Below are 105,690 nucleotides of genomic sequence, written 5' to 3'. Positions count from 1 at the left end.
TTGCCCAAGGTCACACAGACAATAAGTCTCAGACCCTGGATTCTGATCCAGGCAAGTGTGGCCAGAAACCCTGCAATCTCTAGGGCAACAAGGACACACTCCAGTATGTCGCTTCCATTTATATTCCTTCAGCTAAATTTTTTAAATTTATCCCTTAAAACAAACTTACAAGGTGAGTGTATTCCCATTTTACCAGAAGAAAGCTAAACATAGAAGTGAAAAAACTTGATCAAGCTCACAGAACTGGAAAGGGCAGAATTGTGATGTAAATTCTGGCCCAACAACTTCGAAGCCTCACAGGGCACCTGGCAGAGAATATTCTCTAGTTTTATGGAGAAGAGTGTCCTCCTGTCCTCCAGCAGCAGTGTGATAAAACAGGATTTCAACAGTGACAAGAAAATGATGTACCAGTAATATTTACCAAGTAAGAATCTTCTGAGTTATATCCCTAAGTCCCAGTCCCTCATAAGGTTCATATATACACTGAGTGGCCAGATTATTATGATCTCTGAATGCACAATAATCTGGCCACTCAGTGTGTGTGTGTGTGTGTGTGTGTGTGTGTGTGTGTGTGTGTATGTGTGTATTAGAGGCCTGGTGCATGAATTCATGCATGGGTGGGGTCCGGCCAGCCTGGCCAGGGGGAGGCGACATGGGCGGTTGGCCGGCCTGCCTGCTGGTCGAACTCCTGGTCGAGGGGACAATTTGCATATTAGCCTTTTATTATATAGGATATACATGGAGTGGCCAGATTATTATGCGTTCAGAGATCATAATAATCTGGCCACTCAGTGTATATGTAAATAACACATAAAATGAGGAAACTCTTAGGTATTGAATGAAAGGCCTGGATTATCTGCATTTCTTTTCTTTTTTGTTACTGAACCATATCTCAAACTTCTTATTATTAAAACCAAATCTATTACCTAATCAGTCTTGATTTTAAAGCTAAACTCTCAATGGTGGTCCATTTTGTAGAAAACTACATGATTCTTCGCAGAGAAAAGCCCTCAAATATCTCGGTCAGATTCTCCAAACTCTCCCAGTTTATCAACTAGAATAAAAACTTGGCCAGAGCTAACTGGAAATTAATGGCCAGCACAGTATTGGGCACAATGGAATGTTTATGGAATGATTAAATAAGCCACAGATGGAATAAGCCACTTAATGCAATGTACGTACATTTTAATTTTTTATATGATTTCAAACTTACAGGACGTTGCAAAAGCAGTACAAAAAATCCCTACAAACCTTTACCAAATTATTACAATTTATTAACAATTTTCCCCATTTGCTTTATCAAGGTAATTTTAAGAACATGATCGTGTGTCATAAAGTAATGTGTAGCCTCTTAAAATTAATCAATCGAGGTAAAATGATTTAAACCCAAACGAAAAAGAACACCACTTTTCTGCCAGAGTCAACAGCCGAAATCTAACTCCTCTGAATTGAAAAGCTCCTTGGATTGAGCCAAATCGGAAGCCCTGTGGTCACGTTCCCGTGGTTCCCCAGAGGCTGGCCTGTGCAGACATCCTTCTCTGGGTAGGGAGGGGCGGTTGGGTTGTAACTGGCTCCTGTGGTGGTGAAGCTAAAAGGGGAAACCTCACCACACCGACCTGGCACAGCTGGCTGGAGGGGCCCCGAGGACACAGCCTTTCCGGAGAGGGCTGGGCACACTGCTGGGAGCCATGCAGCAGAGGCCTGGCAGCAGGCGGGCGGCTTCCGGCTCCTTTGCTGGTCTCCGGCTGCCTGCCGCTCGCGCGGGTGGCTCAGAAGTGCTCAGAAGTAGCTGGCTTCCCTTAGTAAATATCAGCCAAGGAAGTCACATGAAGAGAGTGCTCCAACTCACTCTTGCTGGTGGGCCTCCAGGGGTAAAAGAATACAGTGCGCGTCTTCTCCGTCATGAGGAAACCATTGTCGCTGAATCTCCCCGGGACGCTCCCTACATCCAACCACACGAAGGGCGCCACAGCCGAGGTTGCCAGGTCAAACACAAAGGTGTCCTTGTGCTGAGAGATGGTGGCCTGAAGGAAAAGAATAAATGAAGTGAAGGATGAGGGACGAGCTCTCCGTTCCATACCGGACGCCTATCAGAGCGTGTTTATGTGGGCCTAACAGCGAGTATATTTCCTACAACTTTGGTTCACCAGCTGCTAAAGTCATACACTCCATGCACTGTGTCAGATACTGAGAAATACATGGGAATGTGTTAAGGCTCTGGGAAATGACCAAATTGTAATCTCAAACCAAGTGCAGAAATGTGTAGTCTCCTATTATTAGAGAGACTATTTCACAAGAACCTCAAAGCTTTATATCACATACAGTGCTTCTCAGGGTTTCATCCAGAGAGGAACGTTTTTGCATAACTGCTGGGCCGTTTAATAACTTTCTCCAGATCTCTCTGGAGCCAGCCGCAGAGCACAGCCCCGGAGCTCACCTCCTGCTCCTCCGAAAAGACCCAGAAACCGAGACAGCAGCCTGCCGGGCATGTACGGAAGGTCTAGCATGAGAGCTTTCTCTTCTTCATTAGAGAACTGCAAAGCCACAATCATGAGCACTTCCAAGATGTGTGAAGGCCACACCATATCAGCAAACGCACAGTTTAAACCTTGTCGTCTGTCCTGGAGCAGCGCGTGCACAGTGAGGCTGAGCTCAGCCCGAGGGCGGGGGTTCGCGAGCCTCTCTGAGAGCGTATGGATGAGTGTGACCTGGTCGTCAAAGCTCAGCCGTCGTCATGAAATACGAGTCCTTAGCATGGGTACATGCCACACCATAGGTCTGACATGACATGTTATGGGTGGCATCGAGAATTTCAAAGGAGAATTTTTACCATACATAACTTTAGCCTTACACACCTGTCTGATTGCCATTCAGAGTTCTGAGCTACAAACAATAAAACAAACCTACTGTGGAAGAAGCAGAAATGAAAACGAAGTATATTAGGTAGCTCTCAGATGGTCAGAGACTCAGGCTTGAAGCTAGATGTCAGATTCCCAAACCAATCGTCCACCTGTTCCAGTAAAGCAGTCACAGCATGCGATTCACACAGCTGGCTCTGGCCAGCCCACACGGCTGCTACGGAGGCCCCGGTCACTGCTGCGCCAAGGCAGAGGACGGAAGCGACTCTGGTACCTGCTCACTCTTGTTGCCTTCTTCCAACTGGAATCTCATTTCAATGCATCTGACTACGGAGCCTGGGGCTCAAGCTTGCACCCTGGCTTCAGGGAGGCAGAGAAAACAAATTTCTGGCATCCACCTGGGGACAGGACACCCAAGTGCCTGGCCAATGTTAAGCCTGCAATAAATGCTTTGTTGTTGTTGTTGTTGTTGTTGTTGTTATTGTATCCCTTTAGGAAAGGCAAGTCTCACTGAAATTCAAATGAGGTAGGAAAAATAAAGAAGTCCTACTTCTCTCCCACCCCACATTCTCCCAAGATAATGAAGGCTTAGCTAAGGAAAGAGAAAAGAATTGTTTTCAAAATCCGAGGTCTAGTCTGCTACACAGTGGGGTTGTTTTGGTGTGGTTTTTTTTCTTTTCTGGAAAGAAGCTACTTAAATATATGTCATTTCCTTCTTATCTGTTGTTACAGATAACTTAGATTTTGTTACATGAATCTTTCATTACTGGGAAAGAAGATAATATGTTTTCTAATCAAGGATTAAGAATTTCTATATCATTACTTCTAAAGTAAATGTAAAAAATCCTCCCACTTAAGGCTCCTCAATGAAGTAATGGGTCAGACACATTTAAAATTCGCTAAAACTAGAGAATGGACCTTTCTAGAAAAATATTTTCAATCACTATGTGTAGGAGGAAAACGAAGGACAGGGTTTCAATCGACTAAAGAGATTCCAAATTCTCCAGCTGCACAGTTTTTATAACACAGCCTGATCATGCCATTGTTTTTCTTGGCAATTATAAAGAGATTTGATAATTAAGCTACTTTGCAGCAATAAATCAAGGAGCATAGAATGAAAATTTTAAAGATTAATAGACTCTACTTAAAATCTCAAAATCAGAGTGCTCCTCCTGGCTCCGATGCTTCCCTGAGCATGTTCCTGGAGCGTGCCAGTCCCTCTAGACTTGTCTGCTCACTTGTAAACACAGATGATAAAGTGGATGAAAAATGGGGTTCTGTGGAAAGTAACTTCACAGGCCGATCTGGTCATAAATCCCTAACGGGACAGGTCATGGTGGGTGGTCACGCCCACACCTATAACTTCTTTAGGAAAAGGTTTGTCTTTGCCTTAAGTAAACCCTGCCCATCACTGCTGTGTATCTAGGTTAACACACCTTTGAAAAACCAGAAGTGATGGAGGGAGACTTGACTTGGGGTGGTGAACACACCATACAGTGTACAGATGATGTGTAGTGGAATTGTGCACTTGAAACCTGTATAATTTTGTTAACCAGTATCTATCTATAGATAGATAGATTAGATTAAAATAAATAAATAAATACATAATACATAAATAAATAAAGACCAGCAGTACTAACCTGGAAGGGGTATTAACACTCCAGAGAGCACACAATCTTGTTAACTATCCTGTAATACAATCCCTGTTTTGCTTCCTCCCACCTTCATGCAATCTGCCTTGTTCCCTCCTTAATTTCATATGCATAAAAGAAGCTGCCAACCTGTTATTCTCTGGAGCATTTAAGATCTTGCTCCTCGGCATGTACCATCAATTTGGCTCAAATAAACTCTTATGAAAATTCTCTACAGGTTTGACCATTTCTTACATCAACAATAATACTTCGGGGTTGGTGCACTGAAGCCCCAGGACCAAATTTGGCACTCTGGGGCAGGGGGCAGGAGGGGGGGGGGTGGGAGAGAGAATCCCTGATGACCCTGATGCCTCTCCCTCGATTTCGAGAGCCCATGAGGGAGGGCTGATGGAACAGCAGGAGTAGCAAGAACCAAAAACTTTTGACAAATGCTGAATTAGAAGTAAAAATCATTTAGCCTTTGCTTCCAGTGGGAAGGAGCCAAAATTCCCAGGCCTTGGGGAAACTCTGTTCCAAGGGAAAAGTTAGCAAACAGCAAGATGCAGAGTGCCTGCCCCAGAGCAGGGCAGCTCCCGAGGCGATGGTGACCCCACCGACCGGTGCTTACAGTGATGTCTGCCTTCTGGAGCCCCTCGGCCTCCTTCGGTGAGGACAGAAAGTGGTAGTTGGTTGAGCTCAAGGGTTTGCTGTTGGTTGACAGGTAAAAGGAAACCACACAGCTTTGCCGTGTACAATGCCCACATCTCTGCAGCATTTCAGACACCGGCTCCTGATAGAGGAGGACAGCCTTCCCTGCTCTCATCACCAAATCCGGGGTCCTGTGAGAGCACACAGGCTCCAGGGAACTCCACCTGTGCACTCTCACCTGTGGAGAAACAACACAGAACAAAAGCAAACATTGCTGGGTTACCACTTTTTTAAGAGGAAAAGAGGAGTAATCACTGATGAAAGGTGAATAGCAGGAATGGTTAAGAGACTATGAAACCTGGGTTTAACCTCAGCGCCACCAAGTACTAGCTGTGTAACTACGCAAGTTCACCAGGGTCTCGGAGTCTCTGTGTCTTCCTTCATAACGGGAGAATAACAGCAGCACTAACTTCGCGGGCTGCTGTGAGAACTGAAGGAAGCACAGTACCCAGGCACCGCCGTTATTCCATAAGCATGACCTATGCTCCATGTCCTCCAAACTGTAGCGCCCAAGACTTGAGTTTCTGCCCTTTCTTTTCGCCTAGCATTGTTTTCTATCCAAGTTTACTTTTCCACATATGCATTCTCAATAAAGCTATTTCCTGCTTTCCATGATTATCAATAAGCTTACATTTAAATGGCACTTTATAGTTTATAATTCAGTTGCATCTAATTCTTTTATCCACTCCCTATAGAAAGCCTTTTAGAAAATAGGCTGGCCCAGCTGGTATTGCTCAGTGGTTGAGCGTCAACCTATGAATAAGGAGGTCAGGGTTCAATTCCTGGTTAGGGCACATGCCCGGGTTTCAGGCTCGGTCCCCAGTGGGGGGCATGTAGGAGGCAGCCCATCAATGATTCTCTCTCATCATTGATATTTCTATCTCTCCTTCTCCCTTCCTCTCTGAAATCAATAAACATATATATTTTTTTAAAAAGACGATAGGCTGGTATCATTTTACAGATGAGGAAACTGAGTCACTAAGACATTGTAAGGCTTAAGGTCACAGAATAAACAGCAGTTTTACCCTGAAAAGGGGTATGCTGACTCTGGGACAGCCCATTTTCTACTCCAGACACTAGAAACACTTTGATACAAATTAATTCCTCTTTTCTGTTTCCCCAAAGAAAAAAGCACCAAATAAATAACAAAATAATCTAAAACTCTCCATCACAGAGAGAAAATCCAATCAACTTACAGTGAGCGTCACGATACGGTTCGAGTGAAGGTCTGACACCCCGTAGATGAAAAACACTCCTTTATCCTCAAAACCCACTGGCCACAGTGGCGCAAAGAAATGCCGAGCGAAGTAATGAAGCATTTTCCACTTTCCTCCGTACTCTAAAAAAGTCAGGAAAGTTAGGAGGTGGGCAGGGTCAGGCAGTCAGAATCGTCACCCCCATGGCCCGGTGGGTATGAATCTGTCATAATTCTAAGGACTGAGAGTGGAAGGGAGACCCACAAAGATCGGGAACCCACGTTTGTTGAGGCTCTGAGCATCTTGAACGTTACCACATATTATCCTGACATCTGGGTAAGGCACTCCTTAACATCCACTTTTCAAATGAGGAAACAGGGGCTCAGACAGTTAAGTCAAACATGCCACAGGCCGTCTTTTGGGCCCAGAGCTGACTCCTTGCTTCTGGGGGCTCAAGGCGCCCAGGCTCCTTTTTACTATACACACAAGAAGGAAACCAGTAGCACTGGCAGGGAGCACCTGTTATGAATACTCCTTTGTAAGAATGATTTAGAACTCACAGTCTCCTGTTCCCGTGAGCACAAGTCCTCTGAGTGAGACAAAACAAGCACTGTCACTAATGTGGCTGGCAAGTTCCGCCTGGAGATCACCCAACCAGCAATTAAGGGCAGTGCCTCACATACAGCTAGAAGTTGCCGAGGACCCGTAGAATGCTGTGCCCCGTTGGCAAGTCTAGTATGCTAACCCCACAAACTAAAAAATATTTCGCCCTGGCCGGTGTGGCTCAGCTGGTCGTTCCATGTGCCAAAAGGCTGCCAGTTCGATTCCCGGTCAGGGCATATATGCCCAGGTTGCAAGCTCAATCCCTGGTAGGTACACGGAGAAGGCAGTTGATTGATGTTTTGCTCTCACATAGATGTTTCTCTCTCTCCCTCTCCCTTCCTCTGTCCTATATAATAAAGAGCTAATATGCTAATGGTCATCACACCATAAAGACTGATCAGCAGGAGGCTGCATGCACAGCAAGGTGCGCGAGGGTGGCCCTCCAAGGAGGCAGGAGGCAGGGCGTCTCCTCGAGAGATTGGGCCTCTAGTAAATAAATAAATAAACACTGCCCAAGTGTCTCTAAACAGTATCTCTTCATCCTGTGTTAAGGGCTATTTCCCCCGTGCTCTACCTGTGGTTCTCATCCAATACCCTTTTGTCTGGTTGGAACTGATAAAGAGTTTAGCCAGATAAACTTGATCAAAACTCCAGTTCCCCTCCAGAGGTGACCTGGCACTAATCAAAGCCTGTGGTGAATGGATTTTAGATTTGTATCCATAGCTGGTTTAAGAGCCTTACCCAGAAACATGGCCTTTTTACGGACTTTGCCTCATTTTTTGACCCCAAACTTTTGTTGGTGTTAACTGAACTTTGCTTCAAACCACCTCTGGTGAAGGCCAAAGATTCATCATTACTTCTGGATGGTTTTTCACGTACCAAAGTAGAATAATTCAAACTGCAAGTGCCATGCCAGTCATCTCACCCATTGCTAGTTGGACTGCTTCAATTGAGAACCCTTCCTACTTGGACTTCTGACTCTACTGCCTCCCCTTTCAAGAGATAAATAGGGCAGAATAAAGATGACTTCATGGTCTTAAACGGGAGTCAAGCAAAGGGACATCCTAACACTTAGTGGGGCCAACCTTCCACATGGTTGAAGTCTCCTAAATGGAAGAAGAGATGCATAAGTAAATGCCCCTTTGCCTTGGAAAGTCCTCTTAAATAAATTGAAATCTAAGCAATAATTATGACACGTAACAGATCTCGGGGCATGAATCTACCCACCTCGTTAGCCTGCTTTTGTGACATTGCACAGCACAGAACTCATAGCGAGGCTGCCTCTCAGGCGGCTGGAAAGACTGTGAGGGGGTGGGGGGCAGTTCATGGACCAGCTGCTGGAGAATCTCCTCACCTCGGCCTCTGGGTTTTCTCAGCGCCTCTCCCCAGAGGGATTGCTTTCTCTCTCTCTCTCTCACACACACAAGGAATGCTGAAACACTTACCTAGAGAGGCCCAGGAAGGAGCCTGCCAGATGTCATTCAGCTGCCAATACAGCGCCCCCATGGTGTGCCCTTTTCCGTCCACTATCTCGCTGCGACTGCGGCGGTAGAATTCAGTTTCTGTTTTGACACACTGGGCCTGCATCACCTGAGTCGGGGTGAACATTAAAACACAGGTGTGACTGTTTGATGTAGGCTGTCCAGATCTGAGAAAATTACAGATTGTTCGTTTTTAAAGTAAACAGAATAAATCAGAGAAGCATTACATATACCATTTTTATACTAGATCTGGAACTACCCCTTTAACATCAGAGAAGCTGTTGTCTGTAAAAGCTGGTTGGTTTGGGAGGCTTGGTGTTTGACTCATTATAACAATTGGGTAATCGAAGAGGCAGGACGGGGTAAAGGTTCTTTGCTAATGGTAGTGTAGGCAATGATAGGAAACAAAGACTTATTCCGGAACAAATGCTCTATGTAGTGAAACACTAAGGGTTTTGCAGTGATGGGCTTTACTAATATTTGCAGAGCTGTTTTTTTAAAGCTTTATTAGAAAAAATTCTGTAGGAAAAATACCTTTATTTTGAGTCTGATCCTGACCAATCCCTATCCCCTTTTCTTCTAGTCAAGCAATTGTTTTTATATCATGACTTTTGAGAATGTAAAATTTCTTAAGAATGCAATTCCTTCGTCATGGCAGAAGAGATGGTAAATTGCAGCAATGAGACAAATGAGTTTAGTTGTTGTTTAAGAGGCAATGACCAATTCATGCAGGACCCTTAATTACTGTCATTATCATTGAAAAATCAATCTCTTTTATTGATGCTGTTGCTGAGACTGTGGGTGTCACATGCTCCTAGCTTGGAGTTGTAGTTCAGAAAGGCTCATAAATGAGAGTTCATTAGGAGATGTCACCAAAGGGAACCCGGAGAGATGGTCAGGGCTGCAGGACTCCTCAGTCAGAGGAAAGGATGGCCTTAGAGGAAGAAAGAAGGTTTGCATATCTGGTCACTAGAAGACTAAGCCCAGATGCCTTCTTATAAAGCTGAGAAAACTAGATAAAAATAGAGCCTTTAGATAGAAGTAGGCTGGCTAGAGAAGAAGTCATAGATGAAGTGATGACTTACATGAGGCAGAGCCATAAAATTCCAGAAGGGTAAACCAAGAAGAAATTGTGGCCATTCAATCTATATATATAAAAGCCTAAGCAACTGGAACGACCGGTCTCTATGACACAAACTGTGGCCAGCCAACCAGCCAGATCGGGGTGGGGCCAGCTGGCCAACCACCCTCAGCCCCTCCCCCTGGCCTGCCTGGCCCTAATCACCCCCAATCAGGGCGGGCCAGCCGGACCCCACCCATGCACCAATTCATGCACCGGGCACCTAGTAAATATTTATAAGCACCTACAGCATGTGTTACAAGCTGGCAATGATAAGCCCCTCCCTCAGCCAAAAAGATACAGCCCACCCTTGTGGAGCTTATTGGTTTTGTAGAAACAGGTCTTAATCCAGGAGTCACACAAATAAAGGTGAAGTTTAAACAGAAATGAGTGCTAAGGAGGATAGGTATCAACGGGAGGAGCTTGGATGTTAGGGGTAATGGGCACAGCTGAGGGGTGAGGACTGGCCTCAAAGAAGAGGAAAGAGGAAAAGAAAGAGGCAGAACCTTGCTGCAGAGAGGACAACATGTGGTGAGAGGAGAAGGCCCGAGTGAAAAACCGCAAGAAGGCTCAGGTGCCCAGAGCACAGAGAACTGGTAGCCCCAGGAGAGAGGCTGGGGAGAGGCGGGACCTAGGAAGGTTTTTCTGTGCAGGCTAAAGGCCACTGGAAGGCACAGAAGCTTTTAAGCTGAAGGGTGACGGGACCAGATTTGTATTTCTAAAAGACACCTCCGACTACGGAAAGGAGAATGGATTGCAGGGAGCCAGAATGGATTTAGGGACACCATTTAGCAGCTATTAAAATCTTCCAAGCAAGAGACACCATTAGCTGTGAGCAGATAAAGAAATGTACTTCTCATTCAGGAATCAGACCACTGGGACCACAGTGAGGACTGCAGGCAAATACGCTCTAAAGAAACTAAGAATCTCACACACAAAGCAGCAATGAGGCCGACTCAAAATGACCACAAAATACAGTCTGAATGCAATAGTCTAACACTAAGTCAGAGGGGATGCAATAGAAAAACAGACCAGAGAACTGTGCTTTATGTCAGTCAAGCTATCTGCAATTAGGCTCAGGATCTCCAGCCAAGATCCTTGCAAAAACATCAATCTTGTCTCAACCAAAGAAAGCGATTTATCTACCTCTAGGCCTGGATTGCTGGCACAGAGTAGAATTAAGTCGCTTGAGTAAGCATTCACAGATATGTTGAGTTATTGTACAAAATCAGTGTTGTGGAGCAACTTCTAGAAAGTTCAGTAACAATGAAGCAACCAAGAAGTGAAATCTCAGTAGAAACTAATCTGAGAGCAACACCAATGATCAATCCATGCCCCCCATCAGCACGGAAAGTAACCTTTATGTTTGTTTCAAAGAGTTGCTGAATCTGAACTCTTTCAAATCACCCCGAGTTTCCAAATAATGCCCCACCTACCAAGCTATAATTGGCCTATGACACAACTTCCAGTCCCTGTCCCTATAGCAATTACACCTGAGGCTCAGAAAGACATGAAATCTCTGTCTTCATCCCAAGATTCCTGCAAAAGCAGCCACTGCTTTATGGGCTGTGTGAGAAGGGAGCACAAGAGGAAGACTGAGGAGGCCCTCATCACACCAATGAGTAACAACAGGGGGAGCGGGGTCCCGGTCACCCCCAGACATTTCAGGAGCTGTTGGCCAAGCACAAGCATCGAATGGCAACAACCATGGACACTCCACTCTGGGTGGCAGCCACATTCTGGAAACCCCAGAACCTGAAGCAAAGTCTGGGCCATTTCTGAAGCCAAAGAACCTGGAACACCCTGACATTACCCCCAGGGACTTCCCTCCTCATGAATGGCATTAAAGGAGGGGTTCACTCAAGAAGTTTGGGACTGGAATCACTTTCCTTGGATCCATATTTATCAAGTAGAATGAAGAGGAAAAAAGTAAAACAGAATTCTGAGGCAGAAACAAAATATCAGTGTATCACAGAGAAAGTAGCCAAGTCATCTCTTTCAGGTGAAAATGACCACTTTTTTTATAGGACAAAGCTATAACCTATTGAAACAGTCATACTCCAGCTTAGTTAGATCGAATCCAAAAGACAACTAGATATTTTACTGATGTTCTTCATAGAGATGGCCTGCATTGTCTTTTTCTTCATGGTGAATTTAAGCTTCTTTTCAGGAAAAAGAAATCTGATGACCGTCAAATTATTTACATCACTCCACATTTTCCCCCAATCTTTGTTAACATATATTATAACTCATTTAAATTTATAATTTTGCATTCTGCTCTCACTTAATTTTCACATAGGTATATTTCCATGCGCTGGCACTTTCTATATATTTCTGTGCTTTAAACGGTTATGTATTTATAGCATAATTTGAATCATTCTCCAAATATTAGGCCAGTTTTTTTCTTTAAGTAAAAAAGCAAAGAACATTTTATGTCCCAATTAATTTCTTCACTTCCTGCATTGCCTCTTTTCATAACATGACAAATTTTAAACTCCTTGTTCCATATTGCTATATTATGATCCAGTCGAGAGGATGCCATAAACTGGTGGTCTCCAGGCTAAACTTAGCCCCACATGGGTTTTAATTGGCCCACATGCATCACATGCAGGTGTTTCATGTTTCTTGTTGTTGATGTTGTCATTGTTTAATGTCTTAAGGCAGGGCCTCTACACTCTGTTTTGCCACGATTCCCAATAATCATACTCTCATCCATTCAAAATTACCTGCCTGTAAACATTTGAGTTTTCAGTCCCTAAACTATTCAAATTTTCAGAACTCCCTGAAATAATTATTTATTTCTGTTCCCAAGTTCCTCACTGTAATTTACCTTTTGTAATTTAATAGGTAAATATGAATAATCCTTTAAATTTTTAAATTAAAAATAAATTTAATGCAAGCAGAGCTTCTAACCCTTGCAAGCTCTAACTGGTAGCCTAACATACCGTAACTTAGTGTGAAGGGGAGAAATCAAGACCCTTAAGTACTCCGGGCTCTGCATGGTGCAATACACTCAACAGACAGATGGGGCCGTGCCAATAACATGGACCTGGGTTTACCCAAACCAAGGGGTGCCTGTCAGGACTAATGAATGGCATGTTTGTTCAAAAAATGCACAAGGCCACTTCCCACTATTCTTCTAAGGGAAGTTGTACAATCCTAGATCTCTGGACTCTCTCTGGAACTGACTCTTTCCCTTTAAAATTGTACCTATATTTGTACACTCATGCACATTTTCCTAAAGAGGGCAATCTTTACAGTGCTTAGTCATTTCCAAGGTTACTCAGTCCCAATGTTAGCAGACAAATCTTATTTTAGTTTCAAAAATATGCCTATATTCGGCAGCTTGCCTGATTACACTTATGAAATCAGTCTCCTTAGAGAAACAGATGGTATGGTAAAAAGAAATTGGACCAGGACACCAAGACCTAAGGTTCCAATTCTAGCTCTGCTCTGTGATGGAGGTTACCAGCTGTCTACAAAAACCCATCCTCCCCTTCCTTCTGAATAACAGATTTGTAGGTGAACTGCATGTTCCAGAATCACACTCCAACCCTTGGAACTAGGAGTAGCCATGTGGCTAAGTTCTCCTGACATGTGATTTATATCCTTTATATAATTACTTAAAGTTACCTTGACAATAAAAATCTTCCAAGAAAGCCATTGTCCTAAACTAAGATATAACTCACACAATACAATTCACCCTTTGAGTTTACGATTCATTGGGGTGTTTTTCTATATTAAATTTATTGGAGTGACATTAGTTAATAAAATTATATAGGTTTCAAGTATACCATATACATCATCTGTACATTGCATTGTGTGTTTACTACCCAAAGTCAAATCTCCCTCTGCCATATATTTGACCTCCTTTACCCTTTACTACCTGCTCCCACTGTTGTCTGCGTCCATCTATGAGTTTGTTTGTCTTGTTTGTTCATTTATTGCTTTCAGTTTTATATCCCACATGTGAGTGAAATCATATGGTTCTTGACTTTTTCTGTCTGACTTATTTCGCTTAGCATGATAGTCTCAAGATCTATCCATGCTATAGCAAACAGAAGTATTTCATCTTTTCTTATGGCTGAGTAGTATTCCATTACTTATATCTACCACATCTTCTTTATCCAATGATCTATTAAGGGACACTGGTTGTTTCCATGTCTTGGCCTCAGTATAGTTACTGGTTGTGCATTACCTAATTCCAGCAGATTTTCATCACCCCAAAAACAAACACTAACAGTCACTAACAGTGACAGTGGCTAACAGTCACTCCTCTTTCTTCCCTCTTCTTTGCTTCTGGAAACACTAATCTACTTTGTTTCTATGGATTTGCCTATTCTGAACATTTTATAAAGTGGGATAATGCAATATGTGGCCTTCTGTGACCGGCTTCCTTCACTTACCATGTTTTCAAGGTTCATCCATGGTGTATGTATCAGTATTTTATTCCTTTTTATTGCTGAATAACGTTTCATTGTGTGGATATGTACCACATATTTCTTATCCATTCATCAGTTGATACATGTTTGGACTGTTTTAGCTTTTTTGCTATTATGAACAATGCTATGAAATGTGACTGAATTAAAGAATGCCCAAATAGCTGGTAGAACATTATTTCTGAGTGTGTCTGTGAGGATGTTTCTGGTGATTCGGTAGATTGAGTAAAGAAGATCCATCCTCACCAATGTCAATGGGCATCATCCAATCAGCTGAGGGCTTAAATAAGCAGAGAAAGGGCGAATTCTCATTCTCATTCTCATTCTCTCTCTCTCTCTCTCTCTCTCTCTCTCTCTCTCTCTCTCTCTCTCTCTCTCTCTCTCTCTTTAAATTGGGGCATCCAACTTCTCTTGCCCTTAGACATTGGAGCTCCTGGTTCTCAGGCCTTCAAATTCCAGGACTTGCACCAATAGCCTCTCAGATCTCAGGCCTTCGGACTCAAACTGAATTACATCACTGGCTTTCCTGGTTTCCCATCTTGCACATGGCAGATTGTAGCACTTCTTAGCCTCCATAACCATGTGAGTCAATAACTATAATAAATCTCCATATATATTAGTATTTTTACTTTCTTTTTTTAATTCTAGATATCTCACTATATGTACCTCACTGTGGTTTTGATTTGCATTTCCTTAGTGACTAATGATAATGAGCATCTTTTCATGTACTTACTGATTATTTTCTTTGGAGAAATACCTATTCAAATCTCTTACCTATTTTTAATTGGGGTGTCTTTTTCATTATTGTGCTGGATTTTTTAAATGATTTTTCTTCATCTATTGAGATGATTATATGGTTTTGTTTTTTTTTTTTTTTGCTTTATTCTATTAACAGGTGTTTGACTTTCATATAATGAGCCATTGTTGCATTCCTGGGATGAATCACAGTTGATTATGGTACATAAATTTTTTTATATGCTGCTAGATTTGGATTGCTAGTATTTTGTTGAAGATTTTTTCTGTCTATATTCATAAGGAATATTTATCTATAGTTTGCTTTTCTTGATTATGTCTTTGTCTAGTTTGATACCAGGGTAATAATGGCTTAAAAATAAGTTAGGAGATAGTTTCCCCTCTTCTATTTTTTGGAAGAGTTTGTGAAGAATTGGTGTTAATTCTTATGTTTTTTAGAATTCACTAGTGAAGCCATCGTTGTAAAAGGACATTTTTATTTTTATTACTGACTCAGTCTCCTTATTTATAGATTTTTTTCAGATTTTCTATTTCTTCTTGAGTCAGATTTCATAGCTTGTGTCTAGGAATTTGTCCATTTCATCTAGGTCAGTGGTCGGCAAACTCATTAGTCAACAGAGCTGCAGTTTGCCGACCACTGATACATACTAGTATATTATATTTATATGCATCATGTACTGGTAATTTAGCAGTCAGGCAGATGATCAGCATTCTTTGAGTGTCTACTAAATGCCTGGCCCCAGGCGATGAGGTGCTTTGTATATGCCTTCTCATGTAATTCTAACATCTCCAGACATCTGTGTTACTATTTCCATTTATTATGTGAGAAAACAGAGGCTCAGAAAGACTAAGTATTTTGTCCAAATTCTCAGGGCAATAAATGGAGCAGGTTTCTACTTTTAAAATTATATCCCATCACAATTGGGATAAGAGGAATTCTATAACTACTGAGGTGTTTGGTTGAATTAAAACATCTATTTTCAGCAGATAAGTAGAGCAGACATCAGAAATTTGGTACATTAAAAAAAGGTCTTATTGGAATAATAGAGAAAATCAACAAAACCAAAAGTTAGTTCTTTGAAAAGATCAGCAAAATAAAAAATCTTTAGCCAGACTGGCCAAGGGGAAAAAAAAAAAAAGACTCAAATTACTAAAGCAGGAATGAAAAAGGAAGTATTATTATTGACCTTACAGAACTAAAAAGGGTGATAAAGGGATACTATAAACAATTGCATGACAATAAGTCATATCACCTAGTAATTTGAGTCTTCTCTTTTTTTTTCCTTGGCCAGTCTGGCTAAAGATTTTTTATTTTGCTGATCTTTTCAAAGAACTAACTTTTGGTTTTGTTGATTTTCTCTATTATTCCAATAAGACCTTTTTTTAATGTACCAAATTTCTGATGTCTGCTCTACTTATCTGCTGAAAATAGATGTTTTAATTCAACCAAACACCTCAGTAGTTATAGAATTCCTCTTATCCCAATTGTGATGGGATATAATTTTAAAAGTAGAAACCTGCTCCATTTATTGCCCTGAGAATTTGGACAAAATACTTAGTCTTTCTGAGCCTCTGTTTTCTCACATAATAAATGGAAATAGTAACACAGATGTCTGGAGATGTTAGAATTACATGAGAAGGCATATACAAAGCACCTCATCGCCTGGGGCCAGGCATTTAGTAGACACTCAAAGAATGCTGATCATCTGCCTGACTGCTAAATTACCAGTACATGATGCATATAAATATAATATACTAGTATGTCAAGGACTATGTTAGTAATCTCACCTTCATTCCTCTCCTTTATCCACCCTATCCCCTTCTTAAAAGCTCAGCGTGGCCTGGATCTTCCATCATGTCTCAGTGATGTTTACCAAACAAATAACTATTCCAGGGTAGCAACTGTCATCAACACTGGGCCCACTGAGGCACAGCCTGCCTTTTGTTCTTCTTGTGATCAAGTTACTTGCATCATGGGAAGATAAAATGGACCCCTAAAGAATATGAATCTCTCAAAGACATCCCCAAGCATCTAGCCCTCATTACACACTCAATAAGTATGTGAAAGAATAAATAAAATCACTAGAGGAGATATAAGCTAAGGGGTTAGTAAAGACTGTCACTAGCCCAGCTTCCTCTCTAAGAGCCTAGTAAGAGACCAAGCTGCAGAGTAAGTCACTTAACAGTTAGTTAGATGTGTCGGGGTAGCTAATCAGTCCTCAGCTAAGCAGTGAGGTATGTGTGACACAGCTGACGAGGGTGTGCCTGGGTATGTAGGCTATGCGGAATACAATACAACAGCATGTGGTAGAAGAATGAAAGGTGAGGAAAGATTCGTTTGGAATATTAGAAGAATTAAAGAGGTAAGAGCCTCCTGGGATACCTGTGCAGTTTATAAGATAAAGAGAACATAGGGAAGCATCTACTAGTAAATATGAAGAAACTTACTACACAGCTTCCTCAGCTAAGATTTTTTTTGAAAGTTGTGAAAAATAGCCCTAGCCGGTTTGGCTCAGTGGATAGAGTGTTGATCTGCAGACTAAAGGGCCCCAGGTTTGATTCCTGATCAGGGCATATGCCTGGGTTTCGGGCTCAATCCCCAGTGCGGGGCATGCAGGAGGCAGCCGGTCAATGATTCTCTCTCATCATTTATGTTTCTATGTCTCTCTTCCTCTTTGAAATCAATAAAAATATTTTTTAAATAAAAGTAAGTTATGGAAAATAATGCTTAATAGAATGCTTTGAAAAAGTGGCACACAGGCCAGTACCCTGTTCTTCAGAACAGTATGGCAGTCTGTGAGGAAAAGGACAAGGGGGGCAGTGGGAACAGAGAAAATGGACCACAGAAGGTTTTAGTACACGGTTCAAGATGGCTGTTCTAAAATCAAGGTAGCAAGGGGGGGAAACACTTTTTACCCCAACCTTCCCTGTCTGTCTTTCAGTCAAGAAAATCCAACACTAAAAAACAAAAAATCCTAAATTGCTTTTTTTTTTTCATCTTAGATCCCATCTAATAAAGCAGAAAAGCCCATGGCAGAACCAACAAAGACAGGTCCAGTTGTGAGCCAAAGCCTGATGGAACATTAGTGCTCAATTGTCAGACAAAACTATCACCAACAAAAACCAGCAACAGAGAAGTACACTTGCCCACCCAGTTCCTTACTACCTCAAATGCTAACGAGTTCAGAAAGAATTATTCCTGTCAGTTCTATGAATATGGTTTTGAGGAAACAGAATAAAATATCAGTCATAAAATGAACAGCTGGGAGGAGGAAAGCCAGCATGGAAAACAACAGCTGAAAAGGTTCACACACACACACACACACACACACACACACACAAATACACACACACACAGACACACACACACAGATAATCTTGTTTCATATATTAAAATTAGGAGACTTTTATAAAATATTGGTTACAAAAAGCTAATAAAAATGAAATGTAACACTTTCAAAGGGTCAGATATCAACCTTATCTTTATACTTGTGTTCTGTGAGGTAATTTCATAAATTACACATCACAATGGCAAAACTTCCCTAACTGATAAGATTATTATTGAAACTTTGAAATTCTCTTAACCAGTTTTTTGCCTTTTAACAAAGGGTATTCTTTTGGCTTACAGTTTTCTGCTTCAGCTTCTATCTAAGGCTTTGCATTTTCATACGGGAAAACACCGATGAGGGTGAGCATGAGTTTAGATAAAAATTGGTACATTTTTGGTGCTAAGATGCAAAAATGTAAATGTGATCATGTTTGACAAAAAACTTGTGATCTATTTCAGATCAACTCATATGACTGGGGTTAGGCTCTTACCTTTTTCTCAGAACTTGAAATGGCAAAACAGCAAATAACTAAGCAGTGGCTTTAATATAATTTTACATAGTTCACAGTTTCATGAAATTTTAGCCAATAAAAAAAGTAAAATGGAAACATTCAAATGAAATTATTATCCAAAATTCAGCTCAATCGTTTTGTAAAAAGTTAAGCATAAATTTCCTACATAACTCAGAAATTTCACTCATATATTTCTACCTTAGAGAAATTAAAATACATGCACAAAGATCTGTATGTAAGTATTCATAGCAGTATTATCATAACAGTCATAAGTTAGTAATAATCCAAATGTCCCTCAACTGATGAGTAGGTGAATAAAAGATGGCATATTCACTCAAGAGAATACCATTTAGCAAGAAGGAGGAATGAGGTATAGATATACACTGTATCATGGAAGAACTTCAAAAACATATGGTCAGTAAAAAAAGCCAAATGCAAAAAGATCACGTATTATATGATTCCAGTTACATGGAATATTGAAAAAAGTAAAATCTGTAGAGACAGAAAGCAGATTAATGTTTGCCTGGAGATGAATGGGAAAAAGGAGAGTGAGTGCAAATAGGCACAAGGAATCCTTTTGAGATGTAAGAAATGTTCCAAAATTGGAACCTGGGACAGTTACAAGACTTGATAAATATAGTAAAAATCACTTCATTGTACACTTAACATGAGTGACTTTTATGGTCTGTCAATTATATTTCAATAGAGCTGTTTTAGAAAAAGTCCAGGAAGGTGCAAAATGTAACATACACAGATCATAAGTGTACAACTCTGACTTTTAACATATGTACACACCATGTAACCGGCACCCAGATCAAGATGTAACAGTTTTAGCACTCGTGACAGTTTCCTTGTACCCTTTCCTATTCTTAGTGCACCATCCCTTCCACAAGAGTGGGCATCACTAATTTGTTCTCTATCATCTTGATTCATTTTGTCTATATTGAAACTTCAGTGTTTCTTTTGCTCAACATAACGCCTGTGAGATTCATCCAAGTTGATGCTAATATCAGTAGTTCATTGTTGTTGTTTCTTATTGCTGTGGAGTATTTGCTGTATAAATATACCACCACTTGCTTATAAATTCTTCTGTGAAAGAACATTTAGGTTGTTTCCAGTTTGGGGGTATTATGAATAAAGTTGCTATGAACACTTATTTTAGATGTCTGTTGACAGACTTATGCACTCAGTTTTCTAGGGTACATAGCTAGAACTAGAAATGCTGAATCAAAGAGTAAGCAAATGTTTAGCTTGTGTAGAAATTGCCATAACATTTCCCAAAGTGGTTAAACAAATTTCCACTCCTACTAACAATGTCTACAAGTTTCAAAAAAAAGTTTCAGCTGTCCTACCTTCTCACCAACAGTTGGTAATGTCAATCTTTTTAATTTTAGCCATTGTGCTAAAATTACACTGTGAGTAGAGGTATCCCGCATGGCTTTAATTTGCACTTCCTTGATTGAGAATGGAATTGAGCAGACTTTCCTATACTTTCTGTCCATTTGGATATCTTCTTTGGTGAAATGCCTATTTGAAGCTTTTGTCCATTTTTTAATAGGTTATCAGTGGGAGACAACCACTCTCACATGGATGTTCAAAGATACTCAACACTGATACTTTTTCTTATTGCTTTATAGAAGTTCTTTATTGTATAATATACAAATCTTTTATCAGGTATATGTATTACCTTTTCTCTATCTTAATGGTGCTATTGATATACAAACGTCCATGTTAATAAAGTCCAATTTATCATTATTTTCTTTCACAGTTATAGTTTTTGTGTCCTGTTTAAGAAATCTTTCCCTATGCCAAGATAATGAAATATTCTCTTATGTTTTCTCCTAGAAGCCTTATTGTACTACTTTTCACAGTGGAATCTTTAATCACTGATCAAATTACTTTTTGTCCAGTGTGTCACAGTTCATTTATTTTCCCCTAAAGATACCCACCATCTATAGCACTGTTCACTGATAAGACTATCCCTTCCCACAAGATTGCAATGGTATCGTGTCCTTAAGTCAGGTGACTGTATTATACATGAGTCTGTTTCTTGACTCAATTATGTCTCATTGTTCCATTTTATCCTTGGGAAATGCTACTGTTTTAATTACTGGTACATTATAGTAATCCTGCGCTGGGAAACATTTTTTTAAATTTCTTTATTAATTAAGGTATTACATATGTGTCCTTATTCCCCCATTACTCCCCCAACACCCCCATTCATGCCCTTACCCCCCTGTTGTCTGTGTCGATTGGTTAGGCTTATATGCATGCATACACGTCCTTTGGTTGATCTCTCCCCTTTACCCCCCCCCCCCACCTTCCCTCTGAGGTTTGACATTCTGATAGATGCTTCTCTGTCTCTGGATCTGTTTTTGTTCATCAGTTAATGTTGTTCATTATATTCCATAAATGAGTGAGATCATGTGATATTTATCTTTCTCTGCCTGGCTTATTTCACTTAGCATAATGCTCTCCAGCTCCATCCATGTTGTTGCAAATGGTAAGAACTCCTGCCCTGACCGGTTTGGCTCAGTGGATAGAGCGTCGGCCTGTGGACTCAAGGGTCCCAGGTTTGATTCCGGTCAAGGGCATGTACCTTGGTTGCGGGCACATACCCAGTGGGGAGTGTGCAGGAGGCGGCTGATCGATGTTTCTCTCTCATTGATGTTTCTAACTCTCTATCCCTCTCCCTTCCTCTCTGTAAAAAATCAATAAAATATATTTTTTTAAAATGGTAAGAACTCCTTCTTTTTTACCGCAGCGTAGTATTCCATTGTGTAGATGTACCACAGTTTTTTAATCCACTCATCTGCAGATGGGCACTTAGGCTGTTTCCAAATCTTAGCTATGGTGAATTGTGCTGCTATGAACATAGGGGTGCATATATCCTTTCTGATTCGTGTTTCTAGTTTCTTGGGATATATCCCTAGAAGTGGGATCACTGAGTCAAATGGGAGTTCCATTTTTAGTTTTTTGAGGAAACTCCATACTGTTCTCCACAGTGGCTGCACCAGTCTGCATTCCCAGCTGGGAACCATTTTAATGCATACATTTTTGTAGAACTTTCTGAGCTATTCTTGTAAGAGAGACAAATGCCAAAAATTAACTATTTCAAGTCTTACATGTCATCATACATCTATTTTGAGGATCAACTCCTTAATCAGTAAAATGAAAAATAATTTTCACCACATACCAGTAGGTTTACAAAACTTACATGATCTCTTATGTTAACTGCAGGAACCTTTTGAACTCCGGATGAGAATGCCTTACCTGGGTAAGGTAAATGGTATCTTTGAATTCACGTAATGGATCTGTGCTGTGTGGAAGTTTGAAATGAAGTCCAGCCTGAAAAAGCATTTCATGGTTACCATTTTCATGATGCTGTCGATGACTTGAAAAGCTGCTGTTGTAAGACCAGTCCACTTTAGATGAAACCTTTTGAGTAAAAAATAAGAGGTACGAATTGGGAAATTAGGAGTACTTTTCTACACATTTCTGATAAACTCTATACACTGGAATAATATCACAGATTTTTTTAAAATATATTTTATTGATTTTTTTACAGAGAGGAAGAGAGAGGGATAGAGAGTTAGAAACATCCATGAGAGAGAAACATCGATCAGCTGCCTCTTGCACACCCCCTATTGGGGATGTGCCCGCAACCAAGGTACATGCCCTTGACCAGAACCGAACCTGGGACCCTTGAGTCCGCAGGCCGACGCTCTATCCACTGAGCCAAACCGGTTTCGGCTCACAGATGTTTTTTACATCACATTTGTTGGTGGTGAAAGAGCAGCCTTGTACAAAATTGAATCACAAAACCAGGATTTGGCACCTATACCCTCCCTTATTCAAACCTAGGAAATTACAATGTGATATTTCCACTGAAGGTCTTATCAAAATATTATTCCTTTTATAAACATTAGTTATGTGTATTTTTTATATAAAAATATTAATCCTCACATGAGGATATGTTTTTATTGATTTTAGAGAGAGGAAAAAAAGAGAGAGCGAGTATTAAGTATCAGTGTTGAGTATCTTTGAACATCCATGTGAGAGTGGTTGCCTCCCGCACACACCCTGACTAGGGATCAAACCCGCAACCTGGGTATGTGCCTGGCCCAGAATCAAACACACGACCTTTCAGTGTATGGGATGGCGCTCCAACCAACTGAGTCACACTGGCCACGGCTAGTTATGTGTATTTTTAAATGTCATTTTACCTATTTAAGTAAGTAAATTGTCAAAACTGAATAATGAACTGAAATCAACATTTTGTTAACTGTCAATTCTTTAACAGGAACGAAATATCACTTATTAAGATGGCAAATGCTTTAACACTTGCTCATCTGTTTCTCAGTGATTACTAAACGTATTTGAAACGTTTAATTTTGATATAGTTGGAGACACAAGCCAAAAAGTGATACTCCTTTCCCCTAAAATAAATCTTTTTTAAAAAGACAGACACAACTTACAGGATCTTTCCCTTCGATAAGCTATCATCAGGTCAAAGTAAAACAAAACAGCAACAAAAGAACAAACAAACACGTTAGTAGTATCTTTTTACAGAAAAAGCACAAGCAAAAATTCTGGCTTCTAGACCTATGATTTAATGTACTATTAGCATTTGATAAAGATATAAGATAACTGCTGATACATCTGAAAATATCAGAGTTTTAATCCAAGTGACACAGAGTTTGAAAAAATATATTCCACCCATCCTCAAAAAACCCTAAAAATTAACAAGTTTAATCCCTGTTCATAAAATATGATTTATCACCCTGGCTGGTGTTGCTCAGTGGTTGCGTGTGGACCCCCGAACCTGGAGGTCACAGCTCAAATCCCAATCAGAGCACATGCCCAGGTCGCAGGCTCGATCCCCAGTGGGAGGCGTGCAGGAGGCAGCTAACCAATGATTCTCTCTCATCATTGATGTTTCTATCTTTGTCTCTCTCCCTTCTTTTCTCTGAAATCAATAAAAACATTTTAAAAAGAATACAGCAATTTAAAAAATCACTTTTAAATAAAATATGACTTATAATCCCCAGTAATCATGCATTGCTCAGACCAATCACCTTAAAAGGAAAAAGTTATTCTTTAGGCGTTTATTTATACCAAACATAAGTAATGTACATTAGCCATATTTAATGTGGAAGTTTTTCCAAATTTTATATAGTTTAGAGACAATTTAGAGAACATGAATTACTCCTGTTATTTATTTAAAATAGAAATATTAGTATTATAGTCATCTATACACATCTGAGATGCACATATCAATAATATTATTTTTTTTAATGTTTCTTCCTTTTTAAAGTCTGAAACACACCTCTGGGCCTCTCAACCCTCTCTCTGATTGGTAATGATTTGAATGTATCCCATAATCAGTAACCCTATTCTTCTGTTATTTTGGAAACTTCCCACCTTCTGATAGTTGTGTTTTGGAAGTCTTGTATATTTCATCTATAACAATGTTACCAGAAAGAATTAGAAAGTGCCAGGTAAGGTTCTAATTGCTTTTAAGAATATTAACTCGTTTAGTCCTCATAACAACCATACGAGTAGACACTATTATCACCCTATTTAACAGATGAGAAAATCAAGTACAGAAAGGTTAAGTAATTTGCCCAAGATCCAATGCTAATTTGTGCAGTCCAGTTCCAGCCTCTAGTTTTTTAAACCTAGGTGCATCTGAAGAAAATGAAACAATCATATGGCCAGACTGGCCATGATGAATAGTAACAACAGCTTACATTTTATGGGCTCTCACTATGTGGCAAGAACTAAGGCTTCAATCATTAACTAACTTAATCTTTGTACGTGATCACATGCACATATGCATACACACACACACACACACACACACACACACACACACACACTCCCAATAGGTTATTTACTACTACTAACCCCAACTTACCAATAAGAACATGATTAAATAATTTGCCCAAGGCAATGCAGCTAGTGTGGGCAGTGCTAAGATTCAGATCCAGGTCTGTTTATTCCAGTTTAATCACTGTGCATTATTAATAACTGCCTGTTAAAAACATGATTATTTTACAAAGAATTAATGTATCCCAAACTAGAAAGAGACATTTTAATATTTTTTCTTGGATACACCAGAAAAGATCTAAGTAAAAGAACCAACTTTTTATATAAAGTTATTCTTTTGGTTTCTTTTATTTTCACAATTACCTATTCAAATCCTCAACTAAGCAATGTCACTTGAAAAGAGGTAATGACTAAATAAAAGAATCATAATAACAGAACTTCTCATCTTTCCCTATTTTAAAATACAGTGTTGAGTATCTTTGAACATCATTAGACATCAAAAAAACATGGCAATTCCATTATTTTCAGGAGGTGGAATAGAAATGCTTATACATTTGAAAAGAAGCATTAGCCCAGCTGGTGTGGCTCAGTAACAAGAGGTCACTGGTTCAATTCCTGTTCAGGCCACATGCCCGGCTTGCAAGCTCAAACCCCAGTGGATGAAGGAGGCAGCTGATTGATGATTTTCCTCTCTCATTGATGTTTCTACCTTTCTATCCTTCTCCCTTCCTCTCTCTCTAAAAAAAAAATAAAAATAAAAATAAAGAAAAAATAAAGAAAAAGGTTTAGCAATTTCTAAATCTCACCTCTCTGAAATGTAGTGAAAAGAAAGTGATCAGTTTTGGGGTCTGATAATAATAAGTTTGAATTACTATGTAGGAATATAGTTAGAACTCTCACTCTCCACTGCCTTGGTTTCCTCCTGGGCCTCAGTCAAAGCAGAAGAGGGTCAATTACTGTTAAATAAAACAATAAGTACCTGAAATCAACATTTCATTCCTTCTTTCCTATTCTCAGTATTTGTTTCTGCCTAAATCAGAATAATGGGATACTGCACTTCATCCTCCTTCATTTTGAAATATTATTATTACCAAAAGATCAGCCCCCCAATGTGAGAGTAATAAAACTAAGTTTATAACACTACTATGAAAGCTATAAATACAATATTACTTTGATATCTAGAAGCAAAATAGTTGGGTTCAGGCAGTGAAATTGAGGAAGATTTTGAAATAGTTTTAAAACTTTGTGGTTACGCTACACAAGTGATGGGGGAGGGGGTTAAGAACTACATGATCATTTCAATAGATGAACAGAAAGCATTAGACAAAATCCAAAACCCTTTCATGACATAAACATTCAACAAACTAGGAGTAAAAGGGAACTGCCTCAACCTGATAAAGGGCATCTATGAAACACCTACAGTTAATATCATACTAAATGGTGAAAGACTGAAAACTTTCTCCCTGGGAAAGGAATGGGACAAGGATGTCTGATCTTACCCCTTCTATTCTACATTGTACTAGAGGTCCCAGCCACAGCAATTAGGCAAGAAAATTAAATAAAAGGCATCCAGATTGCAAAGGAAGAAATACAACTATTTCTATCTGCAGATGACATGCTCTTTTATATAGAAACCCCTAAAAAATTTTAGAAAATAAAAACCTATTAGAGTTAATAAATGAGTTCTGTAAGGTTGCAGAACATAAGTTCAATAAACAAACAAAAAAATCAATTGTATCTTTATAACACTAAACAATTTCATTTACAATAGCACCAAAAAAGAATAAAATAGGAATAAATTTAACCAAAGAAGTATAAGACTTGTACACCAAAAATGACAAAATTAGCATAGCAGGAGAGGCTCAGTTGGTTGAGCATCACCCTGTGCACCAAAAAGTTGCCAGTTCAATTCCCAGGTAGGGCCTATACCTGGGTTGTGGGTTCGATCCCCAGTCGGGGCACATACAGAAGGCAACTGATCCATCTCTCTCTCTCTCTCTCTCTCTCTCTCTCTCTCTCTCTCTCTCTCTCTCTCTCTGTGTGTGTGTGTGTGTGTGTGTGTGTGTGTGTGTGTGTGTCTTTCCCTTCCTCTCTCTAAGAATGTTCTCAGGTGAAGATTTTAAAAAACCTACAAAATTAAAGAAGATATCACATGTTCCTGAATCAGAAGACAATATTGTTATGATGGCAATACTTTGCAAACCAATCTACAGACTCAACACAATCCCTATCAAAATCCCATCTGGCTTTTTGTAGAAACTGTCAAGGTGATCCTAAAATTCATATAGAAATGCAAAACACCCACAACAGTCAAAACATCTTGAAAGAAGAACCAAGTTGGTGGACTCATACTTCCTGCTTTCAAAACTTTCTACAAAGCTGCAATAATCATGACAGTGCATCCTACCATAAAATAGACACACAAATCAATGGCACAAAACTGAAAATCCAAAAAGAAATCTTAACATTTGAGCCAACTGATTTTTGACAAAGGGGTCAATAGAATTCTGTGAGGGAAGGAATAATGTTGTCAATAAATAGTGTTGGGTCAATTGGCCATCCACATCCAAAGAATGAACCTAGACACCTACGTCACACCATACAGGATAATAGGTCACAGACCTAAATTTAAAAGCTAAAACTAGAAGACAACATAGAAATAATCCATTGCGATCTACATTAGGAAATGGTTTCTTAGATTCAACACTAAAAGCACAGAAGACAAAAGAGAAGATTGATAAGTAGAACTTCATCAAAATTAAAAATGTTTGTACTTTCAAGGATACTATCAAAAAAGTAGAAAGACAACTCATAAACTGGGAGAAAATATTTGTAAATCATATACATGATAAAGAACATATCCAAAAAATATATATTTTACAACTCAATAATAAAATGACAAATAACCCAATCTTAAAATGGGCCAAATATTTTAATATACATTTCTCCAAGGAAGATCCTACCTAATAATAGACAATTATGCAAATTGACCGCACCTTTGCTACGCCCAAGCCACGCCCACCAGCCAAGCCACGCCCACCAACCAATCAGGACAAGTATGCAAATTATCCCAACAAAGATGGCAGCTAATTTGCATATCAAGACAGCGTAGCAAGAAGCCAAGAGCTGCAGAAGGGAGCAAAGCTGCGAAGAAGCAAGCAAGCCAGGGGGAGGAGAAGGGAGGAGCAGAGGCGGGGCTGGGGGAGAAGGGAGAAAAGAAGGCAGGCTGGTGGAGAAGGTGGGGCGGGGGAGAAGGGAGAAGAGCAGGCAGGCTGGCGGAGAAGGCGAGGTGGGGGAGAAGGGAGGAGCGGAGGCGGGGCCGGGGGCGAAGGAAGGAGAGTGGGCTGGCTGGCGGAGAAGGGAGAAAAGCAGGGGGGCTGTCGGGGCAGGGGACAAGGGAGGAGAGCAGGCAGGGCAGGGTAGAGTGCAGCAGGAAACCCTATTGCAGGATTTTTCCTGCAACGGGAACGCTAGTATTTAAATAAACACCAAGCACATGAAAACATGATCAAATGATTAGCTAAAGAAATGCTAATTTTCTATAAATATAAATGTCCAGGGAAATGCCAAAAAAATAAAAAGAGGAAATGGGAAATAACAGGTATGTATTGGCAAGAATGTGGAGAAACTGAAACCTTCATACACTGTTGGTAGGAATATAAAATGGTGAATTGCTATGGAAAACAGTTTGGTAGTTCCTTGGAATGTTAAACAGTTAACATATGACCCAGAAACTCCACTCCTAGGTATAACTTAGATGTTCACACAAAAAGAGGTACTCAAGTGTTCATAGCAGCATTATTCATAATAGCACAAAAATGGGACTAACACAAATATACATTAAATAATAAATGGATAAACAGAATATAATATATATTCATGCAATGGAATATTACTCAGCAATAAAAAAAGAGTGACATACTAATAAATCATACGACATGGATGGACCTTAAAATTTTTGCTAGGTGAAAGAAGCCAGTCTCAAATGATCACATATTTTATGATTCCAATTACATGAAATGTGCAGAACAAGCAAATATATAGAAATGCAAAAGTAAGTAGTGGTGCCTACAGCTGGGATGGGAGTGTCAGAGAGAGTTGGGAGTGACTGCTATGGGTACAGAGTTTCCTTGGAGGTGATGAAACATTCTAAAATTAGATCATGTTGATGGCTGCACAACTCTGGGAATATACTGAAAACCATTAAACTGCACACATTAAATGATCAGAGAATTACATCTCACTAATGTTGTTTTTAAAAGAACACACAACTGAACCCTCAGGTAGAATTTAGGTTAAGACCCGAAGGCCTGAAGAAGTCTGGATTTCAGAAGTCAGGACTTCAGAAACAGTTTTCAGACCCTTATTTTACAGAAGAAGAAACTGAGGCACAGATGAGGTCACATGATTTGGTTAAGATCATGTAGCAAGTTAGTGGCAGAGCAATTATGAGAATTCCAGTGCCTTAACTTTGGGACCAACATGACCACCTTCCCCACTGCTCCTAGGGCAGCACTTGGAAATGAGGATTGAGCTGTCTCCAAGATGATGACTCTATATTGGACACAGAATAGAGAAGAAAATGGAGAAAGAAAAAAGAATAGGAAAAAAATAAACTTAGTAGTTGATACACAATATTTAAAACCATGGGCATGAATGAGATTCTCTAGGTAGAAAAATAAAAAGATTGAGCACAAAGATCATTGAGATTTCATGTTGGGTAATGTAGGAGGAGCCGATACCGGGGATGAGAAGGAGCAGTTGGTGGACTAGGACCTAATTAGGAGAATGGGGACCAGGGAAGCCAAGAGAGAAACGTGCTTCAAGAAGGACAGAGTGCCTCACTGTGGGGAATGCTGCTGAGGACAGTAAGACAACGACAATAAAGAAAGGCTCATTTTGGATATGGTATTTGAATACATTGGTTAGTCATTGAGGGGTGGCAGCTGAGATAGGGTGGGATGAAGTCTGAATAAGAAGTGGGGAAGCGAGGACAGAGCATGAAGTTTGCTCTTTCAGAAAGTCTGGCCACATCGGAAGCTGAGAAATAGGGTGATACCTAGAAGGAGATGGGGTTGGGTCAAGAGAGCTTTGCTTTTTTACAAAACAACTAGAGGCCCGATGCACGAAGATTTGTGCAAGAATGGGCCTTCCTTCCCCTGGCTCCTGGCACCACCTTCGTTCCAGCCAGAGCTGCCTTTTCACTCTGGAGCTACCTTTCCGCCTTCCCACGCTGCCCATAGGCCTGGAGCAGCTGGCGCGGTGCGGAACGCCTGCGTTGTCGCCATGGCGATGATGAAAGCATCCTGCCCCGCCCACAGTCGCACAGCACCTGAGTATGCAAATTAACCCCCCATCTTTGTTGGGTTAATTTGCATAGTAACTCCTGATTGGCTGGTGGGTGTCGCAAAGGTACTGTCAATTTGCATCTTACTCTCTTATTAGTGTAGATATTGAATGTCAACTGTAATTGAAAAATAAAAATAAAATAGGAACTTGAAAAAAATAAAGTAAATAAAATAAAAGAACACATATAACTCTAAAACTGAATCCATCTGTGAAATTGAATCATTAGGAACAGAGAAAGTAAAATGCAATACTGATAATCAAATACACCAACATGAAGAAAAAGGAGGAGGAAGAAGAGAGAAAAGTGAAAGAGGAGAGAAAAGAAGTGAATGACCTGATGGGACAACATTAGACAAAGACTTATTTATCACATTCATTTCTCTTACTGTGATAAACTTTCCAGTTCTGAATATCTGTAAATAATTTTTTAAGTTGTATGATATACAGAAAGTAGCAAGTGGGAGTTATTTTCATGTGTAATAATAAATCAGGCTTAAGCAGCCACTGGATCCCATTTTATAATTAAAAGCAATATAGAAAAGCTATCCCCAAAATGATGACTACAAGAGTTTAGCTCCCCAAAGGTTAAAGAAAAAAAAGTTATCTTCTTCCTAAAATGTGATTTAAAATAAGAAGTAGATTTCATTTCGTTTTCTGAACCACTATTGAGCAAGTGACATATGCCCTAGCCCCTCACCATTCCGAACCACTGGGAAATCAAAGATGACTTACCTTTTCTAATGTACTGAAGGAAGGCCAGGACTGATATCCATATTCAGAAGCAAATCGAGCTTTTGGGAAAATGTTCCAATCCCAGCAATCACTGGTATAGTCATAAAAATGTACATCCCCAAAATGATTGTTATATGGGTCAGCAGAGAGCCAGCCTTCTTCAATGGATTTGACCCCATTTGTAGGACTGGATGTGATAAAAGGACGAGTCTTGTCTGCCTGAGTTCAGAAACAAAATGGTTTAAAGGATAAGGTATAATTTACTTCTTCAAATATACTATCAAGACCCAGAAATGCCAAGCAGCCAATAGCAATGGAATAGAACCACTTACCTTCTTCCACATTAAACAACCACCAGCACCTCTCTACTATTTGCCAATCCTTTCTGTCTATCCTATCTAATAATAGAGTAATATATAAATTACCATCACTCCGCTATGCCCACGATTGGGCGGCGGGAGGCTGGGGGGCAGGACTTGGGGTGGCCTATCTGGCCATTGAGAAGGGGGGGGGGGGAGGGGGCTGGACTCCCGCCCCCCCACCCCCGCCTCTCAATGGCCGGATCCGCAGCTGCTGAGGGAGGCTGCCTCGGACACCCGGCTCCCCTGCCATCAGAGGCGGGTAGCCAGGTGTCCGCACCAGCTCCAGGCCAAAAGCCTAGGGTCATCATGACCAGAAAGGCCTACCGGTAACCAGGAAGTGCATGGAGCACCTCTTGGTCCCTCCCCTCCACTTCCCCCACCCCTGGCCCACAGGCTCCCATCAGGCTGGATGGCCAATGGAGAGCCATAGGGAACAGGGCTGGGTGGCAGCGAAGCGGGACTGGGGATTGGCGAGCGGGCACAAGGCAGACCTCCTGCTCCCTCCCCCAGCTGACATTCTTCTGAAAGGCACGTGGAGCCTCCACTGCACAGCCTTCCTGGACGAGGACTCACAGCTGGGAGAGGCTCCAGAGCAGAGACTTCAACAAGGACTTCAGCGCCTCCTCAGGGGGGGAAAACCACCACCTCCCTACTTCCCAGCTGCTTCAGTGTCTGCAAGAAACTGCGCATGCTCCTCCCTGAGAGATGGGCGGTTCCCTGATGGCGGCTGGGCCAGTGCAGGGATGGAGGGAAGGAGAGAGGGGCAGGAGCAAGGGGGAAGCCCCGGTTCCCTGCACCTCCTCCCACAGGCATAGCCCCTCCAGGTGTTATGATAAAGAGTTGTGTTTTTCTAACTCTGTCCAGGTAAAGGAAACAAGGGTCTGTTGACTTCTGATCTTACTCTCCGAGCCGCCAGTTAATCCCTCTGGATGCATCATATCCAACCTCCAAAGGATCCGAGGGGCAGGTTCAACCTTCGTTCCATAGGTGAGGAAACTGACCAATAAACACATGGGTCTCATAACTCAGTGTCAGCTCCCGCAGAAACCTCCGGGTAATAACTCAGATTGTATATCTAAGGGTATATTTTCTTCTATTTTCATGTTTAATTCAACCCCAGGAATTAAATAATACAATAAAGAATAAAATGAGTTCAGAGGGCTCAGCATTGAATTCCCAGAGCCTTTGGTCCCACACAAACCACAGAGCTCAGTTATCCTGAGATGAAAGAAAAGGAAAGAGAAACATGAAAGGTTTCCTAGCTCAGTCATAGAGACATCTCATAGCCACATACTAAGGACACAGCATTAACTTAGGGGTGGAAAGGGCACAAATGGAATAGAAGATGGAGCCATTTCCGTTCAGATTCAAACCAAGTTAATGAGGCAGAAAAAACACTGGACACCATGAAAGAATGAGATGAAATGGTTTGGTAGGGAGTGTCACAGACCTCGCAGGGACAGCACCTGGGGCTCCGGACATGATGGGAGGGGGCTGGTTGAGAGGAAGTGCACGGAATGGCCTGGGAGTAGGAACAAGAGGGTGATATGCTGAAGGTGGGCCCCACCAGGTGATGATAGGGGGCAAGCCTGCGGGAGGTGGCCAAGTGCCCCCACCTCTGCTGAGGGGTGCATGCGTCTGTCCTGGGAGCTACAGCTGATGGAGAGGGAGGCTATGGCTCTATGTGGATGAGTTGCCAATGAGAGCTTCCCTGCAGCCAGAGTACTCAGTGTTCTCAACACGGCGGGAGCACAGGATCACATACACAACGTAACGAAAGAAAAAGCATCCTATTCCCAACTTATTCACAGACTTCTGTTTCTGGTATCTATATTCCCAATGTGTCCACAAGTAAATTTGGAAAAAGAAAAAAGATTTGTACATGATATGACTGCATCTTTAGAAAACCCAAGTGATCACAACCAGAGCACTTTTAACACCTAATGAGCCAAATACACTGATGAACAAAAAGAGACACAGATGCATGAATAGACTGTGGAACCTCAGAGGGAAGGCGGGGGACGGTGGGTGGGTGGGAAGAGATCAACCAATGGTCTGTGTACATATATGCATCATCCCTGGACACAGACAATGGGGTGTTTAGGGCCTAGGAGGGGTTGTAGGCTGGAAAAGATTAATGGGGGGAAAGGGGACCTATGTAAACCTTTCAACAATAAAGATTTAATTAAAAAAAAGAGTAAAAAATAAAAATAAAATAAAAGCTAAGAATAACTGCCCTGGCCAGGTGGCTTCATTGGTTGGAGCTTCGTCCTGTACATTGAAAGGTTGCGTGTTTGAACCCATGTCGGGGTGTGTGTGGGAGGCCACTGAGCAAGTGGTGCCTGGAGAAGGGAGGCTCCTCGGAGCTAAACACAGTCCAGGCCTCACCCATGATCCTAGGCCCATCCTCTGCTGAGTGAGACCAGACCTCCCAGCTTCCTGTCGAGTCCCTGGTCTCTGAGTCATAAGGCCGCTTCCCCCTGTTCCCCAGAATGGACTGCTCAGTAACCATCCATACTAATAAAAGGGTAATATGCTAATTAGACTAGGTGACCGGACATCTTCTGGACATCCAACTTCCATCCAGACAAAGCCACGGTGGTGGGGGCTGAGGCAGAGGTGGTTAGGGGCAATCAGGTGGGCAGGGGAGGGCAGTTGGGGGCCATCAGGCCAGCAGGGCAGGACAATTGGGGGCCATGAGGGGAGCAGTTAGATAGCGATTAGGCCAGCAGGCAGGCAAGCAGTTAGGAGCCAGCAGTCCCGGATTGCGAGAGGGATGTCTAACTGTTGCTGCCCTGTGAATGGAGCCTAAACTGGCAGTCGGACCTCCCCCAAGGGGTCCTCGATTGGAGAGGGTGCAGGCTGGGCTGAGGGGGATTCCCCCCGCCACCCCGTGCACAAATTTTGTGCACCGGGCCTCTAGTTGTACCTAATAGACAAATATGCAAATTGACCATACCTCTGACACACACAAGCCACGCCCACCATCCAATCAGAGTGAGTATGCAAATTAAACCAACCAAGATGGCTACAGCCACAGAGAGCAAGGTTTCCTAGGTAACAGAGGAAGCCAAGCTTTCCGCCTGCCCTTGCCAGGCCTAAGCCTCCACTCAAGCTACAAAGTTTCAATTATAGAAGGTAAACAAATTCAAACAGAAATGGCGGCAGAATGGAGCTTGAGAGAGCAGGCCAGGGTTGTCACTGGCAACAGGGGAAGCAAAGCTTTCCGCACACGCTAGCCGGGCCCACCCGCTTAAGGCAATAAAGTTTCAATTATAACCCCAACAGAAATGGCTGCCGGCCGCGGAGGGAGCCCCAGGCTTGGCTCTGCTCCAGGCTACAAAGTTTCAATTGTAGAGGAAAATAAATTCCAGATACCAGGGCCTCCGCTTGGGTTGCCAGGGGGCGTGGCCGGCCTGCAAACCACCACAGGCCCCTCGCTCAGGCCGCCCCACGCCCCAAGGAAACCCCACCCTGATCAGGGACACCCTTCAGGGCAAACCAGCTGGCCTCCACCCCTGTACCAGGCCTCTATACTATCTAATAAAAGAATAATATGCAGATTGATCATCACTCCAACACACAATATAGCTGCCCCCATGTGGTCAAAGATCCTGCCCCATGTGGACACAAGATGGCCACCACAAGATGGCCAGCAGGAGAGGGCACTTGGGAGGCACCCTGCCTGCCTGCAAGGGAGGGCAGTTGGATCAACCCTGCAGGAGAAGGCAGTTAGGGGTGACCAGGCCAGCAGAGGAGGGAAGTTGGGGGCAAACAGGCTGGCAGGGGAGTGGTTAGGGGGTGATCAGGCTGGCAGGCAGAAGCGGTTAGGGGCAATCAGGAAGGCAGGCAGGCAAGCAGTTGGGAGCCAGCAGTCCTGGATTGGATAGGGTACAGGCTGGGCTGAGGGACAACCCCCCTCCTTGCACGAATTTCGTGCACCGGGCCTCTAGTCTAATCTAATAATACACAAATATGCAAATTGACCGCACCTTCGCTACACCTAAGCCACGCCCACCAGCCAAGCCACACCCACCAACCAATCAGGATGAGTATGCAAATTACCCCAACAAAGATGGCGGCTAATTTGCATATCAAGACAGCGTCCAAAGAAGCCAAGAGCTGCAGAAGGGAGTAAAGCTTCGAAGAAGCAAGCAAGCGGGGGGGGTGGGGGAGGATAAGGGCGGGGTGGAGGCGGGGCCGGGGGCGAAGGGAAACGCGGGCGGGCTGGAGGAGAAGGCGGGGCGGGTGACAAGGGCGGAGCGGAGGCGGGGCCGGGGGCGAAGGGAAACGCAGGCGGGCTGGAGGAGAAGGCGGGGCGAGTGACAAGGGCGGGGCGGAGGCGGGGCCGGGGGAGAAGGGAAACGCGGGCGGGCTGGCCGAGAAGGCGGGGCGGGTGACAAGGGCGGAGCGGAGGTGGGGCTGGGGCCGAAGGGAAACGCGGGCGGGCTGGAGGAGAAGGTGAGGCGGGTGACAAGGGCGGGGCGGAGGCGGGGCTGGGGGCGAAGGGAAACGCGGGCGGGCTGGCCGAGAAGGCGGGAGCGGAGGCAGGGTAGAGTGCAGCAGGAAATCCTATTGCAGGATTTTTCCTGCAAAGGGAAAGCTAGTATATATATAAAAGCCCAAGCAACCAGTCGCTATGACGTGCACTGACCACCAGGAGGCAGACGCTCAATGCAGGAGCTGCCCCCTGGTGGTCAGTGCACTCCCACAGTGGGAGCGCTGCTGCTCAGCTGACCGGGATGAGCGGGAGCGGCTCCTCCCCGATCCCCACAGGCCATGCCGAGGGCCTCTAGTCCTTTCGTAATTGACACTTAGCTTGTTCCTCACAGCAGCTGTTCCTAATCTTTTTCTATCATGTCTTCCTCAAGCTTACCTTCTCCCATGATGGGTAATGTACAGGCTAGTGCAGAATATCTCAACCTTGGCACAAATGACATTTGGGGCCTGATAATTTGTGTGTGTGTGTGTGTGTGTGTGTGTGTGTGTGTGTGTGTGTGTGTGTGTTGGGGGTGTCCTATGCATTCTAGGATGTTTAGTAGCATTCCAGGCTTCTACCCACTAGATGCCAGTATTCCCCCTTCCCCCTCCGCCAAAAAAAAAAAAAAAAAGATCAATAAACATTGCCAAATGTCCCCTGTCCCTTGGGGACAAAAATCACCTCCACTGAGAAACACTAGTCTAATAGTTAAGAATAGAGGCTACTGAGTCAGGTGGGACCAAAGTTTAAATCCTAAATCAGAACCTTATTGGTTTTGGATAGGTGTAAGCCTCAGTAGCCTATCTGTAAAATGGGGAAAACAGTACCTCCTTCATAGGGCTATTGCGAATGGTAAGGAACTTATGTGTGGAAGAGGTAGCTTAGTGTCCACCAAAATTCATGTTCCCATTTCCAAAATATATAGAGTTGTCCCTAGGAAGTGGCTTCCTAGCTTCTGCACCTCTGTGGGGACAGGCGCCTTATTCTCATTCTCTTCCCCCAGGTACAGGGCCTAGGTGATTGCAGAGCTAGAAGGTGGAAAGGGCCTGTGTCTCGGAAAGGAGGACAGCTGCCTGTCCATCGGGAGCAGCCAGGAGTAGGGTTAGTGAGTAAGAAATGTTTATCATGCAAACCAGTGCAACTCTGCCAGCAGCCAGCAGATACACACTTAATGTAGTGCCCAGCACTCAGGGGGAACGCACAAGGTTTTGGTTATTATCACCTCAACAGATGAACTCACTTCCTATTGCGCTGAGAAGAATCGTTCATTTAGCAAGTATGTATCAAGTGTCGACTGAATGTCGGGCATTCTGCAGCACTGCAAAAATAGAGAAAACCTGTGACGCTGTCCAGTATCAATACATCCAATCTCTGGAGCGCTGGCTACAGGCCAGGCATGCAGCTCTTTCTGTGTATGGAAGAGTCCGCAGGGAACAGGACAAGCATCTGGCTGACCTCTTAAAAGAATAGATTGAAATCTAGTGGTGAAACCAGATGTTGAACAAGTGTGGGGTAAGAGTGATGAATGATTTGAAGGAAAAGTACAGGGCTCTTTGGAAACAAAACATATTCTAGAAGGCCACTGAGGCGTCCCTGAGAAATAGATTATCAGAAAATAGTTCTTTCTGTTAAGTTTCACTTTTTTTTGTTATATCCATTTTTTCTTGTTTCTCTTCTGTCATAGAAAAAAACAAAAACCACTCATTTCTTTTCTTTTTTTTTTTTTCCAATTTTTTTTATTAAGGTATTATATGTGTACATATCTTACCATTGCCACCCCCCCCACTCATTTCTTTTCTTTACCAGCCTTTCGGTCTGTGTTCTGGCCATCTTTTTATTTTACTCTGGAATTATAGCCAATCAACTATCCTCCAGTCTTTAAAGAAATCTCTCTCTATTGCCCCATTCCCTCAGCCTAAGGTCTCCTTTCATCCAGATCAACAATTCCCTCTGATCCCTGCAGTCCAGCAGATTTCTTTACACCCACTCACTCCTCAGCCCCTGACTCAGTTCTCGATCATTCCACTTGATTAAAACTGTTTTTGGTTTCAGTTTGGTTTTTCAAAAACTATCCGTGGACTTCTACTTACCAAACAAAGCAAAAATCCCACACTCTTCGCTCTCTGGTGTGCAGTAAATGACTGTTTACCACCCATTGTTTCTGAAGTGCTCTCCACCCTGGGGCTCATTCACTACTCTTTCACCTTCTGGTTTCCCCAGACCTTTCTGATTCTTCTTTCCCCAGCTCCCCTCTCCTTCTCCCAGGGACAGAGCTCTCCTGAAGCCTCTCCTTGTCACTCCCTTCTCCCAAGGCATTCCCTTTCACCAAATGTTCCGATTACTCCCGGACTACTTCACCTCCACACTCTACTCCCGGTAACCATCTCCACACTTCCACCTGGCTTGTCCTGCCAACATTTCAAATCCAACCATTCAAAGCAGAAGTCCTTATTTATTCATCACAAAATTATCTGACTGTGCTTCCTACCTTCATTAAGGGTACCCAAGTAAGAGTCATCTTCAATTTCTCCCCCTCTCTATTTTACGCCCCCCCCCCCGCCCCCGCATTCAGTCATTCTGAATTCAAATATTTTTTTCCATCACCTCATTTCCAGCCCCACTCCATTGGACTCTATTACCTACACTGAGTGGCCAGATTATTATGATCTCTGAACGCATAATAATCTGGCCACTCAGTGTGTGTGTGTGTGCGCGCACGCGTCCAGAGATCATAATAATCTGGCCACTCAGTGCATACCCAATATGACCATGAGTAATTAATCTTTGTAACCCTCCAATGCCTTCATCTCTAAAACAAAGATTATATTACTTACATTCCAGGGTAGTTACAAAAGTTAAATAAATAAATTCTATAAAGCAGTTATATCATTACTAATTGACCCTAATGGTGGAATTAATTAATAATATTAATTAATACAATAATCATAATTAATATATCAATGTCTGGCGGTTATTATTCTCAATAACTTGATATTCCTGGTTTTTTATAACTGGTTTCTTAACCTGGAATCTCTCAACTCCCTAATTCTTTGCTAGTAAAGGTACCTTCCAGGATGGGTCAGATAAAGGTCCCCCCTCCCCCAAAATATCCACTAGCTTCCTACTGTCCACTGAATAAAGCCCAACTCCATAACATTCAAAGTCCTTTTAAGATTTGTTTCCAGCCTGACTGGCGTGGCTCAGTGGTTGGGCATCGACCTATGAACCAGGAGGTCACGGTTCAGGGCATATGCCTAAGTTGCAGGCTCAATCTCCTGTATGGGGTTCGCAGGAGGCAGCCAATCAATGATTCTCTCTCATCACTGATGTTTCTGTCTCTCTCCCTCTCCCTTCCTCTCTGAAATAAATAAAAAATATATATTTTTTAAAGATTTGTTTCCAAGCTGACTTTTCTATCTTTAATTTTCCAAGTTAGGAATCCTTTGCTTCAAGCACTGGGCACTGCTTGCTGCTTCCTACATCTTTTTACTTCTATTCACATTGTGTTATTGGCCTAAAACACCTACTGAACAATCCTTTGCTTCACATTCTACTCAATGTCACCTTTTACTTAAAAGCCTTCCTAGATCTTTCCATTTAAAAATTATGGTCTTAAAAAAATCCTATTAATAGAAGGATAATATGCAAATTGACCCTAATGGCGGAATGACCAGGAACGACTGGTGCTATGACACGCACTGACCACCAGGGGGCAGACACTCAACGCAGGAGCTGCTCCCTGGTATCAGTATGCTCCCACATGGGGAGCTCCGCTCAGCCACAAGCTGGGCTGACTGCTGCCGGCGCAGTAGTGGTAGCGGGAGCCTCTCCCTCCTCCTTGGCAGTGCTAAGGATGTCCAACTACGGGCTCCCGGACTGCCAACAGATGTCTGACTGCCAGCTTAGGCCCAATTCCCCAGGGAGCAGGCCTAAACCGGCAGGTGGACATCCCCCGAGGGCTCCCAGGCTGCAAGAGGGCACAGGCCGGGCTGAGGGACCACCCCCAGAGTGCAGGAATTTTCATGCACCGGGCCTCTAGTAAAAAAATAAATGATGGTCTTCCACATAGTTCCCACCATGCTCGCACTACATTTTTTTTAGCACTTCTTTCACTCTGCCCCATAATTCTCCCCATGTTTCCCCTGAGCGCAGACTGGAAGCCCAGGAGGAAAAGTTTCCCCACAGCATTGGGAAGGAGGCTTTGCTCCTCATAAAAGGTACGCAGCAGATGGTGGTTGAATTTAAAACATAAAAACGCATGGTAAGATTGTAGGTACTCTTGAATTTTAAACAATATTCTGTTATAATGGCTTTGAAGTAAAATTGGAGAAGGCCAATCAATAGGCCTTAATCAATCAAGATTGGCTGATTCCCCCCCACCCCACTCCTCCAGATTCTTAAAAATTTGGTAAGATGAGCCATTCAGTAAAATCACTAATGAGTCTCTCCCTAAAAATATCTGTCCTTGATGATGCACTATGATTTCGTTCCATTTTTGTATCAGTTAATCTTAAGGCCTGATTTTTACTCTATCAAATGGCCCCTGTCAAGGTCATGACCATAACTGTTTATTCAGACCAAGAGATACCATAAGATAAACCAAGAGAATGACTATTTTTTAAGTATGATGTACAATAGGAAACTAACGATTACAATTAGTGTGTGGATAGATCAAGCATGGTCCTTTTCCTTAAATGCCTAATGCTTTCACAAAAATCACAGTAATGATTATATAGCACTTAATCCTGTCCATCTTCAAATAAATATTTAAGTTCAAGGATACAGTGTTAATATTAGACATTAAAGTTTGTAACTATCTGAAGACCTAGCTTGCTTAGTAAAACCAACCAAGGATGAGAATGATGACTAGCATGAATTAAAAGTCTACTATGTGCCCGAGTCTGTGTAATGCACCTTCCATTCATTAATTCACTTAATCCATGTAACAACTCTTCATAGTTAGTGCCTATTGTTAACCCAATTTTATAAATAGGAAAGTGGAGATTCAGTAATTGCCCAACATTACATAGACATGTAGTGGCCCAGCAAGGACTTGAAATCATGACCATTTAATAATTAAGCTATGAAATGAAAATCATTAGATATAAAAATCTATTTCTTAAGTCCATCAGATATGAAAAACATAATACTAATACTGTGAGTTAAAAGACTATAAAATAAATGTTCTATAAATATTAATTAAAGCTTAAACCACCATACTTTGTGAATAGAAAAATTCTTCATGATACATGACTTAGCATATCAGGAATGCTAAAAACTTAAGCCTATGTTTTTCAGGTAATCCCACTGAAGTTTCTTCACATAAATAGAATAGTGCCATCAACTGGGCATATTTGGGTACCAAAATCATATAGTATTCTTTTAAAAATATCCTGTATAGAATTAATTCAGGATATAGGCAAATACTTAAACTACCTAATTACAATTAAAACTGTAAATACAATCAGACTATTAAACCACATGATAAACATTGAAGTTTCTAAAAAGTTAAATTTTTAAGGCACTATTTCAAAAACAAACAAAAATGCTGTTTCCTCTACCTGCAAAAAAGGCCAATTTGTATTAAGATATAATATATATGCATGTAGTAAATACAAGTATGCTATGCCTGTCAAACAAAGAGTGGTGCAAAGAGAACTGTCCTAAGTGGAGCTGGGAACCAGCTCTTTCCTCTACATTTGCCCTTTATATCATACACCAACATAATACACCAACATGTATAATATAATATATGTATACAGATAGCAAATTCTACTTTAGCATTTACTTATGTAATTTTATTTTTTAAATAATTTTTATGTTTTAATTATAGTTGATATACAATATTATATTAGTTTCAGGTCTACCATATAGTGACTAGATATTTATACAACTTACAAAGTGATCACCTTGATAAGTCTAATACCCATCTGACACCATACTAATTATTACATATACTGACTCTATTCCCTATGTTGTACTTTACATCCCCATAACTGTTTTTATAACTGGCAATTTGCACATCATTTTTTAAAATCTTTTTTGTTTAGAATATTACAGATGTCCCCCTTTTTCCTCCCATTGTCCCCCTCTACCTGGTTCCTGCCCCACCCCAGGCCTTTACCACCCTATTGTCTGTGTCCACAGGTAATGAATACATGCATATAAGATCTTTGATTAATCTCTCCTCACCTCCCCTTCCCTCTGAGACTTGTCAGTCTGTTCCACGTTTCCATGCCTCTTGTTCTATTTTATTCATCAGTTTATTTTGTTCATTAGATTCCTTGTCCGTTTAGTTTGATTTTTAGATACAATTGTTGACAGATATGTACATATTGCCATTTTATTGTTAATATTTTTTATTCTCCTTCTCCTTCTTCCTTTCCTTAATTTGCACATCTTAATCCTTGCTCCTTTTTATTCATCTTCCCAACAGCTCTCATTTGGCAACCATCAAAATGTTCTATATTGATGAGTCTGTTTCTGTTTGTTTATTTATTTTGTATTTTAGATTCCACATATAAGTAATATGGTATTTGTCTTTCTCTGTCTGACTTATTTCACTTAACATGATGCCCTCTAGATCCATCCATTTTGTCACAAGTAGCAAGATTCACTCTTTTTATGTTGAGTAATATTCCATTGTACATATGTACCATATCTTCTTTATCCATTCATCTATCAATGGACACTTAGGTTGCTTCCATATCTTGGTTATTGTCAATAATGTTTCATTAAAGATATGGGTGCATTTTCTTTTCAATTTAGTGTTTTGGGTGTCTTTGGATAAATATCCAGAAGTGGGATTGCTGGGTCTTTCCTTGTCCCTTGTTGTAGCCTTTGTTTTAAAGTCTTATATTTTTCCTGATGTATGTATTGCTACCCCAGCTTTTGTCTTGTTTTCACTTGCATAAAATATCTTTCTTTTTTCATCCCTTTAAGTCTGTGTGTGTCTTTTGATTTAAAATGGGTCTCTTTTTTTTTTAATTTTTTTTTTATTGAGGTATTATATGTGTACATATCTTACCATTACCCTCCCCCACCCAACACCCATTCATGCCCTCACCCCCCAGAGTTTTGCGTCCATTGTTTATGCTTATATGCATGCATACAAGTCCTTCGTTTGATTTCATAACTCCCCCACCTCTCCCTAACTTTCCCCCTGTAATTTGAAAGTCTGTTTGATGCTTTACTGTCTCTGTATCTATCTTTTTGTTCATCACTTTAAAATGTTCTTTACTATCCATAAATGAGTGAGATCATGTGGTATTTTTCTTTCATTAAAATGGGTCTCTTGACTCAGCATATACAGTATATGTGTCTTGTTTTCTTATTCAGCCACCCTATGTTTTTGATTGAAACATTTAGTTCATTTGCATCTAAAGTAATTATTGATAGGTATGTAGTTATTGCCATTTTATTATTCATTTTTTGGTCTTTTTCTTCTTCTTAATGAAGACCCTTTAACAATTCTTGTAATACTGGTTTGGTGGTGATAAACTCCTTTAGTTTTTTTCTTGTCTGGGAAGCTCTTTATCTGTGCTTTGATTATAAATGATAGCTTTGTTGGGTAGAGTGATCTTGGTTATAGGTCCTTGCTTTTCAATACTTGGACTATGTCATGCCAATCCTTTCTGACCTGCAAAGTTTCTGTTGAGAAATCAACTGACAGTCTTTTTTAGGAACTCCCTTGCAAATAACTAATTGCTTTTCTGTTGCTGCTTTTAAGATTATCTCTTTGCCTTTAACAATTGCCATTTTAATTATGATGTGTCTTGGTGTAGGCCTCTTTTGGTACATCTTGTTTGAGATGTACTTCCTGGACTTGGGTGTCTTTTTCCTTTGCCAGATTAGGGAAGTTTTTCATCATTTTTTCTTCAAATAGGTTTTCAATTCCTTGCTCTCTTTCCTTCTGGTACCCCTTTGTTGCAAATGTTGGTATGCTTAATATTGTCCCAGACGCTCCTTAAGCTATTCTTTTTTATTATTTTATTATTATTATTATTATTATTATTATACCTAATAAAATAGTAATATGCAAATTGACCACACCTTCGCTACACCCAAGCCACGCCCACCAGCCAATCAGGGTGAGTATGCAAATTACCCAACAAATATGGTGGTTAATTTGCATACGCTGAGGGAGGGAGGAGTGAAGACTGAAGACAACTTAGAAGGAAGAGGGAGGAAAAGTGGAAAGCAAGGTGGCTGCCAGAGGGAAAGCCCGGGCGGGGTCGGGCGGGGCGGAGTGTGGTGGAGCGGGGCGCGCGGGTGCAGGCGCGGCTGCTTGCAGGATTCTTCCTGCAAATGGGCTACTAGTGATTATTATATTGCTGTTCTGATTGATTGCTTTCTGCTACCTTGTCTTCCAAATCTCTGATTCGATCCTCTGGGTCATCTAATCTACTATTGATTTCAGTTGTTGTATTCTTAATTTCTGAATGGTTCTTTTTTATGTTTTCTATCTCCATTTTCATATTTCCCATCTCTTTGTTAAAGTTCTCACTGAGATTGTCCACTCTTCCCCCAAGTTCATTGAGCATCTATAACCAGTGTTTTGAACTCTACATGTGGTAGTTTTCTTGTCTCCATTTTATTTAGTTCTTTCTCTGGCGATTTCTCCTATTCTTTCATTTGGGAGATGTTTCTTTGTCTCCCCACTAGGTACAGCTGCTACATTTCCTGGTCTTACTAGAACGGCCTTGTGTCGTAGGTGTCTGGTGGGGCCCAGTAGTGCACTCTCCCTGGTCACCTTATCTGGATACTTCAGGTGTGTCCCTTGTGTGGGTACAGCTCCAGTTGTAGCAAATCCTTGATTTCTGTTGGCATGCCAATGGGAATAACTGACTCTTAGTCTACTGGTTGTGAGAAATGGCCGTGACTACAGAGGAGTGAGAAGCTGACCCTCAAACCAGAATTTGCTTTAGCTAGGCTAGCATGCCTACCAAGTCTGCCCTTTGGGTGTGTCATTTGTGGAAGTGATTGGGCGGTGCTCTGATGTGGTCTGAAGCTGGCCATAACATGTGTTCACTTGGGGCCTCTTTGACTACTGCCTATGCCCAGCCTGGGGCCACCTTGAATGAGCCAAGTTATCTACAAGTGGTTGGCACTTGTGCTGGGTTTGGAGGTACCTGGGAAAGGCTAAGCTTCTAACTGAGGCCAGCTGCCACTAGTGCCTGGCCTGGGGCCATTAGGCCAAAGTCACAGCATCCCAAGGCTAGTCGCTGCAAAGCGTTTGTGAACCTTTCAGAGATTCTAGGAAAGTCCGCATCACAAACTGAGACTGGATGTTTGTATGAAAAAGCTGCTGGAAGCGGCTTGCTGAATATAAACGTTAAGAGATCCAACATCCATTCTCCTATTGCCGCAGCCCCTCTTCTCTCTTTGTGAGCCTCCACTACTCCACTTCACTCAATTTTTAAAAACAAATTTGGCTCCTTCAAACATTTGAGTTTATAATTCTTACCAGAGACCAATTTCACTTGTGAATATGAATATTTTTAATTCTAATTAGTATCAGCAAATTATATCTAGCATAAAGGAAAAGAAGAAAGCATATTAACTATATAATGCTTATACCAGGACCAGGTTATCATTAGAAAATTAATTCACAGAATTCACTATCTTAATGTATTTTTAAAAAAAGAAAAGAAGTGGCATTTCAATACATCACCTAATATATTGATTCACAACCATTGGGGATCCCTGGATGGGCTCCAAAGTGTCTGTGACAACCTTCTATTATAAACACAATATTGTATGTGTGGGAGATCCACAGATACATTGATTCTTAAAGAAGTCCAAAACCCATGAATCCTTTCACAGGCTGCAGTATTACAATGGACTGCTCTGCATTAAAATGATATTGTTGAAGGTTGCACTAAAATAAAGGGCATAAAAATATATTATACCAAATTTCAAACTGATCCATTTTTAAAACAGGTTCTTAAATTCTACTGCATTAAAAACCATTACTTACTTCCAAAACGAGCTCTCGGATGTTTTCAACGTACAGTTTCACATAATCTTTCATGTAAGTAGGGAGGTATGTGAAGTCTATGCTATACCAATTCATCATTAGCGCTGCTTCATTTTCATTATTTCCACCCCATATGATGATGGAGGGATGAGATTTCAGTCTCCTGATCTAAAATGTAAGAAAACATGAAATAATTTTCAAATGCTCAACATTAAAAAAAACTCAGAGCTATAATAAATATAAAATTATAGCCATTGAATTTCTGCACATAAATTTTTAAAAATATATTTTTATTGATTTCAGAGAGGAAGGGAAAGGAGAGATAGAAACATCAATGATGGGAGAGAATCACTGAGTGGCTGCCTCCCATATGCCCCACATTGGGGATCGAGCCTACAACCTTGGCATGTGCCCTACCAGGAATCAAAACATGACCTCCTGGTTCATAGCTCGATGCTCAACCACTGAGCCAGGCCGGCCAGCTCTGCACATAAATTTTGACATGCCAAAAAGCCCATTAGAAAATGGCTGTAACTTTACCTGTGGGAATACATTTTTAAAAATCTCTGAGATTCTTTTTATCTAGATTTTCTAAATACTGATAAGGTAAGGCTGCTCTTCTCTGCTGTACAAAAACTGAAGAAAATATAATTTCTTTTATTAAACATGACAAATAAATCAAGCTCAGCATTATCTGACTCAGCCACAACAAGGTTCTAAGAAGTAAAGAATGCAGGAGATGTTAAATTAAATGACAGGGTTAGTCGTCTCAAGAGCAAGTTGGGGCTTTGAGTAAAGATACAAATGAGGCAGAACTTAGGCTGAAAGAGGTATTGAGGTTCCCATCCACCAAGATCAAAACCCGTATGAACTAGAGAGGGTTTTACAAAGCAAGTGAGTACCAGAGCTGCTCTGGAAGTTGAAGACAAACATATGGAATATTCTAAAGAAAAAAAATAGATTAGGGCATCAAGAGGATGTCTCCTGAAATAAGAATCAATGTCATGTCTTAAGAAATCAACTAAGGCTGTTACTGAATCTATCTAAAACCCTGCCAGCCTCCAGAATTGAGGTCTGAAATCAATAAACAAACAAACAAAATTCATAGGCACAGACAATAGTATGGTGACTACCAGAGGGAAAGGGAAGTGGGGAGAAGTGGAAGAGGGTATAGGAAGGATAAATGGTGATGGAAGGAGATTTGACTTGGCATGGTGAATACACAATACAATATAGAGATGTTGCATTACAGAACTGTACACCTGAAACCTATACAATTTTATTAACCAATGTCACCCCAATAAATTCAATAAAAAATAAAAGACATGGGGAAAATATCCTTTTGTGTGTGCTATGCATTAAAATAAACTGTAAGAATATGCAATAAAAAGTTAACAATATTGAAAAAAATTGAGGTCTGCATGACCTGGGCTCACTGTGGGTCGACCCTACGTAAGGGGAAAGATCCAGACAGGTCTTCTGACACACTGGGAGATGCACCCCAATAGAAGAGGGCAATTAAACCTTTGAGGACAACAAAGGGAGTCAACGGTCACGAGAAAGTCTTTTGGAACATGGTTTAGCAATAGAAACTCGGTGGTATTTACCATTCTCTTGCACAGTAATGGATGATCACAGTGATGGATCCCAGTTTCCACTGTGGTCTCCATTCAAGATGCTAAGTAATTCATACATGATACAGTGATGCATTAAAGAGATATATCTCATTTAAAAAAATTAACATCCTGGGTTTTTCTAAATCATCCTTATAAACAGTATTTCCTTTATTTGCCTCTACATATGCCCAGGTAAGTGAGGATGCTACCAGCGATGACTGGCATGTTTGTGGTGCTGGTGATACAAACACTGAAGAGGCCAGAAAACTTCAGTGACTCTATGATACTCTTCAAACTTACTGAGAATTTCATGATGAGCTTCCATTTAAAATGTTAACGAACTCTGCATTAAAAGTTCTCCTCTTTTGGAAGGCACGCAGATATCATATTAAATTATTTGTATGAACGAAAAGTAAAGATAAAACTGAAATGTTTGCCTCCTGGTCAGGTGGCTCAGTTGGTTGGAGCATCGTCCTATACATCAAAAGCTTGCAGGCTCAATTCCCAGTCAGGGCACATACTTAGGTTGCAGGTTCAATCTCTGGCCAAGGCGTGAACAGGAGGCAACCGATCAATGTTTCTAGAAACTCTCACATTGATATTTCTATCTCCCCCTCCCCTTTCTCTCTCGAAAAAAAAATTCAATGAAAAAATATATCCTTGAGTGAGGATTTAAAAAAAAAAAGTTGAAATGTTTGCAACCTACATAACTATAATCAATACTTCAAAAGTTATTCATCCATCCATCCATCCATCCACCTGTGAATAATCCAGCCAGGGAGTAGGGACACAGAAGGGAACAAGCCCTGGCCTCAGAGAGATTGCAACTTTACAGGGGTGACAACACCTGAACAAGGAATTCAAAGTGTAATGTGGCTCACAAAGTGCAAATGACCTCATCTAGATTTGCAGATTCAGAAAGGTTTTTCACCTGAGGAAGCCTTGCTCAAGGTTAACAGGGACCAGAGAGAATGAGTGAGGTGGTCCACAAGGGAAGGTGATGGGAATGGTGGGCCGGGGCATACACGCAGGAGAGGCGGTGCTTGGTGAGGTGGAGAGGCAGGCAGAGACGGGACAGTGCCTGCTGAGGATCCTTAACTCTATCTGGAGGGCTTTCAGCAAGGGATGTCCCTATTTGTACTTTAAAACCTTATTTTTTTTTAATAAAACACAGGTAAAGAACATAAATTATGTCATAGTAAACTATTATAAGGCAATCAGTCTATAACTACCATCCAGACCAGAAATAAAACTTTACCAACCACCTTCCCAACGTAGTCTTGTCCTCCTTCCAAAATAGCCACTATCTTGAGTGTAACAGTAATCATCACCTTGCTTTTGTTTTGCTTTTTCATGCAAATATAAACTCGTGTATTTCAACATAGTTGATGGATTTCAGCCCACTGACATTCTTATCCTTAATGAACCTCAAATTGTCCCACCAAATTAGTCAGAGTCCCACCAAAGTTCTTTTGGCATATCTTTGATAGCCTCCTTGTTATCTGTGTGTCAAAAACTTCCAGGATAATCTAGTATGTTTCCTGTCCCACACCTGAAATCAGCCATTTCTCTAAGAAGACTTTCTCTTAATGGGAAATATTATTTCAGTATAAGGAGTCTCAATATTACTATGCTGTTCATTGTTTCTAGGCCTCTTCAGGGGATGGAGCTAGGATATAATCACTTCCTTGCAATTACAGATGTATAAATCTATATATATAAAAGCCTAAGCGACCAGCCAACTGGCCAGTAGCTATAATGTGCACTGACCACCAGGTGACAGATGCTCAACACAGGAGCTGCCGAGCTGCGGTCACTTGGCAGTGGCGGTTCTTGGGTGACGCACCCAGAACCAGAGAGTAGGGAGCCCGATTCTGGGGTGTGTCACCCGAGAACCACCCTCTGCAATCTGGGACCCCCCTCATGGAATGCTGGAGAGCCAGTTTCAGCCCGATCACCACAGGCCAGGCCAAGGGAACCCACCAGTGCACGAATCCGTGCACGGGGCCTCTATTACAAATATAAGTGTGTATATGTGGAATGCAAAAGAAATCAAGGAGTCAAGAATCACTTTAAATTTTTGACCTGAGAAATTCAGACTGGCATTGCCAATTATTGAAAACTGCTGGAAAAGCAAGTTCAGGGAAGGTAATATAACTCTGTTTTGGACATGTTACATTTGGGATGTCCATAAGAGGAGGCACCAAGTTAGCAGTTGGATATAAGAACCAGGAATTCAGCAGAGAAGTTGAGCCAGAGATTAAGTATGAGAGTGGTAATGTGGTTAAGCCATGAGACTGGGTGGAATCACCTAGGAAAACAATGACCTGATTGTGATTTTTCAAGAGATTTAGTACAGAGAACAACAAAAAGAAACGTGGAGTGGTTTAACAAAAGGCAAAACTAAAACGTAAGCCTTTTCCTTCTTCTTGAAATGGTAGTAACGTACCTGGTAAGCAACTTCTGCTCTCACTGAATTTAGGAAGTCCGCGTCCGTTGGATAAAGGGCACAGGCAAACATGAAATCCTGCCATACCTAGCAAATCAAATCAAAGGTGATAAAGCGCTCCCATGGATTTTACCACCCAGAAATACATTCTTCACTCTGAACTGTGGGGATGATCTTTCATGCGAATGAAAAACCAAGTTCGTCCGATGAGTGTGATCATTTGAGCACTACTATGTGCGAGGCACTTGGGGTCCCCGTGACTTCTCAGAACTGCACATAACTGTAGGAAAACCCAAGGAGATAAAATGCAAGGTAAGCAGGAAAGACTGAGAATTCAAGTAAGGAAACAGTGAGTGTGTTGGGGGGGATATAAAATTCAAAATGAAGCTTCCTACCCCAGCCCCTCCTACTCCTAACTCACTCTAAATTGTCACTTGGAATTGAGAGATGGACCAGACTATTAAAAACATACATTTCTCAGAGGAAAGGGAGGAGGGGGAAGGTGGGAAGAGATTAACCAAAGAATTTATATGCATATATGCATAGCCCATGGATACAGACAACATAGGTTGGTAAAGGCCTGGGGAGGGGCAAACTGGTGGAGGGGGACAACGGGGGAAAATAAGGAGGGGGGGGCATCTGTAATACTCTCAACAATAAAGATAAATTTAATTAGGACAGAAAAAGAAAGAAGCATACATTGTTTACAAAGGAATACATTTTCATGGCCAAAAATAATTACTACATGGACATTTTAGTACTGACACCACATAAGCTCATTCCTGGGGAGGCTGTCATGCTAAGTGGTTGAGAGCAGGGCCCCGATTCAGTGGGCCTGAGTGGGAACCTTGACTCTACCATAGCCCCACCATGTGCTGTGGGCAAGTTATTTAACCCTGCACATGTCCGTTTCCTTCTCTGTGAAATGTGGATACAGAGCAACAACCACCACCCATAGAATGGGCATGAAGTTCAAACAAAATAATAGATGCAGAACACGGAGAACAATGCCTGGCACTCAATGAATATTACAGAATATTGTCACATCATCATGACCATCAGCATTATCAATATTATTATAATTACTACTCTTCTATGGAGAGCTTTAAATTTTAGAACTGTAATACCAGAACTAAAAATACATTTCCTTTGTGTAACCCTCACTAATGCAAAACATGTTGGGAGTGCTAGCATACCTTTACTTTATTATTTTTCTTCTCTCTAGGGCTTGTCGGTGCTCCTTAAAGTTAAAGTTTTTAAATATCTTATTTTATTTTTTATGCATAATCTCAAATCACAAAGAAAATGTAGATAAATATATACTGATATAACTACTATATAGAATGCTTATCATTCAAAAATAATTAAATAATTGTGATACTCGTTATCAACTCTGGCTCTTGGTTCTTAAGATGCCATTTAATCTTTTGCAAAAAACAAAACAAAAAAAAACAAAAAGGAACATCATTCCTGACTCTGAGAAAAGAAGGAATGATCAATATCACCCTCTCAGAATGCTGAAAAAGTAACATATCTATACTAATAAAAGGGTAATATGCTAATTAGACCAGACGTCCTTCCTGACAAAGCTGGGCCCAGGAGAAGCCGCCCGACTGCAGTCCCGGGCACATGTGCCTGTGGCCAGCCCAGGCAAAGCCGGCCCCGGTCCCAGGTGCCTGCAGCTGGCCACAGGGAGGAAGCCTGGGTCCCAGGTTCCTGTGGCCAGCCAGAGGAGGGAAGCCTGGGTCCCGGGTGCGGGGCTGAGGCAGAGGCAGTTAAGGGTGATCAGGCAGGCAGAGGTGGTTAGGGGCAATCAGGCAGGCAGGCAGGCGAGCGGTTAGGAGCCAGCAGTCCCAGATTGCGAGAGGCATGTCTGGCAGTCAGACATCCCCTGAGGGATCCAGGATTGGAGATGGTGCAGGCTGGGCTGAGCGACCCCCCCCCCCCCCCCATGCATGAATTTCAGGCACTGGGCCTCTAGTCCTATATAATAAAAGGCTAATATGCAAATTATCCTCTTGCCCTGGAATTCAACAGGGAATTCGACCAGGGGGTGGGGCCAGCTGGCCAACCTCCCACGACCCCTCCCCCCAGCCAGCCCAGCCAGATCAGCCCAGATTAGGACAGGCCAGCCAGATCCCACCAGTGCACAAATTCATGCACTGGGCCTCTAGCCAAGAAATAAAATGCTATCAACTACTCACCATTATTCCTAGTTCATCACAGAGTTCATAGAATTCATCTCGCTCATAAATACCTCCTCCCCACACCCGAAGAGTATTCATGTTAGCATCCACGACAGACTGCAAAAGGAGTGATAACCTATAGAGAAATTTTTAAAATAAACACTAATCTGAAAACTTGGGGATGCTAAAAAAAAAGATTTTAAGAAACACATTGTGGGTGATAAACACATTTAAAATCTCTGCTAGAAAAACACATTTTAAAATGATGATGGTTTGGCCCTAGCTGAACCATCAGCCTGTGGACTGAAAGGTCCCAGGTTCGATTCTGGTCAAGGGCACATGCCAGGGTTGCGGGCTCGATCCCTATTAGGGGGCATGCAGGAGGTAGCCAATCAATGATTCTCTCTCATCATTGATGTTTCTATCTCTCTCTCCCTCTCCCTTCCTCTCTGAAATCAATAAAAATTAAAAAAGAAAAGTCTAGAAATTTATGGCCACTTTGAGAGCATGTACCTTCCACCTCCAGAGCAATGCCCAGAAAGGAATGAAGAGGACCAGTAACAGGCCAGCCCGGGACCCAGAGCACTGACTCTGAGCAAAGGTGCCCACAGACAGGTTTACTAACAGGCCCAGCTGTGCTGAGCAGCTGCCATCAAAACCAGCCAGATAGGAGAGGAGCATTTAAAAGAGAGAGACAGCTAATTATCTGGGCCCATGTCTGGAGAATAATTTCATTTTAATATGAAATTCAAAACAACATATACATTTTGAAGTAAAAGGAAATTACTACAAGTTTGGGCAAAATTAGAGTTTAGTTACCAACCACATCTACATTCTAAACATCTAATAATATACTACAATGCATATTTATACATTTGTAGATACATTAACAGTGTTTAGCCCTAGCCAGCTTGGCTCAGTGGATAGAGTGTCGACCTGTGGACTGAAGGGTCGCGGGTTCGATTCTGGTCAAGGGCATATGTCTGGGTTGCGGGCTCGATTCCCAGTAGGGGGCGTGCAGGAGGCAGCCAACCAATGATTCTCTCTCATCATTGATGTTTTCATCTCTCGCTCCCTCTCCCTTCCTCTCTGAAATCAATAAAAAATATATTTTTTTAAAAAACAAGTGTTTATTTTCACTTCACAAGGCTTATCTTCACTATCCCAAAGACAGTAGTTTACAAACCTAATAAAAAAATATATTACTTTCTTATATTGTTCTATTCTCACAGCTTCAGAAAAATACTTGAATTTTTTTTCCTAGATCTAAAATTTTAAAGATTGTTTTTAGTTCTTTTTATTAAGGTAAAAGTAAAGGAATATGCAGATATCTTAGCATGAAGAGGTAAGTATTTAAAAGGATGAACAAAAATATTTAAGATGCTCTTCAAAACAGTAGCGGGGGCGGGGGGAGGGCAACTTTAATCATCTTTAGAAAAATTTTTACCCTAGAATTCTATATTGCCCTTCAATTCCTTTGACTGGAACTAACAAAAGTAAGAATGAGCAACTCTTAAGCTTTGTGGCTCTATTAATAAAAGAGAAACAAGAAAAGAAAGATGATAACTTACAAGTCAGAGGTTACTCGATCCTGGAACGAATCTGCTGGGATCCAGTTTGATCCTTTCAGAAATATGGGAAATCCATTAATTTTGAAGTAGAAACTCAGACCAGGAGAACCTTCTATGGGCTCTTGTATCAGTTCCACTGTCCTAAAAAAAACCTATTATGAACAGAATTAAATATGAAAAATATATTGCAGTCTTCCTCATGAAATAGAGTTTTGTAATTATAACAAAAGAAATGTATTTGAAGATAACATTTCAAAATTAAAACAAAAACTGATACTATTTCACAAAGTTGTGGGGGGGAGAGGGGATGGGGGTATGGAGAAATGTCCACCAGTTAAACTGCCACATCTTTGAAAAACACATTCTCATTTCAGTATTGTTAAAATATGTCGAAATGTACACTTAAGAATCAAAGAAATAGAGCACAAGGTATTTAATAATTTAACATCTTTCCAATTATAATAGCATATTATTGATTAAGGTCACTTTGTTTAACAGGCAATTTTATATATATATATATATATATTTTTATATTATTGATTTTTTACAGAGAGGAAGAGAGAGGGATAGAGAGCTAGAAACATCGATGAGAGAGAAACATCGATCAGCTGCCTCTTGCACACCCCCTACTGGGGATGTGCCCGCAACCAAGGTACATGCCCTTGACCGGAATCGAACCTGGGACCCTTGAGTCTGCAGGCCGACGCTCTATCCACTGAGCCAAACCGGTTTTGGATTAGCAGGCAATTTAATCCAAGCTAATTATCGCATTAAACTCAGTGTGTGAGAGAGCTCTGGTATGGGACTGGAGATGTAGGCAGTGTTCCAATTAAAAGACTAGATAGGAGCACATACCCCAATATCATCATTGCTACAGGAGAGGAAGCTGAGGCCTCTCCCTGTGAAAAGCCTAGCCTGGTTTCCCTCAGCAGCATGAGCAGATTGAAGTTCTTATCCAAATCTAGGTAGAGCAGATTGATGTTCTTATCCAAATCTTCATTCTTTCCCACCATAAACTGGACCAAGGAATGAGGAACATGGTTCTACAACAGTAAAGGCAAGCCCTGAACCAAGATTATGCATTTCTTCTCGAATTAAAAATATAGATGAATTAACCAATGTATTCCATGTAATAAGGGTCCACCATTCTTCCATTTTCTTGCCCTTGCCCTTATTCATATGGCCTGATGAAATGTATCAGAGCTAATGTTCTGAGAAGACACAGAATAAGGCTCAGATGAGGAAGAACTCGACATGGAATTACCACACCTGCTTTAGAGTTGCAAAATGTAAAAGATGTCCAGTGACTTTCAGAGGTAACTCAGAACACCTTTAAGGATTCATACATCTAGAATAGTGATTCTTTAAGTGTGGCCAAGGGTCAACAGAGGATCCCTGAAAATCTTTCGGGGGTTGGGGGAGTGAGGGAGGCCTTAAGTCCAAAACTGTTTTCACAGTAAAGATAAAACATTTGCTTTTTCACTCTCCCTCTGTTGAGTGTACAGTGGAATTTTCCAGAAGCTATAATATGTGCTTGTGTATTCTGGTGTGTTCTAGTTCCACAGTTGAGGTTTAGGGTATGAAAAGGTGCATTTCAGAGATTAACTCAGTATTTCTGTGCTCTTACTAGCTGCCTCTGGTTACTCCTGCTGCAATATCTGCAACTGCATTACCGTTCAATAAATTATGATTTCGAACCCCAAAGTTTTCCTTGCAACCTATACAGAAACACAAAAAGACTAGGTACCTTTTACCTTGTTTTACAATAATATTTTTAAGGTTTCAAATAAAAACATATTTTAATATTAATTAAAACTCATTTTTGAGTTTAATAAATTTTATCTGTCTAAAGGAAAATTTAAAATATACTTTTTCCCAATTTAAGAATGAACTGTTGTCATAAAATGGGATAATAAGACTAAGATTTTCAACCTACAGTCACACGGTCTACATCTAAAAATGCTGAAGCAGAACCAAACTGACGTATCAGAGAATCCAATTTATTGAATATAACTTTATATAATGAAATGTTTCAACATTTGGAACTCTTAGGACACCATTTTTCAAGTAACCAATACATTATATTACAATATCACACATGAATAAAAGGTCCGTTAAGGGTGCAAATTATACCAATTGAATTTAATGTAAGAGTAAGAAGAGTTCATTAAAATGGCTTCAAATTCCACATTGCAACTAGTCTTTAAAAAACCACCACTTGTTAAATTCTAGTGTAATACTAAAGAATCTCCACAGGAAAGTCAAGCAGTTTGAAAAGGCTACTCCTCTCTTTTCCAACTACATACTATCTGTGTCAAGTCAGATCTTCTTCATGTTTCAATGAAAGCAACATACTGCAAATTGAATGCAGACACAGATAAGAATACAGATGTCTTCTATTAAGCAAGAGATTTGCAAACATGTAAAACAATGTCATTATTCTCAGTTTTATTTTGTAAATATATTTATATAAAATAACTCATAGAATAACATGTGATAGTGGTTTTTTTTACCATAATTTGAAATGAATAAATATTTACTTCTAAGTTTTAACACTTACATAAACAAAAGCACTTTTGGGTTCTTAATAATTTTTACAAATGTAAAGTGGTTCTGATTCCAAAAGAATTTTAGAATCACTAATCTAATCTAGAAAATAGAACCCTTTAATTTTTTATTATTAATGCTACACATAGTATTACTAATACAGCACATTTTCCAACATGTTTTTTTCTCTTCTGTGCAAATATTCTCATGCAAAGACAGCTATTTCTGTCTCCCAACTCTTGCAATAACAGTTTTATAACCCAGGTCAAAGTAAACCTAAACCACCTGAGAGTGCCTCAAAGAAGAGGCAATAGCCGAAACCGGTTTGGCTCAGTGGATAGAGTGTCAGTCTGCGGACTGAGGGGTCTCGGGTTCGATTCCGGTCGGGGGCATGTGCATTGGTTGCGGGCACATCCCCGGTGGGGGGTGTGCAGGAGGCAGCTGGTTGATGTTTCTCTCTCATCGATGTTTCTAGCTCTCTATCCCTCTCCCTTCCTCTCTGTAAAAAAATCAATAAAATATATTAAAAAGAAGAAGAAGAGGCAATAATTCCAGCCACCTCTCCCTCTGGACATTCCTTGGTAGCTAAAAGGTGTTGGGTCTATGACTAGTGTCAGTAGTTCTCCATATCCCTAGGCAGTCTTGAGAGGTAACATAAAAGCCTTCCTCTATAACAGATATTTTACTTCTGAGAAAAAAATGGCCTCTCAAAAAGGATTTTTGAAAAGACCTTCAAGTAACACATACTTACATCCAAACTGAATATATTGTCTTTTTATAAGATTAGAAATAGTTTAAACAGCCCAACAAAGTATATTAGTGTCTAAAAGGAAATATAGGTGTAAATATCTAAGAACCTAAATATGTAAGTCAAGCAGTTTGAATTTTAAATTTTTTAATTTCCAAATTTTTCTATTGTTGAAGGTTCTAATTGCAATTCACTAGAAGAGTTTTCTAATTGACTTTATGATTTCATTTCTAAAACAGAAGGATTAACTTTGAAAGTACAGGATAGCTGAATGGACTTTTTAGACAAGAGTTAGGAGTTCCTTAACTAAAAGGTTTAAGAGGTGTGTGACTAGCCAGGCCAATGTGGCTCAGTGAAATAAAAAGCATAGGCCTACAACCAAGAATACCTTACCCAACAAGACTAACATTTAAAATTGAAGGAGAAATAATGAGCTTCTCAGACAAAAATCACTGAAAAAGTTCATGACCACCAAACTAGTATTATAAGAAATGTTAAAGAAACTTCTTTAAGAAGAAGAAAAGAAAAAAGGAGGAACATAAATATGCATAACAAAATGGTAATGAATACATACATACCAATAATCACTTTAAACATAAGCTAAGTGAATACTCTAATCAAAAGCCATAGGATAGCTGAATGAATAAGAAACAAGATCCATATATGTTCTGTCTACAGAGACCCACTTCAAATCAAAAGGCCACAGAGCAAGTCTCAATAAATTAAGGAAGATTAAAATCTCATCAGGCATCTTCTTTGACCATAATGGTATGAAACTAGAAATCAATTAAAAGAATAAAACTGAAAAAAACACCAACACATGGAGGCTAAATAACATGTTACTAAAAAATTAATGGGTTAAAAATGAGATCAGGGAAGAAATCAAAAGATACCTTGAGACAAATGAAAATGAAAAGACAGCACAAAATCTATGGGACACAGTCATTTCTCCAAAGAGCCCTGATGCCTCTTAGTAGAAAGTGGTATCCAAAAACCAAGATTTGGATGCTACCTCTGTTCATTGCTACCAGAGTGCCACTCTTTCCAGGTTCTATGGGAAGGCCTAGAGAGAGCTAGAAAATGTGTGTGTCTGTAAATAAACACACACACAAACACACACACACACACACACACACACACACACACACAATTAAATCTATACTTATTTCTATATCTACATATACTGAAAATCATGAGTTCACACTATTAGCTCCAATTCCAATCCATTCTAGCTTTCTCCCATTCTATATGTATTATCACCTTTCTGCATCCATGAAAAAGCTGGCTCTCAGTACTTTAATATATTTACTTGCATAGTTCCCTATATGTAGCCAATCTCCTGACCCCAAATAGCCATCACTACCACCTGGCTCAGGTGTGGTTCTTACCAAACATTTTTCAGGAGTTGCCTACTGTCTCTACTTCCTCACCTTCAGTCATTCCTCTACCCACTGCTATCTGATATCCATTCTGGTCAAGGTCATCAGTCAACTCCCTATTGCCAAATCTAAAGGATCTTTCCCACTCCTTTTCTAAATTGAGCTCCAAGAAGCATTTTATGCTCTTTGAACATTCTCTGCTTCTTATTCTTTCTCTGGCTTCTGCAACTCCCCCATCTGTCTCATTGGCTATTCCTTCTTAATTCCTCTATGGGCTTATTTTCTCCTCTCATGATTAATTATTATGATTCCCTGAGGTAGTTCATCCCTTCCCATGGCTACAATTATCTCTTATTCTGTTGACTTACACATCTATAGCTTTAACCCAGATCTAATTCCTGAGCTCCAGACCTATATAATGAAATGCCCATCAAATATTATTCCTTGGGTATCTCTCAGTCACTTCACACAAAAATACATCTAACACAAATAATTTCCACCCTATCCTACCCCTCTAACCTGTTCTTCTTTCTGAGTACTGTAACTCCAAGAACAGAATTGCCAACTGTTCAGTGGCCCAAACCAGCAACTAAACAACCATTCTTAACTCATTCTTCTCTCCCATCCCACAGCATCAAGCCTGACGGTATTATACCTTCTAATCTCTCCCAAATCTATGTCCTCAGCAATTCTACAGAGTGAGTAATCATCATCTTGTACCTGAATTACCACCATCGTCTTCCAACTGGCCTCCCCCTCTTGTCATTCCTCCAATCTGATCTACACAATCTGTGTACAACAAATATGATCTCTCCTTAAAACCTTGAAAGAGCCAAAACCGGTTTGGCTCAGTGGATAGAGCGTTGGCCTGTGGACTCAAAGGTCCCAGGTTCGATTCCGGTCAAGGGCATGTACCTTGGTTGTGGGCACATCCCCAGTAGGGGGTGTGCAAGAGGAAGCTGATCGATGTTTCTCTCTCATCGATGTTTCTAACTCTCTATCCCTCTCCCTTCCTCTCTGTAAAAAATCAATAAAATATATTTTAAAAAAAAAACAAAACCTTGAAAGAATTCCCATTGCCCTCAGGACAGCCTAGTTCTGCACATGGCTTATAAGGCCCTGCATGATCTTTCCCTGCCTACCTTTACCTCATTCCTTGTTCAAACTCAAACAGCCACACGACATTTCTTTCACCTCCACAAACACACACTATTTCTTCGAATCCCCAAGCCTTGATATATTCTTATTCCTCTGACTCTTTGTTGCTTGATCAAATTCTACATATCCCTCAGGACACAGACATCACCTTCTCTGGGAATTGTCCAAGAAGGCCCCTGCTCCATAGTACTCTAAATTTCTCTAGAGTACTTGTCACTCTCTATTGCAATTATTGGTTTAATTATTTAATTTCCCAACCAAATTCTTTCATTCTGATCTCAAAGTGAAATGGAAGCAGTGTCTTATGCAATACTCTACCGCCAAAGCCTAGCAAAGTAACTGAACCGTGTTAGCTCTCCCTAAGTAGTGAGTGAACAAATGAGCCTCAAAAATAACAAACGCCACAGCAGCCACAGCCAAAGGCCACATTTCACAAACATGCATTAACACAGGCATGAAGCAATACATCTTCCTTCACTCCTGTTGCTGGTCAAAGAGTAGCATTTTAATATGATGCACCCATACTAGCCTGAGTGAAGAATAATTATTTCCCACAAACAAACAAAAAACCACAGAAGTTCCCCTTCTTTCTCTGCGGTGTGTTGGAATGACTCATCCATTTTTACACTTTCATGAAGGTGACACACAACAGACTCAACATGTGAGAGAGCACAGGTCTTTGGCCAAAAGGGTTAGAATAAGAGTGAATGTTTAAAGAAAAAAAAAAAAAGAGTGGATGTTTAAGCTCTTTAGGCAGCTCTACAACAGTCTCCCTATAAATGATATGGACACACACTCACGCACCCACAATGTCCCAGAAAATATAAAGGCACGATTTTAAAAAGGGAAAATAGAAAATGAACTCCTGAAGGGTATATCACCAAACTCAGCATGGTCTCTGAGCCAGGGGAGAGGTAACATAAAATGTGAGGGGTGACACCAGGGTACAACCCGAGCCAACTACAAGCACCAAAGGCTGATGTCCAAGGAAGGAGGAAATCTAGGAAGATTAACATCGCTACTACTCATTTTATACCATCAAGTTACTCAGCTTTACTGTCCCATTTTACACATAAGGAAATGGAATTTAAAGAACTAAAGAAGTAACCTATCCTAAATACCAAAATGCTGTTCTTCCCAATCCTTACTGCTGTATCCCAAACCAGGCGGGAGCCAGTATTTTCTTTAGACTTAAGTTAAAATGCTCCTTTCACTATTCTCTAGCTGAGGTTATCCTAAGGTTTATTCATAGATATGGAGGCAAAACAAGTGGTTATGTCTTCAGGAGGAAACGTTTTACTGTTGGTTTTTTAATGTCAGTCCTGATTGCTGGGGGAGGTAGCTGTGGGAAGGAAGGCAGGTCCTTCTCCAGAGGCTCTTTGAGAGTATTAATTACCAGAGGACAGGGGCTGCTTCCCCCACTGTCCTCTCTAGTTTGCTCCAGTTCCAATCCTGGCTCAATTTTTTAATTTCTAAAGTGACATGGAGAGGACATTTCATGTGTAATCACCTTTAAGATGTTTTATTCTAAAAGCAGAACTCAAGTACATTGTTTTGAAGAAGGGATTCTGAAGCTCACTATTATTTTGCCTTTCCCAATCAGAGAGGCTGAGGATGGGGAGCCCACTGCAAGATGAAACTCTATGGTCCATGGTAAGAACTTTAATCCCCTACTGCCACTAGACTCCCTGAATGGTAACGACCACTCTTACACTCCGCAGGCAAGAGACTGGAGAATGTCCTCGTTGACAAAGCTAAGCAAACATACACACACACACACACACACACACACACACACACGATCTATAACAACTGACATGTGGGCATCACCCCATGATAAAGTTGGTTTCCAACCGGATACCTAACACTGAAGCTCATATAGGGCTTCTCATCTGCAATTCTGTGCCTTAATCTTCAGAATGGATGGACACCAAGGACAACTGAATATTCAAGAAAAGTCTCTAGTGAGGAAAATGAGACCAAAACAAATAGAAGAAGTAATTAGGAATGTGGGGGGAGGGGGAGATGCAGTGAAAACTCCAAAAATACTACTAATAATTAACTTTGTAAGAGAAATGAGAATATATTACAACCATAAAATACAAACAGGATACAATTTTTAAAGTAAAATTTAAAACTCTTGAGAAAAATTTTAAGTGATAAAAATAAAATGTCTAATTTTGAAAACTGAATATGAAATCAAGTAACTCTCCCAAAAGGTAGAATTTTAAAAGTGAGATGAAATATAGAAGAAAAATCTAACAATATTGTTCAGTCCAGGAGATCCAATATCTGATTAATAGTTGTACCAGAAAAACACAACAAAGATAACAAATGAAAAATTATAAAAAATACAAGACAATTTCCAGATTGAGTTTCTACATCGAAGAGCTCACAAGATGACTAGCGCAACAATAAAAATATACTCATTTTCAAATTTTCAAACTTTAGATTATCAGAGATAAAGAAATCCTAAAAACTTCCAGAAGCAAACAAAAACAGTTCTACATAAGAAAGCAGAAATTAAAATGTAAGCACATTGCAAAACAAAAATACTAAAAGCTCAAAGATAATGAAGCAATGACTTCAAAAATTTGGGGAAAAAAAGATTTCCAACTTAGCCTTCTAATAAACATGACCAACTATCAAGTACTGTGAAGATAAACTTTACATATTTGCATATTTACAAGTTTTCAAAATGTCATTTCCCACACATCCACCCTCAGGAATCTATTGAAAAAAGTGTTTCACCAAAAGTGTAAAGACAAAAATAAATAAATAAATAAATAAATAAATAAAAAATAAATAAATAAGAAGTATGGGTTTAACGAAAAGGGTTCCATAATTAATCCAGGAAAAAGATGAGAGAAATGCCTAAAATACCTAGAAGACAGGTGAAGGTGATTTCTAGAATGATAATAAAAGGAAGTTCCAGGACAACAGTTAAACAGAAGGTCCAGAGAGTAACCGAGCAAAATCAGGGAAATGAGAAAATGGCTCTAGGAGTGCTTCGAAAAATAACAAAAAATTAAAAGAATAATAACAGTAATAATAAATAGTGGGGATAGATTACCTAATGAATATGACTATATTTATTTAAAAGGTATTCAAGTATATAAGAGTGTTTGTATATGATTGAGAGGAAAGTAAACAGAAAACAAAGAAACATGAGGTAATTATTAACTCTAAGGCAAACAGAAAGTTGCACAAGAAAGGAAATTTTAGTACACCATGAGGTTCAGCTTTGAACAATATTTCCATAATATAATCATGTAAACACTGAATACTGAGTTGACAAAAATACTTTGGGAGGGCAGAGGAAGGCAAATGTGTAGTCGTGAGCCAAGCAGGGTCATCAGAGAATCATGTAAGAGAGCTATAGCCTCCTCCGCTAGGTTAGAAATCAACAGGTAATATACAAAGCTGAAAAATTAGAAAACACCAGTAAAAGCACATTATTTGGGAAAATATAGGTAAACAAGCAAGAGAAATAAGCAAAAGTGTACAAGTATTAATTCTGAGGAGTAGGAAATAGGAATAGGAAGGGCTGGGCAAAGGATTCTATTTTTCACATAAACCTTCTAGTAATATTTGAGCTTTAACATTATATAGATGTATTACTTTGATATAAAGTAATTTAAAAACACAGTAGAAAAATATTTATAAGTATAATAATAACTAGAGGCCCAGTGCATGAAAATTCATGCACTGGAGGGGGGTGGTCACTCACAATCCCCTCTCACAGTCCAGGAGCCCTCAGGGGCAGGAGGCAACCCAGCGATCAGGGTAAGGTGACGCCCCATCACACCTCTGCTGTTGCCACTGCCGGCAGTGCAAGCCTTGGGTGGCCCTGATTACCTGAGCCTCGGGTGGCCCTGGGTGGCTGGGCAGCCACCATCCGAGGCTTGCCTGTGCCTCGGGCTGGCCCTGGGCAGCTGGGGGGCTGAGGGGACTGGGGGACTCCGGAGGCAGGTGCACGGAGCGGCCAGGCCCACCTGGGGGCGGGCCCAGCCTTGCCGCATGCCTGCCATCCCGGTAGGGCTGAGGGGACTAGGCGCCACCATCTTGTGGCTATGGGCGCAGCCATCTTTGAGGGCAGGGCAGTCAATTTGCATATTGCCTCCTTATTGGCTGTGGGTGCCACCATCTTTGAGGGTGGGGCAGTCAATTAGCATATTCCCTCCTTATTGGCTGTGGGCACCGCCATCTTTGCAACAGCGTTTGGGTCAATTAGTATATTTCCTCTTTATTAGATAGGATGCTAGACTGATTGAGGTGATCACTTCCTAAGTTACTATATAAATGTCTAGTCACTATGTTGTACACCTGAAACTAATGTAATAGTGTATGTCAATTATTACTAAAAAAATGTTTTAATTACTTTTAAAAATTAAATTATATAAATTTACAATTAAATAAATTATATTTAAAAACAACAATTAATATGTGAAGTCCAATTCATTTAAAAATATCTACACTAATAATAGACAAATATGTAAATTGACCATACCTCTGCGACACCCCACAGCCAATCAGGAGCGAGTATGCAAATTAACCCAACAAAGATGGTGGGCCTGTGGGCTTCATGGAGGTATGCAGGCATCAAGCGGCCGGGGGCGGGGTGGGTGTCCCTGGGACCCCGCCTGCTTTGAGCCTGTGGCCAAGCAGCCAGGATCCCAGGGATGCCACTGGAGTATCCGGTCCTGTCAGCCTGGCCTGGGGGCAGCTGGAGTTCACAGTCCTTTTTGTTTGTGCAGCCCCTGGACCGGAAGCGGAAACCAAGAGTGCGGGGAGCACCAGGAATTCTGTGAATCGTAGTTCTGGTGGCAGCCCCTGGACTGGAAGCGGAAACCTAGAGCGCAGGGAGCACCAGGAATTCTGTGAATCATAGTGCAGGTGGCAGACGTGTTGCGGGATCTCCTAGACACTAGAGCAGGGGTCCTCAAACTACGGCCCACAGGCCACATGCAGCCCGCTGAGGACATTTATCTGGCCCGCTAGGTGTTTTTGCCGCTGCCTGTCCTGCTTAGCAGCCAACTCGTCCTGGGCCCGCAGTGCGCATGTGTGGAATGTGCGCCGCACTCTCCGACTCCCCTCCTCTCTGAGGGACAGTGAACTGGCCCCCTGTTTAAAAAGTTTGAGGACCCCTGCACTAGAGCAAAGTGAGCCTGGAGCAAGTTACTGTTGCGGGTGGGGGATGGAGGGAAAGCAAAGGTGAGAGACATAAGTAAAATCAGAGTGTCTAGGAAAAATTAAAGGGAAGATATCCTGCAACTTCTAGGAAATCTCCACCAATAGAGCAAAGAAAAAAAAAAAGACCTCTATTATTCTGTGAGCACCAAACCAAACTGGGTTGGGGTCTCAGACAATTCGCTCATATGATTGCAAAGACAGACAGAAACTCGCGGATTGGAGAGGGCTCCCCTGAGGGCTCTCAGATTGGAGAGGGTGCAGGTCGGGCTGAGGGACCCACCCCCGTGCACGAATCTTTGTGCACCGGGCCCCTATTAAATATAATAAGTCCTCAAATGACATCATTTTGTTCAACATCATTTCACTGTTAAGTGTCGTAAGAACTTAACTCTTGTTTTTATCAATTAGCCTATGGTAAAAATGGATTCATTATACATCATTTCACTTAAGTCACATAACTTAATGACGATGTTAGCAAGGACTTACTATACACACAGATACACACACACACACACGCATTTGAATGTCTATAGCTGTTACTCGTAATTATCCCTGAGTGGTGGAGTTACAGGAATTTTATTGGTTTCTTCTTTTTCTACCAAGATCTGTATTGTTATTTTAATAATAGATAAACTTTTTTCACAAAAGCATTTCAAATATTTGCTTACCTTAGCTGATTTTTTAATTGTTAAGCCTCCATTCAGTTTAAAAAGAACTGTCATGTTGTACCCTGTCTGGTTTCCATGTCCATGAGGCCACCAAGTTTCTACAGTAATTTTCTTTTAAGAAAAAATAAAAGTCATTCTAAGTAATCTGTGGCATATTTTCAGCAAAATAATACACTGATTCTGAGCATTTATATCTATTTCTCATAGAAATTCTAGGTTCTAAACAATATAAATCTCCCTCCCTATAGTAGGCCGAATTATATCAATACATAGGTGATAGTTACAAATCAACATGTTAGGAGTGTTACATGGATTAATATGCCAAAAGGGAAGGGGAATAAAAAAAAAAAACAACAACACAGGATAACGTGGAAATTCAGTAAACAACTCTTCCCATTTCTATCACTCAAGCTTACATTTATTCTACATTCTTTAACATTTAGAATTGGACTTTGAGGCTGACTCTTGTTTTAAGCCCAAAAATAGAAATTGTTTTGAGTTCTTACTTTATCTGAACAGTTACTGAATGCTGATTTGCTCTGTCCTCTTCCATTCACAATGATCAATTAGAGGAATTTTTAAAAAGGAAAAAGAAAAGGTAAAATCTAGCCTACATCTACCCATGAAAGATCATGGTATTAGAATTCTGCATGTAAAACAAGCACAAATACTCAAAATAATTTACAAGTACCAAAAATAATCACTATATTTAAATATAATGTTTACAATGTATTTTGGATTTAGAATACTGCAAAAAATTAAAATACAACACGCCTGTCTTCTTGAAAAAAAAAAAAGAATGCCAAGTTTAGCACATATTTTCCATTTCTAGATCTTAAAATCTGGGGAAATCATTCCATAGCTTGCACATAAACAAAATATATGAGAGGTTAAAAGTAAAGGAGAAAAGTAAAAAAGTACATTTTTCTTTGACTCAGACCCTTCTTTCTAACCATTTCTTTTGAATAATATTGCTTTTTATCTCATGCTGCTCAGGAAGTACCATCATTCACCTTGTTAATTTTCACAAAGAGCTTAACAATCCTTTTCCCAGGCCGAAGTTCAACGCTGTATGTCCGCTGTGTTTGCAATTTAGGTATTTCTATGATCACTTGACCAGGGACTGGCTTTGAGCTGACAACATCAAAAGAAGACTCTATGTTGAGATTCCACTGCTGGGCATAGTTGTCTAAGGCAGAAAAAGAAAAAGAAAAGAAAAGAAAAAATGTATATATAAAATATGCTAAGCATTATCCCTGCACTCCTTAGGGTTCACTGAAGAAAAGACCAAAGCATCCCCTAAAACAGTAAGTGCTCCACAAATGCTGCCATGATACAGAAGTTCAGTGGAAATTCTCTTTTAATCTTTAGTTTAATCCTTTATTCTAGAGAAGAATAACTGAAAGTATATATTTTACACATACTCTATTCTAAAAATATTAAAGATGCAAGGAGAGAGCAGGCCAAGGAGGAGCTGTGAGCAGCTCTGCAGGGCGAAGCTAATCATAAGCCATAAAAAAAATTATAAATAGGGCACAAATAGAAAATTGCAAATGAAAAGACAGCATAAATTTTCCAAGGTTGATCTACACTTGTTCCTTTCTATAAAGTAAAAATTCTGAGGGTTTTAAGCCATATAAAAAGGTATAAACTTAGATGTATTTGAAGTAATCAAACATTAAAAAATAGAAATATATTTTAAATGTAGATTGTCTATCCAAGGAATATTTATGAAGAACCTTCTATGTGCCATGCACTTTGCTGAATGATGGGAATGAAATGGTTGACCAGGATGAACTTGGCCCTCCCCACATGAGCTTAGTCTAATGGAAGTGTGATAATATTAGGATGGGAGAAGTAAAAGGTTATTCTGAGAAAATATTCACAGGAAAGAACACCTAACTTACTGAGGGTGAGGGGAAGGCCTTTATGAGAAAGCAGAATCTAGCTGAGCCCAGAAGGATGCTGTAGTGGATAAGTTCAGAGGAAAACAACACGTGTTCTGGGCATGGCAAAAGCAAGTGTAAAGAATCATATAAGCGTGAGCAACTCCATAACAGACTTAGGCAACGATGACACTGGGGAGACCAGCACGACTGAGGAGGCGAGCAGGATTCGGCTTATGCGGGGTCCTGTGAGGAGCCTGGCAACTTCACACTAGATCAATGGGGAGCCATGGAAGATTTTTCATCAGAAAGGATAACATTCTCAGATTTGCTCAGTAGGGGCCCCAGCACAGCAATATTATCGGGATGCAAATGGAAGAAGCAGAGACACATGAAACTTCTACCTTTGCAAAAAGGCAAGTGCCATGTGGGAAATCCAGGAATGGAGAGGAGGAAAAGGAAAAAAAAAAAAAAAAAGAGGAAACAAGGCTGAAGGGGAAAGTTATGGGGAGAAAAGATGAGACAGCTGCCTAAGAAATGGAATTCGGGAGTGGAGTTTGGGGATGGGGCAGCATGTTTCAAGGGGGTTTTGAAGTAGTGTTTTAAGTTACGTATGGACAATATAACCCCTTCCTCCATCACCCACTTAATTTACATTGTTTGTTTCATGTCTCCAGAATTAGATGTGTGCGTGAGTTTGGGGTTTTAAATGCCAAAGTAGAAAAGAGGACCCATGTTTTTGAGGTTACACAGGAGAAAGCAGTGATAAAAATACCCAGAAAGGCAGGATGGGCAGGGTGTCAGAACCACCAAGGAACGTTCTCATTCTGCGGCCACAGAAAGGAGGCGCTGATGCACTTGTTTGTATGATTCCTGGCAAGAAATTAAGGTAGTGCCTATTAAGCGGCTTCTGTTTTTCTTACTGAAGAAGCGATGGGAGAAGGTTATCTGCTGAGAAATATCATAGGGACCCTTCTCCAACAAATAGCAGGGGACTGATAACTTTCCAATTTCATCATCCCACGTTGTAGACTTTACAACTGGCATTCCTTCCAAATGTAGAACCACACCAGACCTGTTCTAAGGATGATCACACCACATCTCATCACTTGTATCTCACAACCAGCCAAAAGTATAGATGGATTTGATCCACACTGAAGAAAACCTAATCCTGGACTTAAGAAGTATTTTTACTTATTGATTGATTCATTCTTAGGAACACAAGTCACTGAGCCTTGAATTAGGTTTGTTCTGACCCAGTCAATTTTGCAGCTTACCCACCGACAGACTCCAAGTTTTTCTAAAACACAGCAAAATATATCAAGACAACTACACTTTTTAGTTAAAGATGCTTTTCTCCTGGTAAGTATATACTAAGTCTCAGTTTTCCCTTCATGGCATTTTTAATTGTTTTTAAACAGAAGCACACACTCCAATCTGATCCAAAGTTGTTTATTTTCTAAAATATCCCTAAATCGCCCTAGCCCGAGCATGTCAAACTCACGGCCCACAGGCTGCATGCAGCCCACAACGAATATTTTTGCGGCCCAGCCAATATAACAGTATGTAAGAAACATTTTAATAAAAATTTAGTTACTTAATTTTTAAAATATCCTGTTATACATAATGATTAATAACGAACTACAATGTTCACTAATGACTGATTACTGTAATCGTGTTGCATTCATTTCCCTTAAGCACCTTACGTGCAGGTGCACCATTTCCCTCCACTAATACTAGCAGCGAACGTTTTAGCAGCCAATCGCCATGTCATTAGTCTTGCACTGACTTGCTTGGTGTGCGCAAAAGGAAATGTTTCGCTTTGGGAGAACAAGAAAAATAGATTTGCATTGCACTTATTAATTTGTGCAGTTATTGTCTGGTAAGTTAATGTTCAAGAAAAAATATTAATTTTTATTAAAATATTCTATTATTTTATGTTAACGATTACTCATTTATCTCAGCCCTTTGTATTCAGCATACCTCTATCAAAATAAATCTACGTTTCTATGAAAATTGAAGCTTTTGTTTTTTTGTGGCCCACATAAATTTAAACCTTATTTATTTGGCCCGTGTTATCCTTTGAGTTTGACATGCTTGTCCTAGCTGGTTTGACTCAGTGGATAGAGCATCAGCCTTCGGACTGAATGATCCCAGGTTCGATTCTGGTCAAGGGCACATGCCTGGGTTGCCATCTCGATCCCCAGTGGGGGGTGTTCAGGAGGCAGCTGATCAATGATTCTCTTTCATCATTGATGTTTTTATCTCTCTCTCCCTCTCCCTTCCTCTCTGAAATCAAGAAAAATATATTTTTTAAAAACAAATAAAATAAAATATCCCTAAATCTTTGATAGCTACATGACCTTTAGATCCCTATCACAGCATTCTCTTATTTTAAGAAAGAATAATAGATTACATTTACCAAGTACTTACTCTGAGCTAGGCTCTCAACATGTATTATCTTATTTAAGCATCACGACATTGCTATAAGGTAAATCTTTTATTATCATCAATAAATAGTCGAGAAAACTGAGGCTCAGAGAAGTAACTTGCCCAAGAGCTTGGATCTGAACAAAGACAGTCAGAAACTAAAGACTGTACACAGCCTCAGCGTTATGCCAATCTCACCCAAATAATTCCCCAAAACTATGTCTCAGTGGTGCTCGGGATTTTGACATTGGGGAGGGGGTCGTATTACATAGGGGAACATTTGTTTTAATGATATCAAGCTATGCTAGGCATCAAATATGTCATTTGGCTCAGTCTTTAACCATAACAGCACTGAGTCACAAAACTTTTGAACTAGAAGTAACTATGTTGATAGAGCACAGAGTCTACTTCACGGTAAATGTTTGGTTCCCTCCAGTCCATAGGCTGGCAAATTATAATCCTAGGGCCAAATCCGACCACCTCTTGATTTACAAATAAAATTTTATTAAGACACACCTGCTATGGACTGAATTGTGTTCTTACACACACACACAAAAAAAATAATCATAGACCCCACAACATGATATCTGGAGATGAGGTCTTTAGAAGGTAAATGAGTTTAATAAAGTCACAAGGGTGGGGCCCTAATCTGATGGGACTATGGCTTTATAAGAAGAGGAGGAACTCTGTCTTTCTCTCCCCACCTGCCTCCCAACCCCACCCTATGTGAAGACACAGAGAGAAAGGTGGCCATCTGCAAGCCAGTAAGAGAGCCCTCACCATAAACTGAATCAGCCAGCACCTTGATCTTGGACATCCCAGCTTCCAGAACTATGAGAAGTCCACTTCTGTTGCTGAAGTCCCCCAGTCCCTTGTACTTTGTATGGCGACCCCAGCAAGCTAAAACAACGGCAATGTTCATTTGTTTACATGTTGTCTCTGGTGGCCTGGGCACACCAATAACAGAGACGAGTAGTTAAAACGAAGGCCATGTGACCCAAAGAGCCTGAAATATCTATTACCTGACCCTTTACAGAAAAAGTTTGCTGCCCTGGCCAGTGTGGCTCAGTTGGTTGGGTGTCATCCCGTGCACTGAAAGGTTGCCGGTTCGATTCCCAGTCAGGGCACATGCCTGGGTTGCAGGCACGATCCCCAGTGGGGGACTTGCAGGAGGCAGCCAATCGATGTTATGCCTTGACATCAATGTTTCTCTCTCTCCCTTCCTCTTTCTCTAAAAAATCAATAAACTATTCTTCTTTTAAAAAGTTTGCTGATCCTTACTCTAGAATATTTCCCCAAAAAGATCATTCTAATCTTTCTTTAATATCTATGACAAAAACCTCTGCCTCACAAAATAGGCTTCCCTTTTTGCTAGCCTTGACTATGATAGTCATTCATTACACTGATTTGAAATCCACTTTTAATTTCCACCTGAAGGCTTAAGGTCTGCCCTCTAGGCACCTCCTACCAACCAGCAACCATCAAGGTCACGCCGGTTCCTTTGCTGCTTCTATCACTTCTGCAGTGCAGAATGAGCAGCCTGTGAGGGCCTCTGGACAAAGGGTGCAATCCCCAAAGAGCCGGCAAAATTCCATGTCTTCTCCCATGGAAAGTTCTAAAGTAAGTCGGCACTCCTCTGGAGCTCATCCTGTTACCTCCCTTCAGTGCCACTAGTGAAAAAACTAAGGCTGTGGAATTAAAAACTCAATATGAAGATTCACAAGCCTATTGTGTCATCATCTAACTCACTAGGCCAACATATTTTGCCCTCTCATCTTCTTCCAAAAAGCGCTCAACCCTTTCTTCCAGAAGCCATGGAGAATTTAAGTCGTTTAGGTTCACAAAGCACATTTAGAGTCTTCAAAAATCAATAATTTTCCTGGTATTATCTGTTTACTTGCTAATTTTAAACTATATAAAATCATATTTCCTGCCCTAGCTGGTTTGGCTCAGTGGATAGAGTGTCAGCCTGAGGACTGAAGGGTCCTGGGTTCGATTCTAGACAAGGGCATATGCCCGGACTGTGGGCTTGATCCCCAGCAGCGGGTGTGCAGGAAGCAGCTGATCAATGATTCTCTCTTATTTTTGATGTTTCTATCTCTCTCCCTCTCCCTTCCTCTCTGAAATCAATAAAAATATTTGTTTAAAAATTATTTTTAAAAAATCATATTTGCTAGTTAATGAGAGAATAAATGATGACCCATTTCCAGAACAGAGCTTCCTATCCGATCTCTCTTAAAGAATACCCCCAGCCCTCCGGAAGTGGAATACAAGGTCATTTCAAAAAATGGGAAAAGTACTAGGCGTGGAGAGAGGAAAGAAGGAAGACTCTTAAATGGCATCTGGGGCTTAAGAACTGGCAGAGAAATGGAAGAACATTCAGGTCAGCCTGGGATGGATCTGCAAACGTTGGTAGATTGCTTATGTAGGATAAAAAGAAGGCGATTCATCTCGTTGGGGCGAAAAGCTCTTCAGAGACAGCTGCCTTGATTAGCTTCGCCCTGCAGAGCTGCTCACAGCTCCTCTTGCCTGCTCTCTTCTTGCACCTTTAATGGATGATGAAAAGCCGTAGTGAAAAGGTAGTCCTGCACCCTGGGAGAAACAGTGACACAGCAAGCTGAAATGACCAAGCCGCAGAATGTTTAAACTCACACGGAGGAGATTTTCCTGGGCTCCTGCTGGAATTAGAGCACAGACTTCAGCAGCTGCTTTTCGAAGCGCTAACAGCTTGCTTTAGCCAGAAAAGCAGGTCCACAGCTGTTTCCCCTTCTTTACTGAGCCGTCAAGATCTCCTTGCCTACTCAGCAGGACGAAATCCTCCAAGATGAAATCCACCAGGCAAAACAGATACAAAACAAAATCCTCCCCCGAAAAAAAACAAAGATAAATTGGTAAATTCCAGAGGGGAAAAAACCTATTTATGCAACAAGGCAGCTAATCAGACGGGAGATTATTCAAGCAACCTACCTCCCCATAAAGGTATTTTCAAAGGTGAATAGTGTCATTTTTATGAGTAAAGTAATTCAATGATGAATGAAAAAGTGATTCAAAGTGAATGCAAGAAAGAAAAATGAATGCATCCAACAAGGCACTAAGCAAGACAGGCAAATCTCTGCTCTTTTGTGGTATTATGTTCTCTGTAGAAAGCTGTAAGCAAAGGGCAGCACTGACCTTCAATACAGGTTTCTATTGTGCGGCCAGGGTAGAGCGGAGAGCTAGGCTCACTCCTTCAACTCAAGGCTAGGTCTTGGAGAAGGGAGGAGAGGGTGCTTTAGGCTGGGGCGGCAGGTCAATTTGAAGAGGGTGGGGAAGGCAGTGTCTGTGAGATGTTCAAGCACAGCTCAAAGATCCTCAGCTGAAGAGGAGGATTCACATGCTGAAAACATCCCTATACTACATTTTCTGACTGTGGTAACAAAAGATTAAACAATGTAGTATTTCATCAGAACATCTATAATAATAAAAGCAAAATATGCTAATTAGACCAAACGACCTTCCAGACGACCATGCTATGACACCCACTGGCACCAAGCCAGCCAAGACGGGTGCGATGCAATTGGTCGGGGCTCGGCCATTGCCCCATAATCGCCCCACAGAGGGAGGCCCAGGCCACCGGCCGGTGGGGCGATCAATCAGGGGGGCTCCACGATCGCCCCAAAGAGAGAGGCCCAGGCCACCGACCGGCGGGCTGGGGCAGGTGGGCGGGGCCTCCCTCTGTAAGGGAAGCCTGGGTCCATGGGTACCTGAGGGAAGCCCGGATCCCAGGTGCCAGAGGGAAGCCAGTGCCAGCAGCCAGGGGAAGGAAGGCCTACTCTTGCACAAATTTCATGCATCGGGCCTCTAGTATCCTATATAATAAAAGGCTAATATGCAAATTGTCCCCACAGGCAGGAGTTTGACGGACCAGGAGTCAGACATGCTCTGACCACCAGGGGGCAGCATGGAAAATGGCAGGCATCGGTGACACAGCGCTGGCAGTGGACAGCAGTGGAGGCACTGCCGGCCCCAATGGGCCCTGACAAGAGCAGGAACGTAGTGGGATGGTGGAGCGGGTAAGCGGGCAGCACCAGGCCAAGGCGGGTGTGAGCAGGGGCCCCGATTACCCTGCCCGTTGCCCCACAGATCAGCCCTGATCACCGGCCAGGCCTAGAGACCCTATCTGTGCACGAATTTCATGCACCGGGCCTCTTGTTTATTATATACTAGTAGCCGAGCACATGAATCCATGCACCAGTAGCTCACTGCTGCCCTCCAGTAGCTCTCCACCCACTGTCCCGCCATCCTGTAGCTCCCCCCGCCCTCCCTCCCCGCCGCCCCCCCTCATAGCTTTCTGCCCTGCCCCCTCCTATAGCTCTCTGCCGCCTGCTTGTAGCTCGCTGCCCCACCCTCCTGCTGATCCGTGATCTGGTCATTACGCAGTCAGTCGTTATGCAGTCGGTCATTACGCTTCATGGCGTAACGACCATTTTCATATTACATCTTTATTATATAGAATTTGGACTGAATATGTTTATGTAACCTTATGAAAAACTCATAAAACTTGACAATCATCATTCCTTCCTGATAAATTTTAGGGCCTAATGCAAACAATTTACATTAGATTACAAGTATGAAAGACCTAGCATAAAGAAAATGATCAATAAATGAATCTCTCTTTCTCTCTCTCTCTCTCATACACACGCCACCTTCACCACCTTCACTAACACCACTACCGCTATACACAGGGCCTGCATTTCTGGCCAGATTATTTGTTTGTAAATGTCCAAATCTCTAGACCTGGGGCATCACCCCCCCTCACACCCGTTGTCTTCTCCCCTCTCCCCTCCCCCCACACCTTGGAAACCCAAGTCCAGCCCAGACTTTCCTTTCCCTTCCCCAGCAGCTAGGGTTAGTCTCCTACCCCACCCCACCCCTGTCCCTAAGGGCAAAGAACAGTAGAATCTTGCTGGGTTTCCATACCTGGTAAAAAGCATCTGAGCTCCCCGTTTCAATGCCCAGGGTCAATCTTTCACTGTTTGCAATACTGAAAACATAGGTGCCCTAAAACAGCTACTGCTATTTAAAACCTGATTAGAATATTTCAGGGCTAAGGCTGAATCATTCAAATAAATATTTTCTAATGAGGTCTTAAAAAAAAGTCACATCAATGAATCAGTACTCTTAATACCTAGAAAAGTGACAAGAGCTAAGACAGTGGTAGGCAAACTCATTAGTCAACAGAGCCAAATATCAATAGTACAATAATTGAAATTTCTTTTGAGAGCCAAATTTTTTAAACTTAAACTTCTTCTAGTGACACTTCTTCAAAATAGACTCGCCCAGGCCATGGTATTTTGTGGAAGAGCCACACTCAAGGGGCCAAAGAGCCGCATGTGGCTCACGAGCCGCAGTTTGCCGACCACGGAGCTGCTAAGAAATAACGGAAGTAATTCTTATTTTCCTTTGAACTCAGCATTTTTTTTTTTAAATACAAATATGTTTTCATTATTTAAGACATTAAGAAGCTGAGCTTAAGACAAAATCAAACAAATGACCACAGGCTCTTGAAAAATGCTAAAGTTCAGTAATGACTTATAAGGACTAAGAATGCAGAAAAGGTACACACACATATAAGGAAAATTAATTCACAGGAATTTCAAGTTAATTTTTTAAAAGTCTAACATTGTTTTCCTGTCATACTATACACAATTATATTGGGAAATTATGGTTGGCCATTTGATCATCAGGGGTAAATTCACTAATTTTAAATTTAAATAGAACATTTGGAAAAGCAAAAATGTTATCTCTTTCTAGCCTCACCAGGGAGAAAGCATAAAATATCACAGAGTCAAATTAGTTTAGCCCTTCAGATTGAGATGACTGGAATTACTAGATAGATTTGTTTTAGCTACTTTTCCCTTACTATAGAAACAATATAAACTCAATATAGAAATTTAGAAAACACAACTGAGCAGAATAAAATTACAAACTATCTATAATATTAATACCCAGAGATTGCTACTGTGTGCATTAGTTTGACCAACCTCATTTCACACTAAATTTTAAAAATTAATATATTTTTAAATAAAAATTAAATGTATCTGTTTTTATTATGAACTAATTTTTGTTTATTTTTAGTAACTCTCACAATGCCTGCTTCAAAGTATGTGTCAAATAAATACATAAAAGTATCCAGCATATATTACCTTATCTCTTTATTAGTTTTCAACTTTAAAACATTTCTATTGAGAAGCATGTACAGACTGTTGAACCTTAGAGGGATGGTAGGGGAGGGTGGGTGGGAAGAGATCAACCAATGAACTTGTATGCATATATGCATAACCCATGGACACAGACAATGGGGTGGTGAGGGCCTGGGCGGGTGGGCAGGGGCGGGGGAGCAGGCTGGAAGAGGTTAATGGGGGGGGGGGGAGGACCTATGTAATACTTTCAACAATAAAGATTTTTTTTTAATTAAAAAATTTCTATTGATTTCAGTGATGAATAAAAAATCGGAAAAATTCCTAGGGAAGTTCCCCTCCTAATGCTTTCATAAATTTATACTTCAATTTTTTAAATTAAAATCTATAAAATTAATCAGAAATATAAGAATCACTACTTAATATGCACAGGGCACATCTTTTGAACAGGAACCATATTTTTCTCTATATTAAGTACAAAATAAACTGCAGTCATAAAACATTAAAAATATAGTTGCTATGGGAAACTGATTATATGACTTTAATTAAATTTTAAGCATCATTTAAATTAATTGATTTAATTCTACTAAAATTCACTGAGTCACTAGTGACTAATAAACTGAACTCTAATGACTCATATTCAAGAAGAAATGTTTAGCTTCATATTTTAAAATGTTAATTAAACTAAAGTAATGTTATTCAAATTTTTTCAGGTATCAGGGTCTCTGGAGCTCAGTCCTTTTTCCTAACCACCTCAAACACTGATTAAGCTTCAAAACTATTAAATAAATACCTTTCTGCACAATCAGACCCCTTCTTAAACTAGACCTTATTATACACAGGGTGGGACAAAAGTGGTTTACAGTTGTTAGTATGGAAAATAATACAATAATTAATAAATAATAATACAAGAATAACTGTTTTGAGTACTCACAACTGTAAACCTCCTTTGCCTCACCCTGTAAACTGAGAAAAACTGTGGGTAGGGATGGGGAAGAATGAACTATTATTTGAATTAAGTAGCCTGACTCAGTTCAGGTTACACCTCTGAAGAATAGTTTGAGAACCACTAGAGAGCTAAAACAGCCACATTTACAGGTGCACGTTAAATGAGATCTTTTAATACCTTTTTAACATTAAAAAATACCAGCACCACCAAATGACCTCCTCAAATATCAACTATTTCTGCCTTTAGAAAACACATATTTGGTTCCACTGAACAGCAGGTTCGATTGAATAGCAACCTAGAGTTGCCAGACCTAAAAATAGCAGGACTCCTGTACCCACACACCACATTCTTGCTTACTGATGTCATCCCGTTAGGTCTGCACAGAACTAACTGAGCATCAAGCATCGTCAGCTACCATTGAAGATCCACCTTCACTCACCCTGATTTCCCCCCCTTCTCAAATCCTCACTGATCCTTGATTTTCTGAACCCTGGGCGCTCCCATCCCAGAAGACCATTACACAATCTGTTTGGTTTGGTAATCGCGTGTATCTCCCCTCTCTGCCCAATCCACATGCGAGAATGAGATTCTTTCCTTCCTATGCCAAACACACACGGTGCTGGGCAAAGCAGTCAACATATATTTGACCAGCTCCTAATTGACTCCCTGACATCTGTGAGATTTCTGAGCTTTTATTCAATGCTTCTTTCTTGTGAATAGCTCCTTCAATGGAATAAGTAGTACACTGTGCCTTACAAAACGTACTTGCCTTCCAGTTTATTTTTAACTCTTAACAAGGCTGGTGTGTCATGGTCTTCAGAGGAGAAGCTGTGCAGTGACAGGAAGTCAGACTGACACTTTCAGCAAACCAAGACCTCGGCACAGTGGCGTTCTGAAAGTGCCCACAGAGGAGGCGGGAAGGAGCACAAACCAGCAGGCCCACTTCTTTCAGGAAAGAACACTTAGCTCAGGAAAACTAGAGCTAATCGCACTTTCGTTCCTTCTATCTTCCTTTCTTTTCAAAATATGTTAAAAGGTATCCACCTGCCTGCCTGCCGGCTTTGTAGTGTAAATGTTTATGACAAATCCCAGTTTGTACACATTTTTCACTTTTTAAAATAGAATGTATCACAAGATTTTTAAAAATAAGTCTCTGAAAAGTAAATCTATACATTCAAATTGCAAACCCAATTCTTGCAACACAAAAGCAGCTCAGAAAAGTAAAGCAAGAAGTCACATCTCTTAGCTTACCGTATTTAGGGGAAAACATGAAGTAGTTCAGGTGACAGATATTATAGGCTTTAATTCTGACATCTTTCCAGATGCCCTGGGTCGGAAAGGCAGGGCCCCAGTCCCAACTAAAGGAACACTGCTCCTGTAATTTCACAGGGGGGAAAGGAGATAAATTCTGATTACCATGAAACTTAAACATTGTTTTTAAAAAAACTTTCCTTTTAAAATAAGTAAAAAAGATAAAAAAAATATTATAAAAGTAAAAATGTTTGCTAAAGCTGCCATAGCAAAATAGCATAGATTGGATGGCTTAAACAACAGACATTTATTTTCTTATAGCTCCAGAAGCTGGGAACTCCAAGATCTAGGTGTTGGCAGGGACGGTTTCTTCTGGAGCCTCTCTCCTGGCTCGCAAACAGTGTCCTCTCACTGTGCCCTCACACAGTCTTTTTTTCCATGCACATGAACACATCCCTAGTGTGTCTCTCTGCCTCCACATTTCCTCTTCTTGTAAGGACCTCATTCATATTGGATTAGGACCTACCCTAATGGTCTCACTTCACTTCTCAGTCGCCTCTTTAAAGACCAGATAGGATTACATTTTGAGTCACTGAGGGTTATGTCCTCAATAGACAAATTTGGGGAGATGAGCACAGAATTAAGTCCGTGTGTGGGTGTGGGTGTGTGGGTGTGTGTGTGTGTGTGTGTGTGTGTGTGTGTGTGTGAGTGTGTGTGTCCTATACACAGGATCTAAAATGGCCCACAATGATCACTTCCTGGCATTCATGACTTTGTGGAATCCCTTCCCCTTGAGTATGGATTAAACCTAGCAAATCACTTCTAACTAGCAGAATACAGCAGAGGTGAGAACTTCCAAAAGCAGGTTATAAGAGACGGCCCCTTTTGTTTGGGGTGCTCTCTCCCACTCTCTCTTGGCCGAGGGGGGAGCCAGCTGCCATGTTGTGAGGCAGCCCTGTAGAGAGGCCCATAGGAGTGAGCTTGGAAGTGAATCTGAGGCCTGTCAGTAACTACACGAGGGAGCTTAGGCACAAACACATCAGGCCTAGTCAGCCTTGAGATGTCTGCAGCCCTGGTCCCCAGCTCAGCTGTAACCCCTTGGGCCACAGACACTCAGCTAAGCCACACATTCCTGACAGAAACTGTGACAATAAATGTTACTTTAAGCTGATAACTTTTGGCATTATTGGTTACACAGAAATAGATAACTACAGAGAATATTGTAATTAATTGGAATAACTATAAAGAATGAGGAAATACATTGGAAGATAACAATATTTATAAATAGGTTTAAGAAACTCTAGCTAGACTTGCCAACCCCTATTTTCCACTAGTATGAATTCAGAAATTCTTGTTTCTGAACTCACAGCCCAAAAACAATCAGTTCATTGGCACAGGTGGCCATTCTTATCCAGCCTGGCGAGTGTCTCTCCCTTCAGACATATTTCAATTTCCATTTTAATCTACAAAAGTTCAAATTCAAAAGCAGGAGATGGTTCCCTTAAAATAAATCCCTTTTCTAGCATTATTTTTCTAATTTATACTTCTTTTTACTAATTACTATTTCTTTTTATTATTGTTGTTATTGATGGTATTACAGATATCTCCCATTTTCCCTCCCTTCACCCCCTCCTCCCTGCCCCTCCAGGTCTCCACTACCCTGTTGCCCATGTCCATGTGCCGAGCATATAAGTATATAAGGCCTTTGGTTTATCTCTTCTTGTCCCCCAAATCCCACATTGAGGTATGTTAGTTCCTTGCTTCAGGTCTTCATTTTGTTCATTAGATTCCACAAACAGGTAAGATCATGTGGTATTTGTCTTTCTCAGATTGGCTTATTTCACTTAGCATAATATTTTCCAGGTCCATCCAGGCTGTCCCAAAGGGTAAGAGGTCCCTCTTTTTTACAGTTGCATAGTATTCCATAGTGTAAATGTCCCACAGTTTTTTTATCTGTTCATCTACTGATGGGCACTTGGGCTGTTTTCAAATTTTAGCTATTGTAAGTAATGCTGCTATGAACATAGGGATGCATAGATTCTTTCTGAATAGTGTTGTGGGGTTTTTAGGGTATATTACCAGAAATAGAATCACTAAGTTAAACAGAAGTTCTATTTTTAATTTTTTTGAGGAAACTCCATACTGTTTTCCATAGTGGTTGCACCAATCTGCATTCCCACCAGAAGTGAACTAGTACTAATTTCTATTTCTAATTTTGAAAGAAAAATTTATTTTCAAAAGACAGTTAATTACAATGTGTGAGACACTGAGTTCGGCTTTTAAAAAGGAACAAGGCCCAGAGGAAGTACTAAGATCTTTCTGAACACGGCCTGAGGATTTGGCCAAACTGTTCTCATTTCAGTATTATTTGCTAAGCGCTGAATTTATCAGGGACAGAAATCAATTTGTTTCCATGACAGGGAAAAACAAAGAATTAAAACCACTTCATAGCATTCCTATCTGTTTAAATTCACCACATAAATATCAGATTCTCATGTTCAGAATGAAACCCATCTCGGGGATACTTATTGGAGAGTTTGTAAATTCAGATGTGTAATTTTTTATTAGGAATAGGGAGAAAGAGGAGGGCAAAAATATTCAACAGCTTCTATAGCAGACTATTTTCCCCACTAAGGGCTACAAATCACTTATATTCATACAACCTCTCCAAATAAAAGTTATCACTTATTCAAAAAATATTTGTGAAATGCTTTCTACGTGTTAGGCTGGGAGTACATCAATGTACAAATCAGACACAGTCCTTGTGCTTATAGTGTTCACAGTACAGCAGGAAACTCAGGCACTGAATAAATGATCACAAATACAAAGGAAACAGACAGGGAACAAGTGGGAGGAGGAGATGTCAAGACAAGATTTCCTGAATAATAGTGACTTTTATATGGAGACTTGAAGGGTGGGTCCCACTTGTCCAGTGTGCTGAGAGGAGAGGGAAGTGAAACATCCCCTTCAAAAGTAACAGCATGTGCAAGAGAGTGTGGTACCTTCCAGGAAATGAAGAGAGAACAATGGGAGGGATGGGAGAAGACTGGAAAAGTGGTTGTGGGCAGACAGAGCTAAAGAGCTCTAGACTTCAGCCTAAAGGCACTGAGAAAAGGTTGAAGAGGTTTTCTGTTGTTGAAGAGTTGTTGTTGTTTTTAATCATCACCCGAGGATGTGTTTAGAGAGAGAGAGAAACATCAATGTGAGAGAGAAATGTTGATTGGCTCCTCTCATAAACGCCTCCGCTGCAAACTTTTGGTGTGCAGGTGACACTCCAACCAACTGAGCCACCTGCCCAGGGCTAGAAAACAGCTGAAGAGTTTCAAGAAGGAAAGTGCTATAATTTTTGTCTGAAAGGAACATTCTGGCTGATGTGTGGGAAATTAACTGGAGGAAGGCAAAAGAGGTTGTAGGGATACAAGTCAGGGGACTGGGCAATATTTCATGCAAGAAATGATGACACACTGAACTCAAGCATGGCAGTAGAAATGGAGCGTGGGCAGATCGAGAGCCACTGAAGAGTTTTAAGTAACATTCAAATCATCAAAAGGACTTAGTCGTGGACTGGAAGAGGGGGAAAATGAGAGGGAGGTATCAAAAATAACTCCTAGGTTTCTGGCCTGAGCAGCTGTCCTGTATGGTATTCCATTCAGCAAGACAGGGCGCCGTGGGAGAAGGGCTTAGATCTGCAGGGCAGTGTTGGGCACACTGAGCCTTGGGTCCGTATGAATCAGCCAAGTGAAGATGCCAAATAGACAGCTGAATATCGGGTCTGGAATTAAAGAGAGGTCCAGACTGAAAATACAATATTAAGAGTCACTGGAGCCCGGCCGGCGTGGCTCAGTGGTTGAGCATCGACCTATGGTTAGATTCCCGGTCAGGGCACATGCCTGGGTTGCAGGCTCGATCCCCATGTGAGGCATGCAGGAGGGAGCCAATCAATGATTCTCTCTCATTATTGATGTTTCTCTCTCTCTCCCTCTCCCTTCTTCTCTGAAATCAATAAATATATATATATTTTTTTAAATAAGTCACTGGAAATTCAATTGGTTATTGAAGAAATGAAGATAAATTAAATGAAATAGACTAGAGAGGGTACAAAGTAAAAGGAAAAAAGTGTCTAGAACAAAGAGAAAACTGAAGAGTACGACTTTTAGGAGGAGAAAGCTGGTCTAGATAAAGAGACTTAGCAGGAATGGCCAGAGATGTAGATGGAAAGCAAGAAGGATGGTGTGGAATATTCCCAAGAGGGCAGGTGAGATGATAGGTTCCACCATCCAAGCTGGCCAGAGAAGGGAGCAGAGATAAGAAGGGACTTGTGTTGGTGCAGAGAAAGCAGAGGGGTCAAAGAATAGATGGAGAGTAACATATCCTCATTATATCCACCCCCACCTCTGTCCCATTAACTTTATACACTGAGTGGCCAGATTATTATGATCTCTGAATGCATAATAATCTGGCCACTCAGTATATATATATATATGAGGCCCGATGCATGAATTCGTGCATGGGTGGGGTCCGGCCAGCCTGGCCAGGGGGAGGAGACATGGACGGTTGGCCGGCCTGCCTGCTGGTCGAACTCCTGGTCGAGGGGACAATTTGCATATTAGCCTTTTATTATATAGGATATACACTAAGTGGCCAGATTATTATGCGTTCAGAGATCATAATAATCTGGCTACTCAGTGTATAAACTAAGCTGAGGCATTTTGTCAGTTACACACTTACAGGTCTGTAATTACAGAAATAAGTCTCCAAAATAAATAATATCACAATTGGAAGAGCTACATAGCACCTTAGAGTATGGAAAGTGCATCTACATTAATATTTCAGTGTATCTTCAGAACAATCAGGAAGGAAGGGAAGGGATTAGCTCCATACACAAATGATGGACTTGCCTAAGATCCCTCTGGGTTTGTAAAGCCAGAATTCAGATCCAAAATTCCTGACCTGGTCTCCAATTCAGGTCTCTTCCCACTGGATCAGATCAACCTAGCCAGAAACACCAAGATGCAACTCATTTGCTGGCAAGTTTGCCCCAAGTTTAGTTCCACACACTATGAGAGCAGAAACCTGGGTCTGATTCCTGGTATCAGTGATGAAGGATTTTGTTCTATCTAGTTAACTTGAAAGCGTGGTTTAAATGCCACAAAGTGACCAGCGGGTAGAGGGAAACTACTACATAGATATAGGTAGAGCATGTAACCTTTTCACGTTGGGATCCAGGAAGTCCTCATTTTGAGAGAAGGTGAAAGATGGAAAAGGAGAGGGGAAAGAGCAACCTCCAGTATTAAAACTGCTGTGCCATTTGAAGCCAAAGGCAAAAAACAAACGCTGATGTTTAAGCAGAAGTGTAAGTACACAAGTGTTCCATGGGATGCCTGACTGCTCGGGCACACACTGTCCAGTTACAGCCATGTGAACTCATGGCTATCGACACAAATCTGGGGAGGCTGAGTCAAAGAGATGGGGGTATAATTATGGCCTTCGTGCTTATCTTAAGGAAATGTGATTGAACGGTACGTTATCCAGCCTACAGAAAGGTGCTTAACGTAACCAATCAGAATTTATTAACGAAGGTTCTGGTCAACGAGCCGCTGAAAAAAATACACTTAGTATCTTCACACTGAAACGAGTGATTACATTTGTCGTTCAAATTAAATGCCACGTCGTCAAAACATTTAAAGTAGAATTCTCCTGGAATGCAGTAATCCCACTTCTCGGTATAGATTAAAAAAAATTGAAAGCAGGGTCTCAAAAGAGATATTTGTATATCCGCACATAGCAACATTATTCAAAATACCCAAAGGTGGAAGCAATGTCCATTTACAGACAACTGAATAAACAAATTGTGGTCCATACATACAATGGAATATTATCAAGCTTTAAAAAGGAAGGAAATTCTGACATATGCTACAACATGGATGAACCTTGAGAACATTATGGTAAGTGAAATAAGGCAGTCATAAAACAAATACTGTATGATTCCACTTATATGAGATACCTAGAGGAGTCAAACTCACAGAAACACAAAGAATGGTGGGAGTCAGGGGCTGGGAAAAGGGGGAAATGAGTTATTTTTGAATGAGTATAGAGTTTCAGTTTTGCATCATGAAACATGTTCTGGAGATTGATTTCAAAACAGTGTGAATATGCTTTGTACACTTAAAAATTGTTAAGATGGTAAATTTTATGTTATATGTATTTTACCACAATTAAAATAATTTTTAAAATAAAAAGCTAAATATCACATAGAATACTAATCCAACCATAAACTAGAATCAATCCAAGTCATCTAGACTGACATCAGACTCAGAGAAAAATCCTCGTATGACTTTTGTTATTTTTTTTTATATTTTATTAGAACCTACCAGTAAAATACAAGAACATGTCAACAAATATATTAATATTTTCAGAAGGCTCCCTAGTAACAAGAATCACTAATAAATATGAACCTTACAGTCTGGTGAAGAGTTTGATAAATCTAAGTGTTGAAAAATAATTTGTGAAGGTACATTACCAGTCACCTATTTGACTTCTTTTTATGATGTCACGTAAGTTCTGAAGCATGCGTCAAGGAAAAAAAACTGACAAAGACAAAAATTCTCCACAAAAATTCATATACTCTTTCGGTTCTTTTATTTTTTTTTTTTAGTTTTTCAAATCCCACAAAGGGGGCAAGAAAGGTTAAGATTAAGTCTCCCATCCATTTGCAAGACCATTACCTTTCGAATAAAGTTGACATGGCATTCTCCGTTCTGCACACTGGGAGGGCAGTCTGGGGGCACCTCGTAGCCAATGTGAGCCCTGCTCTGCTGGGCCGCATACAGCACTGGTGACTGGAAACGCAGCTCAAGGGAGTTTAGGGCTTTGACCACATGGGTAACATCAAAATTCTGAATTAAAAGGAAAGAACAAATGTGGAATCAGTCTCGTGGGTAACATTTTAGATACAGGAATATATAAGATGGAAGAAGAGATGCATATAACAACTGAAATCTTTAGAGTGAGCCTTTTTTTAAAATATATTTTTATTGATTTTTTTACAGAGAGGAAGGGAGAGGGATAGAGAGTTAGAAACTTCAATGAGAGAGAAACATCGATCAGTTGCCTCCTGCACACCCCCTACTGGGGATGTGCCCGCAACCAAGGTACATCCCCTTGACCGGAATCGAACCTGGGACCCTTCAGTCCGCAGGCCGAAGCTCTATCCACTGAGCCAAACCGGTTAGGGCTAGAGTGAGCCTTTTTGAAGGAGAAAGCACTTTTCCAAAATAGTATATCTAAGTGGCCGACTTTTAGCTATAACTGAGTACATTCTCCTGCCCAAATGTGGATTTCTAGGTTTCTTCTTCTGTTTTTATTGTCAGATGATAGTCCTAGTGAACAGGGCACGTAGAAAATATATTTAGCTCTGTAATGTCTGCTCTGGCTATTTGCATATGGCCTTGAACTGTCAAGGATTTCCTAGACGCTTCATGACAACCTGACTCTTTGCTATAAATAGCGTGCATTTCTAAGTCATAACTTATTTTTGTTTTAGAAAGACTACCCTTGAAAGGGAAGAGAGATCAAAATATGATCTCATAGTGCCATTATTCCAGAAAGGAAAGAACATTTTCTTTTAAAATGGTGTGTCAATTGTCACTTCCCATGAAACTCTGGATCACCGAGTAATGGAGAAGGGAACAGCTTTTTTGAATACTTCCCATGTGTCAAGCACTGTGCCAATCATTTTATATGGTGAGCTTACTAAGTCCTCACAATAACTCCATAGGGTTTGCAGTGTTTTCATCATTCTACAAATGTGTCAACTGAGAAATAAAGTAACTTATTCAGTGAGTCAAAAAGCTTGTACCAGCCTGCATGGGCAAATATACACTTACCTTTCTCTACTAACAACAACAATGAACAAACACATATAAGTGGGGGTTTTTGCCTAATGTTATTTTGTACTTACATATTTTCTGAACATGTTGTTTGTTTTCCCAATAAGAACATTATTGAGCAGGACCTTTGAAACTGTATCAACGCCCTCAAAAATCAAAATTACTTTTTGCCATTGGCTGGAAAAGAAAGAAAAGATTGTTAAAACAGGATGTATAAAACATTAACTTAGATAAGTCCTTTTTTATTAGTTAAGAACTAATGGAATTATTTCACAGAAAATATACATCCTTAATAATCAGTTTCCACTGAAATTTTCAGAAGTATTCGTTTAATACATTTTTACATTGAGCGATGCTTATCTTCCTTCATAATATTCCAATCACCATAAAACCATGAGAACAACTTCCAATTTCCAAATTCACTTTTTTTCTAGAAAGCTTTACAAAGTTCTTTTAAAAACCAAATTAAATAATAGACACAAAACGTTTCCACAAACTATTAAATTCACTGACACTATCTAAGAGAACACATTAACCAACTAACGGGTATCTATGAGTGAATATCATGTGATCAGCATTCTGCTAAGCCTCACAGGAAACTCAAGCAGTCTCTAAATTTAAGAAGATTGCGATCTGGTTGGCATTCAAGCCTGAAAACAAAGAGAAAACTTTGTGTCTTCTACTTTGTAGTATGGTCTTGTTGGACAGACTACGGTCCTTTTAGAGTTTATGTTATAAGGAAAGACTTTAAGAAGGAAACAAGAACTTAAAGAAGAATAGAATAAATAAACTGTGGTATATCCACACAATAAAATCTAATTGGACAATTAAAAGAAACAAAGTACAGCAGGTCCTTGAATACTGCTGTTTTGTTCTATGTCATTTCATTATAACATTGGGGGTGGGGGGGATGGGGACGGGAATCAATTCCGTCCGAGGCCACCATCTGTGCAGTGTGCATGTCTTCCCCACGGCTGTGTGGGTTTTCTCCGGGGACTCTGGTTTCCTCCCACCTCCCAAAGGTGAACGGGTGTGCTCTAGACTGTCCCAGTGTGACTGCCCTGAGATGGAAGGGCGTCCCAGCCAGGGTGGGTCCCGCTTGCGCCCTGAGCTGCCTCGAGAGGGACCCTGAACTGAAATTAGTGGGTTGGAAAAATCATGATCTTATTTGTGCTTATTTATCTTTGTTAAAGGTATGTAGCGCTCCTATTTATCTCAATTTTATGAGGGAAGGTGAGGGGGTGGGGAGGGAGGGGGGGTAAGAGATCAACCAAAGAACTTGTATGCATGCATATGACCATAACCCATGGACACAGATAGTAGGGGGTGAGGGCAGGTGGGGCGGCCAGGGAGTGGTCAGTGGGGGGAAAAGGAGATTTATGTAATACTTTCAACAATAAAGAATTTAAATTTTTTTAAAAGGGAATGACTGGCCCGGCCAGTGTAGCTCAGTGAGCACCCACCTATGAACCAGGAGGTCACAGTTTGATTCCTGATGAGGGCACATGCCTGAATTGTGGGCTCTATCCTGGAGGGGGGAGGAGGGGCGGGGGACGGTGGGGAGGGAGAGCAGGGCAGGGCATGAGGCAGCCAATCAATGATTCTCTCTCATTATTGACGTTTTTCTATCTCTCTCTCTCCCTCTCCCTTCTTCTTTGAAATCAATTAAAAATATATAAATAAATAAATACCTGCCAGAGAGTAGGAGGTGTGCAGGAGGCAGCTGATCAATGATATTTCTATCTCTCTCTCCCTCTCCCTTCCTCCCTCGACCAGGAGTTCGACCAGCAGGCAGGCAGGCCAACCACCTATGTCCCCTCTCCCTGCCAGGCTGGCCAGACCCCACCCATGCACGAATTCATGCACCGTGCCTCTAATATATACACTGAGTGGCCAGGTTATTATGCGTTCAGAGATCATAATAATCTGGCCACTCAGTGTATGGATATAGATATACACACATACATACCTAATGTCAAAGGGGATCTGAAATTCCTTGCTATAGGTCCAGTTATCCAAGGAGATCCATCTGTAGTTAAGGTCATTAAATCCGTAGTAAGGATCCTGTTGATAAGAATTATGGTAGATGATTAAATATGCAAAAATAAATTAATTAAACATGAAATAAATAATTAACAATAGCTACTTATCAGCTAATGCTCCATCCATTTCAGAAACAAAGTGAACATGGCATTCACATACTAAAAGTACTAAAATGTGTGTGTGTGTGTGTTTTAAAGTTCAACAAAATATCTGAAATGAAAGAGCTCTGAAATATAAATGATATATTTTATCAAACAACATGTGCAGAGATTAAGATTGGCTTCCCTTGTTAAAACCAAACTCAGAACCTCCAAGGTATTAGCATTAAATGAAAGGCAGACCTTCTGATGTGCAGCCATCATGTTTCTCTCTTTGCTTATTGCTGCTGCTATCTCAGCTGGCCTCCCAGGCAGATGTTTCTCGAAAACTCCACTGCCCGAATGTCTGCAAAACTCCCACTCCTTGGATTCACTTAGCATTTCCAAAGTTGTTTTTCCACTCAGCTTTACTAAGTGAGCACAAGAAGGGTCTCTATAGAGAATACACAGGAAGCACAGATACCATAAAACTTCAGGTTTCCTGGATTATCCCAGACCAGGTCAGCCACCCACAGGCCAAATGCAGCTCACTACCTGTTTCTGTGTGGCCAGCAAAGTAAGAATGGACATGTGTCAACAAAATAAAATCTTAGTGGAGAACAGCCATGCCCATTCCTTTACCAAGTACATATGGCAGCTCTCATGCTACAATGGCATGGCCCAGGAAGCCTAATCCTTTGCCCTTCACTGAAAATGGCTGCCAACCTCTGCCCAGGTGACCAGGTGACCAGTCTGCTGGGTGTTCACGATGCTGTTCCAACGGAGGGTCCAACCCCAAGTCCTCTCTTTCAATATCCTTAGGTCTTCGTCTCCTACTCATTCTCCACCCTTTACCTCCCAGGTGAGGGCTCCCGGATAGGAGGCAGAACGGAAAGTGGTTAGCAGAGCTTTTTAGTGCACCTTCTATGTACATCCCCACAGCTGCACAGAGGAAAACAGTGCGGACCGGAGGGCTTCTCCCCTGACTGGGGCAGGCCCAGGGGGATTTCCTCAGGGACTGCAAGAGACGGAAAAGCCGACTTTGTCAGGTTCCACAGAGGTAAGGGCTGGATGACCAAGTTAGGTCGGCAAAGGCCAGCTGGGCACTCACCCAGAGCCCAAACCTGTAAGAGACACCTCGTCACTGGGTGTGTATCGAGGTGGAAAGAAAGGTACCTGCCAGAAAGTGCTCCTGACTAGAAGATATTCTATATATAAAGAGGTAATATGCAAATTAGCCGGGACACTGTAACAGTCACAACCCATCAGGAGGAGGCTGCGCGAGCAGGTGAAACCCGGAGCAGAGTCGGAGAGAGAGACGGGGGGGGGGCTGCCAGAGCAGACATAGACAGGGGGGTCTGGGGCTGCCCCAGCCGCAGCACACTAGCAGTCCTGCCTCTGCATGTGAGCTGCAGAGGAAATACCTTTTCTGACTGCTCATTGGCTAAGCTCCCGGTATGCCACTCGCAGTGTTCTTGGTAACTTGAGTAATAATAATCCAATAAGGTGATCTAGGCAGGGGTCCTCAAACTTTTTAAACAGGAGGCCAGTTCACTGTCCCTCAGACCGCTGGAGGGCCAGACTATAGTTTAAAAAAAACTATGAACAAATTCCTATGCACACTGCACATATCTTATTTTGAAGTAAAAAAAAAAAAAAAACGGCAAAAACACCCACATGTGGCCCGCGGGCCGTAGTTTGAGGACGCCTGATCTAGGGTTTTTCCACTTCACTCCTGGAGGAAAAAACAAAGGTCCACTGCTGGAGGGGCTAAGGAATATCATATCCTGCCCTAGCCGGTTTGAGGACCGCAGGGTCCGGGTTCGATTCTGATCAAGGGCATGTACCTAGGTTACAGGCTCCTCCCTGGCTGGGGCCCAGGTCAGGGCTCATGCAGGAGGCAACAAATCGAAGTGCCCCTCTCACATTGATGTTTCTTTCTGTCTCTCCCTCTCTCTTCCACACTCTCTAAAAATCAATGGAAATATATCCTCAGGTGAGGATAAAAATAAAAAAGAAAGAAATGCATATCCTATGAAAGAGACATCTTGAAAATGCCTAAAGAAAGTTGTCATTTTTTCGTGGTAAAGGGACTGGAGTCCATGTTGATGAAAACACCACAGCGGCCGGCAGTGGCAGCAGCAGCGGAGTGATGGGGGTGGCACCTTCCCCCAGTCAGCTGGTCGCCTCCTGCAGAGGACATCCCCTGAGGGCTCCCAGACTGTGAGAGGGGAAAGGCTGAGCTGAGGGACGCCGCTCCAGTGCACAAATTTCATGCACCGGACCCTAGTATTTTGATAAGCTACTAGGGGAGGGAGTGGTTGAAGAGATTAACTAACAACCAGGAATCACCAAACTGATATTTTTTTAATTTTTTTTAAATACATTTTTATTTATTTCAGGGAGAGGAAAGGAAAGAGAGAGATAGAAACCTCAATGATGAGAGAGAATCACTGATCACTGCCTTCCGCACACACCCTACTGGGGATCGAGCCCAAAACCCTGGCATGTGCCCTGACCAAGAATCGAACAAAAATCTCCTGGTTCATGGATCAGTGCTCAACCACTGAGCCACACTGGCCAGGCCAAACTGACATTTAAGGTCTGGTTTTGTTCTGCTAAATGAGGTGTACCAGAGCCAGCCAACTTGTTTCCTTTTCTGCTTTTCCCCACACACAGGACTTAGCCTCTCCAATGAATGAATAAACATGGAATAAACACTTCAGGACACAGGTTTGAAGAGGCACCTAGTTATTAGCCTACCCATGTGTCTCCACCCAGCCCTATTTATAACTCTACACTATGGACTCGGCCCAATACAGCTAAAAATATGAGAAGGAAGGTGTGAAGGCTAATGCAGTTACAACATGTCCACCTGCTAAGCCCTAGGGCTGCTTTCAGGGCACGAGTCACCTTCCTGTCTCCCAGATCCTTGAAGGAAGCTGCATGTTGAGTTCGAGGGGGCCATCTTCTCAAATATATTTTTTCTAGACAGAATTTAGAGGTTAAATTTTTTTTCTTATTTAAAAGAAGCTGATCTGAAAAGGCTACATACTGTTTGAGTCCTACTACGTGTCATTCTAAAAAAGACAAAACTATAAAGACAGTGAAAGGATCAGTGGTTGCCAGGGAAGAAAGGGATGAACAGACAGAGCAGAGCAGGGAGTGAAATTACTCTGAATGGTGCTGTAGTGGTGGATACACATCATTATACATCTGCCAGAACCCAGAATGTACAACACCAAGGGTGAATGCTAATGTAAACCTCAGCCTTTGAGTGATAACGATGCAGAGTCACTGATAGTAATAAAGGTACCAACCCTGACGGGGCTGTTGTAATGGGAAGGCTGTGTATGTGTGGGAGTAATGGGAACTGTCTTTATTTTCCATTCAGTGTTGCTGTGAACCTAAAACTGCTCCAAAAAAAAACTGAGGTCTTTAAAAGAAATTCTCTTACTAAGAGAAAATACCTTATTGTCCTTAAAGTAAAAGTGGCAGAGGCTTAGATTACATTTATATAATAACTATTCCGAATGCTAAGCGAAAGCAACCAACTTAATTCGGTTCCAGATTGCTCTGACCTCCTGTGCTCATATTAAAATTCTGAGTCCCATTTAAAGCAAACAGTGGCTCAGTGCTACATCTGATGACCAAGGACCCATGTAAGTCACTGAATTGTTAAGCAAACCCATGAACCCTAAAAACAGTAACAGTATCATTTGTTGACCATCTACTGTCACCCTCCAAGACAGGCACTCACACAATCTTATTTCCAAAACAAACATGGGTAACATGCCATTTCATAGAGGATGACGCTAACTCTCCAAAAGGTGGAGTGACTTTCCTAAGGTCCCACGACTAAGCAAAAGTACATCTAGGAACGAAACCAATTCAGTCTAACACCAAGGTCTGCATTCTTCCAACCATACGACTGTACCTCACGCCACACAAGCTTACCCTGTACACCAGGTGATCATGCAACAACAGAAGCTGAGAGTTACTGCCTGGGACCCTGTAGGGCAGGTATTACCATCACTCCTTTATTAGGACTCCAAGGCTCCAAGTCAAATGACTATTAAGTGGTGGATTACTGGTGCAGATCCAGCATATCTGGCTCCAGGCCTCATGCCTCATCATTACCTGACACTGCCATCGATGTCACAAATGCTGTCAACAATTCCAATGTCAGTGCCACCTACCAAGTGGGAACCAGGAGATAAACAGGCCATGTGGGGCCTGAGCCAGTTATTTATAATTGGTATTTACCACACTTACTAAAAATCAACAAACTCTGTGTCACCCAACCATGCAAATGACAGTGTAAGTCTCGTTTTCTCTAGACACTTCTGAACTACCTCTGTATCTGCATATAGACACATAGACTCCTTGGCCAGGAATATCTCTTCTACTCCCCAATTCTACTTCAGTCCAATGCCTGGTTCTATCCCAGACATAATTACTTCAATGGAGAAAAGAAGAGTTTATGCCCTGGCTGGTTTTGCTCAATGGATGGAGCGTCAGCCTGCGGACTGAGGGGTCCCGGGTTCGATTCCGGCCAAGGGCACATGCCCGGGTTGCGGGCTCAATCCCCAGTGAGGGGTGTGCAGGAGGCAGCTAATCAATGATTCTCTCTCATCATTGATGTTTCTATCTCTCTCTCTCCCTCTCCCTTCCTCTCTAAAATCAATAAAATATATTTTTTTAAAAGAAAAGAAAAGAAGAGTTTATAATCATTTCATGTACATATTTTGTTATTGGACACATGCAAAAAATAAATAAACCTAGTTTAAAAAAACACTTATTCAAAAACAAGAAGATTAAACAATATATTAATTAAGATTTACCGGTATTTGGTAAAACCTTAATTTGTAAAAAGCAAGAGAATGATAATTCAGGATATTGGCGGTGGGACTGGGAGGCGCAAGGTCACTGCAATGGTACTGGGAACGTGCAGGCTCATAAACTGAATAGCAGGCACATGGGTATTCGTTTAAATTAGACTTTAAAATTCATAAACACACACATGCATATAACTTTCCATGTGCTGAGTACTATATAAAAAAAAAAAGAAAATATTCATGGGAAGCTAAGCTACTTTCAACTACACAGGGGTATTATGTTGCTCAGTTTCTCTATTGTCAAATATGAGCTTCAGCTACAATTCTTACTTCAGAGGATGCACATAGGTAAAAGAGATCTCAAGCTCATGAGTCATCAAAACATTTTAGTGAGCCCTAGCTGGTTTGGCTCAGTGGCTAGAGCGTCAGCCTGCAGACCCAAAAGTTCCAGGTTCGATTCCGGTCAAGGGCACATGCCTGGGTTGTGGGCTCGGTCCAACATGCAGGAGACAGCCAATCAATGATTTCCAATCATCATTGATGTTTCTATCTCTCTTCCTCTCCCTTCCTCTCTGAAATCAATAAAAATACATTTTTTAAAAAAAAAACATTTTAGTGAGTTTAATATTTTTTTCTAAAATGCTTAAACTACTAAATAGTGCTTACCAAATAACATACCTCTAGGTGAAAAGGGGTTACAATGTAAAGAAATTTCTTATTTTATGACCAATGAGGATTTAAAGGGGGAATTTAAAAGAAGAAACAAGGCAGTTTTCTTAGCCCACTCCTAAGGGCCAGACTCATGAAAGTTTAGTATATGCCCTAACCGGTTTGGCTCAGTGGATAGAGCGTCGGCCTGCGGACTCAAGGATCCCAGGTTCGATTCCGGTCAAGGGCATGGACCTTGGTTGCGGGCACATCCCCAGTAGGGAGTGTGCAGGGGGCAGCTGATCAATGTTTCTCTCTCATCGATGTTTCAAACTCTATCCCTCTCCCTTCCTCTCTGTGAAAAAGTCAATAAAATATATATTTTTTTAAAAAGTTTAGGATAGATGCCTGGAGAGAGGTTCATGACTGACTGCTATGAAAGATCAGAGGAGAAGATCCAATCACACTTGCTCTCAGAGCAAAGACGGGCAGGTAAACAGATCCACAGCCATAGCTGCTGTCTCTGAGATGGGGGTGGGTTGGTAAGAACTCAGTGGGGAGCCCTGGCCAGGTGGTTCAGTTGGTAGGAGCACCTCCGGTACCACAGGTGTGGTTTGGTTCCTAGTCAGGGCACATGCCTGGAATGCCAGTTTGATCCCTGGTTGGGGCTCATTCAGGAGGCAACCAATCGATATTTCTCTCTCACATCGATGTTTCTCTCTCTCCCTTCCTCTCTCTAAAATCAACAAATATATAAGTGGATGAGGATTAAAAAAACACAAAACCAAACAAAATAAGGGAGGTGGGGCATAGTGGATGGGGGAACAAACAAAATTAGTCATGAATTTTCGAAGCCAGGTAATGGGTAAATGGGAGTTCATTTAGCTACTGTTTTCATATTTGTTTGAAATTCACTAAAATAAAATGTTTTAAAAGTATATTCACATGGCAATTGCCTCTTGAATACTCAAAAGATACCAAAATATACATTTATTCACTCAGATGCACATACTTTATTGGAATGTACTGATGAGTGATAACCTGCACATTAGGGCTTCCAAGGACAGACTCCTGGCTCCTTGGACAGAGTGATTCAAACTAACTTGTTAAACACATGTGTAGCTACTGAGCTATAACCTTATAGTTTATATTTTATAAATTTACACATCTAAAAATATTCTTCTCTGACCATCTGTCCCAATTACATGTGAAGAATTAAGGTACTGATAAAATTTAGAGAAAAGTACTAAGCATCTGGTGCCTACCATTTTTAGTATATGTGTATCTATACTAATAAAAGGGTAATATGCTAATTAGACCAGGAGACCTTCCAGCCATCCTTCCGGACAAAGCCATGGTGGTGAGGCTGAGGCAGAGGCGGTTAGGGGCAATCAGGCCAGAAGGGGAAGTTAGTTGGGGGTGATCAGGTCGGTGGTGGGGGGGCAGTTGGGGGCGAGCAGGCCGGCAGGGGGGGCCAGTTGGGGGCGATCAGGCTGGCAGGGGGGGCAGTTGGGAGTGAGCAGGCCAGCAGTGGGGGGCAGTTGAGGGCGATCAGGCCAGCGGGGGGGGGGGGACAGTTGGGGGCGAGCAGACTGGCAGGCAGAGTGGTTAGAAGCGATCAGGCAGGCAGGCACGTGAGTGGTTAGGAGCCAGTGGTCCCGGATTGTGAGAGGGATATCCAACTGCCGGTTTAGGCCCGATCCCTATGGGATCGGGCCTAAACCGGCAGTCAGACATCGCCTGAGGGGGTCCCAGATTGGATAGAGTGCAGGCTGGGCTGAGGGACACACCCCACCCCCACCGTGCACGAATTTCGTGCACCGGGCCACTAGTATTTATATATTTATAATATATTTTCTTCTATATTTAAGATTTTAAGAATACATCTTTATACCAAAATCTATGCAGTTACTAAAAATTATTCTAGATCTATATTTATAAATACGTAGATACAGAAAGATGTTCACCATATATTTTGAATGACGAAGTTACTTACAAAACCATCTTAAAGATTTATTTTATCTTTATATTATTGGATTTCTTTGTATATACTTAGAAAAATCTGGAAAGATATACATAAAAAAAATTACGGTGATTACCTCTGCTTTATAGTATGCTTTTTTATTGGCCTTCTCCCTTCCTTATATTTTATATTTTTCTGCATCAGTTTTTTGTACAATAAGCATTAAACATTTATAATTATTTTTAAAGAATTTACAGAGAGAGAATAAGAAAATAATATCAGTATATGTGAATTTCATGTATGATAAAAGTAATCTATATATATAAAAGGCTAATATGCAAAGTGTCCCTCTGACCATCCAACCAGTCGCTATGACACGTACTGACCATGAGGGGACAGTCGCTCAATGCAGAAACTGCCGTGATGCACACTGGCCATTTACAAAGAAACGGTACCATGAACCTGGCGCCGATAAAGCAACACTCAGCTTCCCCCAAGTGGGACACAGGCCCCGTCACCACCCCGGAGCGACAGCCCACCAAATCACAGCCAATGCTGCCAAGACCCCATGACGCAAAATGCAGCCATAGCCCAGCCCAGCCTGGAAACAGTGGCTGTGGGCACCAGGTAATGACATCACGTAGCAACGCCCAGCTTCCTCTCCCTAGCGACTAGCCTCCTTGGAGTTTCTTCAGCCCAGGAACACAACTTGCTTTATAGTCAGGTGCAAACATTTTACAGTTTAACCAAATGTCTGTGAAGCATTTTCACGTGCCTTATCTCATTTGATCCTCACAGAAGTCCTGAAGTAGGTAGATAGGAGACTCCTATTTTCTTTTCAATAGCCGGAAAATGGAGATTTAGAAACTTTAGAACCTTGACCCGACTGAAAGAAGTAAGAAATGGTGGAACTTGAAAATGACTTCAGGTTTTCTCACTGTGCAGAATATAGTCACACACTGCTGCAGTTAAATATTTTATCCTTTGTTCTCCCTGTGTGATCTACAATAATAATCTGCTTCGTGTTGATATTTACTGCTGTGTTGCTGACAATTACCTGAAAGAGAAGTTGGGGTGCTTCACTGGGCTGGGAAAAGTTTAGCTAAATCAGAAAGCAGGTCTAATTAAGCAAGTTTATTCTCTATCTATAAAAAGCTAAGTTGACTCGCACATGTGCGATACATATAAAGCTCTCGCTGGTGCAAATCACACACGTGTGTTTCAGTCTGTCATTGTCAATCGTGAATTTGGTTGACACTTCTATTATAGAGAAAGGGCAAATAGCAATATTGAAATATTTCTTCTAATTAATTTCCTTTCAATGTGCCCAAATCCACGCACCAGGCCCACTAGTGTTTTATATCAGTAGACAAAAGAAACATTATTCAAATCATAGAGTAAAAAAACTGACTGACCATTTGAAAAAATTCAAATGGATTAAAATTTTAAATATAGCCCTAGCCAGTTTGGATCAGTGGACAGAGCATCAGCCTGCAGACTGAAGGGTTTGGGTTTGATTCAGGTCAAGGGCACATACCAGGTTGTGGGCTCAATCCCCAGTACGGGGCGTGCAGGAGGTAGTCAATCAATGATTCCCTCTCTTCACTGAAGTTTCTATCTCTCTCTCTCCCGTCCTCTCTAAAATCAATAAAAATATATAAAATTAAACCTTTTTTAAATATAAGAAAGGAACTATAAAGCTATTAAAAGGATAAAATATATGTAAATATTTATTTAATTGGAAGAGAGGGGATTACTTTCAAAGCATAATCCCAAAGACAGAAACAATCATAAAAGAAAAAAACTTTGTAAGATTTCAATATGCAGAACTTTAAACATATGACAAAATAATCATTAACAAATAGAAAATTTTTTAAAATTAAATAACAAGAGGTCTAACAAATCTGTTTTGAAGATGAATAGCCAATAGAAAAATAGATTAAAACACATAAATCACCAATAAACATATTAAAAATATAAAATATGTTTAACCCCACTAGAAAGTACATTGTTTTGTTTTGATTTTTTTTTAAATAATATCCAAATCTGCACCTAAAATAGGCATTCTGATAAAATGATGATGAGAGTATAAAGCTAGTACAGGTTTTAAGAAAACAAACTTGGAAGTTCATATTAAAAGACTAAAAAAGGGCATACCCTTTGAATCAGCAATTACACTTCTAAAAATTTGCCTAAGAAAATAAATGATAGCAAATGTACACAATGGAATAAAAAAGAGAGCCATGAAACATGGTTTGTAGAAATACCTTTACTGCACATAAAACTGTCACAAAATATTTAGTATAAAGAGATTGTTAAACTGTATATATAAATACTTATGATAAATCTGTATACACCGAAAACTTCCAAATGGATATAGTGTATTTTTAAATTTTAATAGTAGTAGTTATCTCTGAAAGTCAGGTTTCCAAGTTCTCTTCTTCTTACTTTTCCATATTTTCTAATTTTGGCACACTGAAACTCTTCTTAAAAAAAAAAAAAAAAAAAAGGCTTTCCAAACTTATACCACCAAGGAATTGCACAGAAAAGCTGAGAACATTCCTAAAAGAGTCCCCTTATCTATGCACTTACCATAAGGTTATAAATTAGGTTTTCTGCCTCACTACAATGTGGCCTCCCACAAAATAGAGAATGAATCTCACTTGGTTTTTTTTTTTTTTTTTTTTAATATATTTTATTGATTTTTTCAGAGAGGAAGGGAGAGAGATAGAGAGCTAGAAACACGATGAGAGAGAAACATCGACCAGCCGCCTCCTGCACGCCCCCCACTGGGGATGTGCCCGCAACCAAGGTACGTGCCCTTGACCGGAATCGAACCTGGGACCCTTTGGTCCACTGAGCCAAACCGGTCTCGGCCTCACTTGGTTTTTAATGCCTCTTTTAGTGTATGGCATAATAGTAGGATGAATGAATAAATGATTGATTACCGTTAGGAGAGGGCTAAGACACCTAAGGTTTAGATTCTGTATAGGAAATACACAATCACTTATGACCACCCAAGGCTGGCCACAGAGCCTCTCAGTAAATACCAATTCCATTTAACCAACTACTCAGACTGGCAAATCCTTAACTTTTCCTGGACTCCTCTTTCTCTCACGCCTCACATTCAATCTATCAACTAATCCAGCTGAACAAATCTTGTGTGTTCCATGTTCAAAATGTTCTCACAGTCACTGCCCTGCTACCACCCTGGTCCAAGCCAGGAACTATCTCTTGTCCAGACAACTGTAATAGCCCCCACCTGGCCTCCATGCTTCCACTCTGATGCATTGTAGTCTTCACACAACAGTCAAAAATACCCTCTAAAAGGCAAATGCAATCATGCAAGGCCAAGCTCAAAACACCCAATACTTCCCATCACCTGTAGATTAAAATCCAAAGTGTTTCCCATGGCTTACAAACCCGGCATGCTCTGCCTCCGGCCTCCTTTGAACTCATCCTCCTACCCTCTTGGCTCGCAGGGCTCCTGCCACACTGGCCTGCTTACTGTTCCTGGAACTTTCAAGCAGGCTCCCTTCCCTATGCCTGTCTTTTTCTTCCCTCTTTGCTGGGAATGCACTTCTTAAAGCTGACCTCATCAAAAAGACCTCTGCTTTAAAGAGTCGCTTTATCAAATGCCTATCTTGAACCACTTTTTAAAAATAGCAATCCTTTCCAATCGACCTTCACTTTCTCTTCCTTTAGCCTGCTTTATTTTTCTTCAGGGTACCACCTGTCATCATATTATCTATTAATCTGTTTTATTGTCTCTCTTCCACTAGAGATTTTCTATTGGGCAAAGACTCTGTTTTCTTCAACATTCGATATCAAGCACTTGGAACAGTGCCTGCCACCTTGGAGGTATTGAATAAATACTTATGAGACAATTAGGTGAATGAATCCATGAGTGAATGACTTCAGCAAGATGTGCTTCAAGTTCTCATGTAAACACAGTATTTGGGCCAGTGTCTGCTCTAAATTCTAGAATATTTCCTGAGGTCAACACCTAAAAGGAATGTAATAAAGCAGGTGTTATAACATCACAGTATTTAATAATGACACTGACGCTGAGGATTACTGTCAATTGGCCTGGAGTTCTCCAAGCCCCAGAAAGCTTCCCCATCTCTCATCCATCCCACTACCATGTAAGACCCACATCCACCTTACTGAAACAAAGTTTTCCTAAGAATTTATGAACAGATTTAATAGGCACTGTAAGGTATGCCCATGAGGAAACCTCAGTTATTTTATATTATGCATAACCTCATTCTCACTGACTAGTTACTGAACACTGTTTCCTGATAAGTGCCTCTGTAACACGGATCTGATTTGCTAAAGTCACTAATGATTTCCCGTTGGCTTCATTCGACCAGTGAAATGCGGCAACGAGAGGCGCTGCAATGCACACAGGCGTTCTCAAGGCATGTGTAAGTGAAGCCTCAGGGTGCCAAAGTCAGCCGTGGTCTATGCCACAGATTGAGTAACTGACAATAAAGTACATACGTTAGAGAATTATTTACTTAAAAAACAAACTGCGCCCTGACTGGTTTGGCTCGTGGATAGAGCGTCGGCCTGCGGACTCAAGGGTCCTAGGTTCGATTCCGGTCAAGGGCATGGACCTTGGTTGCGGGCACATACCCAGTAGGGGGCGTGCAGGAGGCAGCTGATCAATGTTTCTCTCTCATTGATGTTTCTAACTATCCTTCTCCCTTCCTCTCTGTAAAAAATAAAAAACTAAAAAGTCAAAATATATTTAAAAAAAAAAAACTGGACTGTAGTCAGTGTCAAATACACTTCCTTTCTGACAAACATTCTTGAAAAAGAGCTAATGCAGAAAATAACCCTAGTTGACCATCTTGTTATTTAAGTAAAAGTTATTTAAGAAAATAACCCTAGTTATTTAAGAAAATAACCCTAGTTGACCATCTTGTTATTTAAGTAAAAGTTGACCATCTTGTTATTTAAGTAAAATGTGAATTTTACCACAGTGCTTCAAAAATACATGGTTTTTTGAAACACCAGGGTAAGAGCAGAATAGTACAGTACCCAGGCTATGGAGTCAGGCCCTCCTGGGTTAGAATTCCATTTCTGCCACTGTGTTGCTGTGTGATCTTGGATATGTTCTCTTAACTGCTCCCGGCTAATGCAAAGACACATTGCACAGAGTTCTTATAAGGAATGAGACTAAGCATGCAAACTACTTAGCAAGTACACCTTGTCCCGCCAGCCTGATTCAGTGGTTGAGCACAGACCTATGAACCAGAAGGTCAGGGTTGGATTCCCAGTCAGGGCACCTGCCTACCTTGCTGGCGCGTTCCCGAGTGTGGGCGTGCAGGAGGCAGCTGATCAATGCTTCTCTCATCATTGATGTTTCTAGCTCTCTCTCTCTCCCTCTCCCTTCTTCTCTGAAGTCAATAAAATATATATATATATTTTTAAGTACATCTTGTCCCAGCCAAACATAATCATAGGATGGGAAAATGACCTGCAGCAGGTGGAACCATGAAAACAGTGGAAGGTGAAAGTCTGCAAACATTTGCACACACAGGCAATCAACCAGGAAAATGTCCTCCACACGTCTATAAATTAGAGCATCTATTAAACACACGCACATCGCATGCCTTGAGAAGAAAGAGCACCTTCCTTCAGATCCCAATCAGCTTTAGAAGTGATGCAGCCTCCCCACCTGCACTGACAATCCTAACCTGACACTTGCAGGTCTGTCTCCTCAACCCATGTGCTGCAAAAATCCCAAAATCTGACTCCCTGAGGCCTAACCGCGAAAATGAAAGCCTGAGACATTACTCAATACAGTTAGCATTGACTTAGCAAAACACAACAGTCCCCCGCAGTATCCAGGTAGCTGAAACAGTAATCCCCCGCCTTAGGCTTTATCGGTGACAGCCCGTCCTTTCTATCCGCGCTTCAGTGGAGAAGAGGCAGTAAGTACAGCACAAGCAGCAAGACCTTTTGCCCTAAGGAAACTTCCGCTCTCCGGTTCCTGAGGTCCGGGAGCGGGTCCGTCTCCCTCCAGCCCGGACCCCAGCGGTGCTCTTCTTCAGCAGCACAGAAACGGCCTTGGCGGTGCCCCCCAAAGACCACAAGCTGCACCGGGGACGTCAGTGCCCAACAGAGGAGAGTCGCCCGGGGCAGGGGGCTCCCAGGCAGGTCCTGGGCCTGTGGCCGCGAAGGGAACGCGGGCGCAGGCTCGGGGGGCGGCCCCACACGGTACCTGGGTGAGGTTGCGCTGGAACAAGGCGGTGTGCACGCAGCCGGGCACCTCCCCGGGCAGCTCCAGGGAGCCGTTCCCGTTGCGGATCCTCCAACTTCCCCGCAAGCTGAGGCTGCGCGCGGCGGCCGTGGGGTCCGCACCGCACAGCGCGAGCAGCAGGAGCAGGTAGGGGCGCATGCTGGGACCCGGAGGAAGGTGTCGGCGCCCGCGCTGCGGGAGGCCACGGAAGCCACGGCGAGCTCTCCGGGGGCCGAGGCGCCAGCCCTTCCAGCCGTGGCCCCGCCCCCGGCCCCCGGCCCCGCCCGCGGGTCAGCTGAGCTGCAGGGACGCGCGGTGCGGGCGCGGGAGGGGAAGCGGCAGCCCCTGGGCGCAGCTCGGGCTCCTCGCGCTGCGCCCTCCTCGGCGCTCACTCCTGCTGCTCGGGTGTCTGAACGGGAGACGGAACCGTGCACGGTCATCGGTGCACCCAGCCCCCGGCAGCGCAGTGGCGCCCCGTCCGGGGGAGCGCTGGGACAGAAGAGCTCGCGGAGACCACAGCCAGAGAGGCTCCTCTCTGCTTCAGAGGAGCGAGACACCGAGACACCCCACCACGTTCGTTCCCCAAGTTTCCTCAGACCCCCACTAGCTGCTAGGTCCGCCGGGCGGCGGTGACGCCCACCCCCCGCAGCTCCCCGGTGGCCTCCGCGCGCCCCGCCCTCCAGGAGGAAGCGATTACTCCACGTACCTGATTCGTGGGGTTGTTTTCGGGGCTGAGGAAATGCGTGCACAGCGCGCAGCCTGGGTTAGCGAGTCGTCTTAGTGAGAGACCTTCTGTTTCCTGAAGCCCCGCAGGCGAGGTTCCTAGGGTTCTGAAACCTCCCCTACACGCGCAGGCAAATTTAAAATCTTCTGCCCCGATCGGTGGGCCTCCGTTTCCTGAACTGAAAGAAAAAAAAAATGTAGACAGTGCTTTTTCAGGTCGTTAGGAGCATCACATGAGTTCAATACAGGCGGTCCTCGGGTTAGGTTGGCCTCGATGTTCCTCCCCCTTTCGTGGTCACCTCGCCGTCTCCCATTTATTTATTTAAAAAAAAATTCCGTCATTTCAACATATGTACATATGTGCTTTATGTTTTTTTATTATTTATTTACCACAAGTAAAGGTCAGGAATTGTCACCTTTCTTTGAAATTCTTTTTACTGTGTCACTTCATTACTGCTGTGGAAGTGCTCCATGCCAGTGACGTAGGTGCTTGTGTAGGTGGGTTCCGACTTACGGCGAAAATGAAGGACCTACTGATGGTTGCCTGGCTGGCTGAGTGGTTGAGCGTTGACCTATGAACCAGGAGGTCAAGGTTGGATTCCAGGTCAGGGCACCTGCACGGGTTGTGGGCTCTATCGCCAGTGTGGGGTGTGCAGAGGCAGCCAATCAATGATTCTCTTTCATCATTGATGTTTCTCTCTCTCTCTCTCTCTCTCTCTCTCTCTCTCTCTCCTCTCTCTCTCTCTCCCCCCCCCTTTCCCTTCCTCTCTGAAATAAATAAAAATATATTTTTTAAAAATAAAATAGCCCTGACCGGTTTGGCTCAGTGGATAGAGCGTCCGCCTGTGGACTCAGGGGTCCCAGGTTCGATTCCGGTCAAGGGCATGTGCCTTGTTGCAGGCACGTCCCCAGTGCAGGGTGTGCAGGAGGCAGCTGATTGATGTTTCTCTCTCATCGATGTTTCTAGCTCTCTATCCCTCCCCCTTCCTCTCTGTAAAAAATCAATAAAATATATTAAAAATAAAAAATAAAAATAAAATAAAATAAATAGCCCTAACCGGTTTGGCTCAGTGGATAGAGCGTTGGCCTGCGGACTCAAGGGCATGTACCTTGGTTGCGGGCACATCCCCAGTAGGGGGTGTGCAGGGGGTGTGCAGGAGGCAGCTGATTGATGTTTCTCATCGATGTTTCTAACTCTCTATCCCTCTCCCTTCCTCTCTGTAAAAAAATCAATAAAATATATATAAAAAATAAAATAAATAAATAGATGGTTGTCCCTAACAATGCGAGGGTACCCCAAAAAATAAACACAGTAGTCACATGGCCTCTCGACTCCCATTTTTGCAATAAAATGTGACCGTGATCCTAGGAAGCTGACACAGAGGATTTCGCATTGCATAAAATAGACTGGCTTATTCTTGTGTTGATGTCATCTGCCTTACTTCCTTACTTAGGAGAAAGTCTTTGAAGAGAAGTTCTTCCCTCACCAAACAAATCCAAATTGCTTTGCTTTACAATGGCCCTGAAAGTGTGTGAATCTGTAGACACAGGACAATATTTTACTTTTAAAGAATCAGTATTTTTCACAAACCTAGCATCTTGGGGTTAGGGACATTATGGATTATACAGCCCAAGTCTTTGAGGTAAAAGGGTCCAAACAAGCCGGGTGATTTGTCTGTCATTTACGGTAGTGGCAGGTAGGACCAAAACACTCCTCTCCGGGCTCTCAGCCTCATTGCAGTTGAACACGTTGATATTTAAAGGAAAGGTTTCTGGCTGATTCAAAGGCTTCCTCACCCCAGAAGCACTCTTACTTTTGATAGGAACAAAACTCTCAATTCAAATAATATACCATCATGCATGGCAATAGACAGCCAGCCCTGGTCTGTTCAAACTGATAACATGACTATGGCTGCAAGAATGGCAAAGGAATTTTTTTGTAAATCCCAGAGATCCCATTAAGCCAAGCCAAAGGAAAAGTCATTCCAGCAAATGTGTTTAGATATATTCTGTTATTCTATTAAGAAATATTTTAGCCCAGCCGGAGTGGCTCAGTAGTTGAGCGTCGACCTATGAACCCAGAGGTCACAGTTCAATTCCAGGTCAGGGCACATGCCCAGGTTGCGGGCTCAATCTCTGGTAGTGGGCATGTAGGAGGCAGTCTATCAATGATCCTCTCATCATTTATGTTTCTATCTCTCTCACCCTCTCCCTTCCTCTCTGAAATCAATAATATATATATATATAAATACACACACACAATATATATATATATATATATATATATATATATATGAAATATTTTAGAGAATGAGACATCATTCCTCCTTTCATTCCAGAACACAAACATGATATTGTTTGGATTATGTCACTTTGAAAACAGAGAGCTTAAAGCAAATGCAAAGCCCTAACAAGTATTCTGCCTAAAATGGGCATTGGCACAAGTGATATGATGAAGTTTTCATGTTGTTATAGGATAACTTTTTGTTCATTATTTTCAGGAAGAATAAATCTTATTTTAAAATACTTACAAAATTTGTCAGCTTAATGTAATTTAAAGGCACAAAATCAAATACAATTTTTAAAAAGTCACCTGTTTCTATAGCTTTATACTGTATAAATGAATCCCATTTTGATCATCTCATTTGATGCTCCCCAGAATTCAGATTATTTAGATCAAGGGATAATTCCCTGGTTTAAAGAGACAAAGAAATCCTATAGGGGTTACATGACGTGCAGGGTCAATGTCCTGCTGCAGGAGGCCAATAAGGGCTCTTGGTCCATCTGACACTATTTCCTTCGTCTCTAAATGTATGAACTTGGTAAGCAAACTCATTGGAATGCCGTGGTATACCAAGGCCAAGGATGTTCCAATCCCGTGAGATAATCACATAAAGTATAACGAAGAGAAGAAAAATGACTCAGAGTGTCTGCTTAATCCCCAAAGCTAGGGACAAGAGGCCGTAAGTGCCCCCTTTGAAGGTTAAAGACACTTAAACCCCAAAGTAAGAACACAAACAACTCCACTAAAAAATGCGTGAACGAATATATACCAAACCACAGTGAGCTACCATGTCATACCTGTCAGAGCGGCTATCGCTGATAAAATAAACAGATGTTGGCCAGGATGTGGAGAAAATAGAACTCACATGCACTGTTAGTGGGAGAAACAATATGGAATTTTCAAACACAGAAACACACACAACATGGATCTGCCTTATGACCCAGTGGTCCCACTTATGAGAATATACCCCAAGAATCCCAAAACACCAATCAGAAAGAATACATGCATATATTCATAGCAGCATTATTTATAATAGCCAAGATCTGGAAATAGCCCAAGTATCCATCAGTAGATGAGTAGATAAAAAAAAATCTGTGGTAGCCAGGCTGGTGTGGCTCAGCAGTTAAGCATCCACCCATGCACCAAGAGGTCACAGGTTCGTCTCCCAGTCAGGGCACAGTTTCAATGCCTGGGATGCGGGCTCAATTCCCAGTAGGGGGTGTGCAGGAGGCAGCTGACTGATGACTCTCTCTCATCATTCTATCTCTCTCTCCCTCTCCCTTCCTATGTCTCTAAAAATCATATATTTTTTAAAAGCTCTGGTACATATACACAGTAGTATGCTATTGTGTATATGTACCACAGCTGTAAAAAAGAAGGAACTCTTATCCTATGCCACAAC

General features: G+C 41.4%; 1 protein-coding gene across 2 annotated transcripts; it reads right to left on the bottom strand.

Annotated features, from left to right (window-relative positions):
• Positions 1-1,164: 1,164 nt before the first annotated feature.
• Positions 1,165-101,661, bottom strand: MANBA (mannosidase beta). Of its 2 annotated transcripts, XM_054726985.1 has the most exons (17): positions 101,264-101,658; positions 87,432-87,526; positions 85,534-85,639; positions 84,299-84,469; positions 77,574-77,697; positions 65,892-66,067; positions 64,879-64,989; positions 53,186-53,337; positions 51,633-51,750; positions 49,429-49,515; positions 45,364-45,531; positions 30,543-30,761; positions 21,903-22,067; positions 8,442-8,586; positions 6,394-6,536; positions 5,118-5,375; positions 1,165-2,024 (listed from the first exon to the last, which is right to left on the bottom strand). In XM_054726985.1, exons 1-17 carry the CDS (start codon positions 101,438-101,440, stop codon positions 1,800-1,802), a joined length of 2,640 nt encoding a protein of 879 aa, XP_054582960.1. In that variant the 5' UTR covers positions 101,441-101,658; the 3' UTR covers positions 1,165-1,799. The 2 variants fall into 2 exon arrangements, with proteins under 2 accessions (XP_054582960.1, XP_054582964.1); XM_054726989.1 differs by lacking the exon at positions 5,118-5,375 and having other exon boundaries at positions 101,264-101,661.
• Between the last annotated feature and the right edge of the window lie 4,029 nt (positions 101,662-105,690).

This window comes from Eptesicus fuscus, chromosome 2 (genome assembly GCF_027574615.1).
Source record: "Eptesicus fuscus isolate TK198812 chromosome 2, DD_ASM_mEF_20220401, whole genome shotgun sequence".
In the NCBI taxonomy this organism is placed as follows: Eukaryota; Metazoa; Chordata; class Mammalia; order Chiroptera; family Vespertilionidae; genus Eptesicus; species Eptesicus fuscus.
The sequence above is the reverse complement of the archived record's forward strand: the minus strand, read 5'-3'. Positions and strand labels throughout refer to the sequence as shown.

Coding starts and splice junctions, on each gene's coding strand:
- MANBA (XM_054726985.1), bottom strand. CDS start 101,440: ATGCGCCCCTACCTGCTCCTGCTGCTCGCGCTGTGCGGTGCGGACCCC. Junction 77,698..84,298: donor ATGTCAACTTTATTCGAAAG/GTAATGGTCTTG, acceptor GTGAAATTACAG/GAGCAGTGTTCCTTTAGTTG. Junction 6,537..8,441: donor TCCTTCCTGGGCCTCTCTAG/GTAAGTGTTTCA, acceptor TGACTTTTTTAG/AGTACGGAGGAAAGTGGAAA.